At 38.1% G+C, this 136,770-nt stretch overlaps 1 protein-coding gene across 6 annotated transcripts; it reads left to right on the top strand.

Moving 5' to 3' along the window:
• The first annotated feature begins 20,185 nt into the window (after window positions 1–20,185).
• On the top strand, window positions 20,186–127,646 carry KCNK2 (potassium two pore domain channel subfamily K member 2). 6 transcript variants are annotated; one of them, XM_032684222.1, is made up of 8 exons: window positions 20,186–20,272; window positions 20,960–21,152; window positions 50,941–51,251; window positions 64,580–64,697; window positions 97,455–97,615; window positions 100,698–100,884; window positions 109,171–109,310; window positions 125,464–127,646. In XM_032684222.1, the coding sequence occupies exons 2-8, from the start codon at window positions 21,119–21,121 to the stop codon at window positions 125,779–125,781; spliced, it is 1,269 nt and encodes a 422-aa protein (XP_032540113.1). In that variant the 5' UTR covers window positions 20,186–20,272; window positions 20,960–21,118; the 3' UTR covers window positions 125,782–127,646. The 6 variants fall into 6 exon arrangements, with proteins under 6 accessions (XP_032540113.1, XP_032540116.1, XP_032540115.1 ...); XM_032684225.1 differs by lacking the exons at window positions 20,186–20,272; window positions 20,960–21,152 and adding exons at window positions 40,252–40,295; window positions 40,710–40,804; XM_032684224.1 differs by lacking the exons at window positions 20,186–20,272; window positions 20,960–21,152 and adding exons at window positions 40,252–40,365; window positions 40,710–40,804.
• Window positions 127,647–136,770: the final 9,124 nt, after the last annotated feature.

The raw sequence follows: 136,770 nt of genomic DNA, 5'->3' as shown, positions 1-136,770 counted from the left end.
AAGGTAAGAATGACTGCCTTGGGGCAACTGCAACGATACAATTATAGCTGCACAGCGACTGAGAAAAGCAGGATATCTGAGGAAAGGCTGGAACTGTAACAGTGGCAGTGTGAGAGAGGGACAGTCCCACGTGTGATGTCGTACAATGAGGGTGGATGGGCACCATTCCTTGTGGGTCCTGAATGAATGTGCAAAGGATGCAATTCACCACGTTGTGTTGTGGCTTTCGGCAATGGTTTGTATGGATGTGTGTGAACACGGATGTGGGGGTGAGATGTATTCAGAATAGCAGAAGTGATACATCTCTCGTATCTGTTCTCACCCACGGTTGAACTGGAAGTCACCTTTTCTCCTATATCCTCTACAGATGCTATATGGTTTTTTCTCAGCTCTGTAGCTGATTGTGGGGAATGGCTTGGCCAAGTTTCTCAATCTATGTGTTTTGTCTTGACTGACAGACCTTCTGCAGACTCTTTGGCACAAAGTAGAAAATGGCTCACTGACAGCAGAAGGAATATGTCCTTCTCGGAGATGTGAATCCTTCCTTGGATGAAGGAGCTGTTGTGTACTGCCAGCTAGCATTCTTGCTGATTGTTAAGTTTCCAAATTAAAAAATGATTTAACTCTACATGAGGCAATATGTGATACAAGATGTTGCTGTGGCATGAATCTTTTATGGACTATTGCATAGATAGGGTGTCAAAACCAAACCTAACCACACACCTCTTTCCTTCCTTTTTGTTCCTTTCCCTACTCCCTGTACAACCATTCCTTCCCAGCAGCGATAAAACATTCATTGCTCTCTTACAGGTTTAAATAGGGGGATGAACAGAGTGATCAGCCTGACAAGAGCAAGGGGAAGGGTCTGGAGCTGTTTGGTGATAGTGGGAAGTAAAGGAGAATTGATCGCTCCTCAAAGTCATTTCCTTCTGAATGACTTCTGAAAATATATAATTCCAGTAGTGACAACACAGAAAGAATAGTCTTTTCCATCCCCGGGAAAATTTCAGGTACGCTTGCTCCAAGAAGTAACTTAGCTTCCTCATTTGTAGGCTGACAAATCAGCCTTCATTCCAGAAATGGAATGAATCTCCAAGGAAAGATTAGCATTTCTGTTCCAGAGTACTAATGGCCTGAGGCTGATCTCTGTAAGTTGTCTACAACTGAGGCTTCTCTGCATTGGGAAATTATATTCATGTTGGAACAGGAATGCAGGAAATGAATGTGGTAACAAACACAGTGCTAAACACAACTGTCTGTATTTGGAGTTGGACTCTCCTTTGTACTAAATACTGCTTACCTACACAGGAAGCTATAAAGGGATCTTGAAGTGGATGTAATTATCAGAATCAAGGCTCTGAACAAGACATGGAATATCCCAACTTGAAAGACATGTTTTAATGCAACTTACTGATGTAAACAGAGCATAAAACAAGTAATTTAAAGGAGATTTATCATTATCTGAAATGGTCATAGCAGATTCATGCTGAAGTTAAGTTTTTATTTGATAAAAGAGATAAGCAAAATGAAAACCCCTGTGAGCATCTTTACAAAATAAATGAGGATCAGGTTTTTATATTGATATGTTAAATATGATTAGCAGGGTTATGTTACCTGAAGACATTTGTATTAAAAAACCTAGGAAACATCCAACACCGTTTACCCATTCTTGCAGAGGGTCAGATGGTGTCATTTAAAAATGGCAGGTCCAGATTGACATGAAAATTCCATTTGCCAAATATCTTTAAGGAGCACAATGTCTCTGTTCTGCCCAACTGCTAGTTTTGTTAGGACCTGTGCATCACTAGGAATGCTTCCTGCTACAATATGTTATCTTTGAACAAAAATAGGTTGTATTTTCCTTATCTGAGAATGGGGATATGTAAGTACCTGTAATGGGTTTGAACAAATCATAATAAGACTGGCAATATTAGACAGTAACTACTTAATCCTGCATTTATTTTATTAATTTTTTCTTTGTTATTAGGGTGGTAAAAGTAATTGAAATGTTAATCTATTTGCTAAGCTATTATGTCTACTCTATATTCAATTCATGTTGCAGTGCTGTGGGTTAAAGACAGATTCACTACTAGAAAAATACTAAATTCTTGGATCTCTGTAGTTTTGACTTAAGGGATTGAGTTGCATTAATTGTACTTGCTGTCTGCCCACAGGGTGTAAAGAAATGATCAAATGGTTGGCAAGCCTTATACAACTTTGATATTGTTGCATCCTAACAACAATAGATCTGCAAAAGCAGGAATTTCTCCAGAAGTTAGACTATAGGGTAACTAGTTTTGCAGGCATTGTAATGCAGGTGTAAAAAAGCTAGTGAGAGTGTGACCTTGGTGAGAATATACTTAGTACTTTCTGATTCAGATCGTAGGTGCTTTTAATTGAGCTTGGATAGAGTTACATGAAATATTTTTAAAATGAAGAGATCTACATAGTACAAGGTGGAAGGTACTGGTGTTATTTTAGGTCTGTTTTTATGTATCATAGAAAATGAGACAGGGTTTTGGATATTGTCCTGAGAAGGAGAGTCAAGAAATTTTGTTTTTAAATCCTGATATTGATATTTACTCAGAGCCAGAGAGGATGCGCCAGCTCCTGAGGCACAGTTACCCCACTTTTGCTAGAGGATCACTAATTTACCCCTAGTTACCTTATTTTCAAAATTTAGAAACAATGCTTGTATTATGAAAGTTAACTAGATAGTGTATGACAAATTGCTTTGAAGATTGAGTGTTGAAGAAATTGCATACTTTTAAACAGGGCTCAGCATTTAATAACCTATCAGATAGCTGACTCCTGCTCCCTCTGTGTTGCAACAATTTTGCAATTTATTTTAATGACAGTAGGATTACCTCCAGAGTTTCTACAGTTTTCATCTACATTTTATTTGAAGACTGCAGTGCCTGGTCTAAATGACTTTTTGTGTTGTCTCCATGTAACACTAAAAGTCCTATGATGATTCATGAAACAAAAAAGCTCCCTGGGTCATCACATCCTTAGCATTTTAGATATTTTATCATGTATCTAAATTCCAGTGTTAAGTTGGATGCACATTTTCTCTATTTTCATCATTCTTCATCCACTATTTAAAAAGAAAGCCAGTTGTTCTGTCAGCTGAATACTCCAGTACATAGATGTGATCAAAGTGAAATCATGGCAAATAAACAGCATAGGAAAAGCTTAATTGTACAATTGCACACAGGAGAATCAAGTGTGTGCTCACTTACTGTACTTGGACAGGGGAGAACTATTGTTTTGTAAGAATAATTTCCCTGCTACAGGAAAATAAAGTTAAAATTTCCGACATATCTCTTAATCTGAAAATTCAGGGGAATTTAGAGTTGCATGTGAAATTTGTGGCTTAAACACAAATTCTTTTCTTGGAGAAAGCAGAAATATTGATGAAGTAAGTCAAGGTAAAATGGTGACAGATGTAATGTTATTGTGATAGACCTGTGAGGGTCTGCCAAGAGAGATGATTTTTGTTTATGCTGTTCTTGTACTCTGTTCCGTGTGCATACTTGTGTCAATTCTCAAAGACAGGCACTCAGGTATACTAAACTGATTGTATCTGGGTGGATATGGAAATAGTACCTAAATTCCAGGGTTGCTCAAACCTCTGAAATAGAATTTGGTCTGTAATAAGTAAATTGTATTGAACTTAGAATCTGTTGTTGACTTTCACTTAAATCAACAAACATGAAGAAGAAACAATTAAATACATTTCTTGCTAACTACACAGAAGATGTATGTACTCTACTACATCTCATTCTGTTATTTTTGTCCTCTGGTTAATAAATATAATAAACATGCCCAACTTAAATACATTACTACAGGATGCTAATATACTGAGGATATTGAATATAATAGTTGTCCGGGAGAAATTGTCCAACAGAACAAATAAAAAAATACATAAATAAGTTGATATGATTTGATGAGATTATTCTGTCTTAAATTTCTAAGGACAACAATTATCACTCTAATTACTTTCTCTGAAGTCCTAAATAGCAAGATAGAAGAACAAAGGATGACCACCAGAGTCACAGACTAGTAGCTGATTTAGACCAGTTAAAGTGAGTTTTGCTCTAGTTTATTTTAAACAGTGGATTATATGGCATATGTATGCCTAAGGGACTCTTTCCTAAGAGAAGTAATAATAGAAATGAGTAATATATTTGTGCTTTATAGAGGAATATATTCATGAACATAATTTATCTGACCTTGGTCAAGTTTGGTTATCTATCAGCTGACTTCTCTTATTTTATGATAAATTTATTTTATGAGAAATGGATTATTTAATTCAAAGCAAGCCTGCTACTTTTTCAGTGAAACAAACAAAACCCCCAAATTCAGGGAGCTTTCAAGCACACCAAAATGTTGAACTAATCACTCAGAATTATTTTGTGTTCTTTTATAAAGATTTCAACACTGCAATTTAAATCAGCAGGCTACATGTTCAACATGATTTTCAGGGAGATTCCAACTGAGCCTTGATCTGTAAAAGTGTATACTTTAAATAGATGCTCATTTTTGTAGTGCAAGTGCTCAAGGATCAAATGAAAGAGTGAAATCAAGGTGCATGTGAAGGTCTATTTTTAGTTTTGCATTTTGCATAGCCAGGTTGATTACCAATAGGGTGTGTGAACTCTGGAGTAAGAATTGAAATGCAGACCACAACCATATATTTCTTGAAATAGCACATGGTTTCATAGATACTTTTACTTCTGCATGAAAAATGCTCTGTGGATTTCTTCAGTAAATAAAAGAGCAGGATATTGATGCTTTGAGTCTTCAGAGTCTTCACACATCCTTGCAAGACCAGTGCGAAAAATCCACTTACTCTTCCTGTCATTTTTCTGTTATCAATCATATTCATATCAAAGGAGTTGAATCAGAGCCTCTTATGCATATACATAGAGCAGATAGCTCTGAAACTAGCTGCCTTGAAATACAAAGTTGTTCTTTGCAGGGAACAACTCTAATCTTGTCTGTGTTGATGATATACCCATATAAATAGTATTTCCTGAGTTTTCCAGTGGTTTTCCTTTAACTTGACAGGCTTGGTTGGTTTTGGGGTTTTAGGCTGTCATCATGTTCCATTTCCAAAATATGACTGAAAGAGGCCTGTGCTCTAATCTCCATATGACTGCAGGATTGTTATATTCCAAACATTCACCATCCTAACTGCAATATATATAAAATATGATCTGTAGAAAATTTATGCAGAAGTTCAAAAATATTAATCATTTTGAGGAATGACACTTACTTTATACCAACAAACATTATGCACCAAATAACTTTGTGTCACCTCTACCTGTAAGCTTGTATTGGTAAAAATTATTTGTATCAAACATAATTGCAGAGCAGTGTAAATGAGTCCTTGTATGGCCTCATATAACTTTAAGTTTACTGCTTGAAGGCTGTGCATCAAAGCATTTTGTGCATCATTAGCTTGTTCCTTGCCAGATGACATGGTACCCACACAAATATTACCATCTGGTAACTTCTGCTTAAAGCAGCTGTTGTCAGAGTATTGCAAAATTTTAATCGTTCTCTAGATTTCTAAAGGCCAAAGTTAAGATACCTTTGATGTCATTGAAAACGAAGGAGCTTCTTGGATTACAGGCCTACACTACAGCGTGCTGATCTTCTCCTTAAACTGTATCTATGCACAGAAGGGCCATGTTCCAGATATAAGGTCCTAGATGACAGTTGACTTGCTCTAGGATAACTTCCTGTGGGAATATTTTCCAGGTCATAGAGAAGGAAGCAAGGAGTAGAGAATGCAAGAGAACAGGTGGCTTTGGCTCTTGAGTTTTAAGGTGGGATGCAATTATAAGCATGCCAAATGTTTATTTTGGTGTGAAGCTTGTTAATGACCGTGCGTTGATAAAAGCAGCTACTTCTAGGTTTTGGGATATTTGGGTCAGATAACAATTAAACACTGTAACAACTTGGGCTAAAAAGAAATGAATCTGCTAAACAGCTTTGCAGATAGGAAAATCTAAAAGAACCAATGTTCAATGTGGTTTATTTCACAGGGTTTTATTCATAATTTCAGAAAGACACAGTAGTGGAAAGATACTGATCAAAAAAGGGGCAGGAATAGGTCTTCCATTGCTGACATATAACAGGTAAAAATTTATCCTCCATGTCCTTGAGTCACCATAAATTTTACATTTAAAGATGCAGGAATTATTTGTAGAGATTTCTGTGTGATATAATAGCAAGAAGCAGTATTGAATTGGCAGCAGACACTGGACATATTTATTGCTTTACCAACACAAATGTGAATTTTTGTTCAGTGAATTCAGTATTGGTACCTTGTTCTCCAGTCTGTGGAGTTTTGCCATCAGTGCAGCACATAATTACTATAACCCATAGTTGTAACTATAGAAAATAACTATATGTTGCTGAAGATTATGATTCCTTCTAGTAATTTTTGGAGCAGGAAAAACTGGGAGACTTATTGCTATAGCAGTGGGGAAAATGTAGCCCTCTACAGATGAATCCCACTGACATGGGATTTCTATGAAACACAGCAGAATATAGGTTAGAAATTAGGGAGTACTCTCTTTAAAAGTTTAACACAAAAGTGTTCAAATATCAATTATCAAGTATAAATTATCATCTGATTTTACTCATTCCCAAGACAAAAAAATAAACAAAAGCCCACCCTGCTCCAAAATTCTATAACATTTTATTTCCCTAAACCTTAGAAATTTGTATGCTGTTGTTTTCCCCATCTTCTTCTTATACTGGGCAAAATTTTGTTAATATTTGCCATATAACCCTTAAAAAACCTAGCAGTTCCAAAGACCGGGGTCCTCTACTAGAAACTGTAGATACTAAAACTGTTCCTAGAGACTGCTCTTTGGTAATGTTTTCCAGTATAGGCACTGGTGTATAGAGATATTACAAAGAGAGAGAAGTGTTTTACTGTGATTCTTGCATTCTGAAGGTTCTCAAAGAACTCATTTCCTGCTCAATTCTTATGATTAAGTTTTTTTCCACACTGGTGGCAGCTGAATTTGTGTGAGCTTGATATCTATCTGTCCCATGGAGTCTAGGAAATAGCTGGAATACTTGCCTCTGCAAAGGTCTTGTAGATATGTCATTGTTGGTGTCTTCTGCCATTGGCACTACATGTTTTTTGCTACCTGTAGTAATCCCCACGCTCACTTCTGGCAGGGCAGCTGGATATCCTTTCACCTGAAACTGCCACTTCTACCCGAGTGATTAAGGGACTGGATTGCAGTCCTAGTTTTTTGCAGAGTTATTGTTGCTGGTTTGGTTTATGTTAGAATAGAAGTCAATAGTGAGTCAAATTTGTCCTATGTTAAATGGCTACATACAACCAGCACAGGAGGGTAATTTGTACGAATATGCTGAAACAGAGTATATATGAGGACAGATACTTTTTCATTACACTTACGTTTAATGTATATGCTTTTTTTTTTTTATGCTTGTCAGTCCAGGCAAGAGAGTGGGTTTCTGTAGAGCATTTTGTTTTTCCTTTTCTCTGACTTCTCTGGAGGCAGAGGCACTCTCGAGGCACCCACACCCTTTTATGCATATCTATTGCTGTTCATCAATCAGAGAGCCACAGTCAGATCATCAAGGCACTTTGCAACCTTTGTAATGTGCTGTTGCTGGTGATTTTTTTCCCCTTCCAGCATATGATTGCTCAGCCCCTACTTTATCATAGATTTAATAAGATGTTTTTCTCAACCATTCAAGTGCTCTTGCTGAAGTACAATTATAGCAATTATATTAAGGAAGGTTATGATCTGAAAAAAATGTACAAAGCCTTATTGTGAAATGAGGTAATATTAGCTGCAAAAATTACATGAGGCTTGGAATTTGACCAAGATAAAACAGATTAAAGAAGATCAGTTTCTGTAGTATTTTCAGGACATTTTCTGAAAATCATAGAAGTGTTGAAAGAATTGGGAGTATCACAACAGTGTTGATTTGAAAAAGACAAAGGAATTAGATTATTTTGTTCTCACACTTGAGTAGATCAAGAGCAATTCCATTCAAGTAAATATAATTCCACCAGTAGAAAAACAAATGAAATAGGAGGAGAATTGACCTAGAGAATCTTATCCTTTGAAAGCATTATGCACGACAAGTCTGACATTTTCTAATTTCTGCATTGAAAAAAGCAAAACAAATATGCCTCCTGTTTGTTTATTTTTGTGCCCCAAACAACACAGGAAGGCGTGGGGATGCCAAATGTCATTTCAGTATAAATTACACATATACATACATTCTGCTGGTACAGAATTCATGGCACTTTGTAGGACACTCTGCAACCTCTTACTCCTCCAGTTTGACAGACTAAACTTCAGATGGAATAGTCATCAGGAAAAAGGGAGACTGCAAAGCCATGACATTTCATCAGTACATCGCTTCTCTGAACAAAACTCTGAATAGGCAGAACACAAATAACAAGCTGTATCTCTCAAGAACCATTTGACATGATTGAGTTTATGCTTCGTACATCAGGAGCAGTCTGCCTTGTGCATTAGAAAGAGACCATGAGAGTAGTCTGATTTTATCAAGCCTACTTGTGTAACATTTATATTTCTGTGAGATTTAGAGGAGACAGGGGCTTTCTGAATCACATTAGACTATTGACTGATCAAGTCAGATATCCTGCTTCCTACAATGGCTATGTTCTAATACTTCACAGTTGCAAGTAGCAACTACTCAGATGTGGCCAACTTAAAGACAGAAAGTAACTTTTGTCTGCTCCTGTTGCAGATTCAAGGATTTAAACAAACTATCCATATTCATTGACTGACAGTTAATATTGTCTTAAAACTGGCTTCAAGTACTGCCTGATTTTATATAGTTCTATTATTACAAAATATAATGCTATAGAAAAGTGTCTTTTTATAAAGTAAAAAGGCATCTATATTTTTTTGAACTGCAGGTTAGAAATATGTAAGTCTTCTTCTCCCCCCTTCTTTCATAAGCAAGACAATAAGACCTTAACTGAGTGTATCTCGAAAATGAGAGAAGGAGAAACTGTAGCTTGCTCTGCAACACTACTGATGGAACTGTTTCTGGTATTAAATTTTGTTCAGTTGTAAGTCTGTGTTGGCTTGAGCTCTCAGCCACGAGCTATGGATTTAATCAAAGTTTGGAGCTGGATGAATAATTCAGTATGATCTGTTCTCTTTGAGCTTGTGAAATCCATCTTCAGGTTTCATCTCCCTCATATGTTTATCCAGATACTACCTGAATTCTTTCAAAGCTGTTCTTGCATTCTTTCAGTATAATGGCTCCAATAACATGATCAGTCTCTCAGTTCTTCAAGGACTTCTGCTTAAATAGCAACAAATAAAAGATGTGCAATGGCAAACCTGCAAAATCAGCCCTGATGTTTTAGTCCTCAAGTTAGAGGGGTACATAGGTGATATTCTAACAAGGGTGAAGTGAATGGCACAGTTCCCATGGACTTGTAAAAGAGAGTGGTTTCAGATTAGGTCCCAGTTCCTGCATGTGAGAATGTGAAATTCAGAGCTGAGAATGGGGTTTTGAAATGTGTTTTCTGTGCTCAGCTCTATGAAATGTCTCTTGTCAGTTTAAAGAAAAAGAATGCATAGATAACTGAAATTGTTAAATTGGAAATATTTGTATGAATGCTTATTCAACTCTTTTATATCCTTTTTATGCAATACCTTCAGGTTGGCCTGATCAAAATATAACATTCTTACTTTAAAGAGGTCAGATTAAGCTTTCTATTTTGAATGACCTGGTGTAAAATAATAACAGATGACTCATTCCCCCTTCCAAAAGCATGGCCTGCTTAGATGCAATTCAATTTGGTGGAAATGCTGTTATTTAGGGGTGGGGATGGTCATTCACAAATTTAGAATGTCTTTGCTGGAGAAGCTGTTCTATAGCAGTCCTATCCTTTGCCTAGATGATCATCCTGCATTTGATGTTTTTTGTATTTTGGGCTTATTTTTCTTGTTCTGCTAGACCTCCATTGCATCATGGGTTCAAGTTGCAGTACCTCATGTCTTTCATTCTCCATAAAAGCCAAGGTGCAGTATTCAATATAACTGATTTCTAATAGCTAAGTAATGTTTCTCTTTCTTTTTTTTTTTCTTTTTTTGTTTTCTGTTTCTATGTACCTTTCTCCCTGACCCCACTCTTTTCAGTGGACACATTTAGCTACTGACATCAAGAAAACAAAATTATATATTTTAAAACAATAAAGGTGCGACAGTAAATGGCATTATGTTGAAATAGGCATAATGTGGGGATATCATGGACAGTAGGTTGATGTTCTTAATTATTCATTTTCATGCTTTTAGGTGCTTGGATTTTTAATGTAATGTAATTGGTACCATTTTATCATATTGTTACATTTAGTACCTTCAAGTGGATTTAGGAATATGTGTGATGATTTGGATTTTTTTCTTCTGGTAACTGGCAACATTTGTAAGAAATGCAGAAACAACATGTAAAATGACAGGTTGGTGAGAAGAAAGGTTAGAGATATGTAATTTCCCTTTCAAGGGGAAGGTATAGGCTAAAAAAAGTTGGCAAACAAGTTTTTCTCTTGCTACTGCAAAGCTTTCCATCAATGTGGGAACATTTATTTCTGTGGCAAAAGTTAACGGTTGGGGCTAAGGCTGGATTTAGGCTGCTCCTGTCCTGATAACAAGGGGTGGCAAGAAAATTGAGTTGAGTTTGGTTACCTCCTTTGCCCTGTCAGCTTATTCCTCAACCTTCCCTGGGACAATTAAAACAATCTTAGCTTTTAAAGGCTTTGGGACAGAAAAAGCATGAAACTTTCTGTGATTTTCCTGTCCCTGTCTTCAGCTTGCTTTTCCAAATTGCTGCAGTCAGTGTAATAGATATGCATTCCAGTCCTATATTCATCCTTGCCTCTATTTCTTTCTTCCCATCCAGTCTGATTGTTGCTGGCCTTGAAACGTAAGTTTATGTGTCACAGGAGTAGGAGGACACTTCTGTATCCTTATAAGAGTTTTTCTTGACTGTGTAACTAACATGACAGGAGGAAGCAGAAACAGAATGCATTTTTAGCACCACTCTTCCCTCACCTGGTGAATTGGTGAAGAATAAATTCTCTTCCTCAAGTATACCAGTTAGCACCATCTCGCTATATGATTGTAGGAGGAAACACACGCTTCCTACAACCTATTTATAGAACTCAAATATCCATAAGGCCCAGTTGTCTATAAGTCCATGGAAGAGCAATACAGCTCACAGCAACTTTGAAGAACCTTGTCCTTTAGGGTATTTTGAATACAGATTTAAGCACATTCACTTTTTAGCAGTGATTCTCTATACTTTGTACAGAAATGACTGGAAATATATCTGTTTAATCCTTTTGCCTTCAGGCCAAGATTATATTATGTTTCAGATCATGACCTGAAAATATCTAATGCCCTCTGTTTAAGTGCAATGGAGAACATTTTAATTTTCATGGATGTTGAATGCTAGTAAGGATTTAGCAGTTCAGTTCTTATTTATCTTTCAAATTGTTAAATCTGACATATGTACTCCATGGGAAGTAGAAATCATTTTGTTCTTCATGGTTATGAAATCATTAGAAAGGCTGAGGTACATCTGTAGTGGCTGTCCATTAACATAATTATTGTATTTAACAATAGGCAACTTACATCTTAGATTTTCTTTATGCTATTACTGAGAGAGTTACTAGTGTTGACCTTTTCAAAGGACTATGGCACTTTTACCTTCCTTCAAATGAAGGCAATTGGAGATGTTCACAGCACCCACACCATCTGGAATACACTGCCCAGCAGCACTGAAAGAGAAATGTAGCTGTCAGATTACCTCTTGGCTCAACTCATTTATGTGTTGATGTTTCTCGGGTAAGATTTTTCACCTCTCTACTATAGCAATGTAGAATTGAGACTTATGGCAGAAGTGCTGAGTGGGTGATGGGGATGAAGCAAGTTATGAAGCCAGTCTTGCTCCATAGATGCTACTCAGATGGCAGTCAGACTCATCAGAAAGGCTCATTATAATTTCCTAATGTCACATTTCCATCATTAAACAAAACAGCTTAATTGAATGCAAATGACATGTGCAAGATGTTTGAGTGTCTGGTATCACCTATTTTACATATAAATATTTAAATGTTCTCTTATGGAGTATTGTTTTTCTGTTTTTCTGAGACAGAACAACCATCCATCTGCCTCAGCTATACAAAAACACCCATATTTTCTAAAACTGAAGTGTAGTCTTGTATAATTGAAACAAATTCTAGTCAGTTTCTGAAAAGTGACAGTAAATAACTCCATTTTCGTGCTAGGGATACTGAGTTATGCTGTCTCTTCCCAGTGATACAGTCTCTCAGTCTTCAAATTAATCCTGTCTCTACAGACCTGTTGGGTATAGCAAGTTACTGCAGATCTAACTGCAGACAGCATCCATTTGACTCTGTTCATCCAGGAGAAGCAGAATCCAGCTCTTAAATCCGCCCTTGGTGAGGCTGAAATTGGCAGTCTGTGTGCATGTATGAAGAGATCATCTGCTTAAGGAAAGGCTGTTTCTCTCTTCTTTGGAGGAGGATGATCTTATAAGAAAAATGAATGCAGTACATAGCTGAAAGCTGCTGTGCCAGATTAAAACAGGACAGAATGGGATTGTTGGTTTCCCAAATTTCTCCCTTTTCATACTCCATTCTCCTCCAAATTGGCAGCATTTTCATGAACACTCATTCCTTCCCCTAACTGTTGGCTAGGAGGCCATTTCTGAGGCTGATGCAGTATCATTCAAGATGAGAGCGCTTTTCTTAGAAACACAAGTTGTCATAATCCTATCCTTTCCCCTAAAAGCCAAATACATTCTTATGCCACACTGTTCCCTGTAAAATGGCCACAATGGTTCATTTTTCCTTCCCAGATCCTTTTATGGCCACAGCATAGATGTTATTTTAACAGCAACCTGGTGACTGCCATATACTTACCTCACTGTTACACAGATTTTCTGTGGAGATATGGGGCATCTTATTCTTGGGGGGAACTCCAGCTTAGAAAGGTAAGACAACATTAATTGCATAGTCTTCCTTGTTTCATTAGGCTTCAACCTTCTCTGACTCATCTGTTGTTTGCTTTTTGCCTTGTGAAGTAATGAATCTGTACTTTCCTTTGTTTTTCACTAAATTTTGAAGTATTAATAAAACTCTCTTTTTGGTTGCTTTTTTTTTTTTTAATCCATCATGGCTTTTAGAACTCATTTTGTTTCTTAGTCCTTCTGATTCTGTTATTTCACTCTTGTGCTGTTTCTCCATAATTATTCTTGTGCTATTTTTCCATATCAGCCTTAGTCTTGTGGCTTTTTCACACTTCTTAAATGATTTCTCATCTTAAATATTAGTAAAGAGAAATTTTATTAAGAATTACTACAAAATATTAACTTCTTTTCAACTTTCATATCAAGTACATAGTTCTGAATATCCTTCTACATAAAATTAGTCACATAAATGCCTATACTCATTTGGATCTTTTAAATTCTTGTCACACTGAGTGAAAAGAATTTTCTCTTCAGTTTTGGGTTCATCATCTTTTGCTTTCACTGCAGCTGTGGTTGTGTGTCAGTGTAGTATGATATTCCTATTGTGTAATAATACTTTTTTGTGCCAACATGTGTACATAGATGTATATACCCTTAAAAATATGAATTTGCATCTCAAATTTGCAATTCAGTTCCTGTGGGTCTGTTTCTCATTTCTTAGATGAAAACAGTCATCATTTCAAATAGTTTAGTTATACCTGATATCAGTGGTGCCACTAGTACAGTTCTGCCCATGATGCTGTTGAAGGTACAGGGGTTCACACTTTTACCTAGATCACCATTTTTTAGGCATTGCATGACTTTTCTGTAACTGATGTGTGATTCACAGGCTGAAGTATAATGCAGGAGCAGTTTTATCCCTAATACTTCCAGTTCAGGCACAGTTAAGATGCTTTATTTTGCCCAAGTATTTGTATCTGTACAATAGAATAGAGTCAATATTGCCTCAGTAAAATGATATGAGATTGAATGGAGAAGCATTATGGAACCTGTATACAGAGGATTGGTTCGACAGGGTCCATATGTCTTTGAAAGGAGGTGAATTTTTAATTAGAAAAATAGTTAATATTTCTAACTCCTAAGAGTTGTATGTGGGAATTTGTGCTTTGTCATTGATTTCAAAAGGAATTAAATTAATCTGATCAGATTTTATAAGATAAATATTTACTTTAAATATTTTATTGATAACATAATGGTATCACCCAGTGGTGGACTTTATCCCTACAGATGGCATATCTGGTATAAATATATAAAAATTACACCTTTAGGAAAGTTGTATCTTTATAAGACAAGATAGTTGATGTCTTTATTTAAATAAGGAAAACAGTCCACATTTAAACCATGACAGCCACAGATTCAGTCAAAGAGTGCAGTATTGGTTTATTTACCCAAGCTCATTTAGAGCTTGCATTATGAAATGCTAAACTTGCCCATTTCAAGGGTTAGCAGGTTTACAGTATAACTATTGGACAATTTTCAGGCATTGTGGCTGACATGAGAACTGGTAGCTAGAAGCTAAGAGGTGGCAAACAACAACTTACTAAAAGCTGATTCACCATAAGGTAGTATATGAGCAGTCTTCACTGTATTTCAGCACAAAGTCAGACAGTTTGGTTAAAATCAACACCAGCAATTCCTGGAACTCATCTGTTTGTGTTGAAGCAGGAAAAGGACATAAATACCTTCAGGTACAAGAGAGAGGGAGGCTTTAGGAAGATGTGGAGGACTGATTGTTTTTTTATCTCCTCTGAAACAGACTGAGAGCGCTCATGGGATGAAACCGAGTGAGCAACTTTGCTGTGTGCTTGAGTTCTCTGTGCACTGGCTTTGAACCTGGACTATGTTTGGAGCTGGCCCATTTTCTCAGATACTGGGAATTGAGGCCAGTTACTCCAGCTGAGGAAGTAACTGGATGTCTTTAGCTTAGTATTTTTAGTAACTAGCTGGTGTTAATTGTCTTGTGATGTGAGAAGGGACCAGCAAGTATTTCCCCTTCAACCTTTTTTGGTAACTTTCCGTACCTTAGGTGTGAGGCAAGCATCTGAACTTTGTTGAACTTTGTCAGCAGGAAGATCTTTTATAATCTTCTTCAGAGAAGGGCAATTTGAGTAATTTGTTGTATTTGTTACAGTACGTCAACAGGTTTATGTCTTATGGTAGAAATCCAAAAAGGCATTTGAAGCTTAAAATGTTTTCTGTCTTGTATCAGCCAGTATGACACAGTAAGATTTTCTCTGATACATAAGAGAAAATGGTTCTGGGGTCTGTTGCAACAGTAGATGTATTTTGCTCAAAAGCCTAGATTGCTGTGCACATGCATTGCGTGTTTTGGGACACCAGTCAAAACTGGCTGTATTTTTGTATTAGGATATTTCATCAAGACAAACTTGGAATCAATTCATGGAGTTTTTCATGAAAAGTGAGAGAGAGGTAAAGCAATTTTTGAGGGATTAAGAGTATTATTGAACTCTACTGAAACTAAGAATTCGGACTTTTGATGCAGTATATTCACAACTGCAATTGCAATCACACAGGAAAAAAACTACAGATAAATGGACAAAAATACAGAATAAAGCAAAAAAATATGCCCAAACCATTCATAAAACAGATAAACTCATGGAACTAATTATTGGTTTTTTTTGGTTTTGTTTTTTTTAAACCTAAAATTCATCTAACCATGAAATAACAGAGTTTTCAATGCTCAGGGATGCAAGGAGGGCCATCAATAAAACCTCTGTGCTGGACTTCCGGAGGGCAGATTTTGGCCTCTGCAGAAGACTAATTCAGAGTGTACCCTGGGAAACAACCCTTGAAAACAAAGGGGTCCAGGAGGGATGGACATGCTTCGAGAAGGAAGTCTTGAATGCACAGGAGCAGGCTGTCCCAGTGTGCTGAAAGGCAAGCTGGTGGGGAAGATGGCCGGTCTGGCTGAACAGGGAGATTTTGAAGGAAATTAGGGTAAAGAAGAGAGCCTACCAATTATGGAAAAAAGGGCTCAGGATACTCAGGAAGAGTATCGTTAGGAATATAGTTAGGTCATGTAGAAAGAAAATTAGAGAGAGGAAGGCACAACTTGAACTTAATCTCACCACTTCCGTGAAGGATAACAAAAAGTCCTTCTACAAATACATCAATAGCAAAAGGAGGGGCAAGGAAAACCTCCATTCTTTATTGGACATGGGTGAGAATATAGTTATCGAAGATGAGGAAAAGGCTGAGGTATTTAACATCTTCTTTACCCCAGTTTTCAACAGTAAGACAGGTTGTCCTGAGGACAGCTGGTTTCTGGAGCTTGTAGAAAGAGATAAGAAGCTGAATAGCACCCCTGTAATCCAGGAGGAAACAGTTAGTGACCTGTTGAGCCACTTGGATCCCCACAAGTCTATGGGACCAGATGGGAACCACCCAAGGGTGATGAAGGAGCTGGCAGAAGAGCTCATCAAGCCGCTCTCCATCATCAACCAACAGTCCTGGCTCACTGGGGAGGTCCCAGATGATTGGAAATTGGCAAATGTCACACCCATCCACAAAAAGGGCTACAAGGAGGACCTGAGAAACTACAGGCCCTTCAGCCTGACCTCAGTGCCTGGCAAGGTTATGGAGCAGATCATCCCAAGTGCAATCACATAGCACCTACAGGATGGACAAGGGATCAGACCCAGCCAGTAGGGGTTTAGGAGGGGCAGGTTCTTTCTGACCAACCTGATCTCCTTTTATGATCAGGTGACCCACCTGATGGATGAGGGGAAGGCTGTGGATGTGTCTACCTGGACTTCAGCAAAGCCTTTGACACCGTCTCCCACAGCACAACTCCTGAAAAAGCTGGCAGCCCATGGCTTGGACAGGGGCACTCTGTGCTGGGTTAGGAACTGGCTGGAGGGCTGGACCCAGAGAGTGGTGGGAATGGTGCTGCATCCAGCTGGTGACCGTTCACTAGTGGTGTCCCCCAGGGATCAGTGTTGGGCCCAGTCCTGTTTAATATCTTCATTGATGATTTAGATGAGGGGATTGAGTCCACCATCAGTGAATTTGTAGATGACACTGAGTTGGGGGGGGTGTCAATCACCTGGAAGGCAGGAGGGCTCTACAGAGGAACCTGGACAGGCTGGAGAGTTGGGGTGATTCCAGCAGGATGAGGATCAAGGTCAAGTGCCAGGTCCTGCACTTTGGCCACAACAACCCCCTGCAGCACTACAGGCTGGGGGCAGAGTGACTGGAGAGCAGCCAGGCAGAAAGGGACCTGGGAGTTTGGATTGACAGGAAGCTGAACAGGAGCCAGCAGTGTGCCCAGGTGGCCAAGAAAGCCAATGGATCCTGGCCTGTATCAGGAACAGTGTGACCAGCAGGACCAGGGAAGTGTTTCTTCCTCTGTACTCAGCTCTGGTGAGGTCACACTTTGAGAACTGTCCAGTTCTGAGCCCCTCAGCTCAGGAAGGATATTGAGGTGCTGGAGCAGGTCCAGAGAAGAGCAACAAGGCTGGTGAAGGGACTTGAGCACAAGTCCTATGAGGAGAGGCTGAGGGAGCTGGGGTTGTTCAGCTTGGAGAAGAGGAGGCTCAAGGGAGACCTCATCACTCTCTACAATTCCCTGACAGGAGGTTGTAGCCGGGTGGGGGTTGGTCTCTTCTCCCAGGCAGCTATCAGTAAGACAAGAGGGCACCATCTTAAGCTGTGCCAGGGGAGGTTTAGGTTAGAAATTAGGAAGAAATTCTTTACAGAGAGGGTAATCAGCCATTGGAATGGGCTGCCCAGGGAAGTGATGGATTCTCCATCCCGGGAGGTTTTTTAAGATGAGACTGGATGTCGCACTCAGTGCCATGGTCTAGTAACCACGGCGGTGTTGCATCAAGAGTCGGACTTGATGATCTCGGAGGTCCCTTCCAACCCAGCTGATTCTATGATTCTATGATTCCAAGATCTTCTGGGCCATCAGAGATGGCAGAAGAAGAGAGCAGAGACTAAGAGATCCTGAAAAAAACATTTCTGGGGACAAGGTTGGAGAGAAAAGGGGAGGAAAAAGAAAGGAAGGAAATAATAAGGGCAAAATGGAAATTAATATAAGATCTACTAGCTGTAATAGTTTTTCCAGTTTCTAGAAAATTCATAATCTGCATAATCTTAGACTACAAAATGAGATTTGCAATATTTTATCAAAGGAAAGATAACTTGATCTACCCTAATTCCCAGTGGACAACCAGCAGAGATTCCTTAGATTCCAAGAAAACCTGTCAATTAATTTCTGGTGCATAGAGTCAAACTCTTCTCATACTCTGGATTTACACTCAAATATTTTCATTAAATGACTCATATTAAGTGAACTTATTTCATACCTTCCTAGTTATTGTCGGTACCAAGTGCAGGCACACTAGATTTACAGGGAGTTGTGGCAGTTGCTCATGGAAAATAAGTTACACAACTTAAGAGAAATGAGAAATGAGAACAGGCAATTAGTGTGCTTGTGTAATAACCAAATGATCAAAAATGGCTTAAGTAAAGAGAATTGATAATTTGAAAGCATTTCATAAGCATACACACCAGACAAATAGTTTTGCCTGTAGAAGAAAAAGCCAACCAATCAAAACAGAATTAGAGCAGAAATACATGCTATGTGGAAAATCTCTCATGATAATTTAGGGCTTTCAGCTCACAGTGAAGCAAGCTCAAAGCTCACAGGCTTGCTTTGACCATCTTTGATGATTTTTGTTAGTTGCAAGAACTTCTTACTTATTTTTTACCTAAAATTCCTGCGTCTTGGTTTTCTGTGGGGTTGATCTGTTTGGTTCTTAGGTGGTAGAATGTACATGTTTGTTTTCTCAGAGAGACAGAAGGCTGGAACAAGAGATCTGTATCACTTGGAGCAGAAGAGCATTGCCTATCAGAACTGCAAGCAGTTGCTTACAGAGTAGCTGGGATCCTGTACCTAAAATGCACCAGAAAAATTCTCTGATTTAAAAACTCCTTGCACTAGTGATTAGTAACCAAATGATACATAGCTAAAATCTGCTAAACAGATTTCCTTTAATTGGCATGTGCATCTCCATCATAGCTGTCAGGCTCTTGGTAAGTTTTAAAGTTAACAAAAAATACTATGTGTTCTTATTTTGTTTGGTCTTTGTCAACTGCAATTCGTATTTCCAAATTTTAACTACAGAAAAAGACTAACAATCAAAGAAACTCCCTCCTGGTGTTCTAAAATGTTTGCCTGACTTCAGGCCTTTAAGGAAAATATTAACTATTTTTAGAGCTTCTGGTGGAAAGTTGTGAGAGTTAGATATGTGAAACTATCGAAGTGTTATCACAGGGACTCACATATGGCACTCCTCTCTATTAAGAAGTTCTGTGAAAATCTTAGAAATGACATCATACGACTGGCCATGAGCACTATGGTTTAGTGTTATCGCTTGTGCTTCTGTTTCCAGAGCTGAGCCTGGATTACCACCTGTGAAATTCCTGAGAAAAGTTCCTTTTTGACTGAATAAGAGTGGGGAATGAGTTTCTATGTAACACAGCCTTCAGAAACAAGGAGGTTTTCAGATTTTTTTTTGTTTGTTTCTTTTGGTTTTGGTTTTTTTTGTGTGGGTTTTTTGTTGTTTTTGTTTGAGGTTTTTTTTTGTTTTGTTTTGTTTGTTTTGTTTTGTTGGCTAGAGGAGTTCATCTGTTGGCCATAAAAGAATTCAGAGAATAAATAGTGTATTGGAAATGAAGCATGCACAATTGTTTGGCTACAAATTTAGTCCCAGAGGTCAAACTAGACTTCTTTTGCTGATGAAGATATTCCTTTGTTTGTGGATGCATATATTTTAAAAATGGATCATAGAATTTAAGAGAGAGATGGTTGCATTCATTCTCTTAATCCCTCACATATCTTCAAATATTTATAATGATATGTCAGAAATTTAAGAATAAGGTTATATGACTGCCATGTCAGCACATTACTTAAAATAGTATTCTTTGTCTACTTGGTTAGGTGACTGCTGTGACAATTGTGTTTTACAAATATTATGACTAACAGACCAGATTTTCTGTGTAAGATTCCTATGTGATATAATTTTCTAGAATATGGAATAACTACAACATATTATTTTCTTTTAAGGAATTCAATGAAAATATAAACAGCATGCCTCAAAATAATGACATCTGAACTTAGCAAATCTGCGTGCAACTGAAGGTAGAGAACTAAATAAATTGGAATCCTTTTTCAAAATGTGCATCTGACATATTCATAATCCTGCAGCCCATGGGGAAGAAGGAGGGATGGGGAAGACAAATTTCTAAAAAATGTTACAGAAAATAAAATCAAACTCTAAAGATTATGTTACTCCCTCCTTAAGATCAATAACCCCTCATCAATTTCCTAATCAATACCTATTGATACAGTTGAGAAAAGATGCTTAATAGCCTCTTTTGTAACTGCTCCTTAGGAAACTCATAAATAAGAAAGGAAATTGTAGCAATGTAAATCTTCCTTCTTTAAACAATGGAACAAATTTTATACTTTGAGACACAACTGACCCTAAAACATCCTGGGGGTCTTTCAGTGGCAATTAGACTCCATGCTGCATATGCATGTTTCATGTGAATGATGCTTAAGAAAGGAAGGATTAATGGTAACACTAATTTTCATGTATTAATTGAGAGCAAAGAAGCTATGTTCTCTTTAAACCTTCTGGAACATTTCAGATACAATTATTCAATCTTTTAAGAGAATCAGGTAATTTTGGTTCAGGTTTCTAAGCACCTCTTTACGCATTCAATCACCTACCCTTTGTAAAGTAATATGAAAATTTACAACATGATAAAAATGCCATGTATCATAATTAGCGTCTTACTAGTTTACTTTTATTTGTGCATTTAGTATTTTGGACAGGAAATACGGAGACAGAACATATGTGTACTTCAGAAGAGAATATGTTATGACGAAATGACTTGTTCAGAAGACTCCATAAAGACAACAATAAAGGAAATGCTTTATCTTAGACAAAAGCATGGTGACTTCTGAATATTACATCACCAAATGAGGAACCCACAAGCAAGACATAATTTTTACTGTAAGTACCACTACTAAAGACAATTACTTTATTTAGTTAAGCTTTACAGGTTTTAATCAGTTTCCATTACTTGCAATGGTGGACTAGAATGGAGAATTAATTGATGAAGAATTAAATTAGAGAAAATGCCTCAATGACATACATATCCCTTCTAAATAAGGGTGTCTTATTTTAGTTAATGGCCTTTTTTTGAAATATTTGTTTTGTAGTAAGGTCTTTTTAGACACAACACTTGCGCATTTATTGAAGATTTGCAATATCTAAATGATATAATTTACAAAAATTAGGTCAGTTATCCAATATGTTATTACTGAGAATGCTTATTTGAGAAGCCAGAGATACCCTTAACTTTTCTCCAAGCACAAATATCACTTCTATACTGTGAATATTTATTTACATATAACAATGTGATGATTCATTTGGAGCTTGGAAATTAAGAAACTATTAAATAGAATGATTTTTCCAAAAGCTGCCACCTAAAACAATGCTTTTGCTTAAACACATTAGTGTAAATAGTCCCTACCGCAGTCAGATATTGGAAGTCTTTGTGCTTTTATTTGGAAATTATCAGCAGGCATGTAAGTTTTGACCAGAAAGTTCTCTCAGGCCCTGATGAAATCTCAGTCAAAATCTTAGAAAGAAAAAATTGATGCTTCAGTGCTTAGTTCACATTAAAGAGGAAAATCTCTTTGCAGAACTCTATCAGACAAGGGGCAGGATTTGCCCTGTAGGTTTCTGAATTCGAGATGAGTCTTTTAAGCTACTAGGAAAAGGAGCTGGGTTCAGAATATTTCCCTCACTTTTGTGTTGGTCTGGTTTTTTTATTTTTTTTTTTCCGCCCAGAAATAATTTGGAAAATATCTGCTTCATTCCAATGTGATGAGCTTTTTGTTTGTTAGGAGGAATTTTCTCCTCCTGCTTGGTTATCTGTAGTCCTCACAGAGCATAAGGGTAAACATAATCATGAGTAATAGTGTTGGATTGGCCATAAACAATTTACTACCTTCACAATGGAACCTTTAGTGCCATGTAACAGAACTTTATTCTCTGATGCAGTTCTGTTGTTTGCAGAGTTTTGTTTCTCCTTTGAATCACTGTCTACTGTTCAACATTTCTGAAAGTGAACTAGAATTTGTCTTTGTGTTAGGTACTTTATAATGATGAAATGATGTATTCCAAAATATGCTGTTTATTGAAGTATCACTTTTCCTTGAATTAATTGAATCCTTTGTCTTATACTACTTTTACTGCTTTAAGTTGTGTACCATGAACTTGGATGTTCAATCTGGAATTACTGATTAGAAAGCCCCAGTCTACTGGTGATTTCTCCTTGTTTTACTTTCATTCCTGCTCTGCTCCCTAAGACTTATCAGTGATTGCATGCTTTTCTCTAGAATTAATTTAACATTGCTTTCTGAAGCAATGTCGGACACCTTAGATAACTTGCCAACCATTAGCATTACAGCTGAAGAATGAGTAGTTTTGTATCTTGAGGAAGCCGATGGACTCAATTATCTATTTTTAAATACTAAAAACAAACACCACCATCACTACCACCAAGTTACTTTCTATCAGTTTTAATCCCATGATTCTAAAGAATATGGAAAACAACTGAGGTAAGTTATACTGAGGTACCAAGATTGCTGTAGTACCCAAGTGCAGCTGTTTCATAGCCTGCGGTACCACTACAAAATCACGACAAATGGAGAATACATTTGCAAAGTTTGAAGGAGACCTCAGGCAGGTAGCATAATTACCTAGTTAGAATTTAAGTAACCCCCCAGGGCCACCTGGGAAGGAAGGTGTTGCTCACTGTTAGTAGGGTGCCATGCAGGAATTGTATTTAGTTTATTTGCTACATAGAGTAACCTACAGTGCAATCATAATTTAGAATGACAGAATACTAAAGAGGAAAACTCCACCTGTGTCAGTAATTTTCAACCTAGTAATGAAGCATAATGGAATATAGCCATCATGCTATATTATGCAACCTGCATTTTATAAAATGTGTGAATATAAATTCAGATATTTGCTGTCTATCGGGGAAATTGCACCAACCTAATATTTAAAAATGAGTAGTATTTTTTGAAAGTAAAAGGAAGGAAGTAATGGAATTGTCATATAGGACTTTGGCTTAGTAGAACATAAGCCTATCTGTGGCACTAAATCTGAAGAATAACTTAGGGTACATCTCAAAATAGAGTTGCTGCACCATATATTGGAGGAATGCGAGGGTAAATATTAGCCACAAGCTAATATTTAATTACCACAAAACCCTTCTCATGTGAAAACCAAAACATAATGCTAACAAGCCAACAAGATATAATGGGATTTGCTTTGAAGAGTGTGTGTAATGAACGTTTAATATGTACATCTTCAGGGTTATTGATGCTATTTCAGTATTTGCATGACAGGTGTTGCCAGAAAAGCCAAAATCTACAATGAGAAAGGTGAACTAAAAATAGAAATAAAGAATAATCATAAACAGTCTAATAGCACAAACAATAGTACAAATCCTCTTTCTCCAAGGATGCTGGAGAAGCTGAGGTGAAAGTCTTTTAAGAGAATGGAAAGAGAAAATATTTCTAGTATTTCTGAATGCCTTAGAAATAGGTATGATGTTTGAAAGTGGAGAAGAAAGAGCAGATGGCTGTCCCAGAACCAGGAGTCATTGTCTGACTAACTGTTCACCTTCCAAATATTTTTGGAACATCCTTGGTGAGAATTCTACTGTGTTCAAGGTCTTGAATTTGAGCATATACCAAGTGCAGGAACAAGAGAAAGATGAGAACTGGCTGGGAGAAAATAATGCATCAAGGTTTGAAAATGATAGAGCAAAAAAATAGATAAAAATTAATTCCAAATCCATGTCAAGTATGAAGTAAAAAATACTGACAAAGCATTTTAGAACTTGAGAGGTATCATGATGAGATTGCATAGACTTTTCATAGTTTTGTTTTAATGCGATTGACATAGGTAAAATAGATGGTAGTTTAATTTTCTTATATGTATAACCACTTCCCACCTAAATTAATCTATAATTAAAAGAGAGGATTTACTTCTTACAACAACTGAAGAGAAGGGAACCACTCTATGCTGGCAGGCAAATTCATATAACATTCAACATGGTATAATACTGAAATCTTCAGTATGATGTGGTAAGCCACAAAATAACATGAAGACAAATACCTTTTTGGCATCCTTCCACTGTTTTATTTACTACACCCTTCTTTATTTTTGACTGTTGGAGAGGAAAAAAATACGTGTTTTAAAGTAGTCATGACCACTTTGTAGCAGTTTCATGTTTTGAGACAACACTTGCTACATGAAACATTACGGTAAATGTATAACTTTGTCCATCTGTGATTTTTGAGTTACTCGAAGAGAGCTCATCTTTCTAAAGAGAGGTGAGAGTGGGCTGGGAGAAAGATATTTTTATTCATACAGTGTTTCCTGTAAAGATAAAATGCAGGTTCACAATGAGATGTAATATACCATAGTCCAGGATTCCACAGTATAACTTTGCTAGTTTTTTTTTCTACCTCCTCTTTCACATCCCCAGGAGTATAGGCCAGGATCTAAGAATTCCTTTCCTTTCCTAGCTGTTCTGCCTGCACACTTTGACTAATAGAACCCACAAAGTTTGGGTAGAATCTGGTTCCTGTCAATGCAAACAATCCAAAATATTTGGGTAAAATTGTCCAGTGTGGTTTTTCGGAATAAGCACTGAGTAAAAATTGCACATGACTTTTGAGTTTTGGTCTCCTGAAGCATTGTTGCAATACCACTCTCCTAAATCAAAATCACTAGTAACAGATGCAGAACATCTGCTTACCTTCAGTGTTCAGCTTCAGGTCTAGAGCTTTGGAAGGGGATGGAGTTCAGCTCTTTTTGTCACCGTTTATTCTTTACTAGCATTTAGTGGAGGAAGTAGATGCTCTTTTGTCTCTAAATGACTGTAATTGTGATTGATGAAATGCTGGCCGGCAGATGTATAAGGATACAGTGTCAAAGTAAGGGTTCTAGTGGTGGGACCAAGGTGTTACAACCCGTTGGTAGGGGAGTGATGTTCATTGTAAATTCTCATCAGGCTGAACAAAGACACTGGACCACATGTCAGGGAACTCTTGTGCTTTATTGTACAGTCACCACAACTCCAGCAACCAGTTGAATCTAAACCCACTGTTTAGATTAAAAATGTGTTGGCTGACAGGACCTTAAATTCTACAATAGACTTTGACAAGCAGAGGTGGCTAACAAGTCCTTAGATTTTGTACAGTACACTTCAATAAGTCCTCAAGTCCCACAACAAACTTCTCAAGGATTCTGGCTCACAAGGCACAACACAATTCCACAAGCTCCCCACTTCCACATCAAACTTCAGTACAGAGTACAGGGTAGAATACAATAGCTATATTCTACCCTGGGAATACAGGGAGGAGGGAAATAAAGACAGAAAAGGGAGAGAGAACAAAGAGTATCACCAGTCCTTAGATCCTGTGTTGGTCCTGCCGCATGGATGGTCCAGAGCTGGGGTTGCAAGACAGAGAAAGTGAAAGCAAAAGAGAGGAAAAAGAGAGCAAGGGGGCCCAATCCACTTCCTTTTAGAGTTAACCTGGTGCACCCCTCTTGTGTAAAGCAGATTTTTCACATTTTTTTCATGTATGCACAGCCAGCCCTTTGAGCCCTCCTCCAGGTAGTGAGTCAAAGGGAGGGAGACTGAGCATGAGACTGATAAACAGACTCAGAACAGCGCTGCACCACCTCTGAGGGACCCCCTCCTCTGATCACACTTTTCCCGTCATAACAGTCAGAATGTATGGTGTGGGAAGAAGAGAATAACTGAGTATTAATGCAGGTAAACAAATCCATGTTGTCAGAAAGAGGGTGCCTGGTGATAGAGCTTTCTGCAGAGAGCTTTTTAACTCTTGCCTCTCTCAAACTACACCAAACTGACCTCTGTACAGCTCTGCAGCTTTCCATCCCTGTATGCTTTCAAAGAATTAAAGTACTTTCTGTGCTTGGAGTAAAGCAATCCCACGTCAGCAAAATAAAAGAAAATTGTGGCAGAACGAGCTCTGGGTTTTTACTTTAATCCTTTTTTTGCTGAAATGCCAATAATTTACAGAGCAACATTAACAGGAAGGTTTTTTCCTTTATTAAACTTTAGTGAAATCAACCCTCCAAAAGGAAAATTATCTTTTAATTCTTGAAATAAATCAATTGTATTGCAGGGACACTGCAACCTAATGTTTTTTATTTTATTTTTTAAAAAGACTCATGTTCTGTGTTATGAAACAGTGAAAAGGTTTTAATAATTGCTGTCTAAAGTATTCTTTAACACATATTCTGCGAGAATCTGAACTCTCAGAACTATAAGGACAGGCTGTTCTTAGGCATAAAAGCAAAATTCCTTTGCCACTCCATAATGTTTTAATCAGAAATCCATTTTAATGACTATATTTACTTCAGAAAAAATGAAAAATTATAAACAAGACTCAGGATGCATGAACCTACGTGAAACAGCAAAACCATTAAATAGCCAACTAATGACTTTGAAGCATCAAATTTTGCACACTTCTAGTTAAAAAAAAAATAAATTGAAAAAGAGTCAGTATGTTTTTAAAAAGAAAAAGAACGTAACTTCTTTGCTCCATAACATCTAGAATGCTTTACCTAATGTCTGAGTTAAAAGGAAGACATTTTTACCCCTATCCAGCATGCATAATAAATACCAAGCTCAATGGAGTGCCTCTTTTTTCCTTAAATTGAAGCTAAAACTGCAGAGCTTCATTATTTTCCTGGAAGAATAGTCCTTTTGTACCAGACAACTTGGCATGTGGCCAGGGGCTCCGAAGTAGCACTTTTAGACAGCTTTCTAGTTTTAAGTGTGGAGTCACATCTTTGATTCTGGCTTATGAGATGGATTTGCAAACAAGTAACAATGACAAAAGTCTACCTTGAAGTTTGCTTCCAGCAGGCAAGAAATTGTGTTCTAGAGACTCGTTTTCTATGTAGAGTTTTGTTCAAGTGTCAGGCCACAGGGCTGGTGACATTCTAGTGCCAGAAATGAACAGCAAGGATGCGTCCCTGTAAAACTGGTTCATATGCTCTGCCTATTTTGGGTAAAAATGAGAATATTTTAAAGACACTGTTTTAATGTCAAATAAATGATTTAATACATTTACAGATCCGTAAACATCACTTTTCATCTGAATGAGAAAACTTCTTGGAATTATGTTAAAAATTGAGTATCACGAAGAATCAAAGGTTATTTTCCTTGCTACAGGATATTTGTCTTTGAATCAATAGCCAAAAGAATTGTCGTCCCTGGGAATTAAATATATGTTAGTAAAATGGTAGTCATCAAAAACTACAGGTTTGATTTTCAGCTCAAATTAAAGGCTATTAGTGTCATCTGGAGTGTCCTTATTCAGGGGATTTTCTGTGAGATCCGTAGATCCCATATCACTTGTTTAAACATTAACCTGACCTCTGTTAGATGAAGAATGCCTGTTGCTGGTTCCATGTAACAAAACTCCCCACTACTTCATTTTATTTTTCAGTCTGCACATCAAAACAATTTTAAAGCCCCAAATATACCCTAACATCTCTTTGCATCTTGATGTAAGTTTTTGTCTTAGTCTTGGACTCTTCACAAGTTAAACCAGTCAATTATTTAAGAGCTCGATGTCAAAAATAGGAAACTATTTTATTTATTATGGGATCAGAATTTAGATTATAATATGATGTTTCTAATGATGATTTATGGTGAGAAGAGAAGCCCAGAAAAGAATTAACGTTTTTTCTGCAAAATGAATTAGTAGTTTTGGTGGTTGTTGTACTGGAACAATGTATTAGACACAGACAGAGCAGATGGAAAGCAACTTAAGGGAGCTCAAAACCTCACTTTTTCCTGTTACCTGAGGAGTATATAAGTCTCCATATATAAAATCAGTGGGATTCTATACCAGCATAGCAGATAGCTCAGAATTGATTGACAAATAGAAGATACTCTGCCAATCCTGTGTTCAAAGCCAAAATAGGTTGCTTATTTCTATATTTAATGTTGAGCAAACCTTGTACCAAAGCTGAAAAAAATATTTTCATTTCATACTTTTGTAATAAAAATATTATATGTAGATTATTTAAGAGAAAAATTACTTTGGCTTATTCTCTCCCTTGCAGATTTGGAGTAATATATGCTGTATCATATTATAAGTGTCTATTAATACCAGAAAAAAAAGTTTCTTAGCAGTCATTTGAGTAATGGAGTGTTGCTTGCTGAACTGTTCATTTGAAAACTCATTGAATTGCACAGTAATCACAGAATCTCCAGTTTTATTATCTTTTTTGTCACTGAGAAATGCTTGCTGTTTTTGTTCTGTTTTCATTTCCATCATGTTCCAAACCAGAAACGTATCACTGTCTAAAAAATATGTTGGTAGGTAATAGAGAAAGGCAGGTGAAAGGTCAAATCTCTTGCAAACTGGTGAAACACGTTATTTAAATTTACATAGAAACCACATTATGTGACCAGAGATAAACAATGTGTGGGTTGTAGCGTAATTTATAAAATAAAGAATGTTGTCATTAAGGCTGCCTGGGACTGTAGCAGTCATGAATAAGACAAAATTTGCATTGACTTGCCTTTAGATGTGTGCTGGGTTTGGTTGAGATAAGGGCATTTGCTTGGGATTTCTCTGCTGTATGTGATACCTCTTTCACTTTTTCCCACTCTTGACAAAAACACATGTACAAAACAAAAACTCTGCACTGAGAGACACACCTACATAATGATTTTATCTTGCTAATAATCCCCCAAATAGATCTTTCAGTTTTCCCATCTACCATTTGCTTTGCATTTGCTCACAAAACGGCTTAGTGTATTGTGAGCACTTAACGTATGTACAGGAAAGTGAGTAGAATGGTAAAGCAAGTGCTGGCACCATGCTCAGTTTTCTCAGACTTGTAGCTTTAACTCTAAAAGGACTCTAAAGAGTCTGCTGCAGGATCCTTTCAAAGTCTTGTTCTGCCCCCATGCCTTGGTTGCCAAGGATAGCTTCAGAGATGTTACCACCGGACTGGAAGTGGCAGGAAGGACGCAGGGACTGTAACAGAAGTTGTGATCTCTGTCACACGGAAGACAGGAGCTCAGATCATATCCCCAACTATAACACATGGCTTGAGGCTGTGCAGCCTCAATAGCTCTGAAAGTTGAATCTTCACCCCCTTTTTGGAGTGCTTTCATTGTGTAAGTCAATGAGGCCATGGCAGCCGGAAGAGATCTGCCTTCAGCCCCAGTGTTCCTGTCACCTGGACAAGACAGAACCTTGAACACATGGTTACACATTTGAATGAGATCGTATCTGGCTGTTACAATACCAGTGCTACCCAAACTGCTTCTGGCCAACTCTCCAGTAGAAAGGCAAGAATCAGCAGGGTCCATCTGTAGTGTGCGCGTTGCTGGTTGAGCCAAGTCAAATTTGCATGTTGAGGGAGGTGATTCTGCCCCTCTAGTCCAGTCCATCCAGCTCTGGGGCCCTCAACACAAGAAAGACATTGGCCTATTGGAGCGAGTCCAGAGGAGGCCACCAAGTTGATTAGGGGGATGGAGCACCTCTCCTATGAGAAAAGGCTAAAAGAGTCGGGATTTTTCAGTCTGGAAAAGAGAAGGTTTTGGAATCACCTAATTGTGGCCTTTCAGTACCTGAAGGGAAACTACAAGGAAGATGGAGAGAGGCTTTTTACAAGGGCATGTAGTGACAGGACAAGGGGGAATGGCTTCAAACTGAAAGAGCAGGTTTAGATTAGATATTAGGAAGAAATTCTTTACTGTGAGGATGGTGAGACGCTGAAACAGGTTGCCCAGAGAAGTGGTAGATGCCTTATTCCTGGAAGTGTTTGAGGCCAGGCTGAATAGAGCTCTGAGCATCCTCATCTAGTGGAAGTGTCCCTGCCCCTGGCAGGACAGTTGAATCTTTTAAGATCCCTTCCAACCCAGGTCATTCTACGATTCTATGAAATACTTAAATGATGTCTACTCCTAACTCATCTAGGAAAGGGTTTCTAAACTTTTCTTGAGACCTTTTGTAGAATGATGTGGTGCTTCAGAAAAGACAATGACTAAATGACTACTTTCAGATGTTATTGTAAATATTGTAAGGAATTTTGAAGACCATTGGTCAAGAAGAGTATAAAAACCACAGTTGCATAAATAATCTGGTCTGGGATTGAAATGGAAAGATGCATATACAGCAATAACATGATGAAAAATGATAGGTATCATCATATTTTTGCTTTAATTTGGAAAACCCTTGAAAAGAATAAACTGTAGGAGAATGAAAGTAAAGTCCTATTAATGTATGAGTCATTGCTGCTTGGGTTTGATGACCTCTGGAATGTAATTTCCTATAAACAGAACTGTTGCAAGAAAATGGCAGAGAAGGGCCTCGCTGAAGAGCTCTGCTGAGGTAGCTCAGCCCCATTTTAGTCTGTATTTCAGATTAAGAGCTGTCGGCAAACAGAAAGACAAGACATTCAGAAGACGCTGCGTGCTATTGTTTCCCTTGTTCTTTGTATGTGCTGCTTGGAGTTGAGTCGTTTTTGAGACTGTGACAATTGCTACTTAACCAGACAGCTATGGTTTTACGATGGTTCTGTGAGTTACTGAGAAATGGCCAGCTCTTAGCCACTGCAATAAACGCTAAACTAAAGTGTGTGATACAAAAGTAAAGTTAAATGCAAACCTCAATTGAAATCAATACTGAAACTCAGCAAAACCAGTGTTTCACTGTAGATATTTAATCAGACAGTTTATCTTTGTCGTTGCCTGGGCACTGCAAATGAACTGTGTTGCCATTTGCCTGTACTGCAATTGTTCTGGGAATCTCTTATTTAGCTGCTAGAGCTGCTGCTTGGTTTTCTTGCTATACAAATACAACCTAATAATAAAAAATCCAAAAGAAGCTGATCTATAGCCTGTGCCTTTTTACCAAGAGTAATAGAAGAATAATTTTATGATAAGGAATTGGCAGCAATGGTATAATTCTGGTGTTCTTAAAAAATACACAATATATGTAAAAACTGCATCTCAAAAGCCTATCATTCATGTAGATAAGAAGTAAAATCCTTGGAGACAAGAAACCGTATGTTACTGGTCTTGCAAAATGCACATTTCTTGTCATTTTTATGCTTCTCTTCATTAATCTTGTCTTCATACAGCCTGTAAGGAGGCTGGGATACTTATATTCAAGAACCTATTTCAGGTTTCTGATCATCTGAGATAAGTATCCAGCAGAAGGGGACATCACCATGAAAAGTTCACCTGGACTGCTATTGTGTGGAAAAAAGAAGGCACACACATGAGGAATGAAGTTTTGTACAGAAGTTTTCTGTAAATTACAGATGCTGTTGTTTCCATAGAAGACTGTACCTGTGCAACATCTTCACAAGTGCAAAGCCATGGAGTAGGGTGGCTTAAAAGATCAAATTTAAAAATGGTGGATATAAAATATCTTTCAGCAGAGATATAATGACAGGAGAGAAAAATGCTTCTATATCCAGGAAACACGCTTATCAACAGGCTTTGCTAAAGTATTTGGAATTGCTAGTAAACCATAAAAACCCTACCAGAAATCCTGTTTTTAGCTGTGAGTTGAGAACAGCTTCTTCAAAAAACCCTCAAGTATATTTAAAGGACTAGAGAGATAGGACTGTAAAGGGACAGTTGTAGCAGAACTGTGGATGCCTCCAGCTGTCTGACTTGAGAGTGTGCTGTAAAGCAGTCTTTGTGACAGATCTCTAGGTGAAAAATAATCACCTCTTAAGCAGAGGGTCGTTCCTTGCACAGGTTGGCAGTCCTCAGAGTAAAAAATGGGGGAAAGTCTACTGTCTTCTCTACTTAACTCCCATGTTCTTTCAAAATACTCCAGCTAGGTAGGCATTTGTCTGGCAACATCTCTTTTGGCTTCTCAAAATATATTCACTGCTCCATTGGGCACTGTGCACTTTTAATTTTAAGATAACATTAAAATGTGCATCACAGCTCTGTTTCCCATAATCTGTGGGAAAAAATGATGGGTGGGAACTTTGCTTTTACTGAGTTTATTCAACATTGCAGAGTGCCATACCCATGCACAGTTTTTCTGCATGGATGTAATTCATACCCTGTACTTTAGCTGTGGGTGTCTATATGCATCACCAGAGATAGCATGTAGGAATGTATAACACTCATGAAAGACTGATGTTCTCATCCTGGTTGATGGTAGACAGAACAAGACAGCAGGAATGCACATCTACCATAGAGGGGACAAGGCTATATTTCTATTCTTTGCTACCATGAGTTGGAGATGGTGAGAAATTTTTTTGAGGTGTATTAAAACGTCTTTGATGACAGAAGCCAGTTCTTCAAGAAAAAAAATTGCTCACAGGAAAGCACCAGTCCAACTGAAACTTCCCGTGGGAACGTGCATTTCAGCTCCACGGGAACATAATAGTGCAACAACTTGATACTACCAGGCTAGTTAAGGTATTGGATCAAGCAGATTAATAGTGTCTCTTGACTACTCAATATTCCATGTGAGGGTCCTGACCTGCAGTGTAATTGCTTTTGTGGGACGTGTGAGGATCTTTTAATTCTTAACAACAGCAACAAAATATTATTTAAAAAATTTTATTCTCACAACATGTGGAAGAGGGCATTCACACGTGTGGGAAATTCATCTTCTGACTACTTGACTACCTTCCCTCCTAGTTTAACTTCAGCTGTTGCCTTCTTTTTCATTTTCTCCTCCTCAGCATATAGGTCATATCAGCCCCTGATGCCCTTTGATGAAACTAGGAAAGGGTATTATTTATCCAAAGTAAGAAGAAAAACTCATAACAGTAGAGAAAATGGAGACAGAAAAATCCTGGAAAGAAAACATTTAGATAACCCAACAGCTCCCAGTCAGCCCATGCCTGCTCTTCTGTTGCATTTTCCTGGCTCCATCCACAAACATATATTTTGTTCCCTGTGACTGCCCCAGAAAGGGTTGTCCTCCTATTCACTATGACATTTTTTTCTATTTCACATGGGAACAAGCACAACCTCTTCTGCAATTTCCAAACACATTCTATAAACAGTATTATATTATAGGGGAAAGTAACCTTGCTAACATATGCAAATATCAGAGAAGAATGAGAGGATTAGATTAGAAAGGGTAAAATAATATGAAGAAGTAGAAAATAATATGAAGAAGTAGAAAAATCAGAAAAGGGTGTTCGTACTTCTTTTTAAATCTGTCTTTAAATTATTTACCTGGTGCTTCAACAGCTCACAATTTAAATTTTTTCATTCATTTTAATATTTAATCACAGTTTTTAATTATACTAGTAACTTGGGGCTAGTTCTTAACTCAGCAATAGCTTCATCTTCTATTAATAAATGGCACATATCCTTGGCTTTGACACTTGCTGTGAGTGTTTTGGCTTTGGTAGAACATGTAGTCCAGAACACCATTATTGCATCTTAAGACTCAAATCTTCTGTTTCACCCTGATGATGATAATTTAGCATAAAAATGTTTGATCTTCACTGTGGTTCTTAATGTTAGTGTTGCTAAAATTACAGGAGATCAGAGAATAAGTACTTAAACAAAAATCTTATTACAAAAGACCTTTTTCCACATAGTTTTTTCTTCTCCTAGGTCTGGAGAAGAGACAGTCTAGTACCTGAGAACTGTGGGTTGGAGGAATGTTACATCTCCATGTGTGGCTGACAGGGTTTGGGATGAAGGCCTTAGGTATTTGTTGGTTTTTTTTTTTAGCTGCACACCAAATGAACTCCCTTGGTGGGGTTATAGTGCTCGTGTGGCAGTGGGCTGCATTGCTTTGGAGGCTACTGGGGACTGTGAGCCAATGGGCATGAATTTGTCTGGGATGCAGAGGCCATCCAGCCCAAATCCACAAGGGAACAGTAAAAGACCTGGGACTTGCTGAGCTATCTACTCTCCTACTCTCTGAAGCCTATGTGGCACTATGTAAAGACTAGAGAATGTGGTTTATGGGTTCAGGGAAGTTGACCATCTTTCCACTGAGACTCTGAGACCAAACTCCTGTTTTTGCAGGCACCATGTCAGATAAATCTTTTTTATAAACTGACCACCCTCTATTTTACAATGTTAAGTTTTTGTTCTCATCCTCCTTATTGGGAGATTGCTGCAGAAGTTGGTTCTTGTGTTTTTTGTGACTTCCAGCCAAAATTTATTCACAGAACAGTTCTGGTTTTTTTGCCAACATGGTTACTTAGCTCAAAAAAGACTCTTTGATTGATCTACATGCAGCAATCAGATGTCTTCTCAGCCTTCATTTTGCCAGACTAAGTGAGCTGAGCTCTTCCAATTTCCTCAGACATAATTCATCTAGAAGTCTTTACTGTTCCTGGATTAATTTTTATGGATCGCCGGTGACTAGAACTGAGTGTACTTTTCCCACTGACAGTTTACCAGGGCTCGTGAGCTGGCATGCATCACTCTGGTATCACTTGCTGGCCAAACCCCACCTCCTATGTATTGTTGATACTAGAAAAATAATCAGTATAAACAAAATGATGGATATAACAGGACTTCTAATAAATTTGGTTTAAACACAGTAGAGAGGTGGAGCTTATTGTATTCACACAGTGGTAACACAGGATCGAGAACCAGGATGCAGTGGTCCACATGGGTAATGCTATTTGTTGGTGCATCTGAAAGGATCAGTACTGCAAATGTGTGATGTTTGGTGGCTTTCTGCTCTGGCCACTTTGGGTTCTACTTTCTCTGCTCTGGCCACTTTGGGTTCCGTTCATAACATGCTGACTTTCCCCATTCACTTATCAGAGACTTACTGCTCATAAGAATTTCTTTCTTGTCACCTGTGGCCACAAAGCCACAAAGCTTATCTTAGACTCGTGTTGTAGCGAGGGTTTAAGCATAAGTGGATCCTGAATAGTCTTAGGCAGAAGTGTAACATTTCCCATGCGATATGTTTCTTTGAACCACAGCAGATCAACAATAAGAGGAAGAGGAGAAGCATCAGCTTCTCTCTCTCACAAGCTTTGCAGTTACATACCCCCAATATATATTTGTTAGTTTATCTGTTAACCATTAGAAAGATTCATCATGGTTTCAAGATCCAACTCAGGCTCTTGCATTAATTAACACTAAGAGCACTCTATGGTATCTGAAAAAGAAACAGGAAAAAACATGCATTCAGTTTCAGAATCCATGTAAAAGGAAATGTGAAGGATGAAGGACCTGGAATAGCAAACAGCTAAGGACTACGCCTATTGTGTCTGGGATTCTCACAAAATGCATCAGGCGGAGGGATTGAAGGAGTATTTTGTCCCTTCAAAAAGAAAAGGTTCTAAAGAGCAAGGAGGGCAAAAGCTAGCTACTCTTTTTTTTCATTAAGCTCAGACCAGAAGCAGTGGATGTTATTTAATAACCCACAATTAAAGACAAGCAGTCTAATTACCAGTTCATACTAAAAAAAAAAGAGTCACACTCCTTGTAAGAATGAAATTATAAGAGGATTAATTGCAAGTGAAATACTCAAAGAGAAATCTATTTAACATTGTAAAGAAGACCGTGATTTTTGTTGTTTATGGGATCCTAATTTTGACATCAGACTGCAGTAGAGAGACCAAAATTGAGAGAGAACATCATAGGAGATTCTGACTTACATTTAGAAGCAGCTGTGTTAGTGGGCCAGGTGGGAGAACACCTTTGGATGAGAATGCAAGTTTTAGAAAGAAAAAATGTGATGGTACAGTAGACTGGACTGACAAACAAGTCTCAGAAAAAAAAAGATAAAAAAACCTTCAACAATTTAATTCTCACATGGAGTGAATTTACAAGAAGTAACGTGGAAGTGAAATGTCTGGCCTTCAATAGAGTACTACTATTTTACCAAGAAACAAAGTTACCTGTGGAAAGCTGGATCTAAAATGAAATTAAGTATAAGTATTCTGCACAGTGGTTTTTCTGTGGAAATTGCTCAGATAGAGCAATTTCAGGTGACTGAAATACATCCTTGAACATGAATGGTATTGTTGCTTATAAATTGAATATTGATATCCAGGTCAATATGAAACCTTAAGTCAATTTGAACACAAAGAAGCCCAGGTTGTGCAGTGACAGAGTCAGTTCCATAATAGCTGTATACAAATGAAATGTAATTGCAAAGTAGTCTCTTAAAAAATAGAGTTTTACTTATTATTGAGGGAGAGAGAAGCAGGAAATGCATGTGGTACTTCTTGCAGAGAGTCTGTATAAGCTAGAAGGCCAGAAGCACTTGGAGATAGAAAGAAAAACAGATTAAAAACCTTCAAGCTAAATTAAGATACAGACAGCAAAGGAAAAATTATGAGGGAAATTTCACAAAAAAAAAAAAGAAAGAAAATTAAAATAGTCATTACAGTTGTAAGAGAACACTGAGGAAAACATAGAACAAAAATCACAAGTATTTAAACATGTGCATGATGAAACTTTCTGTCCGTGATCATGACATCCATTATATGTTTGGGGGATTTTAGAAACAAATGTCCATTACAAAGGGAAGAAATGGCCCAGTTCTCTCAGCACACATTTACAACACAAAGAGCTAAACCACAGTCTGTTAAAATTTATTGTCCACAGGGAACTCCTTATAATGTTCTCAAGTCACTGTTTTTCTAGATCCCTTTGATAAAAATGGATATAATACTTTTTCACCTCAAAGAATTAATGAAATAGCAAACACTTCACAATGTATAACATATATGCTATTGCAATGAGGCCAGTACACACATTTCACCTAGCTAAACTTGGTAGTCTGTACTAAAGAGAAAATTTATGGTAAGGACTAAAGGAATAAGTCAGTCTGAATAACTGGCATGTCCTACATTCTAAATTAACATATGACTGTGTTTTGTCTTGTTTCATACACTGATTTTGAACATAATGGGTAAGTGGTTTCCATCATAGTTCCACTTTATCCGAACCCAAGTTGTGTACACTTGTTTCCAAGTACATTTTTTCTAGTGTTTGCCTTTCGTGCTTTCCTGCAGTTAATATTTTCTGAGAGCTGTGCTCTGCTGAACACCCATGGAAACTTCTTAAGTGGGTAGGCTACTTCTGTGTCATGTTATGTGGGAGTCTTTCCCATTTCCCTGGGCTCAGAAGCAGATGCAGGCTGTCACTGCTGTACTGCTGCTGGACCCAAGCGTGCATCAATCCGTCCTTGCACCTCTCAGACTCAGGTCCCATGCCAAGGAAACTTAAGCCCAGAGCCTGAGCATGAGCCGTGGCTTGTTGTAGCTGGGCGTTGGTCTGAACGCTCTGTGGAGCAGGACCCTGGGGCGTGCCAAGGCATGCATGGGAACATGAATATAGACACAGCCATAGATAATGTGAGAACTGAATGCTGTAACTTTTTAGGCTTCCTTTGAAGTCGATGAGAATTTGCCTGAATAAAGTATACATAAATGTATTCCATTTTGGCCTGTTAGGACACGGGTGCCAATAGAAAATGCTCTATTGCTGAAATCATAAGCAGCTGGCTAAATATTGGGGCTTAAGAATGCTCCACCCAATGGCTTGTTGGTTAAAGCACTCACAAGGACGTAAAAGATGTAGCCTAGATATCCTCTGCTGTTTACTGAGTGGATGTCTCAGCTACTGACTTGCACCAAGTGGTGCTTTTGTTCTCTCCCTTTCCTCCTTGTCTTCCCACTTTTACTCTGTCCTTGTCAAGTACTTTAAAAAGCCCACCAAAACAACATCTGGAATCTGAAGTGCAGACAGTTCCTCCCTTGAGGGATTTAAATCCTAGAACTTGTCAGGGTTTAGTACACTTCCTTTTCTTAGTGTTGCTCAGTGCCTAGCTGATAGCAGTTCCAGGAGACCGCTATGAGTTCATCTTGTTCCTCTCATGACTTACCCCATACAGGGAACTCAGACTCTAACTTTGATCTGCATCTGCTGTGCCTGGTCTTGTTCATCTCACAGAGATAATGACCAAAGCTTGGTTGACTTTACTTAGAAATGTAAATAAAATGCATTGCATCAGTACACAGTAAATGATGAGATGTGAATCTGGACTGGAAGAAGGACACCCTTGTCCTCCCTTATTGGAAGCAGCTGGACCATGTAATTCCTTTCACAAACTGGTGACCCTCCAGTCTCCAGCTTGACATTATACATTCTGTAGCATCAAGTAAATATGGGTCTAAGGAACATGAAGTTACAGACTCTGCTACTGCAGCATCTGGTATGTCAGTATGTCTGTAGTAAGCAGCCTGAGGAACACTTATGGTGACACAGGAAGTCCCACGCTGCGGGTCAGGAAGTCACACATTTCCGTGTCAGTAGTCTGTTCAGCTAGGTGATAGCTTTATCTTTTTTTTTTTTTAGTACAGGACTGTATAAACAAGTTCATTAAACTATTGATATTTATTCATTATTATAAGCTCCCTAGGATATACTAACATTTTTTTAATACTGATATATTTTTTTTATATTACAGTAATAATTATAGCCTATAGCTAGACTGTAAATGCAGTATATGTAGAAAATACAGATGCCTTGTATGTGCAAGTAGTGTATTGAAGGATGCATTTCTGTTAGTTCATCAGTAGTTGTTACATACAGCTTTAATATTATTTACTTTAAGAGAAACATGGCTGGGTGTGACACTTTAAATATAAATTGTGTTTTTCCATATATAACTTGCTGTTAAATATTCTACACAGCAGCTACTATGCTTAAGTTCTTCCCTAAGTGGGCATTTTGAATGGCTAGCAATTCAGCAGTTACTGACAGGTTGCTTTCTTGTATAAAATAGGGGAATGTGTGGATCCTTGTACACAGCAGGTAGTGAAGTATTAATGAAAGTGATTGATGATAAAAAGCTTGCTTTCTACTCTCCTGTCATCAACAACCTATGGGATCAAGAGAACACTGGGATAGAAATTAATCTTCCTTGAGTTATTCTAAACAGTCAACTGATAGGAGATTTCTTTGATCTCATTCAGTTGAAATTGATTAATTCTGTTAATTACTCTGTTTGAACTGAGTTAGCAGGAATTTCTGCGTGTTGCAGCATCCTTGATGGTTTGTCTTCTTGCATGCCAAACAAGTAAACTTGGTAAAGAATTTGAAGGGAGATGATGTCAATGTAATGTTTGCTAAGACTGATGATGTATCATGATAATATCTGTTGAAATGATCAGATGCAATTTGTTTCTGTACTTGGGATTTTTCATTGAAACTGTCATTGGTTAAAATACATAAACATCCCTTGGAGCACAAACTCATGTCTTCCTCTGCCAAGAATATACATAATCACTAAGCTAGGAACATTTTCTCTCCTTCTCCCTCTGTTCTTTCCCCACCTCACGAATTCTGAATTCTACAGGAAGAACTGGAATTACATTAGAGTTCTTTACTGCCTACTGCATCATGGGATTGTCATAAATGTAGGGAGGTCCCTCAGGTTTTAGGCCATCTCCTTATTTCTTGATGCCTGCTGAGAAGGTTCCAATTAATAACGTGGGATTAATCTCCTACCTGAAGTCTGCTTTTTTTCCAGTTAGCAGACTGAATCCTACAAGCTAGAGGAGACACTTAGGGTCCTTGGGACTGCACAAATAGACTGATATACACTGAAGGATTTGCTGCATATTGGGGACATGGCTGCTTAAGGTTTGTCAGGCATCCTGAAATCTGTCTTTGCTCTGTCTAGCTTTCAATCAAAACCAAAATTAATTTATTATGCTAAAATTTTAATATTAAAAAAAAGCAGTGACTATTTCTGGAGAGAGGTCTGAGAAATGAAATAATAAGAAATATTGCAGCCACATCTTATTGTAGTTAGTCTTCAAGATTTGACTTTCCGATGTAGCTAGTAGGCACTTAAGCCAAAATAATTTCCAAAATAATTGCCACAGCCCTCTTGTGCTGGGATCCAGTTCTCTGTCTGACAGAGGTTAGTCTCTGTTCTATAAAGATTCCTTTGGAATGCCCTCCTGTGACACTGTAGCTGAGCTGGAAGTCAGCAGCTAACTGACTGAAGAAACCCTTTATGCAGTAGGAAGTCAAAACATAATGACAAGCTCAGTACTTGCTCTGGGGGTAAACAGGTAATTTACCTGTTTTCAGTAAAATTCTTTCTGCTGATGGCAAGGGAGGTTAAACTTGCTAAGCACCCATGTGAGTATATTACTATTTATAACACTCAAGTGTAAAATCTATTTTGCACAAATATGTATGTGAGAACAACGAATACAGCTCAGTAATATTTCCTAGTGATCAGATAAAATTACAGGACAGTGCAGTGTTAGTCCAGCAATGTGTTAGGATCAGTGATTTCAAAGTGTGGCTTGCTTGAACTGGGGCAGTCCCAGTGAAAGGCTCTCCCCAGGAAGGTTAAAGATGTGGATTTAAGTACCTTTATGCAGAATAAATAATTAGAGTCCTTTTTCCCTTATCCTGAGAGAGTCTTCCAATCATTGCACCATTATGGAAAGTCTGGTGGAGGATTTTCTTCTATTTAGGTTTTAAAAGAAAGTGGTAACCATCTCTACCTTTTGCATAAAGTTTGTTCTGCTAGCCTTCCAGAAAAGCCAAATAAACTCCCCTTAGGAGAAAAGTAAGGAAGTCTTATTTTCTGGATTAATTGGGCATCAGTTAAGAATGTCATTAATGTTGAGCAGCGTGATGGGAAGAATGCTTCTGTCCAGAAGCAGAGAGCTTGTTAAAGAACACTAGTGGTGAAAACTAAGCCACATAGAAATGAAAAAAAATAGCCTTTTTGGGTCAATATTTTGCATATAGACACCTCCGTCCAGGTCAGATACCATACCTGCACAATGATATATAAAAACCCAAAGTAGCTGACAAAGAAGTAACTGCAGAACTGGAGGTAACACATATATGCCATGGAAGCACCATATTTGAGCCAGTTTGCCATGCTGAGAGGTCAGAGTTACCAGCTGGAGTGTGCTGCTGTGAAGCCCATACCTGCCCTACCTTCAGAAGCTGGCAATATTTTTGTGTTAGGCTGCATAACCTTATGCATGACGCATCTTGCTCTGAATTCCCACACGACTCCTTGTGTGGGGTTCTGCTGTGATGTACAGGGATATCAAAAATCCTTCACATCTGGATTACATCTAGATTTGCTATCAGGATGCAGGACCTACTCCCTGTGAGCCTGTAAGTTACGAATAAGGGAAATTTTCCCCACAAATCTACTTTACTAGTTACAGCATTGTGATCAAAGTTGACTTTCCTAACATTCTAGGCAATTTTTAAGAGTAAGAAAAATCATCAGATCTTCCCCCTAAAATAAAGAAATTGCCAATGAGTCCCCAAGAATCTAGTGCAAATGTTCAGCCTGAGGCTTCCTTACTCACTGCTTTTGTTTTATTTCTTTCATTGAGATAGTCTTGCTGTATAAAGCCTTAGGTAAATTTTTTGAGTAGTAATCCCTTTAATATCCAAAGTCATTATTAGAGAGAACATGAAAGCTAAGAAAGCAATAACTTCAGGAATTGGTTTCTTTATGGCTTTTCTATTAATTTTTTCCTGGTGATCATGCTCATTAATTTGATATACTCCCATTTTTAACAAAAAAAAAAAAATCACAGAAAGTTTACATAAATTGTTATGGGGGCTGCTTATGCTATATCTGTTGCCAATATAAATAATTTAGAAAAATAATTATATTATTAAAGAGTACCTTTTACACCAATGTAATGATTTTTTTATAACTTTACTTTGCACAGTTATATGATAGGGCAATTAATCTTTTTGGCAGATTATTATAAAAATATTAAGCTGCTGAGAATTTTAGAAACAGAGCAGCCTTCATGTCCAGGCTGCTAAAATGTCATGGAAATTTTATAATATTAATTTTAGCTCTTTTATGTGAAGGGGTCATACAAAATAACTTTCACCAGTCACAGCCCTAAGTGCATTTGGTTCTACTTGGTGCTTGGGGTATTACGTCTGGGGTGTGTTTATATTTGCTGTGCAAAGAGAAAAATATGGGTCACTCTTACCCTGTATTTTTACCTATAATTTCCTTGGAGCTGGAGACTAGCTTTTAACATTCCTTCTACCAATATAAGGAAAATACAAAGATTAGCAGACACTTTAAAGCTGAAAAGATGAGTATGAACCTGTAGCCTGTTCTCCTACCAACACAGTCCATAGCTACCCGTCAAAGATTAAACCACCGAGCCCTGAATTTCAAGATCTACACTTTAAAGAAAATAGAAGACAGTGTCTTCAAGAGTGGAAGTGCTGAGCAATGCCAATGCACGATGCATCTGAATGGAAGCAATATATGCTTCTTCTTGCTGTCCAAGTACCTTATGAAAACTGGGCTCTGTTCACCCAGCTTCCTGCCTGCATGATGTTAGTGGCATCTTTATCCCTGCAGAAAGAACAAGCCTTAGAACAAACTATTGGGAAAAAAAAAAGACTAACAAATGCTATCTTTCTCTAAAAAATTTGTAACATCCTTTCCAGACATATCCCTATGTAGCTGAACATGTAGAGATTGCCATAAAACAATCTCTGGTGTATATTTGAAAATAATTCATAGATTTCATTACACTTCCTCTTATGGCTGAAGCCAGGTAGAGTAAGTCTGGTGGTTTTAAAACACAGGTGATACTAATGTTCTCCTTTTTCATCTCCTGATTCATATTCTTTATTTCTGCTAGCAAGTTCTTCTTTCAATTATCCCTGCATGATACTTCTTAGTATTTCCTGGGCTATTTTCTCTTCTCTTGTCTTTGTCTGGTTTTTTGTTTCTTCCAAATCTTATTTGTGGATTACTCTAAAAGAAAAGTACTAATGTTATTTTAGGTGGTTTCCAGTGTCCTCTGTCTGTATTGATTTTATTTACAGATTGTTGTGTCATACATCTGTGTCACTAATTCCAGAGTTACCTAAAATGTGGATATAGTACTTTACAAATACAAAATCAAATCTTCAGCTCCTCAAGATATAGTTTAAAAGTAAGCACCTGCTTAGTGACTCAAAGATGACTGCCTTTAGAGACAGCCATTCTTGTCAGGTCTGAGGTGTGCAGTCTTCTATGTATGTTTTTTTTCTTTCAAAATAGTCCTTGCCTTTTTCCAGTCTGCAAAGACAATACAGAGATTAGGTTTCTCTCATAAGTTATCCAGTAACACCATGAAGATCAGTTGCATGATTGGTACTAGTGGGTGTGGACAGACAGATACTCCCATTGTCAGTCTCCTGTTTTGAAGAGACCCCAAATACAAAAAATTAAAACAAACTACAAACCAGCAATTTTGTAGAACATTTTGATGATTACAGAGAAGCATTTTGTAATCATCCCAAAGCACTACTAGCTGTCCTCAAGGAGATCAGTAATTCAAAGTAAGAATAAGTTTTTCCTGTGCATAAATAATCCATAATAAAGTTGACATATGGCAATTCACATTTATCATTGATGAGAATGGCATTGACAGTTAGTTGTAATTGTTGCTTCGAAGCTGTCCAAGCATAATAGATTTGTGAAAACAAATATGAAAAAACAGTGGCAGAACATGTGATAAATAAATCCCATTAGGTCCAGTAACACAACACAGTCAGGGAGGAAATCCACTGGGAGATTTGCAAGTCAGTAAAGAAAAATACACATTCACAATATTAATTACAACAGTGAATACTGTATGGGTTCTAAAATAACTCCCCACTTGCTGCAAGTGGAAAAATAGATAAGAATTACTAGTGAGGGAAAGAATTAGAACCTAATTAAAACTGACAACTGAGCTGTAAGAAAATAGATGGGCACATGTAAACATTTTTCTAGTAATGGATGAGGTGAGAACAATGGCTTTTCTGCTGAATAAATAATTTGTCACACTCATGGTAGACATAATATCTTGCTAGTGAGGTAAAACTCATTAGTACTGTGTAGTGCAGTTGGCAAGCAGGAGGGAAGGAATGCCATCCGGAGGGACCTTGACACGCTTGAGAGGTGAACTGATGTGAACCTCAGGGAGTTCAACAAAGCAAAGTGCAAAGTCTACACCTGGGTCACAGCAATCCCAGGCACAGGTTGGGTGGAGAATTGATTTAGAACACCCCTGCAGAGAAGGACTCAGGGATGATGGTTGGTGAAAAACTCAATATGAGCCGGTAGTGTGCGCTTACAGCCCAGAAAGCCAACAGAATTCTGGGCTGCAGCAAAAGGATTGTAGTTAGCAGGTCGAAGGGGGTGGTTCTCTACCTCTACTCTGCTCTTGTGAGACCCCATCTGCAGTACTGCATACAGTTCTGGTGTCCCCAGCATAAGAAGGACATGGAACTGTTGGAGCAAGTCCAGATAAGGCCACAAAGCTGATTAGGGAACTGGAGCACCTTTCCCAGGCTGAGAAAGTCAAGGCTGGAGAAGAGAAGATTGCACGGAGATCTCACAGCAGCCTTCCAGTATCTAAAAGGGGCCTACAGGGAAGCCAGAGAGGGACTCTTCATCAGGAACTGTAGTGGTAGGACAAGGAGTAATGGATACAAAGTGAAAGAGGAGAATTTAGGTTAGATATTAGGAGGAAATTCTTTACTGTGAAGGTGGTTAGACACTCAAACAGGTTGACCAGGGAGGTTGTGGATGCCTCAGCCCTGGCAGTGTTCAAAGCCAGGTTGGATAAGGCCTTGCCCCTTCCAACCCTTAACATTCTATAATTCTATGATTCTGTGATACATACTCTAGTTGCACTGCATATGCTTAACTCATTTCACGATATGAATTAAAAGTGATCACATGTTTTTAAATAGGAGGACTATTTTAAGGCTTTCCCAGTTTCAGAGGCAGATGAGGGCTGAGTATCACTTACCTGCAAGTGTCTCCTGCCTGTTGCCTTGTCTTTGCCCTCCCAGTGGGAGAGTGTGCTTTCAGCGTGGTCACTGTGAGCAGACCAGTGTCCTTACTGTCTGCAAAGAACATGGTCTATCTTCTTATTTGCTCAAAAGAGAAGCAGGCTGTATGCCATTAGTTTCTCGTTTAGTTTAAATTCCCATAGCAGGATATTACTAATGGTTTAATGGCAGAATACAGTGATGCAGCATGGCCTTAATGTCATAATTATCCATAAAGAACTGACAGAGATCTTTTAATGTCTCCAAAGAAGTCAAGAGACAAGTAATTTGTTAAGTTCTGCTGAATAAGTAAAATGACCCTTAAAATTAACTTACTGTACAAGTCCAGTAGTATTTCTGCTAAGCTTTCTTGTAATAAAACTTAGCAGTAGCAAAGGTTTATCCTTGACTCTAACTGGGTGTATAGTTTGACCAAATTCTGAAGAGAGGTAGAGATTTCATTCTTTCATATCATGAGGAAGAGGGGAGGATACTGTGTTCACAGCAAGGCCCAAAGCCTATAGCAATACATTGTTTGATCAAAGGTTCAGGTCCCCTGTGGCAAATTAAATGGGAGCCCATACAAAGAAGTTGCTGTTGAAGTCAGCAAGGCAAATGCCCTCACTGGAACCCTTGCCATAACAGTCCTTTGGGAATGCAGAAATCCTTGGCAAGTAAGGATGAAGAAGGCTGGAATATGTGGTGCCTCCCATTATAAATCTGGTTAAAGGAGAGTATTACTGCTCAGAAAGGTGAAGGCTTAGCAGAAGCCTCTTGCTCTGGGTGTAAGGCGAGTGTTGTTTGTGGCCTTCCAGGGAGGGGATGGCTCCTACAACTAGAAAGTGAAAGTGTTACTTTTTACATACGATTTTTAAATTGGTCTTTCAAAGGCAATATTTTTCTGGAATAATTATTTCCTTGCAAGTGACCTCCTGTCCTGTCAAAGCTACATTTAGATCATCTACAGCTGTTATTTCTATGAATATGTGATTACTACGTTTATCATGTAACTTTGACTTCCTCTGCGTGCTGCATGCCTGTCCCTCTCGGCTGAGCCTACTTTTAACATTTCAAAGAGTTGAGCAGCTTCCAGCAGCCACCGTCTGTGAGTATTGTGGTCATCTTAAACTCATGTCAATACATTTTTAGACAGCATTTGACAGTCCTGTATTTTGTGAATTTCTCTCCTGTTAGTATGAAATACAGAAACCTGCTTATACTTAATCTTAGAAACATTTTTTTCCAGTTTGTTCAGATAAATCTCTTTGGCTCAGCAGCAAGCCCATTTGTGTGCAAGGCTGGAGCTCTGTGTTGTAACCCTTTTACTACTTAATCTTGTTCATGTCGGTTGGTGGGAAGTTTTGTCAGTGATATGCAGCATTTAAGTGTGTTTGTTTAATAAAGCTCAGGCCTGATGTGTCAAACTAGTCAAATGTCAGTTCCAAATTTGAGGGTAAAGTGGTCATACACAATATTCAAACAATGTGTGGGGTACATTACAAAAAATACTGGAGGGCATGACTCCATAGAGGAAATGCTGGTGCTGTATAAGGCCTCCAGAAAGTATGAGTTGCTATACACAATAGTTTTTGTTGTAGACCACAAAAAGAATAACTGGTTCTCTTGCTAGATTTGAAGATATCTGTCACTGCTGTATGTGGAGTGTTCATATCCCTGGTAGAAATGAGAATGCATAGCTCAAGTCCTCTCTAAGTAAGGGGTAAGCTCCAGCTGAGGACTGCATCTGGGATCACAATAGGTGGAAAATATCAGCCAACTGAAAGTAGATGTTGGAGATATTTACTAGGTAATTAATGGAAATAACTACTTTCACAGAGACAGCTCTTCAACTATGAAAGTTAAGGCACCAACGCAGTGACCTTCTGGAGTGGATCTCAAATGATTTCTACCTGTTGGGTGGAATGCCTAAATTTAAGGCCTACTCCAAACCCTCCTGAAGCTATTGGAAGGCTTCCCATTGATTTCAGTTTGTAGGCAATGAGTATGAGCCTTTTTCAGCTTTTAATAATAAGTCCTTCACTCAAGGAAAAACAGAATCTCATTCCAAATATTTAGATTGCTAAAGAAAGGCATGCAGTATTATTTTCCACAGTATTTTTTAGACACAGGTTCCACTTGTAGGTATATTTTCATGCCTGTTCTCCCATGGGATGTTGAAAGAAATCCTGTGAAATTATTCTTTTCCATGAGATAGGAAGAGGCAGTGTTTACGTGGACTAATGATTAAGAAATCTTTTCAGGAGAAAAGGGAATATAAAAAATCTTCAAGAATTCCTTGAGTGAGAGAGTATCAGTAGTCCGAAGCAGACATTTCACTTCTGTTGTTTGAGGATTGGGACCATGTCGATGAAGTTGACCGTATGACTGAAGGTCTGCTTGCAAGAGTTTCTTGGACTGGGCCCAGAGGCTCTTGTTACTCGATAACTGCGCTGCTGGTTCACAGCAATGGGGAGCAATGAGCTACAGCTTACACTGAAATAGCAAAGGCAGCTTCCTGCCCTGTGCTGCATCTTGTGGAGACGTGTGGACACACTGGGGGAGATTGGTATGATTGATGTTGCTGAAATTGGAGTCCTAAGGAACTCAGTATTACACTCATTTGTATGTCACACTGATATGGAGAAGTGTTAAAATAAGTGACTTCTAAAGTGTTTGCTGATGGTGCTGCTGATTTAAGCAGGATTATAGCCCATTAAACACCCGATGTATGACTGTCTTGGCCATTTTACAGATACAGCCTCTGGCTTTAAATGCTTGTGACTTATACCCATTTGTTATGGTGAGTAATTTTTTTAAGTGGTTGCAGAGACTTTTAAGAGAATGGTTGTGCGAGCAGTTTTTGGTTTCTCTTGGTAAATCATCTTCTGTCTTTTAGACAAGTCTAGATGTTCAGCACCCCAGTGTGAACAACTGACCCATGGATAGTGTCACTGTTGATAGACGACTGGGAAATAGGGGAGTTAGCCCGCGGCAAAGATAGCAAGAATAATTTCAAGCTTTTTAGTGGCAGAAACCACAGTTGAAGCAGCATTTCTGATGTATCTATCAAGACTGAAATGGAAGAAGGCGGTGCGCAGGCGGTGCGTGCGATAGGAGAGCAGCTACCATCCCTGACTCCTAGATCCACCTAGTTAACTCCTTGCAGCAACACGCCAGGCAGCCAAGCACCGGGTTAAAATCAGGCCGAGCCGAGAAGGACGGAGCCGCCCGGCCCCTCAGCCCCGCGCAGCTCTGCGGCGAGGGCCGAGGTCTCCCCGCTTGTCCCCCCACTCCTACTAATGGTGACATTTCGGACAGTTCAAAAGTTCACAGGGAGGCTCTGGCGAGGCAGCCGGGTGTGGGGCTGGAGCGGGGACCGCCGGCAGGTCCTGCCTTGCCAGAGGGGGTGGCCGGTGCCTTCTCCTCCTCCTCCCTCCTTCCCTCCTCTCTCCTCGCTCGTTTCCAGGCGAGACCTTGGTCTCCGCAGGTAACCGCTCTGTCTCCCGCCGCCTCCCCCCTCCATCTTTTCCCCACGTCCCTGCAGCATCTGCTCACCGCCCAGCCGGGTGCCAGCGCGGAGGGGCGCGCATCCCTGGCGGGCCGGGAGCGGCGAGGAGCGGCGAGGGGCTGCCCCCCCGCCGCCGAGGGGCGCGGAAGGGGGCGCGGAGGGGCGGGGGGGACACACACAGCCAGCGGTGCGGCTGCCCCGCCGCCCCACAAAAGGCACCGCCGGGCTCGGGCTGCTCCGCACGCCCCGCGCAGCGGAGCACACACGGACACACATACACGCACACGGGTGGGCACGGACACGCTCGCACACGCTCACGCACACTCGCACACTCTCGCACACACGGGCGCGCCGCGATGTGCGATGTGCGATGCGCGACGTGAGGCACCTCGCACGCCCCGGGGCCGGGGGGAGCCGGCGGGATCCTCGTTGCCAGCCCGCCCGCCCCTGCCGCTCCTCTCCTACAGACCCATCCATCAGCCTCTTCCTCTCGGTCTGCTCCAGCCTTTCTTTTATTTTCCTTTTTCTTTTCTTTCTTCTTTTTCTTTTTCTTTTTTTTTTTTAATTTTTAATTTTTTTTATTTGCTCTAACTGTATCTACCCAAGCCCTGAAAAAATGCCTGCCCGTGGAGCGAGGAGAGGGCACCGGGTCGGTAAATAAGAAGTGAGTACGAGCACAATGGCGTGCCTCCCCGCTCCCAGCCCTGCGGATGCTGCATGCGCCCCTGCTTCCCCCGCACCGGACCCCGGGATGCTCCCCACGCCACCGCGGCGGCTCGGGGCCCTTTGTACCTTGCCTGGCTCCTTTCCCTTCCCTTCCCGGCCCCGCTCCCGCCGCGCCCCGGCCCCGCCGCCGGTCGCCTCGCCCCCGCGCCGCTCCCCGCAGCGGAGCATCCCAGCCCGCGGCAGCTGCCCGGGGGCTACCGGGGCTGCGCCCCTCGGGGGCAGCGGACGAACCCCGGTGCATTGCACCGGCCGCAGGGAGGGGGCGGCGGGGCCGGCGGCGGAGCGGCGGTGCCCGGTGCCCGCTCCTTTGTTCGCCGCCGGCGGCCGCGCCGGGTCGGCGCTGCTCCGGGCGGGCGGGGAGCGGTCCGCGGCACCGTCCCTGGGGGCTCGGAGGGTCTCGGGGGCTGCGACGGGAGACAAGGCGGCGGCGAGGAAGGGGCTTCCCCCGCCAAGGTGTGGAGCAGGGGGCGGGGGGGCTGTGCCCGACCCCCGGGTGCCCGTGGGGCGGGGGCCGGGGCGGTGGGAGGCGGGACCGCGTGGAGTGCCCGGTGCCCAGCCCGCGGGCTATGAGGGGTGTCCCCGGTCCCCGGTCCCCGCCCGGCCCGGCTCGGGGCTGCCACCCTCCCTGCCGACCCCTTCTCCCGGCGCCGAGGTGTGTGTCAGAGCCCGAAGAGTGCCCACTCGGTGACTGCCAAGGGCCATCGCCTCCCCTGCAGGGACGTGTCCCACCTCCACCGTCCTGAGGGAGACTTTCCTCTAGATTTAGATCTGGGCTTTTCCCACCGGCAGCTGGAAGCGTTGTCTTGGCCATTCAAAACATACTTGTAATTCAAAACAATTTAAATATAGATTGTGTGGTCACAGCTGTGGCCATCTTCCCACAGGAGACCTTTACCTGCACTTGATGTGGAGGATTTTTTTTTTGGTGCCCACGTAGTTGCCGGTAGTCACATGAGTTATCCAGATACTTGATAACACAGTCAGATGCTCTTTTCCTAACCCGGTGGGTTTTTGTAGCTGTAAATAAAAATACCCACTCTAACAAATATATGACCCTTCCAGTAAGTACACATGTGTTTTACTGGTGTTTTCTGAGAGGTGTAATCGATATGCAATTAGCACTTTAAGACCAGTAGGTTGAGCAACGTCTTGTTTTTACGGTTTTGTCTGGGGAGTTTGGAAGTGATCTCGCAACTGTTCTCAGAGAGAATTTGTCAGAGGACAGTACAAAATAGGTGAAGGACAGAAGGTTTTGTATTTTCCTGCTACTTCTGTAACACTGAGGTAAAACACAGCTGGAAAGCTGCATAGCAGTGCTTAAGAGAGCAGCAGACGAAAAGAATGTCTGCAGCAAAATACTACCTTGTAGTAATTTAACGAAATGCAAGAGTGTAGCTGAAATCTGCTTTTGGAAATGATTGCATATGACAAAGGGACACACATAGAAAATGTTGCAAATGTGTGTATGCCTGTTAAATGGATACTACTACATGTCGATTTGCTGTAAGGTGTCATGGGGGTAAGACAGAGATTCAACAGTTAAGAATTCCAATTAGAAGCAACAGAATTTATGTAGTTGCTTGGCAAGAAGTTCAGTTAACAAAATCTGAGTGGCACTGTAAACATTAACTTTTTTTTTCTGTTTTTACCAGTGGCGGCACCTGACTTGCTGGATCCCAAATCGGCTACTCAAAACTCCAAACCAAGATTATCATTTTCCACCAAGCCTACCGTGCTTACTTCACGGGAGGAAAACGATTCAGCTATTAATGTTATGAAATGGAAGACAGTCTCAACAATTTTTCTGGTGGTAGTCGTGTATTTAATAATTGGAGCAACAGTATTTAAAGCCCTGGAGCAGCCTCATGAGACCTCCCAGAGAACCACCATTGTGATTCAGAAGCAGACGTTTGTATCTCAGCATTCTTGTGTGAATGCAACAGAGCTTGATGAACTGATTCAGGTAATCCATACCAAACCCTTGTCACCATGCCTTAGAGGAACAAATTATACATGGCAGTACTACAGTGATAAGGGGCAAAACCTTTGTAAGCAAAACTCTGTATTGGCCAAGTGATATAACAAGTGTTAAGACCAGAAGTTGAGCAATGGCATTTTCATGCAAAGCCTCACGGTTGAAAAGCTATTGCTGTTTTTAGGTCCAGTATGCTTTGTACACAGCCTTTTCACTGAAGCCTCCCATTATGCTAATTAAATGATTATTCATCAGCAATATATATAATTAATAGTTCACGAAGGAATTGGTGTATTGATTGTGCCTTACTAATTCTGTCAATATTTGAAGTGCCTAATTCTGAGGAAGAAACTACCATCCATTGCCTTGAAGGGCTTCTAATTTACTGTGATTTCATCAGGCTAGCTTTCCTTCCAGCTGTATATTTTTTTATTGATTTTGTTTTAAGACAGGAAAGTACCATGGACTTCCTATTTTGATCTTAAATCTCAAACTCCTCCACTTCTTAAAGGCACATCCACAAATGATGTGCATTGGTGTGTTCCTACTAACATGACTTTACCCTTGCAGGTCACTCGCCTCAGAACCACAGAAAATATTTATTTGCAGTAGCACAGAACCAGTTCTGGAGTCCCACTCTAACCTAAATCCCGTGTTCTTAGGAATATCCAGTGGCACTGGAGGGAATAGCAGGGGGCTGCTAAATAACATTGGTTTTGGGGATAAGACAATGAAATGTGAGGCCGGAGTTACCAAGAGTTAGTAAGGATTAACTCCTTCTTTAACAGTAGCCATGGGGCTGTCTGGGTCTACAGAGCCTGAGGAGACAGGGGAGAGCAGGAGAGGGTGGCCAGCATCCAGACCTTGGTGAGCAGGAGCTCTGGAGCATACCAGTTGCATGGGTAGCAAAGCTTTCTGGAGGTGTTTTTTGACAGCAGATATAGCTGGGAGTTTAGAAGTTGATTTTACCTCTCTAGACTGATCTGCCTCGAGCATCAGCATAGATGTGGGGTTTTTTTCAGTTTTAAATGCAGAGTTCTGATGTACTGAGTTATTTTTATGGTGCACTACTTCTGAATTTTAAAGGTAAGCTGGGAAAAAGTCTTTTTTATGATTTCTCACCTGCCCTGTTGCTAAAATGTGTTCCAAAATTGCTACCCTTTAAATGGCTGTCAGATAGTTCCTATCTCCATGAATCTTGACTTAGGCATGCCTGAGGACATACTGCAGATAGTAATTTTGATGCTGTGTAGTAACTATGTTTCAGTGGTTTTACCAGCAGATGTGAAATAATCTTTCAGAGAAATATACAAGCACATTCTGATGAAAAATATCTCTTGTAGCTACTATAAATAGTCCCATATGAAATTTTTAGGTCAGATCCTGTACTTATGAAGATAAAAAAAGAAATTTTGAAGCAATATTATCTTACATCATCTGTGAGATGGACCTTAAGGCAAAAACTATTGAAGTTTTCTGTGGAGTACTTAGATATTTTAGCATTTATGATTCTTTACCCAGAAGCACAGATTGATAAAAAAAACCACTCCATCAGCATTCAATGCCTATTTGATGTTCTGTGTAAAATAATGAGTTTCAGTACAATCATCAGAACACAGATAACCATATCAGCATTAGCTCCCATCTTCACTAGTGATCTTGGCATGACCAGAAACACACAGACATGTGAAGCATGAGGAGGAGACATAGCCTTCCACCGCACATGGGTGACAGATAGTTGTGGGAAGAGTTTGCTCTGCTTGTTGTAGGGCTAAATGAAAAACTTCATTTCTCCTTGTTCCCTTCTGCTTCTCTGTAAAGAAGAACATCATGATGTGGAGGTAGGAATGTGCTGTAACACTTCTTTTATAGAGGAAGAGTTGAGGCATAGGGTGCCCCTTTGGGTGCCTTTCTTTAAGCAGAATAACTGTTAATGAATTACATCAAGTTGTTTAAGGGCTTGGAAATTCTATTCGTCCAAAGTAAAATGGGAAAGCAATGGTAAAAGAGAACCTCAAATTAATTTTTCCAAGTCTAGGTTGCTGTCTTAAACATAGGGTCATGCTTCTTCCCTAGTTACCACTTTGTCACAGAAGCTGAATTAGGAATACATTTTGTCACTCTGGGATTACCTCTGACAGCTATTACAATATAATGCAGTACGTCTTCAGTTTTTGTTGGATATCCATATGAAAATAAATAGTGCGTGCAAGGAAAAAGTAAATGATTTAAGGATTCACTAAAAGCTATAAAACTGAAAATTAATATGTACTAGGGTAGAAGGAAGCTGGAATGATTAGTGGGTGTGAAGAAAATTACAGAGCTTACAGTATGTAATGTCTTCTTTAATCAAGTATTTACCTTGAGTCAAACTATAATGAAAGTTATTATAAACTTTTCCTTTTGAACTTAGTGTCCTGGGAATCCAGCAGCTGGTTTGGCCCTGTTTCATGTTAGTCATTGCTCAAGGTGCTTTTCATGCCAGCCTTTTTGTATCTTCACAACTTCTGCTCTGCCATTTAATCCTGACTCAGAAGCAGACTTGACTATCCCAAGACTGTCCAATGCCAGTATGATATGTGGTAGCTTAGTCAGGTGAGCATATTGGAGAGATTAGTTGGAGAGCACCAATTCCAGTAAAAATAACTGTACAAGTGGAATGACAGTCCAGTTTCTTTAGCACTCAGGAGCCAAAATCTTCCTCTTGTCGCAAACCTGTTCACAAAAGAGTTGTGTGTTTCTATGAATACACACAGGATAGTGAATTTTCCCTTCTTATCTTTTCCATCCTTGTTTTATCTCACCAATCACCAAACTCTCTCCTGGTATAACAATATATACTGTTGGGAACTTTTCAGTACACGAAGTTTTATTCCCTGGGTTTAGAATTCCTGAAACTGTGTATTGTCACATTGATTCTATGGTTCCTCTAGGTGTAGTAGGTGAGAATTATGCTTTTATAGACTTCATATATTTTATATAGGTGTAAAATGTGGGGCATTGGAGAGCTATTATGCAGCATAGAACATGTGCAAAGTTAATGAAATAGAGTGCTCTGATGATGGCACTATTTGAAGCCAAATAGTTATTTGAAGTTTATTTGAAGCCAATAACTTCAGCTCCCTCAGAACAATTACCTGGGTGTTCCTCATAAGCTTTCAGCCCGTCACGCAGCATCGTCCCTGTGTTGACAAGGAAGTGGTCTTTTGTGACCCTTCTCTATCTGTGACTTCCATGGTCCAGTGTAGCAAATCTCCCTCAGTCTAAACCACTTCAGTTACTTTTTTGCCTCACTGTAAACAATATAAGGAACAACAGCATATATGACCCTGAGAGGTATATCTAGGTACATAATTATTTTGATAGTTTGTGAGCACTTCTATTTAGTACCCATATTAAAAATGTGCAAAAATCATGCAGAGCATACCTGCCACACCCAAGAGGCCATTTTTTTTCCAGGTAGTTTTGAACTCCTTTACTGTAGCCAGAAGCCGTATTACAACAGTATTAAGTGGATCACTGCATGCTGTACCAAATGGTGCTGAGGTGGGCAGTGCACGACACTCACTGCTGGTATACTAATATACAAACTAGAGAAACATCCCAGGAGGGAAGCCTGTGATAGTACCAACACTGCCTTGGTGAGTCTAATGAGATACAACAGAGCATCAAGCTGTGGCATGGTCTGGTGCTAAACTTAAAAAAAAAAAGTTTAAAAAAAGTTTCAGTTGGAAGGTCTCAAAAGGATCTCAGTTATTAACAGATAAGAAAACATTGGTTTGGCGAAGGTTATCTGTGATATCCAATACACTATAAGCTGTAGGAAAGAGATGTGATCAGATACTTTTTGCTGCTATTTCTTCTTTTGGAAGAAGAACACTCTACAATTCATCCACTCTACATTTCATCATGAATGGTGTTTTGGTTTCTTTGTCTATACCTGTTCTCAACTTGGCCCTGCCATGCAATGCGAAGTAACTGTCAGGTGACAGAATAAAAGAGCAATGTAGTTCAGACTGTGTGGATTAATGTATATGTGACCAAATATATGAACATGATCTTCATATACACTAGGCATTTTTTTTACACCCTCATGTCTAAATTTTTCCCCCTCCACTGAGCTTTTGTTGGCAGAAGCTGATAGAAACCTGGGAGTAATCCGGCTACACACACACAAGCAACAATAAGCATTAAAGAATGAAATAATTCTCTAAATGAAGCACTTGTATCTAATATTTCAATCTAATTCTAAGTTTCTTTCTGTTTGTTGACTGTTCCCTATAGCAAGCTTGCCACTAAGCATTTGAAATGATAGAGACAGTTTCTAAAACTCAGATGCACAAAGTGTATTGCCGAGTTCCCAGCAAAATTTCCTGCTGCATTTATGCACCTGCCGGAGTAGCAAATGTAAAGAACATTAGGTACACTGCTGATGTTTGGGTTGCAGTTGTGTACTCCTGCCAAAGCCACAAAGTACTTGTGTCTACCTTCACATCGTCTTCTGGGGTTGTCTCTGGGAACAGGCGAGCCTGCTGAATATGATATTCCAACGACTTCATAAAATTGTCATTATTGTTTATACACCTCGTTGCCCCTCCATAGGTTCCCAAAGATCCTATAGAGGAAATGAGGTGCATGAAATAACAATGAATTTGCTTTCCCCTCACCAGAATTCTGTTGTTCCTGGGACATAGGGATTGGTGACCAGTATTTTGCACTGTGGGATGTCTTGGCAATGGCAGGCAACTGTTTGTCCCCCCACCAAAGAAAAAGCTGATAAAAAAAAAAGAGAGAGCTTTCTATGTGAATATCACCTAATTATGTTTTGCTCAGCAGTTATTTGTTTATGTTGAACCTTTTAAACCAAAATGGAAAAAAATTTCCTTTTAATATCCAATCACCGAGGTGTTTAGTGTATTATTTTTGCATACAAAAATAGGAAATATGAAAATTTCACTTATGTTATTTGTAAATACCTAGAATGTCCTAGTAAGCTGGTGTGAATTATTATCATTATCTTAGGGAGGAAATTCTGAAAATTAATGAAAGTTTTCAAGTAAAGGTACAAAGAAACATAAGTAATAATGGAACATATTTAATTTCTGGTTCCTTAGCAGAAAAATCCTTCAAATCTATTTGTTCTGAAAATCCTAGCAAGTGGAAAAAACCCTATTACACTGAAATGCACAATCTTTAATGTGTTCCAAGTGCTGTATGTGGTAATTCGTGTCTTATAAAACCCTTGTTTTGAAATCTGAACAATTTCAGAATGCTGCACCAAGCTGCCTCAGCAGTAATATTTTTGTAGAGTTTTAAGTCCAGTCCCTGTCAGGGTATGTGGCTTCTTCTGAAAACTGAATGCCCACAAAAATGTGCTTGGCATTTAAAACAAACAAACAAAAAAGAATTAATGAACCAGCAGGATTAGCTGAATTGACCTTGATCCCACAAGTTGATCTCCTTGGGTCCTCTGTGGGCTTGTGGTCAACAGGGGGAGAAGAGCTCTCCGTGCAAGGGTCCACAGTCGTGTGCCATGCCTGTTTTCATCTTACATTTACATCAGCTGCTTTCTCCCCTTTTCTTTCCATTCATCTCTTAGATTGTGAATGAGACCAAAATGTGTTGTGTTTTTTTTTTTTAATTTCCCTAGGGGAAAAATGCAGTTTTTTCTCTCAAGGAAACCTGACATAGTTATGAATGACATGGAAGCAGTGTTTTTTTTCATCAAACTGGCATCACCAGTCATCATGGCTTCTTATGTGACTAATTTCTTATACAGCTATTTTACTTAAAAATATGTGTTTGCTGTGGCTTCATTTTTATAGTTGAAGATAGGTAGCTATAGAAAGTTGCACCTCCACAGGTCTCTTCATAGGCTTCTTTACAACTTACATTGTAGCCCCCAAGAAAACTATTTTGGAAGAAAATAAATTTTCAGGAATATGTTGTTTAATTCAACCGGATAAGCTCCTTGAGGCGCATTTCCCTGCTTATGTAGAAAACTGTTTAAATAAAGAAGTGTACATCCTTTCTCTCCCAGAGACTAGAAGGTATTTGAGCTTACTGTTAAATTTTTAGATTCAAAGATCTTCTTTTTCAGACAAATCCAAAATTTATTTAGACAAAATTAAAATTTAAAAGCTAAATCTATTAAGGTCGAATCAAATGTTGTTAGTTCTTTGAATCACAACATTTATAGATATTTTCAGTCCTATGAGCTGTAGCTTGTGGGTCCTCTAAGCAGGAACTTTTTAAGAAGGAGTTTGAATGTGCCAGTTTAAACCCTAAATATTCTTAGTCTCTTCCTTTTGCAATTCCTTACAGCCCTCTCCAAAGGAGGCAGGAACCATCCCATGTCTGGATCCTAACATGGAAGCAGCAATCGTTTATGCCTTTTAAACCTTAGAACCTCAAAAGATGATCGACCAGTATAAAGAAATTGATGCTGCAGAATATTTTATTTATTTGTCTGGGGATGCAAAATATCATTGCATCATGTTTTTAATGTACCATCTGCATTTCAGACATGAAGCTTATGACAAATTGCAAACATCGGTAGCAGAGCTGCCTGTTGACGGTGTTTTTAAAGCAATGAAAAATGAAATTAAGGACTTTTAAAGTAGTTAAGCCATGCAGTGCAGGAACTGTAGTTTGAGTTGTTAGCCTGTGCATGTGTCTGTCCTTAGTAAGGTGTCTGCCCATCAGAGCACTCAAGCTTATATACTCTTAACTCTAAATATCCTGGTAGTCCTAACTGGTACAGTAAGATCCTGTTTCTCTTTTCCTCTTGCTGTGCCTGTGTTTCCTTTTTGCTTCACTCTTGTCAGAAACAAATGTTCTAATGTTTCTGTCTCCTTCCACAATAAAGCACCCCCAATTCTACCTTTATCTCCAGACCAGAGAAATATTTACTAAATGAAAGATCTCTGTGAAAGATCTTTGATCACAAGCTTCCCCAGACCTATCCTCCACACAGATACCCTCCACCTGCTGTGGTGGAGTCTGGATGGGATGCAGAACTCCATGAGTTCTGTGTACTCCTTGCTTAGGTTCCTACTGTCCTGTCTTAGAGCCAGATCCCCTTTTCTGGCTCTGTACTTAGCTCCTGGAGGGAGGGAATTTTTGTCAAAACTTTCTGTTGCCTGGGAGCATTCCCTCCAGGGACAGGACAGCTCCCTTTTCTGTAGTTATTTCCTACATGGTGGTTAAACACAAAGAATTTTTTTAAAGTGGTTTTTATCCTCACAAGCTTAAGAAAAATATATTTTTTGGAGGAGAATGATAAATAAATTCTAACTGCCCTTGTCACTTTGTTCAAGCAGTTTGTTTTCAAACTTTTTTTGCTGCTTCTGGTGTTGAGGCCCTTAAAGATTACATTTACTTCAGATGAACAGTTTATAGGGACCTGGAACTTACCTAGCCTGATTGCATGTGAGTGACAGCTTTTGGCTTAGAAAGGGTGGCAGATATGACTCATTAGTAAGTCAGTCCTGCTGAACAGCTGTTTGAATAATTCTGCCAGTCTGTAATTTCAAGAAGCAAAGCCTTCTTCCCTGAACGTGTATGTATATATACATACATATGTATGCACACACAGAGAATTTATATACATATAAACCCATGAGGTTTTTAATGCTTATTCAGAAGTAATGTTTTTCAATGTTTATACATGTTTTTGGTTCAAGTAGATCATGAAAGAGTGTGAAAAGTGTTCTTTAATTCTTACACATGTGAGGTACCACTCTCCAGTGTAGAGTACAGTCGTATGTTATACAATCTTAAAAGAAAAACAAGGAGTCACAGAATTATAATACACCATTGCAATCTCTTTCAGCATCAAGGCCCAAAAGTGTGTGCTTTTGGAGGCTGGATAGTTGTTTGCTAAGTGTTGAAAGCATTCTGGCATGCCTCTGAACTAAAAACTAAGATTTCCATTCCTTGTGAACAAAAGCTGAAATAAACCATATGACTTGTGCAGTAGCTGGGTCATATGTGAAATATCTTTATACTGTAGGGTGAGAGTGCCCTTGTCAAATGGCAACAGAGCAATGAAGGAAGAAATCCAGGCTGAGAAATGTTTTCAGAAACTTTGAGACATATCTGACTTTTTGACATCGCTTGGTAAGTGATTGCCAGGAAGCACAAGCTAACTCCTGCAAAGCTGGGTAACAAAGAAAGCACACTCTGGATTTTATCAGAAGCATAATTTAAGGTGCTTCTATTTTAACCTTTTGATAGTAAAGCTGAGAGTAATGAAGCGTTGTGTTACATCATTTCATAAAAATGAAGTGACTGGAAGATGGTACACAAACATGTACACAGAGCCTGGTGAGGAACAAGGAGATGAACATTAGAGTGACTGGTTTGACACATACTTACTTCTGCCTGATTTCCATGTGAGACAACAGTTGACTACCAGAGACTAGCCTTCACACTTTATAACCTCTTCTTACTTCTGCTGTGTCTCTGTAGACCCCTGTTTAGTGAAAGTAGATCTATGGCCAAAAGACTGGCTTTTGTCAATCATCGCCATTGACTCCTTGCAGGGTCAGAGGACCAGAGGATGAAATCCCTGACCTAGAATTGTCTTCTGTTTTCACAGAATGACTGTGCTGTTGGAAAGACTGTTTTTATCTCTTGTTTGACAGAAGTCACAATATTCTATGTCTTAATCTGCAAAGGGTAGTTCAGTATGGCCTCTACAGATAGATGCCTGCATGAACACAGGGATATGATAATACAAAACTCTGCAATGTATTTACCAGAAAGTGTCTCTAAATTATGTAGGAAATGAAAAACTGACACCCAATTAAGGTGTGATTTGTATTGTCACTCTCCTTTCCCCAGTGTTCTGATTTCAAGCAACAAATTACAGTGTGAAAGCAGTACTTATGTGTTTTTGGAGCTCAGGTCCTGTTTTTGAAAGAAAGGCAGGCCATACCTGGCCTATCCACTCTGGGCTGAAGCATCTCTACCTCTTTTTTCTGCTCCACTAGAGCTTGTTCCCAGATATGGCTGCAAAGCCAGGTAGTTTGGATGTGTGAGTGTAGTGCAAGTGAGGGTATAGTACAGAGCTAGCCTAAGAGTTCACATAACCTAAAAATGGGAATGAAGTTTCTAAAGTTTTTAAATATTTCAAAATTTTATCTCAATTCTCTTCACTATGAAAAAAAAAGGCCTTGTTTTCCACCATAATGAAGACAATTAAAGAAGAAAAACATATTACTCTTAGTGCAACCATATAATAGTATTCTTAAAATCATTGCACACAGAGGCCTTGATTGGGTACCAGTGCTGGTGACCACTCCTCTGCTCAGTCATCAGTCATCTCATATGAAACCAGTACTAGACAAAGGCTCTGGAAGAAGGTAAGGCAAGTGAAATAATTACATAATTTAAGAATTTAAACTGCCTACATCCCTATTCTAATGCTGACCGGTTCTGTAGTGCTGAAGCAAAACTGATTTTTAAGTCAGAATTTAGTTTGTATGTAGAATAAAAAAGAGAAAAACTAGGAAAGTGCTCCTGGGGAGGTCAGTTAACTTTAATACTATAAAACAATGTTTATAATTCCAGAAGTTCCTGTGTTAAGATCACACGAAGTATTTAAAGGCTGCAATATATGATGACTGCATAGATTACATAGAGTTTTCATGCTTCTGCTTCAAGATTTGGAATGCAGAGAGTTACTGTCACTATTGTGTCAGTTAGGATAAACCAAAGGTCTGAAGTGACAGAAAGAAGTTAGGAAGGAAGAGAGGAAAGAGTAGCATGCCAGACTTATGACAAATGAAGTGGCTGTGTTTGCTCTAGTAGTAAGGCATCAGTCAAGAAAAAAGGCTGAAGACCAAGAATAAAAGTGGCAGAGAATTGAATCTGACAGCACTGACAGTGAATAATAGCATGTTACTTGAAGGCTAAGGCTAAGACCTAGGCCCTTAGTGAATTTAGTGGAAACTAGCTGCACAAGCCTGGGTTATTATTCCAGGCTAGGGAAGTGTTAATATCTAATATTCCAGGTAAGTTTGTGCAGTGGACATAGTCAGGAAGAAGGTGCTACCCTGAAATTAGTGCCCTGAAATGTACATATGTTAGGAGTTACACGATACATTGTTTTCTTTTAAAATTATTCTTAGGAATAGTCTTAGATGGGAATCTTCTTATGGTTGCTGACCAAACTAAGAATAAAAGTTGTTCTCTGATTCAAAGAACTGAAAGTGCAGTTACTCTTCCCAAAAAATCTATGAGCAATATTCAAAGACTTTATGACACAGTAGTATTGATCTCAGTGAAACAGCAATCTGATTTAAATGAAACAGAAACCTTACCCACCTGTCACCCTCGTTATTAAGAGAGAAGACTGTTATATAGAAGACTCTGAGGGAGAATAATGCAGCAGCTTTGTTAAGATTTAAGTCTGGCTTCTCACAAACATGTTTACTGTGCAGGAGAAAGCACAGTAGTGTGTTTTTGAGAACAATAACCCAGTGATGATGAAGGCATCATGTGACCCTTTATGACTAAAGCTATGTTTAAAACAATCCATAAGGTAAATCAGTAAATGTACAAAGAAAGTCAATGAGAAATACTGGCAATAAAAAATTACTTATATGCAATATTCAGCAGATTTTTTTAAATAGGTGACTATATTATTTAATAAGAAAGAGTTTAATTTGGAAAAATAGAGGAAGCTGATGAGTCTGTAAGATCATTAATTTCTTGAAGGAGACAAATTAGAGATTGCTATTCAAGTGTTTCTCATAACAGAAGAACTTAGAAAATTACTTTGAAGCACATATGATCTCTCAAAAGGGAAATGCTTTTTAAGTGATCCACAAGCAATTTGCAGAACCTACTGCCACAGAATGACTTGGCAGTCAAGTGAGCTCCAAAAGTAGTTAGATAAATTAATGGTAAAACAATCCACCCAAACCAATCTGAACACTATGATGCAGATGCAGCCTCCTACTCAGAAAGTCCCTAAAAGTAGGCATAGTCAGAACTTAGGAGGCTGTATCACTGAAAGCAGCCCTGATTCTTTTCCTAACTACTAGTTAGATAAAATCAGAGACATAATAATAGTGGTTAATTGTCTTTTGTAGGCATCTGCTTTGGTTTGGGGAGTTTTGGGCTAAGTTGTATTGTTTTTCCTGTAAGTCTGTAGATGCGGTATTTGTAGTTGGGAAATGCATGGCTGTAATGGATGTTTGAGCAGTCTAGACTGGCACACCTTTCATATAAAAGACGTTGGGGTACTATGGCTTCAAAATGTGCAGTGATGATATAAAGCCCTGAAAACATTTTACATCAGGATCTGCATAAAACTTGGTCTTTCTAGGCTGTCAAAGCAGGTGTGTTGCTCTGGGTAGCACATTCATCCAGTACAAGAAACTATAATAAAACATGAATGGTCCCCAAAAATTATATTGATCCAATGCTGTATCATATAATGCCTCACTGGAGACCATGTTCCCATTATCAGGTACAAGGACCTGCGATGGAAGTTCTTAGTCCACTGAAATGTAACAGTACTCAAAATGTGTTCAGTAGTCACTGTATAATGCAGCACACTGGGGTTTGTAAGTCAAGGAATTTCTGTGCTGTGTAAATTATGAAATCAATATGAGGGATGGTTCTTAAATGTTTCTTAGTCTGATGGGTTCCTTCCTATACTGATGGAAACACCTGTCAGTGTCAGTGCTGCTGTATTTGCTCTTGCTGAGTTGGACATGATGTACAAATGTAGAAGCTTTATTCTTCCAACCCAAAGGAAAATTAAACTCTCTTCCCTCTCCCTTTCCTAATCCTTTCTTCTTGCTCAGTAGGACTGAAAATTCCACATCTTTGATGTCTGCCTTTCTGGTATTAAAAAAAAGTAAAAAAAGAAGTTAAAATGAAAGCGTCTAAAGTCTATGTAAAAATACTCCAGCTGGCTTTCTGTTGACAACCCTGGATGGTGGAAATGGCTTAGGTGGCTATGGAGATGCAGCTGTGGACTTTAAAATGGTTACTTTGTGCATCTGAGGTTTGAGAATGGCAAACTAGAAATGGTGGATTTAAATTGAGATCCCATCGTGAAAAGTCAATGCCTGGTTAATCCAGCATTGACATTTTGTAATTTCTGTCCATAGCAAGTGACTTCTATGGGCACTGATTAGTAACAAAATGTTTTAATTTGCAAGCTATCAACGTCTTTTGGGGCTGAAAAAAGTATTGCTACTGTAGAATACTCTTCCTCTGCAACAGACTGCTCACAAGGAAAATGGTTCTAGTCTACCCTATTGCTGAATATATTTCCGTAAATAGTGATTGTTAGACAACTCGCCAAGAACAAACTATTAGTTAGTTAAAATGCTCATTTTTGCTCTGCAGTGTTGCTTCCTTTGTTGTTCTTTTGTTAGACACCAATTATTACTATAAGGATCATGATTATAAGTCCTGTTTTAAAGTTTCAGAAAGAAATGATGACTTATATTCTTTGAAATATTTATTGCAAGCTTAAAAATACTGTTTCTTGATGTGTACCGATTAACTTAATTACTTAATTATATCTGCAATAGTGATATAACTAAACAGGAATGTGTTCTGTGGTAAGAATTTACAGTAGGTGACACTGCTGAAAAGGAAATGTTTCCTATTTCTTGAGATTATGAAAATGTCACTAGTGGCAAGTTTGTTTATTTTAGCTACTAGAACTGAAGTTTTCAAGAATGAAATTTATGAAATATATAGTTGTATAAACCTGTTGGATACTTGACTCTGATTTTTTTGTTGCTACAGTGAAAGTTTTATAACTGTAAGTGTAATTTCTTTAATTTTTGAATTATCTGTTATGCCATATTGTTTTTATTAGTTGGAGTTAATTTGATCCAGAACAATGTATGGGCATTTTTTCTTGATGTTTTAAAATGATTGTTTGTAAGAAGTCCATTTGCTTGCCTAAGTCAATAGAGGAATATTTGGGGAAACTCTCATTATAAATTCTGTCTAATGCATGTTTGTCTTCACTAAATAGTTGCAGCAGTAAAAATAATTGTGTTTGCCATCTATCTAAGGTGATAATGTTACTGATAATGTGGATTTTGCATTCTCCCTAATGGTCTGAAATGTACAGCTCTGCTGTGTGCTGAAGTGCCTGGGGTGTCTGCTGAAGATTAAATTGTGGCCTGACTGAATGATAGAGCTTGAGCAAAGCAACACAGATCCTTTTCTAGCTTATTACTTAGATCAAATAAGTGATTGAATCAATTTACTGTGTAATGTATATGAATATAATTTTTTCATGAATATTGACAAAAATCTTTTTAAACTTGCAGCAAGTAGTGGCAGCAATAAATGCAGGAATCATACCTTTAAGAAACACATCTGCTCAGATCAGTCACTGGGACTTGGGAAGTTCCTTCTTCTTTGCTGGCACTGTTATTACCACCATAGGTAGGACACAGCTTATTATCTTTTTATAGTAAATGAGATGAAACTCTTGATTTCCAGTGTGTGCCTATATTTGTTAATGGTAAATCTTCTGTTTTGAAGTAGAGAGTTACTTTTTAGTAGAGAGTTAGCTTTTTAGCTGCTACTTTTTAGGGCAGAAGTTATAGCTGTCTGTAAGGAGCCCTAGCTGAGTTATTTTTCTGTAGAAAAAAAATGTTACTTTATATTTCTGTCAGGTGACTAGAAGAGGTTGTGGAAACATTTTTGGGGGGCAATTTTGTCACCTGTATAGTCACAAGTGTTAAATAGGGTATGATTTAAAGCACATGTGTGTTAGACCTTGTCTGATGTGTATGGAATTTCAAATCTGTATAATCTCATTAGATACTGTCATTTTATCTATATTCTGAGAGAGCCACTAGCCACTAAGCAGGTGTAAATAGGAGCAGCATTTGGTATTTCAGTTTCTACCCTTTGACTACAATATAGTGCACATTATATACAGTTAAAAAATGTAACTCACAGCTCACAAAGTGGAATTCACAAAGATGGATGGAAATTTGCAGCAGAAATCACCATAAAAATAATTAAGACCTATATTATTAGGGTAATATATAAGGAATTGTTAGAATAATTACTCCTACGTAATATTTATATGCATATTGTGATGGAAAAGGATGTTCTTTCAAATGTTGTCTGTACCTTTCTTCTCTCTTTATGCAGAAGTTCATAAGTACCATATTTTTTGTGTGATTGAGTATATACATGTCTATATGTATATGTATAAATATTGTGCCTATGTGTACTATTTTTCCACATCTAGAGTAACTGAAACACAGGTTTAGTGAGAACAAACAGTGAAACTCTTACCTCCTTGACTAGTAAGAAACTTATTGATTTTATAGCAGCAGGTCCACAAGGTGATAAAAAATCAAGTATTGAAAAATACAGGTTATAACCAAAAAAAACAAGAACCTTGAAAGGATAGCTTTATGATCAGTTGTATGTTATCCTCTTCTGACAGCACTAAGCTTTATGTTTTAAGCATCCATGGTCCTGTATAAAGTGCATAATAGTTGTTGGGCTTCCCAATAAGGATAAAAGCTAACATATGAAAAGTGTTAAAGGAATTAAAAGTTCAAAAATTATTTAAAACAGTGGAACATTTTGTTTCATCGTCTGTTTTTTTTTTTTTCAAGTAAAACTAAGGCTTTTCTAAATCTAAATGTTTCCTGACTTAATTTATTGACCTGATTCTACCAAAACATGTCTGAGTCCTGCTTAGAAGAGAGCAGGGGATCTACAAATGCGTCCAGGCCTCTGGTCCACTGTCCCCAGGAGGCAAGATAACCAAATGGGCAATACATTTGAAAATTTATATTTCAGGTCATTTCTGCAAACCAGAGTTGTCAGAAGCAGGTCAAGCTAGGCAACAGTAAATACTTCTTTCAGGTTTGTGGTAGAAATACGAGAAAAAGTTGGAAAAGAAAAAAAATCTTCCATAAAATATTTTGGCTTTGGAGTAACTGTTTCTTTGGTTGTTTTTTGGTTTGGTTTTTTTTTTTTTTTCCGTCAAAGACCCTTTCTGATGCAAGGGTCTCAGTCAGTTGCAGTTTTGAGCATTATTTCTTGGGGTCCAAGGACAGCATGCTTCACACAGCATGTGAAAGCTGTAGCGTGGTTGGCATTGTCTTACTGCTGTGAACCATCTTCCTGATGGTTCACAGGGCTTGTGGTGTGACAGCAGGTACAGCTGTGGTGAAAAGTGCTTGGAAATGCGACTTTCCTGGGAAAATGATGACGAGCATAACAGTTGGGTTCTTTGTATTATTATGTGCCATCAAGTGATTTTGTGTTCAGAATAGTATCTTTTTGTATATGAGCAAACTTTTTGAAAATGAAGGCATCCTTCCCGTTAGGGGACATATGTTAATATATAACTTGATATTTTAATTTCTCAAGAGAGTAAAAATACGGTTATGAGCATCTCCATAGAGTTGCCACACGTTTCAGCCAAACACTACAGATATTCTCTATGAACAAAGGACAGGACACTATACAGTAAAAAAACAACTTTAGAGAAATAATTTATAAATGAGATTTGATAAATGTGAATAAAAATTATAAATATTATGTCCTTTAGTCTGTATAACTTAAGTACTTGAACAGAAGAAAAGGGATTACTATCATTTAAAGAAAATTATTGCTTTCTAGTGTTGCAGCAGATTCTGTAGCTTTCCAAACCTCTTATTACTATAATTTTACCTTATCATTTAGCCCACACTCTTGCTGGTGATATCTCAGAATCTGAGACATTCAAATGGAACCAATAGTCTATTTATGAATAGAGTTTCCCAAACCTTTTTTAATGAAAGTAAAGCCTTTCTTTATTGACAGTAGCACTTGCATCCCACAAATATTTGGTTTCTGGGGAGAGAGGATAATAATAAAGCCTTTAGCATTTGCCTAAGCAATAAGTATTGTGTTGCAGTTACTGTTATTATTGTATCCCAGTAGTGGTGAACATTGAAATGAAAAATATTGACTCTCTATTTTGGTGGCTGTTGGCAGCAGACCAGAACATCTTCTGGATCTCCTGTAGGCTGCTGAAAGGCACTCTGATGGTGACATGTGTATCTGTTGATTTTCAAAGCCAGCTCAAAAAAGCAGAGGTAACAGCACAGAAAACATCTTGATTTTTATTTAACATTTTTAAAATTCTCTTTAAATCCTTCATGCTATCCAGTAAGTGTTCTAGTGCATAATATGAAATTAATAAATTCAGGTTTTAATAGACTGAATCTGTCATACTGCTACTAGATCTTCCTAAGAAATGGGTTTAGTTGAGAGTCAGGATCAAACAATTTCACAAGGCTTTTTTTAGAATAGATCCTCCATTTTAACTTTGCATGTACTGCTGTGCTAGTGCGTAGAACTTGTTTCGGGAAGGGCTATCACTGGTTAGAGGTTTGACTGCCTTAGCTAGGTGTTCTTGCTTGTGGATACGTTCCTACAACAAATATGCCTCATCTCAACAAAGAAGTGTGAAAGAACATGAAATTTGAAAAATTAAATATGTGATTATTAGTCTGTGCATATGGAATGGTTTCAGACAGTCCTTAAGAGGGAAATAGGATTGTAAAATTATCTATGAAAAATATTGTTGCTTTGTTCCCTGGATACTGTGAATGCTGCAAAGAACTAAAAACCCTCTTTTTTCTACCTGAAAACGTCATTATCCTGTCAGTGTGTTCTAAGACCACATGTCCAAAGAAAAGAAAAAGAGGGTAGACAAGAAAAGTAAGAAAAAATGGTAACTAAATCCTAAAGCTGGAGTTAGTGCTGAGGAGGAGGGAAAAATAATCTTTATCTCATATCTTTTATTTTAGGAGCTCATTGTGGCAATGTGTATGATTTTTTTATCCTATAGATCATTTCATTCAATAGGTAGCTTAACTCAGAAATGAGCATACAGACAGAACCTGTACATACCCCACTTCCTGCCAAACAACTTATATTTTAGGGACCTAAAAAGTTTTATATTGGGAGCTGCTTAGAAAGAGAGACCTGTCATCCTGCAAGCTTGAGACTCGTAACTAGAAAAATGAAAAAAGAAAAAAAAGGTAGGCATGCCAAGACCTTGAGTTCAGCAGTTGTTTTGCCAAATGACTGGTGTCTCGGCACATAAAAATGTAGTACCTGCTGTAATATCAGAAACTCCATCACAAGAACCTCTACTGGACTGCTATGGATCTTACTCTAAAATACCTGCATTATTTCCCCTGTTATTCTAGCCAGTCTATAATGACTTTTTGAAGAACTGCAAGTAGACATGTAGTGGGAAGAGTATTTGTTCAGCCTCCTGGAAGATGGAATATCTTGGATAGTAGCTGTGACCTTGCTGGAATGCCAGCACCCCACTGGTAGCTGTGGTTTGCCAGAGTGCATCCTTTCAAGGAGAGCCATGTCTGCAGGTGAATGAGCTCAGGGACTCCTTTAATACCTTAGCACTCGAGGATACAATACAGATGCAGCCATATCGATGTCCAAATCCAGTAGTTCCTAATGACTGTGCCTACAAATCAAAAAAGGAAGAACACATAGTTTCTTTTTGTCCTTTCTGCTTTTGTTTTTACCAGCCCTTGATTTTCAAATCCAAACTTCTCATGGGCACTGGAAACTGAACATCTTGAGAAGTTCACTCATGACTAAAGTCTTTAAGTTAGTTCATGCACCTGGCTATGGTAATATGGTTATATTTTTGGGGGTCTGTAAGCCTAGCAATCATTATTAAAGAGTACAAAAGAATGTAAATATTTTTTAAAAAAAGAAAAAGGAACAAATTGTAAATATTTATATTTTAGGGAACAGCTGTGAAGAGCAAGCAGCAAAGATGCTGAAAAAAATTGATATTTTTACTAGAAATTTGAATTTGATTTTCAATTTTAAAGCTGCAATTAGCTATGTAGCTTCAAATGCAATTTCACTGTAAGGAATCCTTCCTTCTGTCATTTTCCCACTGCCTGGATACAAGGTTTGCTTGTGAAGGCAGGGTATTTTAAGAAGTCTTATTACATTAATTCTTGATTTGAAACAATAATAAATCCTACTGTTGAAACTGTCCCTTCTGGTACCATTTCACTGCATTTTTGAAATACAAGGGTAACAGAGTAATGTGTTGATAACAACAAGGAAGAAACAACTATTGAGGATGATCATAAAAATTTCATTTTAAAATATTACAGCTTATCAGAATATAAATACTTGGATTTCTGTTTGTGTATTTGTAAGGGAAGAGAGAAGAAGTAAGTAATAGAGAGTGAAGTGCAAATGCTGAGGTGACAAAAGAGGAGATTGGAGAAAAAAACCTAAAATTAAAAAACATAAAATACATTTGCCAGAAAAATATTCCAATACATGACTTTTCACCATCATATTGGTAATCAAATTTGCATTTGGGTCTATGACTTAAATGAACTTGACTACTTGGTGGACATTGGAGTACGTGGCTTCTGAGGACCTGTTTCTTTCAAGCCTTCTTCATAAGGCAAGATCATGGATCTTATGCTCCACTAATAGCCTGGTGCATGTGCCCAGATATCATTGGCTTCTAACAGGACTATGTGTGTGGCAAAACTGAGGTAAAACCAGCTGATAGGACCAGCTGCAGGGCAATGCATAAAAAAGTGTTAAGATTTATGGTCTGTGAAAATGTGGTAGTGAGAGACATGCTAAAGAGGTCACTGGGGAATGAGGTGGAATGCTCCTTCCATCTCTTACTCTGCAGAGGAACTCCACTGAAAACTCTGCTGTCCAGCTGAGGGTCATATTGACTCTCAAAGTGTGTTAACCATGTATATCTCATCTGCTAAGATGGTCAACAGAAAGTACTCTTCTGTTTAAAAAAAATCCCCTGGAGATCTCTTCAGAATTCAGTCTTTCCTCTGGGTTAGTGTCGTGCTTACCTTTTCATCCCTGTGCTGCTCTTCTTAATAGAAGATGTTGGAAATAAATTAGTTTTTTTAGTCTCTATTTTTTCCATTCTAATTTATTTTCTTTGCTTCTTTTGTTGTGCCTTTGAAAGAGTGTCTGAATTTGACCCAGTTATTGGCCGCTGACAAATAGTGGTTCAATTGTGCTCTGGAGAGACCTGCTAGGATTGGCAATGAAATTCTCCAAATATTTCATCTGAACAGAGCATATTCTCTCCCAGGACAGCAGCGGCTAAACAAGATTTCCTCTGTAATTATTTCTGCAAGGAACAGTGAGTTGAAAGTGTATTACCACTATGCCCTCAATTTTGTCCTGCATTTGCTCTGGCAGTGAGAAGAAGGGCTTATCTGACTTGAATGCTGAAGAAATAATACTTGGACTGTACAAGATACAGAAGCAATAATTAGGATAGGACTTCTGGGAGCTAGGGAACCTGGGACAGTGGTGGAAAAAGGTGAAGAGTTGAAAGGAAATTATATTAGATGAAGAGCTCAGTTAGAGACATTGAGGGCTTGTATATCAGAAAAATTGAATTAAATTGAGTGAGCAAATCAGAGAAAAGAGATTGAACTTCTCTGACCAGAATGACTGAGACTAAGAAAATACTCAACAATGTTGAGGGTAGCTCTGAAATTGAAGAAGCACAAGTTTATGGGATGATACACAGGCTTCATTACATAGAGAAGTGATACTTTTTTCTGCCAGCCCTGTTTTGATACACAGGTGTCTGATGTGCAGGTATATGATCAATTGGAAGCACTTGCATTTTTTGTGGGCCATATTCAGGGTTTGATATTTCTGGTGATATTTTTACTTTAAGTTATCAGCTATATTAGAAAAGCTTAGGGTGATGTAACCTCTTAGTTGTGTAAATCTACAAGGGAGTTCTTGTTTACCTGGTGAGTTCTGAATTCTGGACAAGAAACTTGGCTGTGGATGGTATAAAATGACATTGCGTCTTTAGGGGAGGTGGTAGCATCAGTGACATTTCGTATCACTTTTCATATCTTTTTTTTTTAACTTGTTTTTATTCTTTTAGTCCTAATTCAGGACACTATCAACTACTTACTTTTCCTGTAACACTGAATTTCTGATTATTTTATTTCTGGATATTTTTCCCGGCCACCTAGAGTGTTTTATAACATTGCTGTGACTTCATTAAAACTGGTTTTGTCCCAAAAAAACCTTTTTAATGTTGTTGATAAGCTTCCTGTTAGGCAGCACTGGCTGTTTTATTTTCGTGTGGTGTCTATTTATGCTGGATCTTGAAAGCAGGGGAGGAAGAATGTACATTTTTGCGGTTTGATGTACTTGCACTTTCTGAGCTTTTATCTTCCTTTTTTCTCAAGGCCTGAAAAAAGTTGTGATAAAACAAATTGCCAGGTATGCAGCTTTCCATCACTTCATTACCTTTGGTAATTTCCTAAACAACAGACTATGTTTAACGCAGTTCTCCTTGAAACTGCAGATCTTGCTGTGGTGTGAAAATGTCAATTCATCAGTTGTGACACAGTCCCCAATTTACACTGCAAATGAGCAGTGAAGTTTTCACGGCTTACTCTGTTAATTTTAGTGTGATAATGAAACTGAATTTTGTTTTCTTTATTCAGATTTCTCATCACTGGGCTGATCAGTACAGGGTTCCTGAGCCTGTCCATTTGAATTTCCAGGTTACAGAACTTGTTGCTATCAATAAAGGAAAGGCTGCAAGAAAGAATTGCCAAATACGATGACACTGTTTGCAGAATATTAGGATGGATGAAATTATTTCCTGCTTCTCTTTTTGCTTATTTTTGTAATTGCATCAGGACTGGTGCAACCAACCGTGAGAATCTCAAATTCTATAAGCAAACAGAGGAACAGGATTTTGAAAACACAGAAAAAGTGGATGTTTGATACTTAGTTTCTACATCAGAGTCACTGAGTATGTAGGGTTTAGAGGCTAAAGTAAAAGCACCTGTTTGTAGTGTGTATATCCTATTGGTTTTTTGTGGTTTGGTTTGTTTTTTTCTTTTTTGATTTGTTTGGTTTTTTTTGTCAGAGGGACTAACATTATAAGATTACTGTGTGTTGGTGCAACCTCTTTTGAAAGTGAAGCTGACTATCTCAGCTGGAATTCCTACCTCCTCATCACTGTAGAAAATAAGGCACCTTTAGGTACCCTTAGCACAGGTTCTGGGATTTGAAGGTTTGGAGATCTTTAGCTGAGTATTTTTGCAGATCTAGCTGAACAGCATAAGTTTTTATACCAGGTAAGAACCTGCCTAATATAAATCACACTGTTTGCCTGTCATGTTAATCTGAAAGTAGGAAGAGGTGGTTTTCCTTCCTGGAACTAAGATCTGAAGAAGTGTACTTGTGTTGTGCCATGGTTTTGCTTGATGTGCATATCATCTGTATGTCTGCTCCTGAGTGCTCAGGAATGCCCCTTGGTGCTCTGACTGGTTGGAGCAGGGCAAGGGCTAGGGCTCATGGAGCGGAGCTGGGCCTCATTATTCCAGTGGCCTACGGAATTGGTGATCTAAGAACTGCTTAAGAAAAGGGTCAGTTGGCCAAGATAGACTTTTTGTCCCCTTTTCAACCAAATGTTTTTTTTTCGTAAACTGACCGTACCATTCCTAACAGCTGGAACTAACAGCTAGTTCTATTTCAATGATATCAGAAAGTAACATTTTTCTTTCTAGAAAAGAAGACTATAAGAAGTATAAAAGACTATAGAAAGGATGTTATACTGATAGCCTAGAAGGGCTTAAAGATTCCTTGAAGTGAACTGCCACTAGTATAAAACTGATATATTTTACCACCAGTATTATGAAGGTAAAACATCATTCGAGTATCACTACAGAACATGCTAATATCCATTAGCATTTTATGAAAGTGTTTCTTTTTTATACAATGAGAGCACTCTATATTTATAGATTTCTCATCATTGCCAGCAGCTTGATTCCACTAAAACCCCCTCAAAAATCAAAAGGGAAGCTGGGTAGAAGTACAGGCAAAGAGGAAATTAACAAAATCCATTAACTTTTTTCAGTGAGGTTTTTTTTGGTATTGAATCCTCTTGTGCTTTGGAAAATCTCACCCTCTGGTGTCATCCTCTTGCAAAAGCTGTATGAGTTGGTATGACTGTGAGCAAAGTTCTAGTTCACATCTCAGTGTGTGTAGATATCCATATTTTTCAGCAGTACAAGTTTATTTCTACAGTAATGTGCATGTGATCTGCATGCGCTTAAGATAAAAAGGATAAAAAATTATAAAAAACTTATTTGAACTGCTAATGCAAATATAATTGTTCAGTACAATAGTCTGAGGACTTCAGTTTTTCATTTGGCTGAAGCAGGCAGTTACAGAAGACACACGTTAATTGCGAGTTATAGTAAGATAGGTAGTAAAAAAGACTTGTGCATAATTTAAGTAATAGTCTGGAAAAGCCCTGTATGTGCATTATCTACCTTCTTCTGGTCATGCTGAGTTTCACCAATGAATAGATGCTTTCCCAGTGTGAAAAAAATATGATGTAAGCTAAAGGAAGCATAATTGTCTGCTACATACTAGCTAAAAGCAAATAAATTGTGTGGTAATGCAGCTATTAGCCTGTAAAACATATGACTTGCTTTCTTTCTCAAGGTGTTCTCATATTGACTACTAATGGTTAAAATTTTAGTCTGGGCTTGCACAGTAGGATTGAGAAGAATAACATCTTCCTTCTAGCTAATTTCCTTTGTAAAAATCATCCTATTCTAGCTCAGGAAGGCTCTGATTGATTTTTTTATGTCTCTATTTGGTTGGGTTTGTCTAAGTGAAGTAGCTAGAAATACTCTTGGATGTTTGTAAGAAATTAGCATCTAAGTGTTTGGATTTTGGGTTCTGTGGGGACAAATCTGCAGATTGTTTTCCTGTTGTAGCTTCACTGGAGATGTGCTTTCCTCTCTTTTCTGCACTTGTGTGGGATTCTGATTTGTTTTGCTGGACCAGTAATCAGAGCATAGGGAAAGCCAAGTATAATTAAAGACAAGACACTACTTCATTTGGACATCTTTACCGTAGTTGCTTCTTAGTAACAACATAGACTGTGTAAATTCAAGTCTCACTTACTGGACAGAAATTTGATAGTAATCATGGTCCCAGTTAGTCTCCCTTACCTGCAGGGATCCTTACTCAAAACCAGTTGTCAATCTGAAATCAGTAATTTAATATGCTCAGATACTGTGGGTATGGGACTCTTATTTTAATATTTAGATGAATAAATGGAAAGTATCAATCAGTGTAAGTAGAAAAAGAATTCCAACCTTGAGAATTTAAATACTTTATAGAATCCATCTATGCTAAGGTAGCTTTTAATGCTTTGAATATAACTACATTTTTCATTTCCCACAATTTGTTATTCTCTATAAAATGTAGGTTTTAAGTTCTAGAATCCAGTTTTAAAACTAAATCTGGTTAAATATGACATGATTTTAAAACATTGATGGTTTTTCTTATCTGCCAGAATGTCATGAAGTTGTCTGAAGTTGTAAGTAGGCTACTCTTAAGCCATTTCTTGTTTCTGACAGCCAGTGTCCAACTGTAACTTCTGAATAATTGCTTCCTTGTTGTCATCACATTTTGCTGTATAGATTTTTCATCTCACTTCCTTCCAGGTGTTGAATCTTAATTAAATACCTCTCAAGAATGGATTGGCAACGTGTGCTGTTTGTGGGCCTAACAAATAAACTCTTTTCTGTTACTGAGATTAGTTCTGCAACTTAGTTGAAAAAAGTTTTTTCTTTTTTATACTTGATAGTGTCTTTGACACTTGAAAGATCAGGTTCCTTTTAGTATATGTTAGCATCTTGTTATCCTGTGAAGACTTCTGCTGTCTGAAGAGACTGCATAGGAAGGAAATTCCCTCCTCTTTTCTTCGGCTGCTGTTTCTTCTTTTCCAAATTCAGAACATTTTAGTTGTCTTTTTCAGCTTTTCTGCCACGAGAATTAGCTGTAGTGAGGATTATTCATTCACTTGTAATTTTTGCTGACTTTGATTATGAAATTATATCATTGCATCCTGTATTAGTAATGAACTTGCTCAGTTTGCCTTCATTCTTTGGATGGTGTGGCATGAAACAGTTATTAGGGAAAACATGGTTAGATGGAAGGATGACTTCAGCTTACAGGTCTTTGAGGCTTTTTTGCTGCGTGCTGCATCACAGCAAACAAATAATTGTGGAACCAGCATGGTGGTTGCCATCCTGTGCTGGTCTCTGTGCTGTTGTGTTGTTTTGTCTGTCTCGTTTATTTAGATAACAAACTCTTTGAAGCAGTATTTTGGGTCCTAATGGTAATGACGTGATCAAGCATCCCAAGTGTCAGTATTTCTCAGTTTAACTGATGACATGTTTAGAGAGATATCTTGCATTATGCAGTTAAAACTTCTAATTTTTATTTCCTATCTCTGCAATCAAAAAATATTTCAGCATCAAAGTTCTCTTGGATTAAGGATCTGTACTGGTTCCAATTTGCATAATCTAATTTATGTGATATTTGAATACTATTTTAAAAACCCACAACAGACTAACTTAAAAGACTGGAAATTTTTTTGCTGTAGTGGTGGATCTTTTAATCTTATTCTATAATTTTTTAGCTAAATAAGATCAAGTAATGTCAGAGGCTATTAGAGCCTCTCATTTCAACTTTTAAGTAAGTAACAATCTCTGTAGGGGGTAACACCATGAATTCTAATGGCCTAAAAAGGTCTTTGATTATATATCGTTGGCACCCACTCTAAACTTATGTTGGCAGCCTTAATGTAGTCTTAGATTTAGACATAAACATAGAATCATAGAATTATAGAATCATTAAGGTTGGAAGAGACCTCCAAGATCTATCTAGTCTAAGTGTTAACCTAGTACTGACATGTTGGCCACTAAACCGTGTTTCCAAGTGCCACAAGTGTTTTTTGAACACTTCCAGGACAGTGATTCCATTACTTCCCTGGGCAGTCTGTTCCCATTCTTGACCAGTATATGCTGAAACCCATTTGATGTCACCAAATGCTTTCAGAAATCTGCCAGCATTGTTGCTGGGTTAAAATGTTTCTCCTTTTCAAACTGACCTGGAGGTACCAATTTGTGCTTTCATTGCACCGCTTCACTCTGGTAGAGAAATGCAGATTATTTGCAAAAAACAAACAAACAAACAAAAAAAGCCCCAGCATTTGAGCTTGTTGAACAACTGTGATTACTGCTTGGAGAAATGGGTGCATGAAGATACATTTGCTAGAATTTGGCAAGCGTTAGGGCACTGACAGTCATGGCAGTGCTCCTTGTGCAGACAAAGAAACTTTTGCTCTCTGGCTTGGTCTAATTTTTCCCCAGCAGAAGAAAGAATTGTGGATATGAAAGGACGTATATTAGGGCCTGTAAATTTTGCTCCGTGCTTTGGACAGGGTAATTGGAAAGTGTAATTTGACAGCCTGAGAAAAGAACTTTCTGACCATATGTCTACTGTCTGGTTAAGAACTGGCCAGAGAAAATGTGCTTACCAGAACAAGAATCCATTATCTGATTCACTGATCCATTACAGATCATCCAGACTGAGAAATTTTTAATTTTTGTGTCTCATTATGTGATTTATTGAGCTTCAGTTGAGCCCTGAAGCAGTGTTTTCTTAGGCTACATAAAAATGTAATTTAGGTTTGCATTTGCCTAAGATAGCTTGTTTTGCTGTGAGATGGTTTGTGGATCATCTGTGTGAAGAGACATCTATAAATTTGTAATGACTTATGACGGATTCCTATTAGTATATTTTTTGTCCTAGTAAATAGCTTTTAAATCTGGACTTGAAGAATGGCATGTTCTCATCTGAACTTCTGATGGCTAATTAGTCATTGCTGTTAAATTGTTCAGAATTTTCACGTCTGCAGACAAATATGAAACGTAGATTTGATTGTTCAACTAAACCGATAGACCCTTTTGTCCACTACAGGTCAGTGAAGGCTTGGAGAAGTCGTTATTCTGTACTTTTAGCTCTGTGTTTTTATCTTGAAATTTTCAGGCTAAGTTTTTCTAGTGATTGGGTAAAAGGAACAGTAGCCAGTGTGAATCTGCAGCAATAATTAGAGAAGAAATGAGTCAGTGCTGTCAGAAACGCACACACATTATAACTGAGCAATTGCTGCTGGTAGAATATTAATCTCAAAATAGTGTCAGATGGGAGTGAAGATACTGAAATTCAAGAATTAGAGATATCATTGCAAGGTGTCTTGTAAAATATATAGATTCACAGGTACCTCTGAAGCTACAGAGGGGTTTTGGTAGATCTGGCTTAAATAGGAAAAAATGTTAATATCCCAGTTGATTTTGGGTTAATATAGAGGTAAGATACCAAGCTTTCCTTCTTTTATTTCATTTTCTTTTACTTATTTGTAGGAGAGACAAATGTTTGCATGGAGTACTTCACTAGTGGGGTAAGAAACCTGAACTGCTTTCATGTCCAAGTGTACATTGCCAGATTCTCTGGGACCTTGTGCAGGTTTTTTTAGAGTTTTTGCAGGATTTTTGTATGAAGAAACATCAGTGTGTTGCAGAGACCAAGGACTGTTCTGCATTTTAAAGGGTGGAGCTGCAGAAAGTGTAGGTGGCAGATACCTGGTCTTAGAGCTTGATGTATTATAGCTTAAAACAGAAATTATCATTTGATACCTTAAGTTCAACTTTTTTGTTTCATTGAACTAATTATGAGTTAGAGAAGGCAAGAGTACAGTTCCTTCAAGCACAGTAGGAGAGGTGTACTATGTTATGCCATGTTCTACCACCCTTCAAAGTACCAGCCCTGGCAGTTACCTCAGTGGTAGAGAGCTTGATGAACCTGTATGATAATGTAATATGGAAAATATTCAATCCTGTACAATACAGACAGTTACAGAATTTAAAAACACCTTTGGAGATCAGTGAAAACAATAGGAAAGGAGAGATAGACAGGAAAGAAATTGGGAATTTTAAAAATTATTTTAAAATTAAATTTTAAATTAAAATTAAAAAACTTCTCAGATGAGCCTAGTGGAGGCAGTTCATAAACATGGGTATAGTTGTATGCAAGAGTAGATTCTAGTAGGGTATGATCACTATTACTTTGATCTATTAGGAATTTGGAAGAATGCATTTTGTGGGGATTTTTTACTATGTACTAATAAAAAACACAGCAAATTATGATTGAGAAAAATTACTGTAACATCACTAGAATTCAATAACAGGTGATTACTTCTTTGTCAGAAGAGGCATAATCTGTAGGAAAAAGCACTTTCTTCTACCAAAGCCACTCAGAACAGCTGGAAGAACTGATAAGCTTTTGGAGCATAGCTGAGAAAGGCCTCATTTACCCAAAATACTGTTGTTTTTCTAATTGTATCCAATGCTCTACTCAAAGACATTTTGCTTTTCTATCATTTTACCTCACTTATGCTCTTTTATCATCCTGCTTATAAAAGGCCTCTCTATGAAATATTTGAACAATCTTGCAAATACTGAGAGACATCTTCACTCACATAACAAAACACTTTTTAAAATTTGCGTAGTTTTCACTTAATCTTGGAAATAAGATTTCCATATTGATATGCTACTGGATCATCATACAAATATCAAGCATGGAACTGACAGTGCAAGTGTAAAGACCCATCTGTGCTACTCTTTTTTTTTTTTCTCACACCATGTTTTATGTTTGATATTTAGAACACTCCAAACTTACTGGTTTTCTAATATTTCTCTGTGAGTGGTAACTCATAGAGAGCAATTAAAAATAATAATCCTTTCTGTAATATGCCTAAAATAAGAGATAAGTCTCAGAATAAATGAATTTAGATATACAACATGTAACAAGGCACTCAAAATTATTTGTCAGTCAAGAAAATAATTTGTAATATGTTGGCTTTAATGTTAGTGACATCCCTTCTCCAGGCTCTGCCTGGCTGAACAAGTCCTCTCCCGTGCTCTGCAGCCTCCATAGGACAATAGAGGTGGGAATCAAAGGAAGAAACACAGGGACTTTCCCTTAGTACTAGCAATAATATTGATGATATGATGGGACCCATATTCAGCTCTCATTAACATCGAGAAGTGTTGTATTTGACCTGACAGAAACAAACCCATCATGTTTGAGTGGGAGGTTTTACACTGTGGTGCTTTGTAAACCCTGCTTTTGGCAGATGTCTGAGTGCATGTGTACGTATACGAATGTATAATGTCACCCATTATGGAAGTAGCCTGTCAGTCCCGGGCATGTGTGTGTCCCCTGCCAACCAGGATGCATGCAACAGTGAGCAATGTATCTTTGTTAAAGATGTGCTGTGATGTGTTTGAGATGGGTAATAAATCTGTCATGGCATCTTGCCACTATCTGGCCATGCACTCCTGCCGTTGCAAGATGGTCCATGTGCTGGATGTAAAGATTGAACTACTTCATTCTCATCCTTATCCAGAAAGTTCAAGATTTTTCAAAGGAAGATTTTTTTTTGGTCTACTTAAAGCACCTATCTAATGATGGAATAGAGGCAGGAAGTATTGAAAGCTGTTAGAAGATACAAAAAATTGCCAGATGCCTGGTAGAACAGCATGTTGCTAAATAGTCACGCAGAGAAAGGATGGAAATTTCAACTACAGTCCTCTGTGAAAATGCTCCCACAGAGATCTGCTTATTAACTAACACCAAAAATTCATAGCAGGGGAAGCTGAGAAAGCAGCTGGGATGGGGAATGCTTTATTGATGAGGGACCATTGGACACAGAATAATGCAAAGATTCCAGAGAGAAAAGCAGATTTAACAACATTTGACAGTATTGATACGTACAACCAGTAAATCTAAACAGGATGAAATCATATCCAACCATGAAAATTTAAAAATAATGCCTGTGTGACATGTGGTGTGTTAAAATGTTAGGTCCTGAGCCTGCAAACATCTGTGTGTATGCCTGATTTGAGAGGCATGAGGAAGCTCTCTATGTGTCACAGGAAGCTCTCTATGTTTCCACAGGAGGACTCCTGTGGAAAAGGGATGATTTGGAGGCTAGAAGACAACATGTTTACCATCCAGGTTGTACTCCTCGATACAATATTTGTGAGTTCACTAATGTCTAACCCCAGAATTTTCCACTCTTCTGTTTTCGATTGGTGGTAGAGGCATATGCTTCTCAAGTCCTTCTGTAATCATGACATTTTGTCCTTCCTGTGAGGCACTCTGGTAAGAGTAATAGAAATTAATTAAAATATGCTGGAAAAAATAATATTAAATTTTTTTCCTTCAATCTGAGCAATACCACCAGGGTCCAGTGTAAAGGTAGTTTTACTGAAACTACATCTAGGTTTCTTGGCTGTATGTATTCTTTGTTTCTTCAAATCTATGCCATTTTAGTTTTCTCTCATTTATGCTTTAGATTTTGATGAGTTTGTTTTGATGCTGTTAAAGTATTGACTGCTAATCTTTGTCCTTTTGTATAGAAAGGTTTCAAGTCCACTTAGTAAGGTACTCTTACGCTGACAGGTTTTGGAGATTCTCTTACCTGTTCTAACAGTGGAACAATTGAGTTCATGGTAACTGTGTTGTAGGGCAGCCAGAGGGGTTCTCATAACTTACCTCAGTTTGCTCAGAGCTCATGGGAGTTAAAATAACTTAACTGGAACAGCAAAAGGCCTCCAGAAAAATATGTCTTCTTGTATGTAAGAATATGAAGACTTCCTAATATTTGGCTCAGCCATGCAGTAGAAAGAACAGTATAACACAATTTGTGTATGATAAAATTCTTTATTCTCTAACTGCACAAATAATTCATATTTAAAGGTATGAGCATATGTTTACACGTGTATTTGCATCAAAGTCTTTTAAATATATATATATTGGCATTTCTACAAAAAATATATGGCTTTAACTTCTAGTAGTCATTTATTGTTCCCACCTCCAGACAAATAACTGTATGTTAACAACTTCTGTTCTTGCAGAAATTTCTCTTTAACTTGATGCAAAGGGGAGAAAGAATGACTAGCTGTGAGAAATCAGAGCTCTCTTTTATTCATTTTTTGCCTAAGATCACCTTCTGGTTGGTGTTTTGAACATTACTTCACATGCAGCTGATATACCTTGGTGACTGATGTATAAGGTCCATTGAATGTGTTTGTCTCTGGGACATGAGGACAAAAACGATCGCTTCAGCTGGTGTATAAAAGTGGACACTGATTTAAAACCTCTGGTGTCTAATGTTCCGGTCTGAACTGGGGTAATGGATGATTTCACAGCCAAATGGCTGCACCAAGGCTGTGTGAGCCAGTAGCTTGTGGTGTTGATGAGGTGACACCTTTGGTCCTCTCCTCATTGCTCTGATACTTCCCTGCCTGGTGGGAGGGGTGTGGGGTACTTCACGTTCTGCAGTTTTGCTCTTTCTGAAGCTCTTGAGTGACAGGTAAGCCTGACTTTCAGGTTTTTTGGGTTTGAGTGATAGCAGCAGTGATCCTGGATGCATATAATCAGTCCCTTTGAGAACAGTGTAGTGTTATGCAATGTCTCTCAGGGATTTCTCAAGAGTTTTGGGAGGCCTGAGCAGGGTTCTAGCTTATGCAGGTCTAATCTCTGGCAGAAATACTAAATATATTCATCTTCTATAAAACAGTGTCTTAGCAACTTTGCAGAGGAGTCATACTGCAGTCAGAGCCTCCAGCTCAGCCCTGGATGGTGTTCACATTTCTGGTCAGAGAGGTTTTATTGTGGGGCTCAAGAGTTTGTCAATCTTCTTTGAAGGGGGTGAATAAAAGGAATGTGAGAGAAAGTAAAAGAAAGTTAGCTCACTGACTGTGGGTGAAAAAAACCCCTTTCTTTTTTCCTTCTGCTGTTCATATTCTGAAGTTTCAAGGCTCCTCAGCTGGGACGTTTCATGCCACTTTGCTAAAAGATGCAGTTTCCTCCTTCAAGTTATAGAAGATAAGCAGCACAGGAGTAGCTTATAGCTGAGGCCAGAAACAGTTATGTGGATAGTAAAATTGAGGATGGTGAGTGAGCAGATGTAACCTTTGTACCTGATTACAAATGCAGGGGGAAAAATGGACACAGTCATGTGGCTTCCCTGAAAAAGAGGAATAAAGTTAGCAGTGTGTCTGGCTCACTTTTTGTGCATGAACAATGTGGAGAAATTTTAAATAGCTGACTTTGTTCATCAGGGAGCTCTTACAGGAAGAGGTTGCATTACAATTTATATTCTTAATTTTATTACATAGCCGTCAAAAGGCCAGGCTATATATTCACTTTTGAGGTCTGTGTTTTTCATATGCATGACAATAACTTTGTGGAGAGGTATTCCTTCTCAAATCAGCTTGAGAATGATAGGAGTTAAAATGACTGATAGTAAGAGGGAAACATTAGCCACTTCAAGAAATGTGTAGATCTAAGTTCAATCCTAAAAATTTGATTTGAATTTCCTTCACTGTCGAGCTGATTTGAGAACAATCTTGCCTAGTTTCTCCTGGTCTTCCACCATTGTTACAGGCAAGCCTGCATCCAAGAATACTGGTGCCAAGTAAGAAATTAAGTTTTTGGTGGCTAAATGCTGCCATGTGGAAAGATTATATGCTATCTGGAGAAAACTTTGGGTTTGGGGATATTTTTCTGTGGAAACCTGTATTTCCTATTCTGAATTGTTCAGTTGTTCAGTTTGTGTAGTAGTTTCTAGATTTTCAGTTCATCAAAATTATGGCAACAGTGGGAAACAGTAGGAAAGTCTGGCTGTGCACTGGATGTTTATTAGGACTCTGTAGTGTTTACCAAGGGTTTATGAATACAGGGCTGAACAACACAGCTGAGGCACACAATGTAGTTTTCAACTGAAGAGGGCTGCGCTGGAAAGATCTATGCCGGCTTCTGTTAACGCACACTGTATTTCTCCACTGGAGAGATCAGATTTATGATTTATATTTTATTCCTCCAGTTCTACTGATATACAAAAATGAGCATCTGGAGGCTATTGTTTAGGATAGAAGTGGTAGCATCAAGTGGCTTAGTCATATGCAGTAACTTTTTTAAAAATGTGCAGGGAAAGAACTGTGATATATAGAGCCAGTTACTCTCTCTGTAGTATTAGATACATTTATTTTCAGGTCACAGTATATTCTTTGCTTGAAGAAGAACTGGGAGGAGTGTTACCTATTTTGAGATGGATAAATGTATATTTAAAATTGTTCTAACTTTCTTTTTTTGTCAATATACATCTGAAAATATACTTAACTTCAAAAGTAGATTATTTTTCCAGTGTTATCTGTGAAAAATTGTTATAATATTCTGGTAGTTGATTTACATTTTAATTGGCAAAAACCTTCTCAAGATAAGGAAGGTGGTTTGTGTTTCATGATCAACATCTTGTGGTGTTTAAGTACTTAGGCATCTCATCATCCCAAGTAACCTGAAATTTCACTTTCAGAACTCTGTGTCCAGTACATGGTGTTTTTGAGGGGTTTTATGTACCATTGAGGATTCTGATTTTAAAATTTGATTCCTCTTTTTCACTTCAAGAGATAGGAGACTGGCTCTTTTTATGCAGAGTCATGTTTTGGCCTATTTTCTTTATTGTTTGCAGGTATTTGTAACTTATATGTGTGAATCCTGAAGGCAAGAATGTTCAAAGCTTAGTCAGAACATCTTTTTGGAAGAGCATTTCTTGTTTGCTTAAATAAATGGACCAATATGGATTCATAAAAGTTACTGTTACTGTATTTCTGGAACACTTTGATTTAACATTAGGTAATTTCTGAAGGAATTTTCTTGAAGCAAGTAACAAGAAGGAAAGGCACATCTGTTGCACCTAATTAATTTTTGTGTGTATGCTACATTAGTATAATTGAAGACATGAAAAGAATATGATACTATTATGTAGAATCTTTTTATGTTCTCTGTGTTTCCTGAGTGTGGTTGTATTGTATGTGGTCCTATGTCTATTTATAATGGCTATTTCAATTAAAGGCAGCTTTGGATCATTCAGTTCTACTCTAGAATGCATATATAACCATTTTATTCCACTGAAGAAGGCATTTGGGAACACTATTTCTTTGGAGAACAGGTTTCATCTGTAGGCATTTCATTAAGGATTTATTTAGGTTCAAAACTTTTTACCTATTTTGATCCCTCTAAGTTGCAGAACTTAGTATAAATTAAATTACATAGAATTGTTAAGAAAAAATATTTCTAGTCTAATTGTTCGTAATTTTTATGTATCTAGTGCTCTAGTCTCCAACTATCAAGTAACCCAAATTGCCAACAGTCCCATCTGGAAGAACTGTTATGACCATCCATGCACTTATAATTCTTGCAGTATGAGACTGTACTACTTTAGGTGGATTTCAGAAACTACAGTATGGGAAACCTGTAGGTCCCAGAGTTTAATCCTTTTGGTTGGAGCTAATGTACATTGGACCACAGAATGCAGTTAATGTTGTGGTCTTATTTTGTGAGAAAAATATACATTCCTTTAACTTCAACATAAACACCTGGGGTGTAGTGGGGTTTTCATTAATGTCTTAGTAGCCAGAGCCTAAAGGTATTTTTTTTGGTGTGGAAAAATTTAAAATGCCAGATGATAAATATTGTAAAGAAAGGAATCAGAAGACTTGCACTGTTGAATCCTACTTTAGCAATATGAATAGACATAAAATTTGTAGAATCATAGAATGGTTTGAGTTGGAAGGGACCTTAAAATCAGTTAGTTCCAACCTACCCCTACCATGGGCAGAGACACCTTCCACTAGACCAGGTTGCTCAGAGCCTCATCCAACCTGGCCTTGAACACTGCCAGGGATGGGGCATCCACAACTTCTCTTAGCATTGTGTTCCAGTGCCTCACCACTCTCACAGAAAAGTTCTTCCTAATATCTAATCTAAACCTACCCTCTTTCAGTTTAAAGCCACACCCCATTGTCCTGTCACTGCCTGCCCTTGCAAAAAGTCCCTCTCCAGCTTTCTTGTAGACCCACTTTAGGTATTGGAAGGTACTATAAAGTCTCCTTGGAGCCTTCTTTTCTCCAGGCTAAACAACTCCAGCTCTCTCAGCCTCTTTACATAAAAGAGGTGCTTCAGCTCACTGATTGTCTACATGGCCTCCTCTAGATTTGCACTTGCACATCCCCTTGTTGGGCTCCCCAGAGATGGATGCAGTACTTCAGGAGGGGTCTCATGGTTAGAGGGGGAGAATCAACTCCCTTGACCTGCTGCTGGTCATGCTTGTTTTGATGCAGCCCTGGATACAGTTTGGCTTTCTGGGCTGCCAGTGCATAGTGCCAGGTCATTTTGCTTCCATCTGTTTATGTGTAAACATAAATAATTCATTCAACGGTTCTTTTTCTACCAAGAGTAACAGAGCCATACCGAAAAAACAAAATGACAACAAACACTTTTTTGCCCCATTTTTGTGTTGACAGATGAAGCTGCGAAACATACCAAACTGATAGAGAAGACTCTTACAAATATTTCTGGTCTCAGAAAAGAAATCCCGGTTAAAGTAAGCTAAAAATTGACAGGCTTCAGTTCGTAATAGTTTAGTTACTTGCTGCAAAATTAACTGTCATCATCTGATTTTTCTTGATGAATAGTATCCAGTAGAATTCAACAACGTAGTGAAAACAAATCAATGTAGGCTTTGGGTGGGATTTTTTTAAACCTTCACTACTTTCCCAGTTATCATCCCAGTTAGGTTCCATTCTGGCTGTTTGAGGAAAATGAGATCCTGTAAGCAAAAGCAGATGGAGTTACAAAATATTTAGAGTAGTACCTTTCCATGATAATTCCATTTAAATAAAATGGGAGTTAATTTTGTTTTCATATTTGGACACAAACTAACTACTCTAATTTCCTTGTTCAAGCTGAATATAAAGCAAATAATATTAGTGAAAGTATATATTGCTTTATATTATACAGGCTTCTGCAAAATCAACTGTTATTATTTGCCAAAAAATATAAAGAAACCAATTTGCAGCATTTGGTTTCTTCTATAAACCCTTCAAGATAGACAGTCTTGGTTATGTTGGTGTGATTTTTCAGGATCATATATTCCTGAATAAAAATGGAAACTTTTGGAGAAAGTAGATAGCATCTAATTTTTTTTTCTACCAATTATGCTGTGTGAAAGGACAAAATGCATTTGAAGATAATGAGTGCAGATTTCTTTCTTTATATAGGATTTTTTTCTGAAATTCCATGCATTTGCTGTTTCAAACTGAAGTAACTAATACAGAATTCACAGCAGCTAAAAAATTGATAAAAACCCTATAAGGATGAATCTGAGCAAGTATTTGCTTATTCTGAAAGTAATGGAATAGTAGTGACCTTCAGTGGGGCTAACTAGCACATGTGTTTCTGCAATGCATTTCGGAATGCAATAATAACAACAGAAAAATGAATATCAATATATGCCATCTGCTAAAAATACTATTAAGAATATTACTCTTTTTATGTTCATCTTACTTTTAATTTTTTAAGGTTGAATAAGGGCATAAAGTATGCTTTAATGTAACTGTCCTCTTCTCAGTCAAGTAACAGTTCTATTTAAAAGTCATAAAGATTTACTGTCCTTACCTTGCATAACTGCTGTGCTGTCTGTATCTCTATACGCTTTCATGTTTTAGGGGAAAAGAAGCAATATTATTTTATTCAGGAAAAAGTTTTACTTGTCTTTCAGTTCAAAGAGATATTGTGCTTTTGATGAAAAGGGAGCTGGTGCTTTCAGAAGGCATGCTAACACTTAAGGAAACACAGAGAAAAAAGTAAACACGTGCTTTTGTGTTTTAAAACGGGCTAAAATGCTTGTTCAAAGTAGGAACTAGATAAAACCTTCATCCATTAAACCTAAAACTTTTATGCTGAAAGGCATCAATACGCACTCCCCAAAGGCCATCTTTCCTTTTCTGACTCCATTTTCGGTTTGGCAGTGTAATGCAGTCCAGGACTTAGTTTGCTTCTGGGTGTCTTCCCTGGGTCATCACTTGCTTTCATGTGGGCTGTCAGATCGTGCAGGGTGTGAGATGCCCTCAGGTACTCTAAATTTAAATAGGACAGAAGGCTGATAGTCTCAACAAGGATCTCCATGAGGTTGTGGGGAATACCTGGAGGTCTTTTGGGAAAACCAGGGAAGAGATGGGTTGTGTCTTGTGCCTCACAGCCATGAGGGAGAGAAGCACTAAATGTGTGAGCTGATGATCTGTGCTTTTTAGATGTCAAAATCTTAAGTTATTTCCCTTTAGATTTTCCCTTTGTTTAATAAATATATATTTTCTTACTCTATATTGGTGGGATTGGTCTAACTGAGACCATATTTCATACCTGACTTCAGGAAGCTATATACATATCCCATAATCCAAGAAAGCCTCAGAACTGTGTTTGCAGAGGCAGATGGCTTAGCCTACACTAACTCAGCTGTTTGTATTCCATCTTAGGCCTTTGGAGAGTAGGAAAAGAAGTGAAATAACGCTTGAGAAGTGTCTTTACATGTGGTTAATTTTTATATATATTTGTTTTAGTGTTTCTTTTCCCCCGTGAACTGAAATACAAGATTATATAAATGGGAGTTCTTTAGCTGAAAGCCTTAATCTCTGTCTCATGAAGCATTCTGTCTCAGTTTGAATTACTTTCTTATGCACAGGTGAGATGATTAGAGATTTCTAAAAGACTCCACTTACTTTGTGAAAGAAAAATCATATCCTGTATACTTAATAGGACAGTGTGAAGAAAATAATTGCTCATGATTTTTCTACATGCTGAAATTCCTTTCTACTGTAAATCACAATGGCTTCTTGAAAAAGCAAGCTGGGAATGTAAACAAAATATTTCAGTGAACTGAAAGCATGAAATGTGGGATTTATTTTGCACTGCACACAGTAATACAGAGGTAAATTTATGTTCAATTACTGATCCATTAGGAACTTTTGCTTAGAATCACAAACTTTTATGAGAAATTTATCTTTTCTGTAAATCCGTATATTTAGACTACTCTCTTTGTCAAAGAATCACATGAGAATCTCTAAAGTGACAGTTCACCAAGTGGCTTGGATGAGGGCATGGAATTGTACTGAGGGTTGATAGGGTGCTAATGAGCTACAGAGTACTCATCTTCCACTGTCTTCTGCTGAACTCTCGCTGCAAAGGAAAAACCCACACACCTGCAGAGTTTTAAGTCACTAAAAACTGTGGAAGTAGAAATTAATTCTTGTTCCTTTGAAGGATTTAAAATATTTCTGCAGTCTTGTAATTGCACTTTCTTGAAATGCTTGGATAATGACATTTTATCAAAAATCTTTTGTTGCATAGTGTGACATTCTGGGAAATTAAAGACCTGGTGACAGTGTGATTTGCAGGATTGATTTCTGCCACATCATGAGAGTGTTGAAAAGTCAATTGAAAATCTTTAAAGAATTTAATTTGAAAAAGTACATATGCTTGTTCATCTTTGCAGGTGTATATGCTGACAGAATGAGTAAGCTTGCAGTTATTTAAAAATGTTTAAATTTATCTCTGTGCAGGTAACATTGAAAGTTAAACATGTTACTTGCTTTGCTGAATCAGGAATATAACACATAAGTAGCTAGAAGTTTAAAGTGTGAAGTCAGTAGAAGTTATTTATGCATGGTTGTTCATTTTGTCTTCTTTTAAGATTTCACATTAGTCCTAATTGGAAAGATTTCTCAAGAAAAAAAAAAAGAAAAGAAAAAGAAAAATAGAAGACTAGCTTCACACTTTTATGTACTTGATGGTGAGCCTCACTGACAAAAAAATATTTTTTTTAATAAGAAAATAATACCATGAATAAAGATCTTCAGACCTTTTTCTTCTAGAAATGTGGCAGCGTCCCTTCTTTTTTAACCTTAAATTTTTGAGGAAATTGTTTTATAATATGCTGGTATATGTCAGGACAGCATCAAGAAGCATTTTTATTAGTAATGAAGTACGTGGCTATTTGACATGTGCAAAATAACGTGTTTATACGTATTTTCTCTTGAAGAGCCCTTCTTCCTACCTGTCTCACTAAGATTAAGCAACTTATTTACTTATGTGTAAATAAGGAGTTTCTCTTTCCTGGTAGTCTCCTTGCACTGTCCCCTGTACAGCTCTCTCTTTGCCAGAATTTCTCTGCCTATCTCTGATTGAGGGTAAATGGTCTGGATACATGGGCTGTGTATGTGCAGCATATAAGCAAGAATAGATACAGAAAGAAAAAATTACTGAGGAAAAATTATTGTATTTTTGAACACAGACCTGGGGAAAGGTCTCCTGAAGTGAAATAGGGTGCATGAAGAAAAGTTTAAAACAGGAAAGAAAATTATAGCTTACCTGATAGGTCAGGGTACCTGCATTCACTTTGCCCATTTGTATCAGCTTAACATGATCTGGGCTTAACAAGTCTGCTGATCATGGGGTTTTTAGTTCTTGTTTTAAATGTGGCTTCACTTAACCCAGGTGTGTTCACAGAGCACCTGTGCTAGCACAGAACATATTTTATGGGAAACTGGATGTCCTCATCTCTGGGAATAGCAGTGCTCTTGGAGAGAAAAGCCAAGTGCTGGAGACTTGACATGTTTTAGCTGTTCCCATCTCATTTGTTTCTGTAAGTCTGCCACAGCTTTAATTTGCTAACACTTCTGCTACATTTTATTATTTGTAGGAAAGACAGAAACATGTAGAGGCAGGGTAGTTTTTCACTCTGCTGGAAAGAAAGTGGATTGCTTTGCCCCTGGGATGGAGGCCAGCAAAACTTGCTTTACCCAGCAGCAAGAATTGATTTATTTGTAAACAAAAATACAAGCCTGTTTCTTCAATTACTTATAGGGAACAAAAAGGAAAGATATTGAAAGAAAGCCCCCAAACTCTAGAAAAAAAAAGTTGTTTCAGATTTCCATAAAAATTGCAACATCAGAAAAATTATACATGTACTGTTTCTGTCAGTACATCTAAAATTCACAGTTTTTGTTTTTCTGTGGATCACCTGGGTTAATTTATTTTATCTACACATTGATATTTCTGTTGACTTTTTGTGGAGAATGAGTGTCACTTTGTCATATTTGATACAGATTTACACTTGATAAGAATATAGGGGTTGTAAAAGTTTAATGATATTGTTAAGTATTAACTTTTTCATTTAAAGTACATCATGTTTTTGCCAGCCGTGTTAGCCAGGCATCTTGCTCCCATGGAGCCATCTTGCTTAGAGGAAAAAAGCAAGTGGGAATTTTTGAGTTTTGGATCTGATTCAATATTGCTAGTATAAGAATTAGAGGTAAAAATATTGCAAGCAATAACAACAAAAGCAACAACAAAAGGAAATAATTGAAAAAGGGAGAGAAGTCCTACTACTGATGAGATGTACATACTCTTTAGTGGGCGAAGTGACAGCTGAATGAAATGAAGAACCTGTACTGGGAGGCAGAGCTATCTGAATTGATGTTTAAGCTTTTAAAAGTATTTTAGCAGTTATTACCCAGTTCCTTCAGAAATTGCCTTAGCAACTGAATGTGGGTTATTCAGTACTGCAACAGCTTCTGTATCCATACAGAGACTTTCCTTTCAATGCTCCTTCACCTCTCTAGCACAACACTTTGACTTGACTTGAAGGAAACTTATTTTCTATGAATATTTATAGCCTGTTCTTTTAAAAGAAGTTTTATTGATTTGATTACTGCTCCCACAGAACACAGACGAAAAGAAACCACTGAAAGGAGATCAGCCACTGTCTTGTCAGTTCTTGACATTTTATTAATGTCAGTATAGGTTTTCCCGTTATTATTCTTAGTTCAAAGAGGGGTTTTGGTAATTGAGAGAGGTTTTTTTAGTAAAATGTCTTTTTTTCAGGCTTAAGCTGGAACATCATAATCTTCAAAACAATATATTTAGAGGTTTGCAACATAGAATTTTGTATTAGTACTAAAAATAAGAATTTTGTAGGTTGGATTCCGGAGAATAACAAATACCAAATAAACAGCAGTACTTCATTGACAACATGGTTCCCAAATCAATGACTAAAGCTAGAGAATTGTCTTCTAGGAGCTTGAGCTGGTGAGTGAAATGATTGAGTCACCAACCCTGGAGGTATATAAAAGATGTGTAGATCTGGCACTTAGAGACATAGTTTAGTGGTGGGCTTGGCAGTGTTAGGTTAATGGACGCAGTCTTTAAAGACCTCTCACAACCTGAAAGATTCTATGATTCTATGAAGAAATTATGCACAACTTCTGTAAAGTAGAGATTTTTAGTTTCATAGCAGAATATTGTTTAAAACAGAGATACCTTTACCTCTGTGTTATTGCACAGGGCTCCTTCTTCAGAAAGATTCATGCAGGAATTTCTTAAATTTAAAAATTAAATTATTTTCTGTACATGCAATTGAATTAACTTGATGGAGGAGCATTTTCTGCATCCTCATAATGGGATCCACAGGCAACAGCTTGTAAGTGATGGCTGTAACACATCAAATGTGCACGTGTGAAAGAGTTCTTGAATATATGTAACACGGGAATATTGTACTTTCAAAGCAAGAGTATTCATGTTTAATGCATCCAAGTACTTAGATTTTAGAATAATCCTTGTCCTTATTCAGCCTTCAGGTTCTCTTGGACTGTGTTCAGGAATGTACGTGCAATGGACATGTGCATCTGTGTCGGCCCTGACAGGAGGGTAGTCCAAAGATTTTGTAAATATTGACAACATGTATCTATGTGGTCTTGGCTGAGGTTCTTTGAAGACTTTGGATGCCAAACTTTTACTCGTTAGGGGTCAATGTAATGCATAGTCCTCACCCACGGATTTGATGTGAGTTATGGACCTAAACGATACAGAGAATTTTGGAATTTCCTTCCCTCTGTGCTTCAGTTACCTGCTTGTCAAAAAAGGAATAGGAATTTCCTAGTTACTTCACAGTGTTGAGAGGGAAGTCACATGGAAAACTGCAAGTGCTCTTATACTAGTACTAACTAAAATCATAAAACCCCATCAAATATTTGTAAATATATAAATAAATGACACAGGCATACACAAATATGTCAAACTTGAAAGTGTAGGACAGAGTTAAGAAGAGGAAAGGAAAAGAGATCAGAGCAAAAATGTGCATTTTTCCACACGATGAACACACACATGCAAGTTATAGCATTTCTGCAGTGTATGCAGAGATTTCCCCATAGTCAGTAAGGGTACATACACTGTCTTTTTGTTTAATGATTATGTCTAGACCATTATTTATGTTAAAAGACATATTTGTCTGTGATTAAGTGCATATCTTTGCTTTGGCACTGATGGGCAGGGATGTATTTAAATGCTAATCTCCTGAACCCAAGTAGTCATCCAAAGGGAAAAAGCATTTTAGCTTCTAGAAATTCAGTGAGGTACCTTTCATAAGGATTTCATCAGATAGCTCCTCAGGGCCTAGAAAAAGCATCTTTTGATCTCTTAAAATCAATTTGACAGTCAGTATCAAAAGGGTAATCGCTGTAATTGAGCTGGGGGTCAGGGTGGATGCGAATCCATGGCGATACTGCCATCAGTTGCACACAGTGTCCGGTGGCTGAGGCCAAGGGCGTGGCGGCCGCTTCCCCTGGCTCCACCCTTGTGAGATTCAGCAGGCCAGGAGCTCAGCCTTTTCTCTGAGGGTATGAAATCTTCTCGGTATCAACCTTCTGTAATTCATTTTTGTGTAATTAAGAGTGTGCCTGCTCAGCAAATCATTTATCCTCCAGTATTGAGCTGTTCCATCAGTGGGCTGCATATCCAAAGCTACACTGAGTAGATTCTCATATCTCAAAATATGTGACATTAATTTAGTATAATTTTCGTTTTATTTGATACCTGAAGAATGATGCCTTGTGTAGTCTGAGGTATGTCAAAAACAGTGAGAAAACATTTACTAGTGTTTGAATTTATGTTTTCTTCTTTGGAAAGAAAATGTTTCGAAACTTCCCCAGACCTTTCAATCTCACTCGAGATATTTGCTATAAATTAATCATTAGTGGTGACACTCTCATCCAGACAATTTTGCAAGTAAAATCTAGCCCTGGAACTCTCAAAAGCATCTATAATCTCTCACATGAGAAATACTTAATTACAGCCAACTAGTTTCAGTAATAGTTTTTCGTGAAAAACATGCTCATTTGGAGTTTTTCTAAATCCACTCTGAATATGTGGGTCTAAAAGAGCTATCTGAAGAACTGAGTTAGTGGTTAACTGGAAAGCAAAGGGATGTCTTTCTCTAGTTAAAACAGAAAAAAGATATTTCTTTAAGTTAATTGTCAGTCTTCCTTTTTATGGATGTTTGAGTGCGAGGACACACTCATCATCTGAACAAAAGTGTCTTGTCAGTTGTATGAGAATTCATAGCATTTCAGACTTTTCTGTATTCACAATATACTTGTTATTTGTCATGAGGGAGAAAAAGACTCAACCAGAAATTAAAACTTCAAACATTGATAATTATAAATCTATTATTACTTTTGAGCAAAAGAAAGTTACTAATTTCTGCTTAATAGCAAATCTGCTTCAGATGAGAAAGTTACAGACACTTTTATCCTCAAAGAAAGATGTCAAAAAAGAGAATATGAAAATAAAAAAGAATCCTATAAAATCTTTCTTTTTCCCTTTCATTTAGCATAGCTCTGCTTCCACCTCTATTTCTGACCAAGAGGACCCGGATTCCCTTTGAATCTGATTTGAATATCAGATTCTCTAAGGGGTTTGGAGTTGAAACCATGGAATATGTTATTTTGTTGAGTGGAGCAATTAGTTACAATGTGCTTACAATGGCTTTTTATTCTTAATTCAGTCAGGGGTTGGTGGAAACTCCTTCTAAAATGCACTTCTTGTCCACAGCTGCTTGTCAGAGACAAGACCTTTGGACACTAAAAGCATGCTAAGCACTTAGCAGGACATGAAAGAGATGTGGTGAAATTAGGAGGCAAATCATGCTCCTGGTTATGAAAGTGAAGTGGGGAGGGTGCATCAGGGAGGGACTGTCTGAAAAGGACACTATTTTGGATGAAACTGATCTCATTTGGCAAGTTAAATTTTGTGCTCTGTACTGTTCACTGTGGATAGCATTGGTTAAAAACCTTGAGGGAAACTTTCCAATAAACTTAGCAAGTTTAAATTAAGCCCTTTGTTCACTTCCACTTCAAAACCAAGCCTTTCAGTTGAAGAGGAAGAAACTTGTTCTAGCAACTGGTAGTAGGAACCACTTAGTAGAAACAGAGGAAGTGATAAACTGCACAGGACTGAAGGTGTGAAAAGTAACCAAGGTACTGAGGCTGCCTTTATGACTGCAGTGTGTGTGTCCTGTTCACATCCCATCTAGGCAAAGCAACTCTAAGGTAGGGAAAAGGCAGAAGAGCATAGTGCGATGTGGCTTATTCCCTGAGGTTTCTCAGTGAACAAGACAGTCACAGCCATACTTTAAGATGGCCTCTGGGGCAGAAGGGAAAACTCTTAAGTGACAACACCATGTCAGGGAGCTACACCATGTCAGGGAGCTACTGCAGTGAGGCCAGGCATTCCTGCCCTGCACATGGAGAAGAGCTGCGTGGTATGCAGAGTTATGCGGTGGCATTCCTGTGGCCATGTGCTCCTCTCCGAACACTCTGCCCCAAATTAAGTTTTCCTTGTTTTTTACTTAGCAACAAAATTTTCTTTGTCTTAATTATTATTATTTAAAGAAAGTAATAATATTTTTCTGACACAAGCCCCTTGGGAATTACATCAACCATATGAAATATAAATATGTTTCCTCTCCTGTTGTATAAATAATGGATTAGCTTTTCACTGGAGAAGCTGAAAGTAGGATGGAAGGACAATTTGTGTAACTCACAAAGTAGGCTGTGGTGTACAGCAGCAGCCTGTTATAAAACATGACACAGTAGGAAATGTGATTACTGTATTATGGAAACCCCTTGGTGGATCAGGTCGCTAAAGTACATCGCCTATGCTGAGAGCACCATGGTTTGTATTATGTGCAGTGAGCATCTGGACACAAATAAACTCCTCCCTGTTGGTTTATCCAGTAATGTGTGAGAGTTTTGAAAAAGTATTACTGATAATACAGTACCTTTTCTCTTGTTTATTGAAGAAAAGTATCTGACAGTTTCTAGGATGAAAAGCAAGAATTTGAGTGTAGAAGTGAGTCAGCATCCTTCCCTCAAGGAAGACATAACCGATTTAAGGAGGAGAATATATAGAGCTGAACATGAACTTAGTGTCCTCTTACCAATTAGCAGCAAATGAGAAGCATGCTCCAGAGCAACTGTCTCTGTAATAGCTGTGAGATGCTCAGAGAATGCCTGTTTGTTTTATGAAGCAAGCCAAGAAAAACTGCCTGCTTGGCATGTGCTTCACTGCACTGGTGTTTTGTCACTATTACAAGACATCTCTTTTGTGGAGCAAGTGTATACAAAAAGTAAAAAAGGGGGAGAGGCCAATTTCCAAATCCCATAATATGAGTTTTCTAAATCTGATGTATCCAGATTCCTGATTCTGAATTCCATTGAGACCTCCCAGGAATTACACCCTGGAACTATTCAAGCATCTGTTGATGCATAAACAGGCATGTTTATGATAACAGCTTGGATCTGTTTGTCCCTTTTTGGTTGGTGATGAGCTAATTTTATTTTAAAACTCAAGAGTCCTTACTCCTTGGTGCATGAAGGGACAGAGCAAACTCAGTGGAGTTGAAATTTCCTGAATTATAATTAGCAGTAATTTTAGCCCTGACTCTCATTTAGGGAAGCATACTATGTTAGTCTAAAGTTCCTGTGACTTTTTTCCATTTGCCTGATTCAGACTTTTTTTCATTATATTAGTGCAGAGAAAATTTTAAAAGCTGTGGGACCCCACAGCCTGTATTTGATATTTCCTGTAATTTTGCTCTTTTTATTTAGTTTGACAAGGTTTATTAGTCAACATTTGGGGAAAATTTTTATATCAACTTTCTTTTATCTAACTGAACTCTATCAACATTGCATTTGTTGTTTATATAATGACTATTTTAACATTGATATTAGGGCAAATTATCTAGGAGTATAACATATTCCCAATGTGATTTATTTTTATTTTAATGAATCATAGGATCACAGAATGGCCTGGGTTGGAAGGGACCAGGATCAAGATCATCTAGGTCCAACCATCTCTACCATGGGCAGGGATACCTTTTACTAGACCGGGTTGCTCAGACACTCATCCACACTGGCCTTAAAAACTTTCAGGGGCAGGGCATGCACCAGTTCTCTGAGCAAACTGTTCCAAATTAAGCAAGGGACAGCTTTGTGTTGTGTGTACTGCAAGGAAAAAGTAGTTTTGGCAACAAAGCTCTGGTGTAGCTTACCTACATGAGAGTAGAACCAATAATTAGGATAATAGGTTTCATAAAGAAAATCTATATGTTAAACCAACATGCTCAGAATATTTAAATACATTGTGAAAAAGCACTAAGCTATTTTAAAAGTAAAATTTGTGTATTATCTCATTCACAGGAAAAATGGATTTTCATTGAAGGATTTGTGTGTATATGGAGCATCTCATGCAAAATATAAGACACTAACAAATTTCTCAATTACATGCTAAAATATTTTGCTACTTATTTATGAGCTATTTTTGAGGGCATTCTGTGGGTGCTGGGGCCTGTGCTCTTTGTATTTCAGCTTCTCTGTTCTAAGTGGACCAGCAGCAAATGAGACAAAATGATTTCTGCTTTCAAATGGACAGAGCTGTGAACTGTTTCTCTAAGATTTGTTTGCAACACTGAAAGAACCAAAGCCTTTAATAATGAAGAATCTAAGCAGTCCTATTTATGCTAGAAATCCCTGTTTTGCTCATCCAAGTGTTTTTTTTTAGACTGCTTCACTTTGAAACTCAGCCTGTCTGAAGGAAAATTGTATGTTGCTTACACGTACTGCAGCCAATTACAAGCCCAGTAGCAGACACTTGCAGGTAGCAGAGGCTAAGGCATAACAACAAATTGCTACTAACTACATGTAGTAGAGAAGAAGAGCTGTCATTTAATTAAAGAATACATTTCTCAGAGTTTTTCTTCTCCACAGTATACACAGAAGATAAGTTGGTGAATTGTTCAGCAGTTTAATTTTAGCTCAGAGTGGATTGTATGACCTACATTTTCATTTAATTTTTCACAGTTTGCTGTGTCATATGGTTAACCTGGTAGGACTTGTTTTTAACTGTTCTGTTCCTGTAGTCCTTTTAAAATGTGTGATGTAAAATCTGTTACCTCTTAAACATCTCAAGTTGTTTGTAACTTAGGCTTTGGAAACATCTCACCACGCACACAAGGTGGAAAGATATTCTGTATCATCTATGCCTTATTGGGAATTCCTCTGTTTGGTTTTCTGTTGGCTGGTGTTGGAGACCAACTAGGGACAATCTTTGGAAAAGGAATTGCCAAAGTAGAAGATACCTTTGTTGTGAGTATGCGGGCTGCCTCGTTTGTTTTTCATGTTGCTTGTTATTCTAAATTTAACCACTGAAATTAAAAGTCTGAAAAACAGGGTATAGCTCATCATTGCAACCAGATGTGTAGCAAAAGGTAGGAAGGACTTGGAGTAGTCTGAACTTCTTATTGTACACTTCTAATTGAGTGAATTGGATGAAGTCAAACATTTCCTGCAATGATTATGGCTGAGAAGAGGAACAAGATCCAAAGTATTTTATGAAGCCCAACATTTCCTACAATGATTGTGGCTAGGAAGAGGAGCAAGATCTTTGCCCTTGTACTCCTCAGCTTACTGTGATCCTTGACCTTAAAGGATTTTATACAGATTGTGATAACAAATCAGTGACTCAAAGAGGTATAAGAGGGGAGCTCTAGGGGTAACATGGGAATTGTTACTGTTGCTGTGAATTGATTCACAGATGATGTTTCATGTCTGTCTTAAAATTACAATTCTTAAAATCTCTCCTTAGATTCCATCATACCCGAGGAATGCTTACATTTCCAAGTTTATGGGTCTGTAGGTGACTAAAGCTTTGGTCATTCACAGCAGCAAGATAGGATAAAAGATAGGAAGCTTATTGGTGCTCCCCTGACATTGGACTACACTTTGTGGTCTCCTCACTAGGTTGTATTCACAGCTTAAAGTGTTTTCAGCCTCTTCTGCTAAACCATTTAGCACAGACTACAGGATCATGCCCTTTATTTTATTTGGCTACAAGTCTTTAATCATTCATGTGAAGTAGCACAGCTTCAATAGAGGAAGAGAGCCGTCAAACAGACTATAAGCTTGTGCAGATATTGATAAAAGTTCTGGTTCTTAACAACCAAATGCCTTGAATACAGAATGTGTTCCACACACACAAAATTACATTAATGTTGCATTTTACTAACAGATTTTTGAAGCTGTGAATACTTAGTAACCAACTTGACTTTGTAGCTTTGTTTGCATCAGCACTGCTTGTGTTAGAAGGCCTGTTTTTCTGCAACAAGCCCTAATCTTTCATGGGGGACACCTTTTCTGTATAGAAAGGGTCTGACATGGCTTTATTTTTGAAGCGAAGCAAACTGGGCCTGTGCTGAGTAGCCTTATGCAATACTTAAATATAAGTCTGAAAGGTGTTTTTAGAAAAGGCATGTTTTTTTTGGCTTTGAACCGTAAGTTCAGGTCCAGACAAGGTACTAGTGAATAACATAGAAATCCATTGAGGCTTGTCTAAAAAAGGCAAGAACATTCGATAAGAACATTTTATAATTTCTGGGGTTTTATAACTGATTTTCTTTTCTTAAAAGTGTAGAAGATCTGAAATCAATTTTTGTGTCTCTTTTGCTCAGAGGGATAATGGTTTTCCTTTTTTTTCTTTTTCCTCATGGATGTATCCCTACAATAAGAATGCCCCAACATAAAAAGTAGTATCTTGCCCCCTTTTGACAACATCTGGAAGAAAACACTAGTCTTTAAGTTGCAGTCCTTTATCCTATTTATTAATTCTCCTAAGAAACTGGAAGGTGCTGATGTGTCAGAGCAGGGAATTTTATGTTGCCATAACCCAAATACTACCATGATTTGGGTTACAGCAGCTTGACCTTGGTCATGTTGACTGTAAAATACAATTTCCATTAAAACTTAAAAACAAGAAAATCTTCACTGTGAACAATCTGATTTCATTTTTGACCTATTTTTGTGGAAGTTTCTGTGTTTATATATTCCTTTCTTTTAAGCTGAACCAGTAGGCATTGGATGGATGGAAAACTTTTTTTGTAAAATGTTAAATTGGCTGGCCATGTCAAATGGGACTTTGCAGTAGTCTGTTCTAGATTTGGTACAGTTTAGAAGAAAATATTAGTAGCTGACACAGTACCTTAACAACTTGGTTTATTAAATCTACAGATTATCTCAAGATGAGGAGAGAACCAGAAGGTGGAAGACAGAATCAGCATTCAAAATTATCTTAAAAATTTTGAAAAGAAGACTGAATAGATAGGTTGAAATTCAAGGACAAATTCAAAGTACTATTGGAAGGAATAATAAAATATTCAATTATATGTCAATTACAGATATATAGGTGCAATTTTATGGAAACTTTCTGCAGACTCTAGGGGCTCATATGGGTTAATGTCTTATTGCTGTGGAAAAATCTACATCACAGTTGAAAGTATAAATAGGAAAGTAAATATAATAATAGGCAAAATATAAGAAAGGATCCTTCCACTCTATTTTGTGCTATTTTTTTCATATCTAGTTTTTAGTACAACACTTAGTGAGACATGGGATAGTTTGCTCATGCCAAGTAATAACAACAAGAATTGAAAGGGGAAGAAAAACAAAGAAATTAATTTACTTGGACTAAAGAACATATGACTGAAGGAAAACACCTGTGAAAGTTTGCTGGAAAGACAAAACTAGCAATCTTTTGATTTGCCTTGGATAAGATCATAAATAATATACTTAACTGAAGGAGGTGAGATGCAGGTTATGCATTGGAAACTCTCAAATGACAAGAGCAATTAAGCACAATCACAAGTCTGGCCAGTAATGTGTTTGCAGTGGCTTAAGTGGGGTTGTTTTTGTCTTGGATCAGGTTTGGAAAAGGTGATCTCTTACATCACTTCCAGTTCTGTTTCCTATGGTTGTGTTTAGCCAATTACTTGACTAGAGAGAACTGTATGGTTAAAAGTCACCTTATTTGTTTGCTTATTTGTGGATGCAGAGAAGCAGAGATATTACAGGTGCCTACACTACTTGAAGGTCGCTTGAATATCTAGACCCCCCCTCAAAACTTTAGCATGATCAGCTGTTAATATTAATTAATTCTATACATACCACTCACCCAGAACACAAATGTGGCCACAGTATGACTATCCTAGGATAGTCATGTTTGCTTTGAAACCTCTTCAAAAATAAAATCTTGCTTGGATTTTCCTGTTTGAGAGTTATAATGCACTGTCTTCTAGAGCAATGCAGTGAACACCAGGGGTGATGGATGGGTATTTATGTGGACTTATTTGCAGCTTTATTAACCATGGATTTCTTCTCTTTCCCCTTCTATTTCCAGAAATGGAATGTGAGTCAGACAAAGATTCGCATAATTTCAACAATAATATTCATACTGTTCGGCTGCGTGCTTTTTGTTGCTCTTCCTGCAGTTATATTCAAGCACATAGAAGGCTGGAACACACTAGATGCAATTTACTTTGTGGTTATCACTTTAACTACCATCGGATTTGGTGACTATGTTGCAGGTAAGATTTTCTCGTAACTTTTTATCTTATAATATTTTGCACAGTGATATTTATTCTGCATTTTTGGTCTTATTTTTGGGACAGACATGCCTCTCTTGTGGTGCCTGTCTCCCAGTTTTACCCTTTATCATTCTTGTACCAGTGCATGTAACAGGACCTACCCTCATTTTGGTTGATGTGGCAGTCTAGAGATGGGAGGTGGGACAATGAAAGTCATGGTGTCTGTTTCTGCATACTCTGTTTATTCTCCTCCTATACTGTTAGAAGAAATTTAATTTTTAGATAGTTTTTTATTTATTTTGTTCTTACAGATAATGAAGTGCAAGAATAAATACGGTATTTTAAGATGAATATCTTTTCAGCTGGAGTTGCTAAAAATGTCTCACCCTGTAAAGTTATATGATTTAGTTCTTGTGTGCCTCCCTTACTTTCAAAATGTTCCAGAAATCTGTTTCTGTCATTGAAGTGTCTGTAATGCTGTTGGATCCTGCTTGTGGGATTTTTTTTTTGTCAGTATGTGTTTGTCCCATGTGTGTTTTGTAATGTAAGGAGAAGGTTTAGCACAATTCATAGATAATGTGTCCAACTTTTATGGTTCTATTAACCTGGATTGGTTTCAAATAACTTTGACATACTGAGCTAAAAAAAGCTTGGGCTGGTTCTCTGTGTCGACTTTTTTATTGAAAAGGTGTTAGAGGTGTTAGTCCACTTCCCAGAATAGATTTAAGTGTATGCTGTCTGTTGAGATAGCATGTTGATCAAAGTCAGTGATGTGTAGAGGTGAGGATCAGAAATTCAGAGCTTTGTGCTTTGAGTCTGAGACTTGCTTTCTTCAGCCTGATTTGATGCTTCTGCTTGTGCGGCACCATCAACTCTCTTGCATGAAACACCTCTCCCAGCTCTGAACTCTGTGCAAGGCAGAGGTGGCTGAGAAGGCCAGAAGTGCTGGGCTGCTGTCCATAGCTACTCTCCTGGAGTGTAGAGTTTATAATTGACATCTACGTGCTGTGGGCTCATCCTGTGCCTCATCTGTACTCACGGCTGTTGCATGAGTCCAAGTGTACCAAGCTGAGGGTCTCAAACTGGGTAACTCCTCTTATAAACTTGCATGAAGTTTTGCCTTATGGCAGTAATGTGACTGGTCTTGTTGCTAGCAGAAGGTTGTTGAAGCCCAACAAGGACCTCTGAAGTATCTGAGCTGTTTGACATATTCACAGAATCACAGAATGCATTGAGCTGTAAGGGACCCACAGGGATCATAGAATCCAGCACAGGACCACCCCCAAGAGTCATAAATGATCTGGGTAAAATGGGAGGAAATTTAGTTATTGTTGAAGATACTAAGCTATGAAAGCATTCTAAAAATGAAGGTTGCATGAGAAGTTGCCAAAGATTCTTGTAAATTATAGAATTGAGCTGCAAAATAGCAAATCAAATTTATTTGAACTTTTACATAATTATTTGTGATGTTCATTTTTTTGGTGTGTGTCACTGATTTCTCCCTTTCCCTTTTCTTTTGCATACTCTTTTTCTTATTTTAATTCTGTCTTCAGGATTTTGTGATTCTGATCAGATACTAACTAGTATAAAAAAAAATTTATGGTGTTTCCAAGTCAAGAGTCTGGGTGCTTTAGACCTTCATTCCTGAAAGGTACATGTATGTCAGGGAATAAAAATGATAGACCTATGAAGACCTAGTTATATTTACTGTAAAGCATTATGTGAAATGTCCACTTGGCTCTAATGAGAACACTGAGTACATTCATCATTACTCCCATTATGTATTTCCATAACTTTTCTATTTGTAGGCCACTTGATATCATAATTTGTTCCTACATCATGTCCGCTTTTTAATTTTACCAGGAAACACTTTCTACAGAATGTTCTTGAATTGTTCTATAGCTGATGGCCTTTTATGGTTCACTTGCTACATTTTTTAATTTATTTTAAAATCCATTATTTCAAAGTGTCATGAATGTTTTCTATTTTCTTTGAGTAACATGTGTAAGACTGGCATTCGAACTGTAAAAAGTTATTGACTGAAAGTTTCAGTATTTCGGAATGGGACTTGTACTCACAGAGATAATGCTCAAGAGAACAGGGTTAAATGTTGACTCCATCCTAACTGGGAGATTAATGTTGCCACCGGACTATATTTTGTCAGAGATGAAGCTGACAATATTATCATCTTAGGCCAGAATAATATAGTTTATGGCCAGTGGCTTGAAGGATTTTTCAGAGAGGTCCACTTGTTTTATCGTTATTTAACATGGCTGGTTAAATAAAAATTCTGAAATTAGGTAAGATATTAATTGAATGTGCTTTGTGTGGTAGAAGCTTACAGTAACCATATGTATAAGCATTAAGCTATTTGAAAAAAACTGACACTGCAAGTTCTCAATACTGCTGAGAGAATTTGTCCTAAGGGCTAGGCTTCCTTATTAATTTTGAGGAAATATGCAGAATCTTTTGTACTCTAACAAATTACTAAGTTTTCCTTATGATTTTTGGGTTGCTTGTTTTTCCTTTAGGTAAGTCAAAACTACTGTGTGGACACAAAGGGCCACTGATATTTTTGTGGTAGGCTTTGTCTAGAGCATTCTCCTTGAAGCTGTGGAAAGCTGAGTCTATAAACAGGGGAGAAACACGCAGAGTTAAGGCATGGAATGCTCTGTAAGGATGTGGGAGAGGCTGTCGTGATAGAATATGGGTACTGTATCTGAAATTGTGCCTCTTGAGCATGGTGGTCTCAGTTCGTCATGTAGCAGACAGAATTGTGCTTCAGTCCACTTAGTGCCTAGGTGCAATGCATTTGGAAAAAATCCTCACATTGGGTTCCACAGAATTCCAGTTAAATCTGAAGTGTGGTGGTGGGCAGTGATATTCTAATTTGCAATTGTAGTGGAGTGTACCCTTAGCAATAAAAATCAAAATGGCAATTCTTTTAGCACACCGGAGGTCCACATGATAATTCATAAATGTGTGTCAGTTTTGGCTCATGAAGTTCCCTCAAAAATCCAAAATTCCTCTATAGTTGAAAACTTTCAAATAATCTCCTTTTTTTCTGGGAACTGTCATCTCAGAGAGAAAAAACCTAAGTTTGCAAGTCCTACATATAAATCTCACGGTTGTGTTTACATAGGTATTGGGGTTTAAAGAAATATTTCTTGCAATATCTGTCATTTTTCACTATCATGGGATTTGCTGCTTTCTGGCACTTATGCAGGTAAGAGATGAAGAGAAGCCTTGAAGAACTCACAAAGGAGAGTGTGTTTCTGAAAAGCTGTACCAAAAGGGAGCCAACAGAAGAACTTGGGATTCAGGAATGTAATGCTGTTAAAGGTTGTAGTGCAGATTGTCATATTAGAAATTCTTGTAGTTCTCCAAAATTTTTTCAAAAGTTTCTTCTCATTTGTACATGAGATCATGTACTGTGTTCCCAGAAACTAGAATGCCAAAACATCCCCTTTGGTAGTCAGAGTCTAAGTTGTTATTTGGAGCCTGTGGAAATTTCAGCTGTGGTTTCCATCAGCTGTGGTTTCCATCAGCAAGATGCCTTAAGGCAAACATAAAAGACTGATCACTCATAGTGCATGCAGGGAGGGAAAAGAGGCCTTGTAGTGCATTTCAAGAAAATATATGAACTGTATTCCAAAAAAAATAAACTAAATGTTCCTCTGTCTTATGAAATAAGTTCAGCCACTCCAAAAATTAGAAAAATCAAATTTTTTTTATGGAGACAATTTTTTTAATTAAAGAAAGCTTAGTGTAGCTTTTCATGAAAAAAAGAAAAACTGCATTATAGCCTGCACTGTTGCATGAAAATCAGGACATAATCAAACATCCCTTTTCTTATTTTCAGAGAAGCCATTGACTTGAACGTGAAAATCCAGCCAAAACTATGAATATCTTGTGAAAGAGAAAAAAATCTTTACATGTCAATGTGTCATTTTTTTATTACAATGAAACATATTATTGGGTACTAAAGTTAGCACTGAGGCACATGAATATATGTATAAATGACAATACGTTGTTCAAATGCACAGATAAATCCTTTACCTTGCAGAGCAGTTTGGAAAGTTTAGTCAAATATTTCTAATGGAGTTAATCTAGCAGGTTTCAAATCTAAATTAGGTGACATGTCCAAAACTTGACTGAATTAAATAGAGGGCAGAAATATAAATGGCACATCAATACTCTGTTTCACAGTGGGGTATAATGATGACATAATATTATTTCTCAATTGGTCCAGTTAAACAGATCACAGAATTTTACAGGTCTTACTTTAAAAATGTATTCCAATTCTTCTGTTATTTTTTGGGGGGAGGGATTGTTGTTTGTTTTCTTTTCCTAGTTTGAGTTCTGATTTTTAACTTGCTGCTTTTTTACTGTTTCAGTCTGTGATTGAATCTGATGTATGGCAGTTGTAATACAGACACCTGGGTCTGCACTGTATTGGTTGGACTGGGACCCGGTTTGTAGAGTGCTGAGATATTTTAGTCCCATTTAATGTCACCAAACTGGAACACTTCACCTGGTGGTCAATAGCAGCCCAGTTGATCTGCTCTCACCATGTGATACTACAGACTGGCAGAAAGGCCTCTACAGAAATCAATTCCTGTCACGCTGAGCAAGAGGTGTGTCGAGCATCCCCTAAGAGAGCTGTGCACTCTCCTGCAGGCTTTGTGTCTTTTTTAGGCATTTGGAAGTGCTCTTTGCTCCCTCAGGACCTCATGTCCATAATAGGGGCTGTCTGGTGTGAACCCTGCCGCCTGTTTTAAGCTGAAATTGGAGTGCTGTCTTGCTTGATGTCTCTGCAGGACAGTGTGTAAGGAGTGTTTTATACCTATGCTTTGTGTTCTGAAGTAGCTCTCCATTTTCCATTGAGTAGCATCAAGTGACTCGTATGGCCTACTTACATTCTCCCTCACAGACAGTGCAATATTATCTTGTCCCAAGCCGCCTGCATTTCCGCATCTCCTCAGAAGCTAGCCTTTCTCTGTCTCTCTTTCTGCAGTCCTCAGAGGTAACTCCTTTCAAGCTGCAGGGCTGAACCTCCATATTTCTTTGGAGTGGGACAGGCGACATTTGTAGATTAAATGTGTTTGCCAGATATTTCAAAACAGACATGATGGACAGCTACTCATTATTCTGCAATTAAAACTGAATTAAATAATATTTTTATACCCAGACTAATTTTTACTGCTTATGAAAAATCATAGACATTTCCTGATTTGAAGGGCCAACTTCTGAATAACTCAGAAATTTGTGCTGGTGTGGGATTAAGATACTCAACATCAACAACACTTTCTATTCTCTCCTAGTTTTGGAGCAAAAATGCAAACAAAGCCAGACAACTTTACAAAAACAATTACATGTTTCTATTTTGAGTCAGTTAGCTTTCGAAAGAATGGGGGAAAGAGTGGCAACAGTAAAGAAAATTATTTACTTAAGGTATTTGTTTTATGTATATAAATAAGAAAAAATATATATATTCGTACATCTGAGAAGCAGAATCTGTCCTAAAGCACCACTGAAATATTCTCTAATGCTATTCTTCACTAAAATGGAGTTCTTCACCTCAGTAAGGAGTATGTGTCTGGACCACAGAAAACCTATGCTTTCCAAAGTGTTGAAAACCCCAAATAATTCAGAAGTTGTTTTGCAAACATAAGGATGGTGGCAGCAGCAATATAGTAGCCTGTGATGAAGACGGATGGGAAAACTCTTTGATTTCTCATAGATTTCAAGTTACTTTGGATCAAATCTTTACCACAAAACATCTTGGCAATGAAGTGTGGCTGCTCTTGGTAACAGATTATGGCAGTGAAATTGCTAGTTAAAGAGTAAGCATGCTCCAGTTGTGAGATTTCTTCTTTATTGTGGTTGTAACCTATTTTGGGTAGAGGTTAAACAAAGCTGGGAAAAAAATTTTGTCCCACTGTCCACAAAATTGGTTTTGCCAAACAAACAACAGAATTCAACTTCTGCCTTCTCAGCATTCTGCTTCCTAAAGGGCTACATAAACCAATTTGCTTTGCAAAAGAAAGATGATAGCGAATCATATTGATATGCTTTTTATAATGTTATGTATAAACTCACTGGATTATTGCTGTACTTCAGTATAAGTACATTTAGCTATGCCCACTCATACCTAAATACATTCATACCAATTTAAATGAATTGTAATTCAGTAGGTAATGAATTCATTTACTTGGAATTCAGTACAGTTGACTTTTGGTCATGTTTTCCTACCAGTAAAATCCTATTTAATGACATTCCCAGGTAGCTGCATTAGGGCAGTTTGAACATCACAGGAGACAGTATTTATCTCAGGACAAACATCCTTAGGTATGTCTCTCTCTGTCTCCCTGAGATTTGATTAAATTGTGAATTCGCCTGAGGAGTCCTTGAAATTCAGAAGTTCAACATTTAAAAGGGTTTCGCTGCTAAGCCTTATCCTTTGTTTCTTTGGATACTTTTTGTCCCTTTAAATTTAGGAAAGCTGAACTCCTTTGGGCACAGCTAGATGGAGCCATCTCCTGGCCAGACAGTACAGAAAACTTGATCGAATATGAGTATGTCCTAACTCCTGCCCCAGTAATTAACTTTGCTCCAAATAAATTAAGTATAAACTGTGAAGGAAACTCTTCCCGCAGACTGGCAGAGTTAGGTTCCAGTTTCAGTTTATAAACACAACATGCCAAAAATTAAATACCAAGTGGATGCTTTCTATGATACTTTCTTGTGCATTGTGTGAACAGCTGAAGAAGATGAACCACCAAACACTAGCCCCTGACAGAGCAAAGACATGGTGGTAATCAATGATTTTCTGAAATAAACAAATTTTTGGTGAATCGTCCCTAAAATCCTCTTTTACTAGATTGACATGAGATGGATGTTGTTAACAAATTACTTCATTTCTGATGTTTTGTTTGTCTTGTGCTGTGACAAACTCATCCCATTGGTGTTTGGCTGTCTTCTACCTTTGCCTGGGATTACAAGGGTGTCAAAGCATATCCATTTTCACAATGTGGATTCATCTCTTGTATAGTTGAGTAAACCATTGCAGCTCGATGTATTTTGATGAAAAGGTCTAATTGACATGAAAATAACAAAATTTCTGTCTGTGAGGGCTTCCATACAAAGATAACTGTAAAATTCTTTGTTATTTGCAGGTAATCTCAGTGATAATAAAACTAGGTAAAAGCATTACTCTCCATGAGAGTTAATCTTGTTAATGTAACAAGGTGCATGATATTTTCCTTTGACTGTTTCAGTATAGGATGCAGATACATAAAGCAACGTGTTATGTGCCCATACAGGCTGCTTCTATGTGTCAGAAAAGGTTTTACTGTAGAGTCTCTTCAATTGTGGGCAGATATGCAAGTAACCATTATTTGCAGCAACACAAACCAGAAGTCTGATTTTATTTGTTGTAACAGAGATGCACTGAAAGTTTAACGCTTCTGTTTTATTATACTGCAAGATGTGAAATGTGAGTTATTTCATATTGTCAAGAGCTCTGGAAGAACATAACTTTTTTATGTGGAGATGAGATCTGTTCTCTATAGCTGTATGATACCTGAAAGCCCCATTACAGACAAGAAGTTTATCCTTTTTTTTCTTTAACGCTGAACAGAAGTGACTGGTAATTATGGCAGTGGGATTCAAAAAAGCTGCCGTCAGCTGACATCTATTTTATCCATATTTTTTTGAGTATGATCAGTTCAGCTCAAGTCCCTCTGCCCTGGTTTCCCTCTGCAAAATGGAGATAATATTTGCCTATGCAACAGGGACACTTGCTAATGCAAGTGTTAGTCTTTCTTTACTAAGACTAAAAGTTTGAGATGTTTTAAAGTCCTTGCAGAACAGCTTTTTCAGGGTATGAACACATTACAGCCAGAGTAATACTTAAAATCTGGTACAGCATGGTTATTTGGAGCAGGTGGGAAGTCCTTTCTCTCAAGCTGTCCTCAATGATCTCTACCTTAAGGGTTTATGTCAGAAATGGAATCAGTTTGAGTTCATTTATTAATATTATGAATATTACGAATGATTAGCAATCATTGTCTAAAATTTGCATACTCCAAATTTTGCTTTCGAGAGTGGATGAATTTTTATTATAGTTATTCAAATCCAACAAAACATTTTGCTAGGAATTTTTGCCTGGGTAAGAAGACAGGAGTTTTAAGAAATGCAACCTTTCTAGGAAAATTAATTTTAAGCCATCTTTGCACCTATAACTATTATGTTTGATTTAATTTTAACTGTGTTGTTTTTCAGGGGGATCAGATATTGAATATCTAGATTTTTATAAGCCAGTGGTGTGGTTCTGGATCCTTGTTGGACTTGCTTACTTTGCAGCTGTCCTCAGCATGATTGGAGACTGGCTAAGAGTCATATCAAAAAAGACAAAAGAAGAGGTAAGAACATTTTGAAAGGGGCAAAAATACTCCTTTGAAAAAACTTCTAATAGAAGTCACATGCTCTTATAGCTGCTTTTGCTCTTAGAGTGCATAGGTCAAAGCTGTTTATGTATAAAATATATGCTGCATCTCAAACTGCATCAAACTTTGTAGCAGACTTCAAACATACTGTGATTTATTTTCAAATGGCTGCATATAAAATTAGGTTAAATGTACTAATAAATTAAGCATATATGCACAGTTGCACCCGACTTATGGGAAAAAAAATCTCAAAAACTCCTATCTAGGCAGTAGAACGTAGACCTTAATTTTTGAGAGAAAAATTGTTCTACTTTTTTTCTATAGGGGATGTAGATATGTAAAGAAAAGTAATAAATCCCTAAAAAGTCATATTTGAGATACCTTTGATCATTTTATAGCAATAAGAAAATAAATGTTTCATCTCATGCAAGGTATTGAAGTGAATTATTTAAATATGCCAGGATATATATTTTATCATGGTATCTTCAGCAGTATCCTTAATTATTTATAGTCAGGTATATTGTTTTTAATTCAAAAATATTTTTACTTGTAAATGTGTATTTATTTTTCCACTGATGATGCAATATTTTACTTTGAATTTCGTCATTTAAGAAAGTGCCCTGGTTTTGAAAATGTTAGAGGGTAAATAAAATTCCTTTCATTGTAGAGCACACAGTTCAGATTTTACTAGAAGTTAGAGAAATAAATTTTGTTTTCAGCAATGCATTATTTCCCTCTAATTTAACTTGAGTTTCTTTGCACGCACCAGTTCATTTATGCTACTCAAATATAAAAACTCTAATTTGTTTTTGATGGAATGAGTATGTTGGCTACTGTGCGGTGGCCTACTACTTACATTGTTTTAAATTGTTTTCCTAGCTGTAGGGCATGACATCAATGCCTATATGTGTTCCTGACAATCCTTGAGTTCCCAAAGACCTTGCTGTAAAGGGTAGCTTACCCCTGCATACCTTCACTCATTACAGACCCTCAGGGTGCCTGCCATCTTCTGAGCAGGGGGCAGTGGCGATGCTGGCAGCAGGCAGGAGGACGTGATCTGCGCACTTGGGAAGGATTAAGCCCACTTTGTGTGGTGGGCAGCCCTTTTTCATTGCCCTCGTTGTGCTCTTGGCTCTTTGCAGTTGGAGGCAGTATACTGGCAGATCTGTTGTAAGTGTGCTTACACACCAGGCAATTCATAAGCACTTAGCGCTGAAGCAGAGGACAATATTTATTTGATCGGTTTCATTTCAAGAGTATCATCTTTTGCCACATGCTGTAAATTTAAAAGGATATTTATGACTTTCCTTACACGATGAGCTTTACTAGTGTACTTCACAGGTAGAGATCAGCACACAAGTGTTCCCATTTGCAAGTTCAACAGCTTGCAGGATCACCATTTTGTTTTCTGGAAAAGCTCTGGGGGTGTCTTTAACAGCCAACCTACATGATTCACACTGGTTGCAGGGAAACCAACAGATCACTTCCAATGCCAGTAACCTGAATGGTTTTGTTTTGTTATTTTGAACTTCAGAATTAGGTTGGTCTAGCTCATTTTCCCCTCTACACCAGGAAGAGGAGTGGGGCAAGCACATGTGGTGCTTCCCCTGTGCACTCTCCTACTGTCTAACTGTTCTCAGCTTGGAGCATTTCCTAAATTGTCTTTAGTTTCCCTGGGTTACTTTTTTTGGGATGTTTTAAAAAAAATACAATATGACTGAGGCACTGTGATTAGGGACTATGCAGAAATATCTTGTTCAGGATTGTTTTTGCTGTATTATCTCAGACACCATTGATACATTTTAGTTCTTCTCACTATTTCCTAGAATTAATGTAGGCTTTAATCTCAGTTTTCTCATATTCTTTTCTGTTATCCAAACAGCATATTATCCAGAGATCTTAGTATCTTGACTATATAGCTGTACATAGCACACTGAGGTTTTAATCTTATAATTATGATAATATACCAAGAATGTTTGAATTTTGTAATATCTTGTGAAGCTATTTCAATATCGACTAACTTTGGAAAAGATTTAGAGAAACATGAATTGAACAAACTCACGTATTCCTCTAACACATCAAATGCATTCCTGTTTCTATCAAGCAAAACTCTTTGCCAGGATATGCAGCACAGTGCAATGCTGAGCTTTCTTTTCTCAGGCACTGGGAATGTATACCCTGTTTCATCTTTCCATTCTTTCTCACCTTTATAGCCTAAACAAGCACATTCATTTTGTCTACAAAAAGGAAAACCTCATTCTTCAGATATATCCAAATACTCTTGGCTGATACAGGTATTTGGGATTTTGTTGTATACAAGTCTCATGCGTGTTAGGTTAGATCAAAGCTAGATATAACATAATTGGTACCATTTGTTCAATTAATCATATCTCTAACATTCAGAAACATCCCCCCATACTTTTTCACCCATTTCTCAGGCATGTCTGAGAATTTGTAACAGAAATAAAATGGTTTAGCACTATAAAAATGCTACAGTTTTTAAAATGGCAGAGACCAATTTGAGAGCTGAATTTTGGCATAAATTGTGTGCTAGTTAGAATATAAAAGATAATTTCTGTGTTCTAATGATACTCTTTAGGGAGAAAGTGATATAAATATATTAAATTTTGTTATAAGATTAGTTTGAACAGAAGTATTATACAAATATTTACTTTACATGTTTCATTTTATGATAAAAACTGCTACTCTTAGCTCATCCTTGGTATCTGCCTAGGAAAATTTCAGTGAGGAAACTGAGGGAGCTTAATTGAAATGCAGTCATCAAGTCTCCTATATACCATCAGAAGTCAGAGGAGACTCTGAATTTCTTGTACTGTCGGTTTTTTCAATTAAACCTAAATTTACAGTTGACTGTTCCAATTTCTGTGGGTGCAGATTATAGCAGGGGAACCTACCTGAAGTTCCAACAGAAATGAGTGCAATGAAAAACCCTAGTTCTATGTTTGTTTTTTTAAACTCTCTTAGGGAAACATAATGTCAGTCCTTGGGGAAATAGCTCATTATACCTAAAGGTAGCCTTTGAAGTTAGAAACAATGTATACACTGAAACCTGTTGAGAGACAGAGGCTATGATAAAATCTACAGGGCCATTACTAATGCACTCTGAAAACTGAAACAGTTTAACATATTTTCTAGGGAATAGGACGCTAAAAATCTTCCTTCATGGAATTTACTCACTATGGATATCAACACCTACAAGTATACAAGAGTTTGTGTAGGACTTGTATCACACTTTCCATGAAAAAAATAGTAGTGTAACATGTTTTAGATACAGGTGGGAGCCAGATAATACATTAGTGATCGATTGTTTTGGTTTCAGCAGTCTAAGGCCAAGCAGTAAAGTCTAGTGAATGTTATTAGAGTCCAGGATGAAGACGGAGAGGTTATAAGTGTTGAAAAGACCCTCTTTACTTCCCCTCAACAAGAAAACAATATATAAGCAGAGGTTATATCTCTTTTGATAGGCAGCCATGACTGGGAAATATCAGGTTGGAGTCCAGTCACTGGCGGGGTTCTGCAGGGCTCCTCTGTCTTAGGCCCAGTTCTCTTCAACATTTTCATTAGTGACATGGGTGCAGGGCTCGAAGGAATACTAAGTTTGCTGATGACACTAAATTGTGAGGAGCTTTCTCCCTTGAGGGCAGAAAGACCCGGCAGAGAGACCTCAACAAATCAGAGAGGTGAGCAATCACCAACCATATGAAGTTCAACAAGGGAAAGTGCCAGATTTGCACCTTGGATGGGGCAACCCTGGACCTACACACAGACTGGGGAATGAGACACTGGAAAGCAGTGCCGCAGAAAGGGACCTGGGGGTCCTGGTTGATGGCAAGTTGAATATGAGTCAGCAGTGCCCTGGCAGCCAGGAGGGCCAACAATGTCCTGAGGGGCATCAGGCAAAGCATCACCAGATGGTTGAGGGAGGGGATTGTTCCACTCTGCTCTGCACTGAGGCGACCTCACCTTGAATATTGTGTGCAGTTTTGGACACCCTAATATAAGAAAGGTATTAAGCTATTAGAGAGCATCCAGAGAAGGGTCACAAAGATGGTGAAGGGTCTGGAGGGGAGGCCATTTGTGGAGTGGCTGAGATCATTTGGTCTGTTCAGCCTGGAGAAGAGGAGACTGATGGGAGACCTCATTGTGGTCTTCAGCATCCTCATAAGGGGAAGAGGAGGGGCTAGCACTGATCTCTTCACTCTCGTGACTAGTGACAGAACTCAAGGAAATGACATGAAGCTGAGTCAGGAGAGGTTAAGGTTAGATATCAGGAAAAGATATTTCACCAGAGGGTGGCTGGGCACTCGAACAGTGTCCCCAAGGAAGTGGTCACAACACCAAGACCGAGTTCAAGAAGCTTTTGGACAACGCTCTCAGACATATGGTCTAATTCTTGGGGTGTCCTGCATAGGGCCAAGAGTTGGTCTCAAGGATCCTGATGGGTCCCTTCTAACTCAGCATATTCTGTGATTCTATGATAATTATCTCTTTTTTGCCCTTTCCTGTAGTCTAGGGTAAAAAGTACTGATAAATAAATAAATATCATAGCATATTTAGGGTATGAAAGGAAATCCCCCTTATTCCAGGGATAGAGCATGCTGGTAATGGATATCAATTAATATCTGTAGTTCTATTCATATTTTTTAATGCAGTTGCATTGTTCTTAAAAGCAGTATACATAAGATTTTGCAGTAATAATGCATTTCACTGTCTCAACAAAGTAGAACATTATCTTTTTTCAGGATAATAGCAGGAAAGATTGCCATATGCAAGTGGATCTGAGACAAATATGATCAGGTATGCACTAATGCACAAGAATGCTGTATTTTGATAATAAAATCCAGACAACCAGTGTGCCAGTCAGTTGCTCAGGTGACTTTTGTCTCCTGAAATACTCTTGAGTTTTGTATGCATCAAATGGGGAGGTAAGTGAAAGACAGGTAGAGACAGAAGTGGGAGTTTTAGAAGGATAGATCTGCTACTGGAAGCAGTTCATACAGTAAGATAGATGAAATATCAGAAAGTCACTGGAACATGCTGTGTGCTGTAATCTTAAGTAGGTGATCTGTCTCTGAAGTTCAGCTTCAGTGGTACTAGCTTGCCTTAAACTCCCTCCTATTCATTATTCTCTATACTCTGATTACTCAGAGCACTTTTAAAGTCTTCTGAAAAGTAAATTTTCAGCAGGATTTTTTTCCTTATCATATTTTTTTCTTTTACTTCAGTATGCAGCAGCTTCTGAATTTCAGAATTTTGGACTATAAATTTCAGATTTCTGTTTTTAAATTTAAGTGCCTAAATCCCTTGACCTCACGATATTCTCTTTGTTAAGTTCTAGTCCAGACTCCACTCAAGTCAGTGAAGATAGGATTCATCTTTAGCGTAGATATCAATATCTGACCTAGTCATCTATATTTCCTTTATAGTAAGCAGAAGAAAATGAGTGTTTCTAAGATGACTCATCTGAATTTTTTAAGGTGACTTCCATATGAGACAAATCGCATCTTAGATGAGCCTGTTCTCTTCACTGTATATCAGGAGTGCAGGTGACTGACTTATGTTAGACATCAGCTCAGTTTGAACAAGTGGTTTTTCATGCTGGGTGTCTGTCTCTTGAATTGAACAATATGGTTCCAGCTTTAAAGACTAAGCTTAAAATTTCATAAGAAATAGCACAGTCACTTCTTGTGGAAATTCAAGAGGCAGTTGTTATCTTTGATATTTATAAACAATGCAAAAAAATTTGACTCATCTGAACCATTATTCGGTTTAATCTTCTTGGCACCAGTGACAGAGCTGTCACTCATGCCTGTCAAAACAGAATTAGGTTTGACATGATGATGCCATGGAGATTATTGCACTCCCTATATTATTTGTTGTCTTTTCATTTTACTAGCTTCAGATTAAAGGTGCTCACCCAGCATAAGGGTGCCAGTTTAAACAGCACTTGAGGCTGTTTCTCAAATTCCCTGGGGAGGAACTCTAAGTGTCGGCCGTATACATGAAAAGATGAAAAAGGGAGTGGACTCAAGCAACAAACAGTTTTGCAAGGTTTTAATATGTTGAGCCAGCCTACCAGGCAAACAGATAGGCCTCAGAGGCTGTTTAGCGAGGGTGTATGACCAAGGAAGAGGAAGAAGTTGTTCAGTCGTGACGAACTCTTTACCTGGCTCTCACTGTTTCAAGAAACAAAATCTGTTCACTTAGAAATGAAGGTCATAAGAATAACTCTTCAGCCGGGTGATCAGAGGCTTTTAAGGTGTGAGTCAATTGCTGACACATTCTGCATTATTTTAAATGAGATGGATCAGCTTCTGTTGAAGAAAACAACTATTTGGGCTTTTCCTTTTCTTGTGCCTCCTTCCCCAAAAACAAACTCTATACAAACACCTCTTCCCTCCCCAACCCCCATAGCCCCCAAAAGCCAGTTGCAGTAGTTTTATTTTAGAATTTTACATCCATGAGTTCAACGGGTTGGTCAAATTGATGTGATGGAAGTTTGTTCCTAGAAAACACTGAATTAGAAATATTTGTGGGCGACAAACATACTGTGAAAGCAATTGCATGCAAAGTCATTTTACAAGGCAGTGATTAATAGGGGTGACAATTTTAAGATGTGCAAGCAGGGGATCATTGAGTTTCTGTAGGAAAGTGGTGGTACTGCTGCAGATGTTACTAAACGGTGTATTACTGAAAAACAGTCCCTAAATTTGAGGTCTAAACTTCAGAAAGAATGTAGAGAGCTACAAAAATGGCAAGAGAAATATCCAAAGAGAAGTCCACCTAGCATTAGGATGGTTTTTTTCCAGTACATCCCAGATCTGCAGAAAAGTTTATTTGAGAAGGAATAGCCACAATCAAAAAGATTATTGTTTCTAATATTTTTTGTGAAATTCGGAAAAGTATAAAATCTTTGTAAATACAATTTTATGTCTTCAGTCAAATTTGACTAGCAACAGGACAGAAAAATCCCCAAAAAACCTCAAAATAAAAGGTGGGAGTACAGTCCATCTATAATATCCCTGAGTCTCAGAGATGCATAAAGAGCTGTATTGGTGTAAGGAGAAGGTAGAAATGCTTGACCTGCTTTTGAATGCAATTTGATCTCTTCCCTTCTATGAGTTTAAGTCTTCTGGGTGTTGTTCTTAAACCTACCATAGCAACAGTCTGCAATGCTGAGTTTCTCTATCGATCACTCTTTTACAAGTCTGCTGTAGTATTATGTACAATAATGAATAAGAAAGAACATCTTGTTCTGAGAGTCCCAGGGAAACTAATCTGCTGATGGTTTTGACACTTCTTTGGAGATGTTGAACCTTGTAGTTTTGTGTAGTTTGGACATGTGATGACTGCCTAACTTCAGATTCAACACACACACACACATAAAGATAACATCTATACTCTTGTCTTGCTGTGATTGTATTTATATTGTTTATATCATCCCTCTTAGCTGGGCATACCAAAGTCATTTAGGGACTGGTGTTTTGTTATTGCATATTAAGTACCAGGTCCCAATGTGATGCTGGTGGGGTGTTGATTACAAGAGATATGCTGCCTAAATACACTCCCATGAGGAGCAGCACAGCCTGTGGTGCTTGCTGTGGGCATGGGGACACTGCCAGTGTCTCTCCCGAGAGCCCCTGTGCCTGGCCCTGCTCTCCCACAATGCTCTCCCTTGCCTCACCATACCGAATGGACTGTTGAGGGAAGACAAAAATGCCTCCAGTGGGGGCTGCATGCAGCAAGGGAGTGATGGCAAGCGCTGTTGAATTCGCGAAAATAAAACTAGAGCAAGTGACTTATACTTCATAATGAGAGAAATTTATTAAAGAGAGATCAGTTATAGCAGTGGCATTTCTTGGAATTAATTACCCATAGAGATTCCCGGAACGTATGTTATGATGTTTTACATTAAGAAATCTTAATTTTTGGAGACAAGATGTAATCGACCCTTTAGGTTACAGTGACAACTATATCTGTGATTTAACTTCATTGGTAGTATTTAATCCAGAGTCTGTTCAGCCTATGTCTTTGTGATTAACATTCCTGAAAACTTTACCTTTTTTTTAAGATAATCTCAGTGCTTGGCTATTGTTAGAAAAATATACCAAAGCATGTTATTAATAGCGAGTGTATGAATTTGATAGCTGTCTTGAGGATGAGCCCCCAGACAAAGCCAATTCAAGCAGAATGCCTTTACAAGAAGTTGTGTTGATGTTGAGTAAAATGCTTTGCAGTTGTGGATAAAAAGGAATGAAGAAGCTGTGGAATACCTTCCTTCACAAGGGATGGATGCAGTTGTAATACTAGTGTTGAACAGCCAAAGCAGAACTTCAGTATTTCACAAAAATATCACTCCGGTTACTGACATTAGAAAGTTCAGAAAGAAAGATTTTTTGACAATACTATGTAATTACTATAATCATTCTTTAGTTAGTACCAAGTTAAAATTAAAAGTCCTTTTCTATATTTTCTTTAGCACTTTTTTATAAGCTAAAAAATCCAATGAGTTTATGAAACAGTCTTTGTCTCTTACCTGTGGGAGAAAGTTGAGGCAGTTTTTCAACTGCCTGTGGCTTGGGTTTCATTACACTTCTAGTATAGTTCTTAATGGTTGCTATTTCTGGCTGCAGCAAAGTCATTGGCTGTATAGTGCAGGCAGAGAATACACACTGTTCTGCTTAATCACCTTAAGCTCAACTGGTAGAGCTTTATGTAAACCTAAGTAGTTTCTTGTGGTTAATGCAGGTGGGTCTCATTCACTCTCATCAGGTTGAAAGAAGGGTTGGATGGCTCTCTGAGGTAGATGGAACCACTAAATAGAACAGCTGATTTTGAAAGAAAAATGTCAGTGTCTTTTTTTTTTTAATCTTTGGAATTTAATAATAAAGAAGAACATTAGGGACTGAGATAATCAGGCCAATAAGTTGTCTACAGTATTGAGGCATACACATGTACAGCTCTATGTAAAGAGCTATCTGATGAACAATATTCAATAATAGGTCTGAGGAGATACCTAACGTAGGAGTCTTCATATTTATGGGAAAAAAAAAAGATAAACAAAAATAAATGTGTCGACTCTAAGTGTATCTGGTTCTGTTTTTGTAGACATGATTTTTTTAATATAATTTTTAGGCTGTTTTTATTTTGTTGAATTAGACCAAGAGGGCCATTTCTGCATCTACCATCTGTCACATCTCCACAAAACATATTCCCACAGCTGCCACCATAGATGTTCCTCTGCAAATAATCAAACTTCATGAGCTTTCTGCATTCCCATTGGAGAACGTGGTTTGTTTCATCCAAGGCATCAGATGTGCTCACGAAAATTATGTGGGTGAAACCAAACAATAATTGCTCACCAGAATGAACTCACAAACATTGCTTATTACAGGACTGAATAATCCAGTTTCCATCAGGATAACATTGTTCCCAAAACATTTCTGACCACCATGGCTACAAAAATACAATTCTCTATGTAATTGAAACATTACTCCAGAAAGTAGAAATTTCACAAAGTAGAAAGTGGAGAGTCAAAAACTCAGCCATTCCAGATATGGGGTAGAAACTGGAATACTTTATTGAACACACGAACACAATTTAAGGGCCTTGGAGGTTGGACACGTTAATGAGGAGGATGAGCTATGTTATCTAGAGAATTACGCAAGTTTTTACTAAAGTTACCCAATGGGTTAATATTTCCCTCAACCAAGATTACATGGGGGGAAGAGGATTAAAGGGTTTGGACATGGTCTGATACAATCATCTCTAAATTCTTTCTTAATTTCCTGCAGGAGCCAGGTTAATCCATATGTTTGAATTTTGACAAGTCTTATGATGAAGGTCCAGTCCTTCAGGTCACAGGATTTCTCTCAGCCTCTGTTGCCCAAGGTTTACTGCATTGACCCATTAAGCTCCTTTCTGCAGATATTGTATTTTGGGATCCAACAATAGAATCTTTTCCCCTCTAATATTTGCCTGAAAAACAGAGGGACATGTATACCAGGTGAGGGAACAAAAATAAGACTTCACTTATTGTATAATGTGTGCCATTCACTTTGAAATGAACATCCTCTAGCTTAAAGATCTGGTGTGGAAGAGTTCTCTGCTACAGAACTGAGGTCCTGACAGGATGAAGGAATACAAGTTGGTGGTTAAACACCTAGGAAAGTTCAGCATAGGTATCTCGTTAGTGCCTGTTCTGACCATTTTCCTTCACCCTTAAAGACAAGTAGAGGACACTCTTCTCTAAATACCTGTCCACAAAATACAGTACAATGGGATTTGGGTGTATACTAATAATGCTATAATTACAGAAATACTAACAGCCAGATAATTGGCCTGGGAATTTATTTAGTTAGACTACACATGAAATTCCTTTAATGTATGGGAAATGCACAGGATTCACTAAAAATATCTGTGAAGCTTGTCTTTTTCTCTTCTGCACTCTGGTCTTCTTTAACCTATAGACAACTGCTGTGGCCAACAGCAGCTCAGGTGAGAAAAGGTGGTGTATGCTTGCCCAGAACTGCAAGAAAGTGAGATGGCAGGTAGAAAAACCCTTCTGTGCATGCAGGGATGAACTCATCCAGCAGCTGAGATGTTAAACCCATCAACCCTCTCTGTACTTCCATTGTTTTAAAAGGAACAATTTCTGTGAACACTGGATGAGTTTCCTGAAAGCTAAGACAAAATGTTATGTACTGTACTCTGCTGCCTGCATAATGTGACATGTAATGCTCTTTCTAGTTTTGTCTCTGAGTAGCATATCATCAAGAGGTTAATTGGATGTGTTATTTTTAAGTAACAGGATAAAGTACACTAGAGAGGAAAAATGAAGCTATGAAAATTTGGAGAATGCATTAGGGATAAATGTTAGAAATTGCATACTGAGGAACATCTAGACCGTTAAGAATATTTGCAAGGAAGGCCACTTTTTCCCCCCTAAAATGTAGTCAAATGGAGACCTCCAGCTCACCTACTTACTTTTTAAATTCAATTTTTTGGCTTGCACTAACATGCTCATCATAAAATGTATTAGCCCTGTACGCCAAAGGGAAACAGCATAAAATACAGCTACGAAAGAAAGAGCTGCACATATTATTTAAAAATATATGTTTTCATTTTCTTGCCTGACATATATATAACGCTATTTTTTTTTCTTATTTGGTACTCAGTGGTTTAGTTCCTCCTGAGTATATCATAACTTTCATGTCATATATCTGAGTTCCATCCAAGCAGGATATATTTTTTCCCACTCTGTAAATAGAAGTAGATAAACTGGTTATACTGTAATGTTTATGTGATGGGATTTTTCAAGAACCTCCCCGAGAAAGAAAAGCAAAACCAAGGCATAGCTAAGTTAGGCAAGTGAACATTCATTTTGGCCTATTTAAGGAGGTCCTTAATTCCACTTGCATTAGTTTTTTGTTTTTCTTTTTCCTGTTAGGCACAGATGTGGCTTAATTCAAAGTTCAAATCACTTGTGTAGAGGTTATGGCTACATGGCTTGTGCTTTCCAGACCACACTTAATAGGATGAGTGGTCTTCCTGCATGGCGGGCAGTTTTGCTTGTAAAATTATTTAGATATTTTTTGTAAGTGGAGTGTCCAAAAAGATTCCCAAACTCTGGACAAGTATAAGGGATTAGAGTAAATGTACCGAAGAATGAAGCAGGTTCTTCAGTATGTTCCAATGTTTTTTTAGTTATAACAGTAGCATCCCCTCAGACATACTTGCATTTTGGCTTATGCTGTTGGCCTTTATCCAAGTGTGGAGCTCAGGTAGACAGTGAAAAAGCTAAAAACACTGGCAATGAAAATGAATAGGAAGTTTTAGTCCTACTAGAGATGTTGAGTGAGAGCCAGTTTTAGGGCATTATTCATTTAGATGGATTTTGGCAAGAGTTAGTGAAGGAACGGTCACTTAATGTCCATGGTTTTTTCCTTATTCTGTCGAATTCAGTTTGTCTGTCTGGGAGTTATAGTGGTGATAGCATATGTGGGAACTATTGGGTCATTCAGGAAGTTCATGCAGTATTTTTTTGATGTCTGTTTGTTTTTCACTACACAAACTCCTCCCAAAAACCCCAAGTGACTTTAACAGCAATGAGTAGACACAGTTCAAAATTGTTTAGAGGCAATTTCTCATTATAACCTGATAGAGTAAATGTGACATTCCACCACAGGTAGACAGAGACACCTTGGCATAGACATTTGGAGATGCTACTGGAGATGACCTGTGGTATTTGAGACATCCCCATAGGGCTGTCGGATATGATGCAGATCATATGGGATATCCAGGCAGCGGTAGCTGGAGGCCAAGCATCCTGTACTGGGCAAGGAATTGAGTCAATGCTGTTTATTTGTTAGAAAAATATCTTTGTGGGTTTGTTTTGTTTCTTCTTTGTTTGTTTAGTTTTTGTTGTTGTTGTGACGTGTGCTGTGTGTAATATTTAGTTACTATAAACCATAATTCTTGAGATCTTGTAATTGAGACCTCTCTTCACTGGAATCATAAGGTGGTAGGGTGCTGCTTTGTAACTACATAATGAAGTTACTAGCTGTTGATATTCAATGTAAATAGGTTTGAATTTATACTCCTTGTGAAATCTACCTAACACCTTACAGTCTAATTTGGATTTTGATGTGGAGTAAGTCAATTTTGGAGCTGGGCTATGGACTGTGTCCTATTATTAGTGGCATTGCAGCATTTCTAATCCTGAGGGCTAGGAGTGAGAAGCACCACCAGATTAGTGCTGCTTAGTGTATGGCTGAGTCAGGTGTTATCACCGTGACATGTTTTTCCTTTTGCTTTTGAAATATTTTTTGACATTCAGCCTTATGTTAGGTACTTAGTTGTCAATAAATTCTGTGGCTAGAAGGCCTTGTTGTCTTCATGTTACACTGCACCCAACTATGACAGCTGCAGAGTCTACAGAGCTGTGTGCTGTAATGAGGCAAGAAAATTGCAGAAAAGTAAATAATTGTTACAGTAGGTAGGTATGTTAAAAATTTAACTGTTTTGAGCAGCACAGGCAACTGGCATTCCAATCACTTTGCATAAGACATTTTGTGGCTGTCAGCATCCCGATGAAGAGGAACTGTAATGCAGTGTGATAAAATACCCTAAGGACAGAAAGAACCTGAACATATACAAAAATGTCCCTATGGATCAAGGAGGGATCAAATTATATAAGCAAGTTGCTTATGTACACCGGTAGTTAGAATCTGCACTTTTCTAATAACCTTTTGTGCTTCAGTCCTTAATTGCTATGGAATTAAGGGTTTTATTCTGAAGAAGTAACATTTTTGAGTACATTTCAGTTTACACAAAAACTAGGGAGATGAAAGCAGTGATTTGGGGCATGCATAGTTAAATGGCACTGAACTTCTAGTTTCCTACACGTGCCAATTCCCTCTGTTTTACTACTAATGCATTTCAATTCTCCACATTTTTCAATTCGAGGTTTTTTTCTATGATTTTAATATCAAGTAACATCATAGTTTTGGTTTATGGGCAGACAGAATTGAGTCCACCATGTTAATGTTCCGCATCATCTTAATTGGAACAAGCCTATTTCCAAAGGCATATTTATTATGTTCTTCAGCTGGCTGCAAAATTTGCTTCCCAAAAGAAATCTAATTAGAATTTAGTCATCAGATATCCCAACAACTACAATTTCAAGATGCTCCTGAATAACTTGCATGCACAAGAGCTAGCTACCTACTGTAGCAAGGGCAGCTTGCCCTGTGTGAGAGGCCCATCACCAGCATACATTCTGAGTCTATCCTAGAGGTTACACAGACTTGCTTTCTTCAAAAGCAAGGCCAGTTGAATTTTTTTTGCCGGACAAACAGGAGAGAAGTGGGAATTGGAAAAAAAGGAGATTTGAAAGAATATGGGGACCCAGTTCATGGTGGTCATAGCTTCCAGTAAGTTGCCAAGACACAATTTTAAAGCCTAATAGCATCTCTTGAATGTTACCATACATAATGCCAGAGATGTGTGCCTAAGCAAAATAACTGGTGTAGTAAATACTTACACAGCTGGTGAGGGGTACATATATACATATATATATATATATATATATATGCACATACACATATGTAGAGAGTAAAATAGAAACCCATATACTGGCTCTTTACTCCCCTAGACAGAAGCCTGCTCCAGAGCCTGAGCAGTCTGCCTTCAGTAAGGCTTAGGAAAAGGGCAAAACTGCCCCAGGGTGTGCACTGGTACTATTTATCACATTTTTATTACTTGTTTACTACAAATAAAAATACTGTGGCAGCTGAAATGTTTCAGCATTACATATTTCATTATTTTCAGATCTGAAGTGCAGTGTGTCTGATCCTAATTGCACAATTTAAATACTAATAATCATTCAGCTAGGCGAGTCCTCTGTGTATTACTGATAATAATCCTTGTTTTAGAAAATGTACATAATGGGTCCACGTTCATCGTCTGTGTAATTCACTGAAGTGGAGACAAATGTAATAAAATGACCCCTGAGTAAAGAGACTTTTTTGTTTCAGTTTTGGAAAGGGAAAATTCCTGTCACTCCTGGATGAGCTGATTAATTTTTGCCTTCATTATACTCCTGTTTTCCACTGCAGTGCAAACCATGAATAAGCCTGTGGCTACTTCTCTTTGACTGTTTAGCCCCCAGTTTTTCTCTGTGTTAATTCTTTTTTCATTTTAAGTCCAAGCTTGCTTGCCAATGATTGAAATTCTGGTCTCAGCAGGACCAATTAGACTAATTTATTTATGTGGGTTAAATTCTCCTGAAATGCTTTGCTTTGGAGTTGTATTTATCAGTAGTGAATTTTCTCTGTGCTATACCTTCCAAGCATTAAGCTGCATTCAGAGCAGAGATTTAAAGAGAAACAATCTATTTCCTTTGCACTTAGAATGAGATATTGTCTTTGAAAGGTGCCTCTGTTAGTTACCTATATAACTTATTTAATATTGTAACAGTGGTTTGGCTGAAATACAATAACAAAAATATAAGTAGTATATAAATTACAGTCCATAGTTCATCTGAGACTATTATCTAGAGGAGCTTCTCTGTCTACCTCATTCTGTATCTGAGGAAAAATAAGGATAATTTGGGATTCTGTGCCAGCAGATGCCTCCTTCCCCCTTCTCAGCCGCACTCCCAAAGTTTGGGCTCAGTTTTCTTAATACTGAAACATCGAAATAGTGGAAGGAAACCTTAAGAATTTAAACATAATGGTCGTTTTCACTGAAATTGCTTTAGCCTTTTCCATAAAGGCTGTCAGACCTGTAGAGTTGGAGCACAGGAGCTGAGCAAGCAGCAGACAACTATGTACATTTGTGAAATGGCAGCAATGCTACCAACTGGCAGCTTGCAGCCAATCTGACTGGAGATCTGTGCATAGCAGGGGAAATACCCCCCTCCAGCTGTAAAGGAATTGCACAGCACTGGCAACAGGTAGGATGCAATCCCTTCGTGTGTGATCGATAACAGCTCTCCAGCTCCCAGGCTGCAGTTGAATTCGGGCTGCTTTGTAGAGTGTCATTTCTGTGGAGTCAGGGTGGTAAGCAGACATGTCGCTGGGGTGACTGAAACTGTTGCTGTATTGGTGCTACGTTTGAGCAAGCACAGAGAAGAGAGAACACAAGCAGGTTGAAGGTTTCTTTAAAAAACCGTTTCCGTCTAAATTTAGAAAATCCTCTGCCAAGTCTCCCAGGGATCTTTCCAGAGACGGTGAAAGTGCTCATAAATAACCCCACACCCTAGTAACAATACATAACACAGCCTGGATTGCTGGAATTTCAGCATCTCCTGACCAGCTGGGTATTGTGCAGCTGTCAGGGCTCTGCAGCTTCCCTGTATTGCTGACTGCCTATAATAAAAAAAAAAAGAAGAAGATTTTTACTGTGTTTTAGGAATAGTTTTTAACTCTTACTAGTGCAATATTTCTTCCTGTTTAGTTGCTATCAGCAAAAGTGTGAGTCTGTAGCATGAGAAATATGTGCCGGTAGCAGCAGCATTTTGGCAGACCAAAGGTCTTGAGCCTAAACAATGTCTAAAGTCCTTGGCCCTGTAATGCTTCTTTTTTTTCCCTCATTTTTGCCACAGGTAGGGGAGTTCAGAGCCCATGCTGCAGAGTGGACAGCCAATGTCACCGCTGAGTTCAAAGAAACTCGAAGGCGCCTGAGCGTGGAGATCTATGACAAATTCCAGCGGGCTACCTCTATCAAAAGGAAGCTCTCTGCAGAACTCGCCGTCAACCACAATCAAGACCTGACTCCCTGCAAGAGAACACTGTCAGTCAACCATCTCACCAGTGAGAAGGACATCTTACCAGCTCTGTCAAAGACAGACAGCATTTACATGAATGGTTTGACACCCCACTGTGCAGCAGAAGAGATAGCCGTTATTGAAAACATTAAGTAGCTGTGACTTTGGATCCCAGCCCTTGGGAAGCTCTCGGCTTAGACTAGCCATATACATTTTTTCTCCACCCTGTCAATGATCAGTGCTAACAGCATTTTGTATGTGTGCATGAGTTCCACAGAAACTACAGCCCAGAGTTACCATCGCATCTCTTCAGAGACACCAAGATGAATGGCACTTCTGTTTCCGAAAGATGCTCGAACAAGCAATGTCTTCTGCCTTTATCTGCCCAGACTGTTTTTCACTTCTAATGTGCCATATGGCCTCACGAATGAATCACACTTGTTTATGGTAACAATGTAGCTTTGAGGGATCAGTCCTTAAAATTTCAGGGTCTACCTTACTGAGCCTAGGAATGGACCATTTCTGGACTACAACACCTTTGTAAATGGCAAGAAATTCTTATGCAGCCTTTTACCTAAGAAATTTTTGTCAGTGCCTTATCTTTTGAAGAACCAGAACCTCTACAGTTCCTATTTAACTTTTGTTTGATTGTTTACTTTTTTTTTTGCATGAGAAGTGTATTTCATTTAAGCTTTCATTCTTCTTGAAATGATGGTGTTTCAAAGGTGTCTGTCATGAGGACACCAACCAGCATGAATAAATGCCAAAACTCAACAATCATCAATTGATGTTCTTAGCTCCAAATGTAAAGGCACTGCAGTTTCAAAAGTTGCAAACATGTCCCCCAGAATCATTTTGTTTTACTCAGGTCCAGCTGATCCTTGTTCACACTGATTGGTAGAATTTGCAGCATTTGCAGACCCTTTTCTGGTCTTATTTTTCCAAGCACTGTTCAGCAGTTATTTTTCTCTGCATCAGATGTACCAAAAAATCTACAGCTTATCTATCACTAAATTATTTGGTAGATGACAAGAGCAAATAAAAATTATGGTTTTGATGAGAGGCAGGGGAGGCTTTTAATTGCTGTATTCTAATAATCGCATCCAGAAAACAATGCAGAAGAATACAGATATTTTTAATAAGCATAAACCTTCTGCCAGATGCTTGGTATGGAAAGGATTCTTAACCTCCTTTTTAAGTCAAGTTACACCAGAAGCCACATGACGTTTTACCCAGGAATCCTGCTGGAGTGCTTTCCTGAATGTCACAGGGGCTGCCTGTGCCGGAGTTGAGACTAACATGGGAATGCAACTGAAACTGGTATCACTGTGACTTTCTACATTACAAATTGAGATGGCTCTGAATAGAAGTGCAGACATGAAGAAGAGCTGATAAATAGCACAATCTGAATACTGATGATTGTTCAGACAGGATAGGCTGATGAGAAGTGGATCTAAACCAGACTATGGGTTTTCTTTATTGGTTTTAAGAAAACATTAATTTTTTATCATCTGTTTTGCTTAGAGGTGTACATGAGATTCAGAAGAAATGCAGGACGGAATGGATAATTTTGCATTTTTTTTTTCTTATGTTAGTCTATTGTAACCTGGCTGTACATAAAATGAATAGAACAGGCCTTAAAGAATAATTTAGGCTCTGTGTAAATTAAAAAAGAACGGGACTTTGCTGATTGGGCATGATTCATGTGGCAAATCTTACAGCATCTCTGACCATTAGATAACATGCAAGACATGAATGTTAACGTTTTTTGGATGCTTAGCTTGTTTTCTAATAAATATAAGTTAATATGTAAATTCAGTGTAAATATCAGTCAATTAACCTTTACAGAGAGTACGCTTTTAAAACTAAGGAAGTTCCATGACACAGCACCGAGCAATGCTCTTATAACAAAGACCCTTGTTTCCCCAGCACAGTGTTCTGAATGTCCACATGGCAAAGGTTCTTCTTGCCATGTATAAACTGTGAATTGTAATGAAAAATAAAGTTTTTAATTAAAATAAGCTTTTCTGAATCTCCTGCTTGCTACAACTGGAATGCTAAGAAATAATTTGTGAAACTGATTTTTCTGCTTTCATTGGTTACAGATTACACCAGTTTGCCACCTGCTTTAGTTTAAGCTGGTTTAGCAATAAAGGCTTGACTCACCCAGCACAAAAATTACTATTTTTTGTTTGTTATTAAAAATAATGTTCTTTGGTTGGTGTACCTTGAGTTTCTTGCTATTTTGTTTCAAAAACTTATTAAGGTGCAGTTTCTCCTGTCATGTGTAACAGAGCTGATGGCGATTGCTTCGTCTTTGCACCAAGGGAAGTGCACTGAGCTGGGCCCCACTGTCCTGATGATTCTCATGTGGTTGCTGGTAGCTTTCTGCAGAAGCATGTGAACAAGCAGCTCTGAGGACAGCAGCCTTTCACACCGGAGCCGTTGTTTCTACAGTGAATATTTTACAATGACATCTCTAATTAGGTCTTGGCTAATGGAATGAAAGCCCACACCAGTGTGGGGGTAAGTGAGGAGGACTGGTATTTTATATTGTTTCAGTCTGATTTGTGTGGATGCATTTTAGTGCCTTTTAGAGCTGATTTTGTCAGAAAGGGACAGGCAATGGTCAATAAATATTGTCTTTGACACTCTGAGATGCGATATCTTATGTTAAAGCCTTGTATCACTCTAACCAAATTATTTCCAGTTTCCAACCTTTAGAAGCGTGTGGGCTAGTGATTTCTTTCATTTTAAAGAAACTTTTGGGTGTCTCAGAACTTGCTGAAAAGAGTGCATTGTTTTGAGATCGTTTGACAATATTTGCAATACTAGTATGGATATTTGTCCAATCCAGTTAGTTTTTATTTTCTTTGATTTTTGTATATGATCTCTGGGAAGAGAACCTTATTTAGTTTATGTAGATAAGATATTGTTTTGTTTTTTCTCTTTTGTAACAGATCTAAATTATCATCCCCTATCAAACTAGATTTGCCTGTTGGGAACAAAGCAATAACAAATAAAATCCTTTTCTTTGAAGTTTAATAATTGAAGAAGAAAAGATGCCACAGTCCAGATGGTGAAAGTAGGTAGAGTTATCATGATATCCAAATGTCTCTAGTACCATTGAAGTTATTGGAAAATCTTTTTCTCCCTCTCCACAGACAGTGGTAGACCACAAATGCTAAGGATGGCTAAGTTAATTTATAATACTAGATGAACTCTTTAAAGGTTTTTCTATTCATTCCCATAAGACTAGATTTTTATATTAAAAAACCTGCCTTTCTTGCCACTGGAAATCATGAATAGCTCATTTTGCCTTCCAAATATGGAGCTACAAAAGCATGAATTAGGAAACATTTGTACCCTCTTTTCTGTCACCCATACATGGTAACATTTCAGACTGTTAATATGCTTAGTACTTAAGCAAGTTCGTGAAAATGGTAAGGGGTTTTTTCTTTTATACTGCCAATCAAATACCTTTAAAAATCAAAAGACATTGGCAAAATGTTCTGTTAGAGAGACAAGTTGTAGCTCATAAGACTGTAAAGGCACATATGCCACCTAATAGAACAATTTCTTTCTCAGTATTAAACATTGCGTTAATAAAAACAGTCTGAAATCTCTTATAGCAATAGCTAGAGGTGATCTATGTTGTTTACTGTTGGCTGTGATAATCTCGTCTCTTTTTTTATTTGGTGACTATATATGGTAAAGTTCATCAAAGCCTCAATTTTTGGATAACCCTGCATGAGAGGTAGGGAGATTGAGTTGCAGAGAATTTGTACCATGTCCCATTCTTGCTTGAGTACCAGGGCAAGAGCTTACTTTGGCATATACTCCATGCATTGCAGCTCCAAGCTGCCTGTCCTCCTTTTTCTAATATTTAGGCAGCCTTGAAGTGCTACTGTCAGAGCTGCAAAAAGCATGGAAGGCCCAGAAGTTTGCTGAATCCCATGAACATCCTAGCCATGTCTCCTCTCTTCACCTTTTCCTTATTCAACAGGAGGAAAGCTGTAGGGTGACACAGGAAGCCACAAAAGAGCTAAACCTCTAAAGGTACCACCCCTTGGCCTGGGACCTTCCCTAGGTCGCTTAGGTCAAACTGTAAGACCAGGATGGCAGATGAGAGAAAATCTAGTCTGCATGTTTGTTTGGAGTTCTTGCTCCTCCAGCATTATTTCCACACCAATGCCCTCTAAATAGGAACACAACACACCCCACGGAAGAAGAAATGGAAGGTTGCTCTCCTTAGTCAATTTTACATGGACGTCAAAAGTCTATATACATTGATAACTATTTCCCGGGAAGGAAATTTTCCTGTCAGGGAAACTACATACAGTGTCGAAATACAGCAGTAATACTTCTAATAAATTGCTGTCATACAGTTATATGGTAATTACCTTTTATTTCCTACCCTGCAGTACTGTTTGAAAGGAATGGATTTTCTATATTTAGAGAAATACACGTTTTGCATGACTTTCAGAGTCAATTATTTTGTCCTTAAAAAAATTATTAAAATTATTTTGTTTGTTTTGCTCTGTGGATTTAAATGACCAATGTAAACCTTATGGTGAATAAGGTGTTCTTTCAGGAAAAGTAGACAAGATTCTCATTTACTGTTACTGGAAATAACAAGCTGTTGAGCTACATGGAGATTAAAAATGTTAGCTTTTTCATTTGAGAAAGTAGTCTGTGCTTTACCAAATTATTCTTACAGTTGTAAAGAACCTGTGTGAGAATCAATAGGAATAGGTTTATTATACTTAGAAAACTTCAGCATTTCAATTTTAGGTCATTGCTTTTCATGCTTCTACAGCTTTCAGAGAAATATGTTGAATAAGCTTGTAACAAATACATTACTTATTGCAGAACAATAAGTACCCTTTATATATAACAGCTGATACAGTAGCGTATGCAGCTTTATATTCTACACCGAGATATAATTGTGCCTTCAATGTATCAACATTGTTGTATCATCTTAAATTGCCTGAATAGCCACCTTGGTGTATTGACTACTGTTTCATGTAAACTTAGTGATTTAAAAATATAGCTCACTTTTAAGTCAGTATCTTAGCAAATCAATAGTCTTCAGAAGTTTTATGAATTATAACACTCTATCTCCACTGCTGATGTAATAAATATCTTATTGATTGCCTGGTTTAGTTATTTATGAATGTTTATCTGTTTTCCTAGTCTAGTTGCTGTAGACAGATTATTGCGAAGAAAGCAACTCATCTCTCTATGGTTTTTAATCAATACACTATGACAGGGCTGCTAGTATTAGAATTCTTAGCTGCTGAAACTGGGGTAATACATTGTGTTCTGTCTCCACTGCTACAAATTATTATTAGTAGTATTCATTAAATGCTCTGGGTGCACTGATTTTTCTGGGACTGTCACAAGAGTGTTTATATAGACATCTCTAGTCTGACTTTGGCAAACAAATGTCCTTAGTGAGAAACTCCTTTAGAAGGATTTACTGTATTAATTCAATTGTTAATAATAGCTAATTCTCAAGACTAATTATATGCAGCCAGATCTTTGTCCTCCAGAGAAAGGCATATAACATGCATATAATAGAGATCCTCATGGGAATGTACTATTTGTCATTAGCAATAAATAACAACATTCTTCTGAAGATAATCAACAGCCCAAAATGACTTCTTAAACAGCAGTTTAGTGATATTTCCATTTTTTTTCCTTTCACTATTAATTTGATCCTTCATATTAAATGGAGTTCTAAGAAGTTTTGCTGAAGAGATACACTTACTGTGAAAGATGTATTTTAGTCTTGTTTGACTCAGGGGATACAGAGACTAACTTTGCTGTGTGACTATAAATACGAACTTGTTGAAAATTTTCTCACGGGAACATGAGAGAATATATCTCTAAGCTGCTGATTCTGACTTTTATACCAGTAACAAGCCTGCTCCTGTTTCGTGTGGATTTTGCATTTTCTCCAAAGACTGTAGTATTCACTATTCATGTACTCAAGCATGCTAAGTCTACTTGATCTGATGGTAAATGCGATAAAGAAGGTCCTACTTTAACTAGTCCAGCTATACTTAGCATACCCTTCTCTGTAATGTATTGATATTAGAACAATTTGTCACCTTGCTTGTTCTGTAGCAAAAGAGAGAATTTTACAGATTTAAAGGTGACATGTTGCACATTTGGACAGAGTAATAGCCCAAGAGTTGGAACCTGGGCCCTTCTGAACTACAGTGACAAGCCACAATGTCTGAATGCTTTATTAATAGACAATACCATGGAGGTTTGTAGCAAAAAGGAGCATAAAAATTAGGCTCCACTGTGAGAAGTGAAAGTGGGAGTAACGTGTCATGTACTATTATGCACTTTATAAAGCAGAGGTGGTATAGGCACAAAGACCTTTTCATTTCTCAGTGTCCTCAGAGACTGTCAGAAGAGTCAGTGTAGCCTGCATTTTAGCAATGTGCTCTTGCTCTTTTGCAAGCTCTGAATGTTCCCCAGCTGTAAAGGTACTGTACTTTCCTCGGTGCCAGTTGGCTAACGATGATGGGATGGCTTGACAGGGATAAACTTTCTCTTGCTCATATGCCACAGGTGTAGTAAGAAGAGATGTTGTAGGAACAATATGTCCTCCCTCTTTGGGAAGAGGTAAGACACAGCTGAATGCCAGACAAACCTAATTTTGTCTAACATGTAGTCCTTAAAACTGTTTTACATAGAGGAAGTGTTTTGGAAAAATGGATTTCTGTTTGCTCTACCAAGATCAGAACAGAGTCTGTAGTTTTATTTTATCACTGCAGCTGCATGCTGCTTTTGATTTTGGCTTGTCTTTAAATGAGCAAGACTAGCACAGAATTAGTACTGAAGATGGTTTCTACTTGCATAAACAGAAGATACAAGCAAACAGTTCCTGGAGAAATAGTAAAGGAAAAATTCCTCTAAATTCAGGCTGCTGGCTGGTGATCATGGAAGTCGGGTTTAGAATGGACACCAACTTTTATTGTCAGTACAGGAACATTTGCACATTGCTCTGTACTTACTGTCCTTTAACAGAGTCTACTGCCCCGAGAGTAAAAGACTACCAAGGAGAACATGTAAAGCCCTTAACTACAAAGCACACCTTCGTTTTCATTACAGATCCTAAACCGGTTACTCTGTACAGAAAAAAACCAGAATGCAGAAATATACAACTAGTCTTCCTTTCATTCATTTTGTTATTGTTTCTCTTTATGTCTGTAGGCTAGAGTTAAAAGATGTAACACATTTTAATGTGGCATCTTGCATAATAAATGTAACTCATTGAAGCAAATTTTTGCGCTGTACACCTCTGGTTTGCACATTCTGGTCCTACTAGGAGTTAAAAAAAACCCTCCAGTGTAGGTGAAAAAGGATTATTGGTGAAAAACATACATGAGAAATGGTTAATATGGACTAAGCATCTGATTAGTGTTTTCCCAGTTGATATGCCAGAAATTTTGAAAAAAAATATGTTGCTGTGGACGTTGTGGCACGACATGATTCATGAAGAGGACAACGTGACCATGTGCAGATCACCATGGGTTACCATGTCTTGCAGTGCCTAAGACAGCTGTTGGAATTGCATGCAACCAGACTGAAGCTGTTTTCCTGTCTCTTCCAGCATGTCTGCCTATCAGTTTGGTAACTTTGCAACAAAAAATATCTTTGAAACCAGTTGGAAGAAGAGAAAGACAGGGAATGCTAACCTGAACAATAGGGACAGCTGTGGTGTACATCAAGTTCTCAACTGTCCTTTTCTCCAGCTGTGCTATTTGAGAGCTGTGTGAGAGACATACCTTGACAATTGAAGTGTTATCTCATCACTGCAAATATAAAACTTGGGCTGAAACTGTCTACAAGCCTCCACTAAATCTTACCTTGAAATAAAGAAAATGAAAGTGAATTCAAAGAAGTAATGGCAGTTTTGGGGGGACAGTTATTATCTCGGAAGCTTTTGATGGTCAGTCTGTGTTTGAACCTATGTGTAAGCGACTTTTTATTCCTCCAGTATCTGACAGAAAATTATAAAAGACAGAATTAAAAATCATTGCCCTGAAAATTCCTTACCAAAAAAAAAAAAACCAAAACCAAAAGAAAGGCAGTTCAGCAGTTCATCAGAATTCCATCTTTCCCCAGTATTTTCCAGCAATATCCCACCACTATAATCTGACTTTTTCCATCTTTCCTCATCTTTTTCCAATTTGTTTTACATTTGTTGTGTTGTCCAGCAGTTATAGAGGAGTTTGAGAGTTAAGTTTATGTACTCTATTCCAGTTTGTGGCTGATTCAGGGAGCAGCAAGGGTTTAGCATAGGCAATAAATGCATTGAGATGTCTCTCTGAAAACAAAACGAAACAAAAAACTGATGTGGAAAGCATTCTGGATTTGCATTTTGTTTTATTTTTCTTGCTGCAGATTAGTTCCAGCATGTGCTTCCCTTTGTGCTTGAGAGAAGCTCTCTACAGGTATTTTGTCTCCTTCTCTTCAATGTGTACCAAATTCTCTTTTACTGTGATAAAAAGAGTAATGTTTGGCTGCTGTCATGCTCAGAGCAAATTTGATGTGGTCACTTATTTTGTTTCTCTTTTGCTGAGATACTCCGTGTCTGTCTGTATCCTCATACTTTCTCTTGTTCTGGGATTGTAACCTTTGGGGACCACGACCATCATTTTGCTCTCTGCTTTACTCTCTGTCATGCACGGTGAGGTTCTTTGTTCCTGACTGGTTAGTACTTTGGAAACGTAGATTCATGGTGTGATCATACAGCTGTATCTTTTCACTGGGTTGGATACCAAAATGTTTGATTTCTTTCCTGTGGCAAGGAAAATGAGTCATCTTGAATACCCCCATAGTGTAGACTTCCAGGAACTTCTCATACTCCCTTGATCCCTTGGTTTGTTTATTGCCTCGGTTATCTGGTGAAGTTCAGGGTGACTCCAAAGAAAGGAAAATTGTTGCATAAAGAAGAAATCTTTTTGAATTAGGATGTTAAAAATAGCTGTATGCCTGTAGAATTAGAATGACACTTTAATTCTTAACCAGTGCAGTTGACTGGGAATGATTTGTGGCTATGTAATAAATAAATAGGATAACCATAGTGAAAAGTAGGGGAACCACAGATAACAGGTTAATTTTGTTTGTAAGGTTTATTTGACAGCACTCTAAACATCTGTCAAGTCATCATAATGACAGGCATTAAAATTAAAAACAGTACTTGGGGTCTGGACTTCTCCCCAGAACAGAACTGCTGGCTCACTGCAACTGCGTAGCGTTAGGCTGTAAAGGAGTACTCATTAAATACCCTAATTTTTCTTCAAAACAGGCAACACTAGAGTAAGACTCCTGGAAAGTGTATGAAGAGGGATAGTCTGTGGACCTGTACTTCAGGCTGTAACAATGGTTACTTCTGAATTCCCTTTCATGGGAGGTGACAGAATTATTAAAATTACGCTGCCAAATTTCAGTAAAACACTAGACATGAAGCTGCTTTTGATAAATGAGGTAGCCAGATTGGTGGAGTGCTTCAGAAGTGAAAAATCTGAGTCCATTGGCAGGGACATGAAAGAAAAAGTATACAAGAGAAAATATAAAAGGAGAGCCTTGCTTTGAGTGCTGCTTCCAACAAGCAAAAACCCAGGAGGCAGAGTCCTGTTTATGTCAAATAAACTGTCACTAGAGGCAACATAATAGCCTCCTCATAGGAAGCAGAGTTATTTAAAAGGATGTCCTTCCGTCTGGGCAGAATATGAGGCCATGTTCTCATCTCTGCCTCTTTGACTAACTCTGTCCCCCAGTCTCCTCCTGGAGTAAGATAAAACAGGGTAGTTTCTACCCAAAGGAACTGAAGGACTGGGCAAGAAAATAGCAATACAATGTTTGTGAAGATAATTTAAATGCTGTGTACCTCTCTAGGGTTCTAAAATTTGGATGAAATGTATTGTTGAAGTGTTTTTCCAACAATTTTTTTTGATCCTGTTCATGAAAATATACTATTGTGTAGTTTCTGAATAGAGGAAACAAAACCAAAAGTCCTTCCTTGCAGTTTCTTCTCATTTGCATGTGCAGTTGAACCTTGCATTATAAATATCACAACTTCTTCTGCTCCAATAACCCACACAGTGCCATTGTCTTTAGAAATAAAGTGGGAGAGCAGGGACATTGCAGGGAAAGGTTTTCTCTAAATCAACCCCAGGTCTTCGTATTTGCAAAACCACAATTTATGCAGTGAGTGGGAGCTTAATATAAGTGCAATTAGGTGTAATGACATTGCTAATATGCCTGAATGTTCATATAGCTTGGCACTCAAATGTACAAAATCAAGTCACTTTCGGGTCTGTAAGGGTCTGCAGCCACCTCAGCTCACTGTCCATGTAGCTGAGTGGCAGAAGGGTAAAAACCTACTGTGGATATCCTAGAGCTGATCCCTATGTTGTTGAGGTGAATGGAACTAGAGCTGTTATAGCTGCCCTAAGCTGTGGCAACCTCTGTTCCCCTCAAACCTCTTCTGCTACCTCTTCACTGGAAAGATGCACACCGATGTATTGGAGTGGCATACATGGATTCAAACTGAAAGTAGAATAGTCACATCACTGTGGCACTTCAAATCACCTGAGCTTTTGGAATATTGTTGTGGTGTTTGGTAGCTTGCCAGTTCAACTGGGAAATTTCTGAACAAGTGACAGGGTGTGCCCTGAGTAGCATGGAGATGAGGGAAGAGGTGCCTCAATAGTCCTTTTGAGGTTCTTCATTTTGCAGAGCAACCAAACCTTCTACCTAAAGGAGTCCCTGTCCCATCTTTGTCACTCTTGGTTTATTCCATATGTAGGAGGATAGATAGGCTGACAGGTGAGGTTTCAATTGGATTTTTTTCTTTTTTTTGATGAATCAAGCTAGGAAAAAGAGGTGGATGAAGAGGAGGAACTCAGCTTCATCTTCATTCTTGGGCAATGGCATTCCTAAGATTGTCTGAAGATCTTGTCAAAGCTTTCAAGCAAGTAGAGGGGGAAAAAAGGTCATAGTATCACTTGTTTAAAAGAAAAAAATAAAACACCCACCCTGAAAGAACAGTTTCTAAGGCAATCTTCATGTATCTAAAATTCATGAAGGAAAAGGAACAGTATGTCTAAATTTTGC

The sequence above is a fragment of the Chiroxiphia lanceolata genome, chromosome 3 (genome assembly GCF_009829145.1).
Source record: "Chiroxiphia lanceolata isolate bChiLan1 chromosome 3, bChiLan1.pri, whole genome shotgun sequence".
In the NCBI taxonomy this organism is placed as follows: domain Eukaryota; kingdom Metazoa; phylum Chordata; class Aves; order Passeriformes; family Pipridae; genus Chiroxiphia; species Chiroxiphia lanceolata.
Note: the sequence above shows the minus strand (reverse complement) of the source record. Positions and strands in the feature narration are given on the sequence as shown.

What these genes read in the sequence shown, in the direction of transcription:
- KCNK2 (XM_032684222.1), top strand. Translation starts at nt 21,119, where the DNA reads ATGAGGAACCCACAAGCAAGACATAATTTTTACT. An exon ending in CACTGTTATTACCACCATAG is followed by an intron (nt 64,698 to 97,454) that starts GTAGGACACAGC and finishes TTTGTAACTTAG; the next exon opens with GCTTTGGAAACATCTCACCA. An exon ending in CAAAAAAGACAAAAGAAGAG is followed by an intron (nt 109,311 to 125,463) that starts GTAAGAACATTT and finishes TTTTTGCCACAG; the next exon opens with GTAGGGGAGTTCAGAGCCCA.